The 144179-nt window shown below is 36.8% G+C and overlaps 4 protein-coding genes, 1 long non-coding RNA gene and 3 pseudogenes across 7 annotated transcripts; 4 read left to right on the forward strand and 4 right to left on the reverse strand.

The window, feature by feature from the left end:
* Nucleotides 1–3858: 3858 nt before the first annotated feature.
* On the reverse strand, nt 3859–4423 carry LOC18108268 (tetraspanin-3-like; annotated as a pseudogene).
* A 21846-nt stretch (nt 4424–26269) lies between these two features.
* On the forward strand, nt 26270–26803 carry LOC112325352 (uncharacterized). The gene has a single exon (XM_024591792.1). It carries the CDS (start codon nt 26270–26272, stop codon nt 26801–26803), a length of 534 nt encoding a protein of 177 aa, XP_024447560.1.
* Nucleotides 26804–35040: 8237 nt separating this feature from the next.
* LOC127903937 (probable terpene synthase 6) lies at nt 35041–38289 on the forward strand (annotated as a pseudogene).
* A 17567-nt stretch (nt 38290–55856) lies between these two features.
* Nucleotides 55857–67697, forward strand: LOC18108270 (probable terpene synthase 6; annotated as a pseudogene).
* Nucleotides 67698–79507: 11810 nt separating this feature from the next.
* On the reverse strand, nt 79508–80896 carry LOC112325353 (uncharacterized). Its single transcript, XM_024591793.1, has one exon. It carries the CDS (start codon nt 80894–80896, stop codon nt 79508–79510), a length of 1389 nt encoding a protein of 462 aa, XP_024447561.1.
* A 15371-nt stretch (nt 80897–96267) lies between these two features.
* LOC127904777 (uncharacterized) lies at nt 96268–96919 on the reverse strand. Its single transcript, XR_008058220.1, has 2 exons — nt 96715–96919; nt 96268–96613 (listed from the first exon to the last, which is right to left on the reverse strand). It is a non-coding gene; the product is annotated as an uncharacterized LOC127904777 (long non-coding RNA).
* Nucleotides 96920–101333: 4414 nt separating this feature from the next.
* Nucleotides 101334–108259, forward strand: LOC127904799 (uncharacterized). Its single transcript, XM_052449681.1, has 7 exons — nt 101334–101848; nt 101893–103032; nt 103114–103816; nt 103913–104545; nt 104683–104703; nt 104871–107456; nt 107534–108259. Exons 1-7 carry the CDS (start codon nt 101334–101336, stop codon nt 108257–108259), a joined length of 6324 nt encoding a protein of 2107 aa, XP_052305641.1.
* A 29499-nt stretch (nt 108260–137758) lies between these two features.
* Nucleotides 137759–140430, reverse strand: LOC18108273 (uncharacterized). 3 transcript variants are annotated; one of them, XR_002979305.2, is made up of 2 exons: nt 139818–140430; nt 137759–139289 (listed from the first exon to the last, which is right to left on the reverse strand). XR_002979305.2 is itself a non-coding variant. In XM_024591147.2 (2 exons), exons 1-2 carry the CDS (start codon nt 140196–140198, stop codon nt 138175–138177), a joined length of 486 nt encoding a protein of 161 aa, XP_024446915.1. In that variant the 5' UTR covers nt 140199–140344; the 3' UTR covers nt 137759–138174. The 3 variants fall into 3 exon arrangements, 2 of the variants coding, with proteins under 2 accessions (XP_024446915.1, XP_006371223.1); XM_024591147.2 differs by having other exon boundaries at nt 137759–138279; nt 139818–140344; XM_006371161.3 differs by having other exon boundaries at nt 137759–138068; nt 139818–140335.
* Between the last annotated feature and the right edge of the window lie 3749 nt (nt 140431–144179).

Here is a 144179-nt window from a genome sequence, read left to right on the forward strand (position 1 = left end):
AAATCATACACCTGAGAAGTATCGGATCCATCAAAATAAGTAGTGGCGATCGAGTCCCATACCTATTTGGCTGTGGAGACTCGAATAAAGTTGCCTATGAGAAATGACTCCATTAAGTTAATTTGCCATCCTTTCACAATAGAGTATTTTGTTCTCCATCTCATGAAGTGGGGATCATTCGGTTTTGGTTGTGGAAGGTCACCGTTTATGTATCCCCAATTGTCTTTTCCTGAGATATACATCTCTACAATTTGAGACCATAAAGCATAGCTAGTACCATCAAGTTTGATACCAATCAGTACAGCAACAGTATCATAGATTATTGATGGGGTCTGGTTCTAAGTTACAATTTGAGCCATTCTTGTTCAATCAAGTCGATTGGTGTGTCCATGCTTTATTTTCCTTAGGCTGTTTGTCAGATCTTCAAGAAACAAAGAATGAAACTTTGCTCTGATACCATGATAAATCAGATAGCCGCCGCCCTGTATATTCACCTTTTTTCCTTATATTTCAAACGTTATAGAGTAGTTCTCTTATATAGAAACCTTTTCCTAAGATAACTATATAGGTAAGTAACATTAATCCCATATGTCGCACCCTCGCGGCGGAGAGCGGAGTCGCAGCGACCCTCGATTGATTTTAGGGTTTTTGTTTATTGTGTAAAGGGAGTCGCCACCTAGTATTTTGGTCACTAGGAACCCTAACTGGTCTTTCAAAGATTCTAAGGCAAGGGACTGGTTGCGTAAAGGGAAGATATTAGCACCCCTAGTACGCCCTACCTAAGGTAAGCTGCTTGGTGTTTGGTTTGCCTTATAATTGTTATGGTGTTGGTGTTTTCTAATCCCATAAGTTTTCCTAGGTTTGATTCAAACTAAATTTATTAAGATAGAAATCCAAGGAGATTCCATGTGCTTTAAAAGCTTATTTTTCCCTTAGTATTTCAAGAGTTTATGACTCGTAAATCGCAATGAGGAGGGACAAAAATCTAAGGGAATTCAGGGCGCTTTAAAAGCCTATTTTTTCCTTAGTGTTTCATATTCTCACGGCTTGTGAACCATGGAGTAAAAAAATTGAAATGTCCTTGATTATAATCAAGGCTTCTTTCAAGGATCTGTAATGACTTATTATTCCTAGAAAATTATTTTAGATATTTACAACTTAGGGTTTCTTTATCCAAATATTAACAGTGAATAATAACCAGTTATTCCCAATAATATTTTGGATATTCATCCCTTTGGGATTTCTTTATCCAAACATTAACGGTGAATAATAGATGAATTCCCCACAAAATAAGATTTTTGTATTTTTTTGGAATATTGGGCAATATCCTTTGGAGTTTTACAAACATGTTGTAAAATCCAGAAATGCAAGAAAATAATTTTTGTTGTGTTTAAGAAATCCATACGAAAACACATTTTCGAAACTTCAAATATTTGTTTTTTATAAAAAAAAAAACGTTCGAAACATGTTAGGATATTGGCCATATGCAACACACAAAAAATATTTTTTATATTTTCTTTGTCAAAAAACACAAACATCACATTTAATCATAGTTAAAGTCAACAAACCACGTATTAGTCAAATTCTTAAGGTTTTAATAAATCAGTTATTAAATCCCAAAAAATATATAGAAACATGCTCTACATTTTCACAGGAAATACAACATGATTTTATTTGTCCTCAAGATATTTGATTATATACAAATTACAACACTTTTTTCTTTTTTTATTACTTTTTAACATTTACAAACAAAAAAAACACACACACATTCTTTTTATTATGTTTTTCTCATTTACCCATATGTAATTACAAATAACAAAATTTAAAATAAAACAAACAACACATCACACAAATAAAAAAATTACATAATAACCCCTAAAAATCCAGGAAACTGCTGGGAAGGGTTCTGGACCACAAAAACAGTGGCGGTGCGTCTTCTCCATTATATTTCTAATTTTTGCTATGTAATTTTTAAAATTATAATATAATGAAATATTAGAATTTAATGACTCATTAAATTACAAGCATTATTTAAAAAAAGATTAAGTAATAAACCATTACATGATTAAGAATAATTCGCGGATATTTAATTACAAAAAGTTTCATAAGACTAAAGCATTACTAAGCCAATATGAACCCTTTAGGTCACTTTCATGATTTTAATGTAGAAAAGATTTTGTTTTTTTTCTTTTGTTTAATTTCTCTGAGATTATTTTTGTTTACATGATCATTATCAATAAGATAGAACCAAATTACTTTATCATAACTTTTTCCAAACAACCTTACTAAAAAAAATTAAAGTTGAGCAAACCCATGATATCCACAAAGCAATTACTTGTAGTAAAATTTCTAACGACTTGTTTTATAATATGTAATGGAATCTAATGTAATGTAATGATCCATTAAATTTTTATGTTTTGCTGTGTTATTTTGAAAATTATAATAAATGAAAGATTGTAATGTAATTGCTTATTACATGATTAATAGTAATTATGAAGTGAATTACAAAAGGTATCATAAAGACTAAATTTTACATTTTACTATACAAGGACCAAAAGTTGTTATTTTTGTAATTTTAATTATTTTCATAGTTAATTTTAGATTTTAATTATTTTTCTTACTTAATGTTTTACTGTTTTTTAAGTAGGTATTTACCTATATAACAATAGTTGATGTTTTACTTTTTTTCATTAAAAATATGAATTAAAAGAACATTGAGATATATCAAAATTTTCTTTACTTTTGTATAGTTTGGGGTTCTAATTTTAGGGTCTGAGAATTCTAATTCTATCTTTTCTAATTTTAGTGACTGTAGTTTTACTCTCTTTTCGTATGTGTTCCCTTTTCTTTATTTTTATAATGTGTTTTATTGTTAATATTTTCATATTTATAATGATTTATTATTCTTTTAATCACACTAAAAAAATATGTATAAAAAAATATGTTACAGTGAAATGAAAAGGTGATTTTACTTATTTGTTTTTGTTTCCATTCTTATTCCCTCTTCCCTCTCCCTCTCTCATTTGCACTTTTTTTCTTAAATATTTACATCTTATGATTTATTATTAATTTTTAAAAACATACTTAAAAAACATTAGACGCTTTTTTTTTAAATGTTTTTTCATTTTCTCTTTTTTATATATATATTTGTTGTCTACATAATTTCAATAATGCTTTAACAATTTAATGTAAGTATTCTCTAGATTTCCGAATATAAAAGTATATATTTCAAACTGAAAATCTTTTATTCAACAATATCGACTTTCATCTACAAATATATAATTATATTTATTTACTCTTACATGTTGGTTTCAAGTTTTTTTTTTTTTTTGTTTTCGGATCATTTTAATGTGTTGATGTCAAAAATAATTTTTTAAAAATAAAATAAAATAACCGTAACCACAACTACACTCCCAAACACTTTAATGTGCTGTTATATTATTTTGATATATTTTTTAGTAAAAAATATTTTAAAAAATAACCATAGTCACACTTCCAAATACGCTTTATACATTCTGAGATAAAATAAAATGATATTTATGTGGCTTGTCAAACTACTTGCGTCATAGGTGATGATGATAATGCCAAGATTTTAAAACTTTCCTCCACGAAGTTACTTTAAGTGATCATCATAATATGCAATCAAGTCTATTATAAAATTATGCTCTCACCAGCAGTGTTATTACACCCGGACTGGCCCGGCGGGTCGACCCGGGACCCGGTCGATCCAGTGGCTAGACCGGTTCGAGTTTGTTAAAAGACCGGCTAATACAACAACCCAGAAAAACCCGGTTAACCCGGTGGGTTGACCCATGACTCGGGCGAACCCGGACAAGACCCGGTGATATTTTTTTTCCTTTACAAATGTGGTTTCTGTATAGACTTGGGAAGAAGAAGAAAGGGCTCTAGGGGATGACTGAGAGAGGGATGAGGGAAGTTGTGGCCGAGCAAATCTACAGTCTCAGTCTCAGGGACGCCATTAATACTTCTCCCCATCTTACCACAAACCTTAGAATCTCGTGTACAAGAGCTAATCTTGTGCCAGTAGCTATCACTAGCTACTCGGTCCTTCAACCACCCTGAACAGTCCTGTAGATAACAGCCAGAATACGCACGATTCAAGACTGGGCTGCCCAACCCTTTATCGGTGACAACACAGGCAAAGATGAAGAACCCTAAAAGTGTGGTGATGATGAAGAACATAACAAATACACAAATAGGTAAAACCCATATCAAGAAAGTGTTTCGATAGCACGCGCCAGTGCAACCGGCTAAAGAAACGACCATGATTGAGATCCCAATTACTATCAATGGCCACTTTAAGAATTTCAAACAATCTATGTTGTTGGCTCTACTGCTTAGCCATATACCACCTCCTGGGATGGGTATTGAGTACACCTATCAAGTGATTGCTAGTTCTCATGGTTGATCTTTCTCTGTTTCTCTCTCCCTATCTGCAACAAATGCGTTAGATCTCTCTCTGCTCTGTCTCTCTTTCTTTCTTTACTGTTAATTTTTTAAATGGTCAGTTACAAGTGAAGGAGAGCATTGATAACAACAAAGGTAAAGGTATAACGTGTGCAGGTGTGATATTTTGTTTTATTTGAAGGGTTTGGTCATAAATATCCTGCATTCATACGGGTTAACCCATAAAACCCGGGACCCGGTCTCTTGACCGAGTCAATTCCTGGGTTAGGTTTCATAACTATGCTCACCAGTCACTTGAAGCCCGGTCTCTTGACCGAGTCAATCCTCGGGTTGGGTTTCATAACTATGCTCACCAGTCACTTGAAGCCGTCTCTTTGTAAAATGTTCAAGTCCTGACACAATATCGTGGGATAATAATGAAATGTTTTTTCTTAATTGGATTTTATTTTTTAATTTAATATCTAATTATTTATTTTTATTTTTAATTCGAACTTTATTCTTAAGATTGCAATTTTTTTATTTTGAGTTTTTTTATTGATTTTTTTTTTACAATTTTTATTTATTTATTTTGAGTGGCAACAAATTAAGAACAATTCCAAAAATACAGGGTCATCATGAATGAAATCATGTCTTTCTATATATATTTGTGTTTGGTATGTATACTCCATTTACTCATGTTTTTTTAAGAGATACAAGTGCTCCAACACCAATCAATGAAACCAAACAAATTTGTCCTTAATTTGTAATAAACTCATAAAAAATATGGCATCATAGATAAATCTTTAGCAAAACAACTAAATTACTTGGTCGGTTTAGGTATTTATATAAATAAAAAATCATGTTAATATATTATTTTAATTATTTAATGACATATTTATTATGTAGTTAACTTGATTAATGTGTGGTGTTGATTAAACAATGAACAATTTATTTTTTATTTTATTTAATATGGTCATGATAATATATAAATTATTAACAAAACAACTAAATCATTACAACGGGCTTTATGGAGACTATACCAAGAGTTTTGTTATCCTTGGCTGTAAATTTAGATTGGCCACTATACCAATTTGACGTAAAAAATTCCTTCCTTTATGGAGATCTTGAGGAGGAAGTGTATATGGATATCCAACCAAGGTATATTTCAACCACACCTAGAATTGTCTATAGATTACAACGGGCTTTATATGGATTGAAGCAGTCACCACGCGCATGGTTTGGTCGATTTAGCATGGCTATGAGAAAGTATGGTTTCCAATAGAGCAACTCACATCATACTCTCTTCCTGAAAAAGCAACGAGGAAAGGTAATTGTCCTGATAATTTATGTAGATGATATGATCATTACAGGAGATGATGAAGAAGAAATTGAAAGGTTGCAAGAGCAACTATCTACCGAATTTGAAATGAAGAACTTGGGTGGACTTAGGTGGACTTAAGTACTTCTTAGGGATCGAAGTGGCTAGATCAAGGCGGGGCATTTTTCTCTCACAAAGAAAGTATGTATTGGACCTACTAATTGAAGTAGGAATGCTTGACTATAAACCGCCAGACACTGCAACAGTTCAGAATCAAAAACTTGGAGTGTATCTTGATCAGGAACCAGCTGATAAAGAGAGGTATCAACGATTGGTAGGTAAACTGATTTACTTATCTCATACTCGTCCAGATATTTCTTACGGTGTCAGCCTAGTTAGTCAATTCATGCATTGTCCTAGCAAGGATCACATGGATGCAGTTGGTCGGTACCTAAAATCCGCTTCAGGAAGAGGACTTATGTTCTCCAAGAATTGTCATTTGGATATTGAAGGTTACACGGATGCTGACTGGGCAGGAAATTTGTTTGATAGAAAATCTAGATCTGGCTACTTCACTTTCGTTGGTGGTAACTTGGTTACATGGAGGAGTAAAAAATAGAAAGTAGTAGCTTTGTCGAGTGCTGAGGCTAAGTTTAGAGGAATGCCTAAGGGCTTTTGCGAACTTCTTTGGATTAGAAGATTACTCTCTAAAATTGGTTTCACTCCCAACTCAGGAATGAACCTGTACTGCATAATAAAGCTGCAATTGCAATTTCTCAAAATCCAATTCAGCATGACTGGACAAAACATATCGAGATAGACCGACATTTCATTAAACAGAATCTTGAAGAAGGGGTGATTTGCTTTCCTTTTGTTAGATCAGAAGACCAACTTGCTGATATGCTCACAAAGACAATTTCCAACAAAAACTTTCATGGCTCACTTAACAAGTTGGGCATCGAAGACATCTTTGCACCAACTTAAGGGGGAGTGTTAGCGTGAGCTGTACAGGTTAGGAATTAATGTTAACGTGAGCTGTAGAATCAAATATGAGGAATTATCTTTCAGTATTCTGTAATTATATGTATCCCGATATATGTGGGATTAATGTTGCTTACTTATATGGTTATCTTAGGAAAGGGTTTCTGTTGCGATGCGCGGTCGCACAAATTAATTACCCCAGCTTAAAACACTACACATAAGATAGTATAGAGCAAGCAAGGGGTCGATCCCACGAGGAAGATTTAGTTCAGATTTTTATGCTATACGTTATGCAATTGGGGGGTTTTGATTTGTGATGATCTAAACTATGGAAGAAATTAAACTACAAACAAAATCAAATGAAACCAAAATTTATCAAGAAAACAAACCTTGGTCGTAAGTACACATCCACCAACGGAAATTAGAACCGATCCTTGAAACGAAACTTCAATTTATATTCTAAATTTTTATCTTTTCTTGACGTTGGTTAATTAACGGATCCGCTGTATAACTAACCCTAACCAACAAACAATCACAATGTCCGCATTAATGATTTAGTTCAATGGCAGCCCTAAAAACTAGATAAATTGATTGATCTCTTGACAACCAAGCTGTCCGCAGCTTGTGTTCCTTTGTTCGAGTGTTCTCCCTAAGTTTAATAACATAGTTCTGCCACAATTATCAAGCTTAGTTGCTTAGCAAGTTCATATATCACAACTCCGGTTTTGATATCAAACTTAGCAATAGATTGTTCACAATAATAACTTAGAGTCCGCTCTAGAAATTATTAACAACAATCATAGAAAATATTCATAGGAAAACAATCATACTCATTCATAATATAAACTGAAAATAAGAGGAAGAATAAATCTCACGGTTCTTGAAATCCGAAGGTTTGTTGCGTCCTTGCAACAAAGAAAACGAGCTTAGCCTTACATATCTATGGAACAACTACTCTTAAAGATAGAAGAAAACATTATTTCTGGTTTGTAGAGAGAAGAGTTTGCGTTTCTTCACTTCTGGCTGCCACCCGCTTTCTGCCCTCTTTCCCTTCTCTTTTTCTTTTTATATGCTAAGAAACCCTAGTCTCTATTTTACAAAATAGCCATCCCTTACGTTGACAGTTTACATTTAAGTACTTCAATAATAATTTTCCTAAAAAGGAGAAATAGCCTTACATTAAATCTTCAAGCTTTGACTTAGAGGAGCTAAATTTCTAAAATAAAAACTTTGACGCCGGTTTAAATGCTTTGAAACGTAATTTGGACACATTTCTTCACGAAATCTGTTTGCTGGCAGAATTCAGCTGTCATCTTTGAAAATTAATATCTCTCTCATATGACATTGGTTCTGGTTAACATTTGGAGCGTTGATAGGTCTTTAAGTCAGAAATCAAACAAAATTGAGTTTTCATCAATTGAACTTCTGAAGCTTTAGATATTCAATTTTGAATGACCAAAGGTCAACATTGGCAGAATGCAAGATTTGACTTTGAAGGCTGTGATTTCCATGCTCTTTCTTTTTTTATTTTTCGTACCTTAAATTTCCAGAAAGGTATGGATGTTAGCTTTTTAATGCCACTAGAATCACTTCATTTCAACCTCTAGAACTCACGCTCTGCACAAAACATCGACTGAACGTCAAACCTGTCAGTTACCTCCAATTTACTCATTTTTGCATCTTTCATCCAAAAGTGCCTTCAAAACATAAAACAAAGAATATCAAGGCATTATATATATATAGCATAGGCAAAACACTAGTTAAATATGGGTGAAACTATCAAATAATATGGTTGCATCAGTTTCTATATAAGAGAACTACTCTGTAACATTTTGAAATATAAGAACAAAAGGTGAATATACAGGGCGGCGGCTCTCTGATTTATCAACAATTACTTATAATAAAATTTCTAACGATAAGTTTTATAATATGTAATGGAATCTAATGTAATGTAATGATTTATTAAATTTTGAACGATATGTTTTCTAACATTAAATTATGTTTTGTTGTGTTATTTTGAAAATTATAATAAATGAAAGATTGTAATTTAATAGCTTATTATATTACAAGCATTATATATATATATATATATTAAAAAAAGTAATAAACCATTACATGATTAATAGTAATTTTTTTAAGCACAGTATCAAATTAGAATTTTTAAAGTTTGAACACTTATGCATAATTTAATGACAATGTCTAAAACTTAAAAGTTGGTTATAGCCATCCGCTCCCGTTGAATTGGACTTCTAAAACCCCTAATTAAATTTGTGTCTGTCCAACCTTTGCAAGATTGATTGGTTTGTAAATTTGAATTCTTTTCATGTGTTCTGCCTTGTATATCATTCATAAACCTATATAAAAGACATTCCATGTCAGAAAATTCCTTATAAACTATTTTATATAAATCACATGTTTTTGAAAAGTCAACAAAACATTTTCAAAAAACATAAAAAGAGTAAAAGATTGATTTAATTTTTTTATAATTTAGCCTTATTGTAAATGATATCAGATATAATGGAATGTGATGTGATGGCACATTAATGTAATTTTTAAAATTATAATTTAATGAAATATTATAATTTAATGACTCATTAAAGTACAAGCATTATATAAAAAAAGATTAAATAATAAACCATTACATGATTAAGAATAATTACGCAGATATCTACTTACAAAAAGTGCAGTTCCAATTAACTTACTAAACACAAAGCAACCTTATAATAACTAAAGTTGAGCAAACCCATGATATCCACGAAGCAATTACATATAATAAATTTTCTAATGACATGTTTTATAATATGTAATGGAATCTAATGTAATATATGTTGGGGATTCTCTCTCTCGGACCGGTGGTGTTCATGATCATTGCCCATTGGAGCCTTAGCATGCTGGTACACAATATTTAACGTAGTTCGACAAAACGCCTACATCCACGGGAGCAATCCATATTAATAAAGATAAAAAAAGAATACAATACACAAAACATGGAGGAGGAGATCACATCCACTCACTCAACTCCCATCTTTCATTGCTGCACTTGCAGATGCTGCCATTGGCAACCCTTCTCTCTTTCTCTCTTCTTCTCTCTTTTACTCTGCTACTACACACACTGCTCTGCTCTCTTGGTGTCTATTTATAGGCAAGAATGGTGCCACCAGCTCCAGCTCATTTTCAACAATGGTGGCTGCCAAACTTTGACATTTGGTATGGGCTGCTGCATTTGTCAATGGATAGTGTCGTTCATTTGCTGCACATTAATGGCAACAAACCTAACAATCACCCCCTTTGCCATTCATGTGGGGCAATTGTCCTCTTGCTTTTTCAACATATGCTTGCACCTTGCAGCTCCTCCAAGCTTACCATTCTGAGAGCGTCTTCAACCAAGTTTACAAGTACTTGCCAAACCTTTCAATCATTAGAGTCACCCAAGCACACATTTTCTCACTCCAAAGGATCACTTCAACTAGATGGTCTCCCACATCACATCTGAAGAGTGTTAACACTTGTCTTTGGGACACACAACATTCCTCTTCGAGCGTATCAACTATACTCGGTCTGGAATGATTTTTCAAGCCTTACAACAAGGCTTACAACACCCCCTTGAACAGAAATATCTATTTCCAAGTGCAACAGTCATTGTCTGAGTATTTCAATGTGGTCACGAGCTCACCACTCTTTCAAGAATTACTCATCCAGGAGTTACGTCTGCTCTCTGTTCCACCCTAAGAACCATGCATTACTTCTTTGTGAGTCTCTCGCTCTTAGTCCTAAGAGTACAGGTAGCTCTCCACCTTTAACCATGGGGCAGCTCATTAAAGGTTGATCCATATCTATCTTCATACTCTGAGTATTACAATGCCATTACCGAGCTTACCAACTTAACAAGAGTTAACTTGTTCCCGGAACGTGCGCATGCCCTCTGCTCATTCCTAGCAGTCGCGTCTTAATGCTTCACAAGTCATCCACTTATTGTCCAAGGCAAATGTCTTCTAGCTCATTGAGCTTTAGCATGGAGGCAATATCCATGAAAGTCAATCTGACACTTATCTTCATACTCATCATAGCCACTTCATTGACTATCCATACACTTGTCCACTCGTATCTAGCCATTGCATCGGCTCTGGGGCGTTCTGAACTGGAGCTCTACGCCTTTCTTCTTAACAACTCCACCTCCACCAACTCTCTTTGGTGTCTTCGCCCATTGTCATGGGGCGGTCTGAACTAGGCTCATATCATGGCTCTCACACCTTCACACCTTCTCTCTAAGGTGTATTCGCCTTTCATAGATGGTCGCATCCTTTTCATTAGGTGCCTCTACAACAGCTCATCTTTCCATCCTTGCGTGCATTGAAAATGTCTTTGCCTGTTGTCTTCATTAAGAGCACAAGAGACTTCTTGTTGTACAACCTCTAAACAGTCTCTGCTCTAAGGTTCATCTAGGAACACTTCTTCTCCTTGCACATGTTGTCTCATTACAGTACCTCGTTGGATCTTATGGGTACTCTTGCACAATCTACGTGTGCCCTCGTGTAATTTTTATTCTCCATATTTCTCCTTATTCTTTGCTTTTATGTTTGACACCAGCTCATCCTGTCACAACACCTATCCAAGTCAAAATAGGGTGTCAATCTTGATCTGCTTGCTGTATTTCTCTTCCATTATCAGGGTCTTCATCAATTCTACCCTTGAGAAATCACAGTCACCGAATCTAACTTCTACATCACTACTACATCAGATCCTTGAACATATAGAACCCAATTGTTCCCTTGTGCCGTCATCTTACTAGTCTTCAACAATTTTATTACAAATTGTTACATATACAAAAATAGTACCGTATGGATAATCATTAAACTAAGCAAGTTCCTAAGAAAGATTGGAGAGGTCACATCGGTCCCACTTAAAACCCAATCTCCTAGCCAGAACTTCTTAGGTCATATCTATCCATCGTACTGTCTTTAATTCTGTATATACAACCATTTGCTAGCTTTGTCACGGCTTTCCTTTACAAGTGATCTGAAATATATTGGTTTTATACCTGATTTCTCAACATATGACGAGACTACCAGTGCTTAGATTCGTCAAGATTGGTCTTCATCATATTTCCACTCTCCACCTCTAATCGTCCACATTATCGGGTGTCTAGAGCGTCCCAATAATAATTATGAAGTGAATTACAAAAGGTATCATAAAGACTAAATTTTAATTTTTATTATACAAGGACCAAAAGACTTTACATTTTTTTTTTTGAAAACTGGGGACTAAATGGAATTTTGTCATGACTTCAATTATATTATATAAATTTTTATTATAAATTTAATTGACGAAAGGGCATGAATTTCTACTAATATCATAAACGGAGCATCCTCTAGAAACTGTGAGAGCCAGAATGAAACGAATAGATTAATTTGAGATTCATTGTTGCTTTTTCATAATAGAAGGATGCAACAAATAGATTTTCTTTTTCTCCCCAAAGAGTTTCGATGGATTTTACCTTATATAGACAAGGTAGCCTTTTCTCTTTCTAAATTTGATTGTACCTTTTAGAGATTCTATCATGAGATCTTCGAGTGAAAAATTATATGATTTAGCCATTGAAAAAAAATATTTAGATTATTGAAAAATTTTAGACATTCTCATTAAATTATGCATAACTGTTCAAATTTAAAAAAAACCTGACTTGACATTTTGCTTATTCTAGATTTAAAATTAAATAATTACAATTTTTCTGATATAACCTTATCGATTCGGTAAGTCAAAATAAAAAATAAATTGTTCATTGTTTAATCAACACCACACATTAATCAAGTTAATTGCATAATAAATATGTCATTAAATAATTAAAATAATATATTAACATGATTTTTTTATTTATATAAATACTTAAACCGACCAAGTAATTTAGTTGTTTTGTTAAAGATTTATCTATGATGCCATATTTTTTATGAGTTTATTACAAATTAAGGACAAATTTGTTTGGATTCATTGATTGGTGTTGGAGCACTTGTATCTCTTAAAGAAACACGAGTAAATGGAGTATACATACCAAACACAAATATATATAGAAAGACATGATTTCATTCATGATGACGCTATATTTTTGGAGTTGTTCTTAATTTGTTGCCACTCCAAAAACGTATGGCCATCTTGAATCAAATCTGGTGTATGTCCTTGACATGGTTGGGACCCAATAAATACTTCAAGTTAGGTAAAATTGATCAATCCATCAAAACTGATCAAGCTAGTTGTGGAATTTTCTTTCTTAACTCAAAATTCAGAGTGGTATAGTAAATCAAGGGCATCTTCGATGGCAAAAAACGATTTTAAAGAGGCAAATTGTTAATCAAGGGCATCTGTCGAATTAATTCAAATATAATTCTGCCTTATCTGCTATTTCATGCCTCTAATTTCCCATTGAAGCCTCTAATTCGAATCAATCAATCCCAATGATAAAAACAAAAATTGATCGATTTCTAAGTCTATGATTCATATCCCCACCTATATATAAACATGTGGTTTACAATCCATCTTTTCGAAAATCAGATTCAAGATTATTGCCAAACACTGTATAAGGTTCAATCTTATTTATAATTCTACTCAATCAAAAGTTTTGATCATGGCCATCTATAAGCTAGCTTTTCTTTTTTTTTTTTTTTTGGATTTACGTGGGGTGTCCGGGCCAGCTTACGCGCACCACGACTATTCCCCACGGCCCACTGGACATCCTGCAAGCCCAGGAGCAAGTAAGGCACCGCGGGGGTGACAGGCGTGCACATAGAGGGTCGAACCCGGGACGGGAGCGGAACAAGTCACACGGTTGACCACAGCAGCTAGACCCTCAAGTGCATAAGCTAGCTTTTCTTAACATTATAGATTGTGACTACCTTATAGATACATTTCAAACAGGGAAGCCGCCTACGTTTAAATTTTCATGAACCACTCCATACTGATAGCCTGCTTCTCTCTCTCTTTCTCTATCTATCTATCTATCTATCTATCTATCTCAAATGCTCACTGTGTTTGAATCAATTCTACAAGTGGTCGATATGAAAGAGATTTCCTCACTTTTATACAGTACATTAGAAAATTTAAAATTTAGAAATAATTCAAAACATAAAAAAAAATTCAATCATTGAAATTTTGAAAGTTTATAAGAAATTAAGAAATTAAAAAAAATTTAAACTGTGAAATTTCAAAATTGCTCTTTGTTTTATGGCAATTAAGGAAGCCTAAACAAATTTTGTTTTTCAAAATTTCACTCCAAGCTTTAATTTTTTGGAAAATATGATTGTGGGGATGGAAATTTCATTATTTTAGACTAAATTATTTTTATTTAATTGTTAAGGATTTCTCAAAAAAAAAAAAAATTTAAATAGAAAAGAGACTTATTAGGATCTTCGGTATATTAGGATTTTATTTTTAGTCGATTATGTTTTTCTATTTAAGGATATAAAAGATTTTCAATTTGAAATATATATTTCTATATTCGGAAATCTAGGGAATACTTATATTAAATTATATTAAATTGTTAAAGCATATTGATGAAATTATATAGACAGCAGATATATGAAAAATAGAGAAAATGATTTTCTTCTTGAAAAGAGGGAAAAAATTATATTAAATTATCAATAGTTTGATAATCTTGCCTCCAATAGTTTGACAACAAGGATTAGTTTTGAAAATGGCAGAGCAGGGGAGAAAACATGAGAGGCTTGCAGTCCTGGAGCTAGAAGGATTTGTTTAGCAGTGTCATTTTTTTCAATTGATGCAATCTCCTTATTCATAAAAAATTTTATGTTACATACTTTATTACTTCTTTAAACATTATAAGATTACATGTAGCAAAGTGGAAATATAGTGTTAGCTACATCATATAAGTCATCAAGGCTCCTCATCTTTTTTGGTAGACTTGTTGGAGTGCCATTACTCGAGCTTTCATTATAAGAAGACGAAGAAGGAAAAATTGAGCTCATTGGAGTTTGTGGATGTGTAATTATATGTTCTTGATGATCTTCATATATTACCTCATTTTTATCAATAATCGACAAGAATTCATATTTTTCATCATTATCTACCTTCCAATCTTATGCTCTTTCTTCAGTGAACTCAACATCTCTACTAATCATCATATTTTCTTCATTAGGGTTGTAAAGCTTATATCATTTGGACTTTTTATCACAGCCCACAAAGATAAGTTTTTTGCTCTTGTCATGTAGCTTGGTCCCTACTTGATCATGTACATCTACATAGCTAATACTCTCAAAAACTTTCAGGTGAGAAACATTTGGCTTTCTTCCACTCCATGCTTCTTGTGAAGTCATGTCATTCAAGTTTTTAGTAGGATATCTATTTGAAAAGTAGATAGTATAATCTACAGTTTCAGCCCAAAACTCTTTAGGCATCTTCTTTGTTTTGAGTATGTTTTTTGTCACGTTAAGGATGCTTCTATTCTTTCTCTCTACCATACCATTTTGTTGTGGGGATCTAGGCACCATTATGAGTCTTTTTATACCATAATCTTCACAAAACTCATTAAAATTATTGAACAAAATTCATCCTCTTATACATCCTAAGTGATTTTATAGAATAACCATTTTTTTTCAACTAATGTCTAAAACTTCTTAAAACAGCTAAGCATATTAGACATTTCTTTTAAGAAGTATACCCAAGTTTTTCTACTATAATCATTTATAAAAACTAGAAAATACAGATTTGTACCAAACAAACATGGTTTAATAGGACCACAAACGTCGACATGTATTTCTTGTAAGGGTTGACTTGCTTTTGATATAGATTCATTCAGAAAGCTTATGCAAAATTGTTTGCCAACTAAACATCCTTCATGCAACTAATTTGGATGTATAATGGATGGTAGACCCTTCAACATCTTCTTTTGTGTCATCATCTTTATGTTATCAAAGTTTACATGCCCAAGTCTCATATGTCAAAGCCAAGTCTCATCATTCACACATGCGCTTAGGCATTTAGGCATATAAGTCTCTATGTTTAGCAAGAACATTTTATTCTTTGTCATGGCTACCTTTGCAATCATAGCTCCTTTAGTGTCAAATAATGTCGAAATACGATCTTTTATTTTAATCTCATACTCCTCCAACAGTTGTCGAAAGCTCAATATGTTGATTTTTATTGTTGGTATATAATATACATCAATAAATTGATGACTTCCATCTTTCAATTTAATCAAAATCATATATTTTTCTTTAATGACAACTTTTGAATGATCCGCAAAGGTGACATTACCTCTAATTGTTTCATCAAGCTCCATGAACTTTTCTTTGTCTCCATACATGTGGTTGCTAGCTCCATTGTCTAAATACCACATGTTCTCTTTGTTTTTCATTCTCTCATCATACACTAGTAATAATAGGGTGGCTTCCTTCTCCTTTCTATCACTAGATTTGCATTCTTCTCAACTCTCTTGGCTAGACTCCAACAATCCCTAGCATAATGACATCCCTTTTGACAATTATAGCATTTAACTTTTGATTTGTCAAACCCGAGTGTCGGATTGCCATTGTCAGTTGAACCAGTCGATCAATTTACTTCATCCAGTCGACCGATTGACCGATTGACCTATTGAGGGTGTCACTGCCTCCTCTTTCAAATCTACCTCTTCTTCCTCTTCTTATGCTTTCTTCATAACCTCTACTCCTTTAAAAATATCTAGAACTATCTTCCTTTAAAAAAAGTGCTTGTGCAATCACATCCTCTTAAATCCCATTGAGTCTTTCCTCATGGGCTTGTAATTTTCCCATGAGACCTTGTATTGAAAGAAAATCCATATTTTGTGACTCCTCTATCAGAACTACAACATAATGGAACTTCTTTTGCAACGAGTGTATGATCTTCTCTACCACACGTGTCTCTTTAATCTTCTTCCTATATCTCTTTATTTGATTATATGTGGCCAATACTCTTGCAAAATATTTTGAAATATTTTCTGATTCAAGCATATGTAACTTTTGTTTTTGTACCTTTCTCACATTGTTAGCTTCTTGATTCTTACAAAACTTATCATGCTTGCTTGGCGGTGGTTGTGTTGGCTACTATCTCAAAAATGGCATCATCAAGATATTGGAGGATATTGCTAGTGCTTGTTGATCCTTCCTTCGTGCCTTTTACACAGCCTCCCTTTGAGCTGAAGTCAACATTGCTTCATCTATAGGTTCCTCAAAGCCTTTTTCAATCATCTCCCATATATCTTAATAACCTAGCCAAGCTTTTACTCAAATACACCAAGTTTTATAGTTGTCATTTGCCAACCTAAGGCATTGAAATGAGAAGTTTGGATTGATCATGTTAAATAATCAAACTTAAACTTTGATACTATTTGTTGGAAGAATAATTGGTGTGATATAAGATCAAAAACAGTAATGCAAAGTCAAAAAACTCAAGAGCAGAAAAAAGATTGAGAGGAAAGTATACTTTATTATGTGTTTCTCTCTAAACTCTCTTAATTATTCTCTCTCTTTTGTTACTACTTAATAATCCTGAATTATAATCCTTTTTATATTTATAAAATTATAAACAATTAAGGAATTAAATTAATACAAGGAAATCCTAATCTGAACAGGAATAATATTCTGCCGACTAAACCGATCCATTGACTCAACTTATTCTAGCCGCTCAACCGGTTTCTCTTATTTTCAGAATCAAAATAAACTATCAATAGTTTGATAATCTTGCCTCCAATAGTTTGACAATAAGGATTAGTTCTGAAACAATGGCAGAGCAGGGAAGAAAACATGAGAGGCTTGCAATCTTGGAGCTAGAAGGATTTGTTTAGCAATGTCTCCTCTTCAAAAGTCTTCTTGGGATAGCTTAGAAATAGAATTTTTCAATGATGATAAAAAAACTTGAAACTCCCAGGTTCGGTTGCTGGGTCAGTCACGCTGCTGAGAGGAAAGGTGGAAATGATAGTGAGACCGCGAGGGAATAGGAAGGCCAAGGCAATTAAGGAAGCCTAAACCAAACTCGAATTTGCTCTCCATGCATTAATTTTTTTTTCAAGACATATGAAATATTAAGAAATTAGTAATTTTTTAAATTTTCATTTAAAAAAAAATTAGAAATAAAAATTAAAAAATTACGAAATCCTTAGTTGTTATTTTAGTCTTAAGCAATGGTTTCATTTTTTTAATTTTTTTCTTTAAAAATTAACCCTGAGGAGGTATAGCTCAAATGGTCAGGTTTTAAGTTTGTTTTCTAGAGGTTACCAGTTCGTGTCTCACAAATCTCAGAGCCACTAGAAACTTATATGATTGTTAACTTTATGGCTCGTATAATTAGTCGAGATGCATACTAGCTGACTCGAACACCCATATTAATGAGAAAAAAATAAGTTTTTTTTTTCTTCAACTGGTTGGATAATTGGTTGACAACTTTTAATTTAAAACATCTTAGCTTGATTTGTTCAAGACGAGATATTTTTACAAATAAACGGTTAAATCTGATCGAACTTTTTCATGAAGGCTCTCATTTGTCGAATTATTTCAAATATAATTATGCTATTTCATGCAAATTACCTACATTCATATACGTTTACGTTCTGTGTTTTCAAATTCAAATCAATGAAGCCTCTAATTCAAATCAATCGATCCCAAATAAAAAAACAAAAATTGATCAGATTATTAAGTCTATAAACATGTGGTTTACGTTCTGTGTTTTCGAAAATTATACATTATACATGCATTTGGATATTGATGGCTTTTTTGACCTTGTAGATGCATTTCAAACAGGGAAGCCGCCTCCGTTCAAATTTCCTGTGTCAAGACTTTTATGAACCACTCCAAATAAATAGTCTGCTTATATATATTACAAGTGGTCGATATGAAAGAAATTTCCTCACCTTTTTACAGTGCATTAGAAAATTTCAAATTTAGTAATAATTTAAAACATAAAAAAAAGTTCAATCATTGAAATTTTGACAGCTTTTAAGAAATTTAAATTTTTAAATTTTTAAACTGGGAAATTTTGAAATTGCTCTTTGTTTTATGGCTCCAGCCAGATTATTACTCACTTTTGGAAGCTAGTGAAAGGAACCTAAAAACAGAAAAAAGAAGAAGAAGAAGGCCACAGCAATTAAGTAAGCCTAAACAAAAAATTAAAAATTGCACTCCAAGTTTTAATTGTTTTGAAAATATGGTAAACCCTAACTGCCAACCACCACCATAAATGGCATGACTGACTTTAGGTCATATGTGTAACATACCTTGTTGTCAAACTCGAGAGTTGACTCGTAAAATCATATGATTTTACAAGTCAACAAGTATATAACGTGTAAAATTAGGTTAAAAACTCGAAATCTAGCAAACTCGGTCAAACTCAATAAACTCGGACTGAGTTTACGAGTTTTACAAAAATTACAAAATTTATTAACTTTCCCTCCCGAGTCCACAATTGACAGTCCCCACTCCCCAGCCTTCCCTTTCTCCTTTGCCTTTTGCCAAAATCTCACATTCTCAACCTTAATAGGCTAACACCAGCAACACAACAACTTCCACTCTATAGAAAAAAAGATGGATTGACAAATTAGATGACAGACGTACAGATTCAAGAGAAAGGATCAATGATCACAATAGGGAAAGGCTTGAAGATAGATTGTGGGTTGGGGATATTGAGAGAAGTTGGGTGATAGGCCACAACGCTCAGAGAGGGGCCTTAAGCCAAATCCCAAATATTTGGGGTGCATATCAGCACATACAAGATCGTGCATGCAGCCTGTATACACGTAGATGGAAAGTATAAGAGATCGTGCATGCATGCTTCATGCACGTTGCTGGCAGTTGATGAAACCATTAAACACGTACCGTGGGAGGAGTTTACGTGCAAGTGGGATTTCAGTAGTTGCATTATTTACGTCACTTTTCTTTCATGCAGTTATATTCAGTTTCTATTGTACGTGGTCTTGCTATTTAAGCAGCCACAATTGTTATTTAGAGGGTTGTCGCACCCTCGTGGCGGAGCGCGGCGTCTCGGCGACCCTCGATTGATTTCAGCGTCGTTTGTTGTTTTGTGAATAAGGGAGTCGCCACATAGTATTATGGTCACTAGGAATCCTAACTGGTCTTTCAGAGATTCTAAGGCAAGGGACTGGTTGCGTAAAGGGAAGGTATTAGTACCCCTCGTACACCCTACCTAAGGTAAGCTGCTTGGTGTTTGGTTTGCCTTATAATTGCTATGGTGTTGGTGTTTTCCTAGGATACATTTTGCTATGATGAATGGATTTGGGCTGAAAGTTTAAAAAGAAATAACCCTTGGTCAATGTGAATCACACCCTTAGATATGTCTACAAAGTACCAAGAAGAACCAATGCAGATCTCTTGAAATCTGTGTTTCATTCAGACTAAATTTATTAAGATAGAAATCCAAGGAGATTCCATGTGCTTTAAAAGCTCAATTTTCCCTTAGTATTTCAAGAGTTTTGCGACTCGTAAATCACAACGAGGAGAGACAAAAATTTAGAAATATAAGGAAATTCAAGGCGCTTTAAAAGCCTGTTTTTGCCTTAGTATTCCATACTCTCACGGCTCGTAAACCATGGAGTCAGAAATTCAAATGTCCTCAATTATAATCAAGGCTTCTTTCAAGGATGTGCGATGACTTATTATTCCTAGAAAATTATTTTGGATATTTACCACTTAGGGTTTCTTTATCCAAATATTAACAGTGAATAACAACAAGTTATTCCCAATAATATTTTGGATATTCATCCCTTTGAGATTTCTTTATCCAAACATTAACGGTGGATAATAGATGGATTCCCCCCCAAAATAAATTTTTTGTATTTTTTGGAATATTGGCCAATACCCTTTGGAGTTTTACAAACATGTTGTAAAATCCAGAAATGCAAGAAAATAATTTTTGTTGTGTTTAAGAAATCCATGTGAAAACACATTTTCAAAACTTTCAATATTTTTTATAAAAAAGAACATTCAAAACATGTTAGGATATTGGCCGTATGCAACACACAAAAACATTTTTTATATTTTCTTTGTTAAAAACACAAACATCACCTTTAATCGCAACTGAAGTCAACAAACCACATATTAGTCAAATTCTTAAGGCTTTAATAAATCAGTTATTAAATCCCAAAAAAATATATAGAAACGTGTTCTTACATTTTCACGGGAAATACAACATGATTTTATTTGTCCTTCAGATACTTGACCATATACGAATTAAAACATTAAATTAATCTTTTTAATCTTTTTGATTTTATAATTTAATAACATAAAAAAAGTACAAACACACACACATCCCTTTTGATTATATTTTTCTCATACACCCATATATAATTACATGCTAAACAAATACAGAAATTAAACAAAACCACTAACAGTAATTTAAATCCATATTCCAGCATGTAAAAATTACAAAAACAGACCCTCAAAAATCCAGGAATTGCAGGGGAGGCCATCTGGACTCCAGGAACAGTGGCGGCGCGTCTCCTCCACGCGCCGCCGCCACTAGCGGCACGTGGGTTCATGCGCCGCCGCAAGAAATAAACAAGGGACAGGGTGGATCTGACTTGGCTTCACCCCTTCTTCCCTTCCTCGCCGGCGGTGACCTGCAACAAGAAAAAAGAAAACGCAGGCAATTGATTTTAATCCATTTCTGTCCAGATTGTTCTTGTATTTTTTTCCTTTCTAGATTTGTTAACTTCTGTCTTCTTTCTTCTTCTCAGTTTGCTATTCTTTCCTTCTTCTCCCGGTGGCAGCTCCTGCGGTTGGGCGGCGGCGGCGCTGGATTCGGGCTGTTTATTTGGCCGCTGCTATTGGAGGCTGAAATTTGGTCTAGGTGAGCTGGCCGATTGGCGGTGAAGGAGATCAGCTGCTACGGGGAAGGAGATGGGGACGACTACTGGTTTGGGAGAGAAACAAAGGAAATGGGGAACCATGGGTTTGTGGGAGAAGGCCAAAACAGATGGGGAGAGGCGTGGGACTTGAAGATGGGTGTCGCTAGAGGCTGCTGGTTTGCCCAAATGGTGGGCGACTTGCATGAGGAAGGGACGACGTTTGTGGGCTGTTGGATGGAGAAGAGGAAGGCTTGTGCTGGTTCACAGGAGCAAAAGACAAAATCAGGGAGGGCGGCTCTGTTTTTTTCTTTTTAAAGGGAGGGAGCGACCAGAAGAGGAAGATGGGGAAGAGCTGGGGACGGTTGTTGGAGGCTGTGAGAGGAGAAGAAGGTGGGGGAATGGGCGGCGCCTGTTTTTTTTATTTTTTTAAAAGAGGAGGGGCTGCGGCTAAGGAAGAGAAACGGGTTTAGGGTTTTTTATCTTTAGGGTTTTTTGTGTTTGGCTCCCCTTTTCTGAAAAATTGCCCCCTTTTGAATATTTTTCTCCCCCAAGTGCATATGGATATAGGTTCACTTATATAGAAAATCCCTACACGTACTATTTAAGGAAATATTGCAATAATTATTGCAGAGATTATCTTCTATAACCAGCACCAACAAATCCTATATGTATGGTATTTTATATTGCAGTGATTATTTTTCATAACCAGCACGAATCAAATCATATATTTATGGTATTTTATATTGCAGTAATTATCTCCTTGACATATTGCTTCCTTAATATTAGCCTTAATGCTCTATGTTATCGCCACATGTAAACCCTTATTATTATTTTTTATTATTTTTATTTTTTATTTTTTATTTTTTGGAAATTTATCAAAACATGGGTCAAAAATTGGGTAGCAATAAGGGCAATCAATTATTATTCAAAATTACGGTACTTTCTCACCAGAAGAGAAAATAATTTATTTATTGTTGTATTATCTGTGTTGGGACCTATCATTGGTATCAGAGCCTGGTTATTTTTTATGGGAACCAATAAAGAGCGTATCGAGCAGTTGGAGGTGAGGCTCGATGAAGTGCAAAATGGGCTACATCGGATGGAGCTTGGCATGACGGACAAGCTGCAGCATTTGGAAAAAACTCATAACCGTCTCTCTGATGTACTCCTTGCAGACCAGGAATCTCAAAATCAGGGTAATCCACATCGTGAAAGTCACAATGGGGGACGACTTATTGTATCATCTAAAATAGCAAAGCTTGAATTCCCTTGATTTTCAGGAGATGATCCAATGGAGTGGTTCAATAGGGTGAACCAATTCTTTGAGTTCCAGAATACCCTCGAAATTCAGAAGGTTTCTTTGGCTTCCTACCACTTGGAAGGAGAGGCCAACCAATGGTGGCAGTGGATCCGCAGGACATTCCAAGAGGAAGGGCAAGTTCTTTCATGGATTAATTTTGAAGGTGAACTTTGGGCTCGATTTGGGCCTTCGAAATGCGAAGATTATGATGAAGCTCTTTTAAGGATACGACAGGAAGGATCGTTGCGTGATTATCAATGAGAATTTGAACTCTTGGGCAATCATGTACGAGGGTGGACACAGAGAGTTCTTGTAGGAACATTTATGGGAGGATTAAAAAGGGATATTTTAGATGGTATCCGAATGTTCAAACTACAGACTTTAAAGGAAGCCATCAGCTTAGCTCGGATGAAAGATGATCAACTTACCAGACAAAGGAGGTTTGTCAGACCTGTTACATAAGTACGAGCACCTCTAGCTCTTCCGCCTGTCAACCAAGCAGCACAACCAACCCCTGCTAATCCTATCAGAAGACTCTCATGGGAAGAAATGCAGCGGAGGAGAGCCCAAAACTTATGTTTTAATTGTAATGAACGATTTACTGCAGGGCACAAATGTCAAGGATCACACATACTTATGTTGGAAGGATGCAATGACAGTGATACTCTCTTATGTGACAATGACCTTGAAGAACAACTAAACCAGGAGAAGTATGAGGAGCCTACTGGACCATCAATTACGTTGCATGCATTATCAGGATGGACCGCGCCCAAGACCATGCAAATTGCTGCTAAAATTGGCTCTTGCAACGTCATTATATTGATAGATAGTGGTTCAACTCACAACTTCATTAGTGAGCGAACTGCTAACCTACTACGATTACCAGTGGTGCCTATAGAAACTTTCACAGTTCAGGTTGCCAATGGCGAAAGTTTCAAATGTCGGGAGCGATTTGAGGAGGTATCAGTGGATCTTCAGGGCATTGTTTTTTCATTAACTCTTTACTCTTTACCACTCACAGGGTTGGATGTAGTGTTGGGAATTCAATGGCTTGAGTTCCTTGGCTCTGTGGTTTATGATTGGAAACGGATGACAATGGAATTTTTATGAGAGAATCAGCCTAGGAGATTGATCGGCATTGATAGACAAGACATCAGGGAAACATCACTACAGGAGTTGTCCAGGACGACTCGGTCAGGCCAAGCGTTGTTTGCTTTATGTTTCCAAGTTGCCCAAACAGAAACATAAGGAAACATCTACCCAAGCATGAAAGAATTGTTGCAAGAATTTTTGGATTTATTCAACAATCCTTCGAGCTTACCATCAATAAGGGAAGTTGACCACAGAATCACTCTTAAAGAAGGAACTGAACCGGTTAATGTTCGGCCTTACAGGTACGCACACTATCAGAAGAATGAGATTGAGAAACAGGTCCAAGATATGTTGACAACAGAGATTGTTCGTCCAAGTACAAGTCCCTTTTCATCACCCGTTTTACTAGTAAAAAAAGAGATGGGAACTAGAGATTTTGTACAGATTATCGCGCTCTCAATGCTGCCACTGTTAAGGATCACTTGCCAATCCCTACAGTTGAGGATATGTTCGACGAACTCTACGTTGCTTCCTACTTTACAAAGTTGGCTTTGAGAGCGGGTTATCATCAAGTACGAGTCAATCCACAAGATGTCCACAAAACTGCCTTCCGAACACATAATGGGCATTATGAATACTTGGTCATGCCATTTGGCTTATGTAATGCACCTTCTACGTTCCAGGCTATCATGAATTCCATATTCCGTCATCATCTTCACAAATTTATATTGGTTTTTTTTATGACATTTTGATATATAGTTCTAACTAGGACAAGCATTTAGTGCATGTACAACAAACATTTGAAATACCGAGACAACACCAATTCTTTGTCAAAGAAAGCAAGTGTGCTTTCAGGCAGTAAGAACTGGAATATCTGCGACACATTATTACCAACCACGGCATCAATGTGGTTGATAGTAAGATTGCTGCTATGGTAGCTTGGCCACGACCTACTAACATTTCAGAACTACGTGGATTTCTTGGTTTGACAAGATATTATCGGAAGTTTGTTCAGAATTATGGCAATATTGCTCAACCACTCACCAATATGCTAAAAAAAAACCAATTTGGATGGCATGAAGCAATTGAAGACGTTTTCCTCGCTCTCAAACAGGCCATGACAACCACTCCCATCATGGCCATGCCTAATTTCAACAAAGCTTTCACTATCGAGACCGATGCATCTGGAGATGGTATTGGAGCAGTCCTAGTCCAACAAGGCAAACCGGTGGCGTATATGAGCAGGCTCTTGGAATGACCAAGAAATCATAGTCGTCATATGCTAAGAAAATGTTAGCTATCTTAGAGGCTATACGATTGTGGCGACCATATCTTCTCGGCAAAAAATTCTATATTCAGACTAATCAATGTAGTCTCAAGTATTTTGTGGAACAGAGAATAGCAACTCCAGAGCAACAAAAATGGGTTGCTAAGCTATTGAGCTACGACTATGAAATCATCTATCGTCCGGGCCGTGAAAACTCTGCAGCAGATGCTCTCTCACGAAAGCAAGGCAGTCCCATTCTTCACCATATTTTTACTTCGCAAGTTAGTGTATGGCAAGAAATTAAAAAAGCCTCACAATAAGATCCATACATTCAGTCAATGGGTCGTGTGGCTACTGAACAACCTGACAGTTCATTTACATGGTGTAATGGGCTATTACTATACAAGGGGAGGGTCGTCGTTCCAAACGATGCAACCTTACGAGCTACGCTGCTACACGAAATGCATGACACCAAGGTGGGAGGTCATTCAGGAGTTTTACATACATTTAAAAAGCTTGGCCAACAGTTCTATTGGCCTGACATGCATAAAGTAGTGCAGAACTATGTTAAGGAGTGCGAGATTTGCCAGAAGACAAAAGCCAAGACATTGGCTCTAGCTGGACTTCTTCAACCACTGTCGATTCCGTGTCAAGTATGGGATGACATCACCTTAGATTTTATTGAAGGATTGCCAGTCTCGCAAGGAAGGGATACCATCATGGTGATTGTCGACAGACTTAGTAAATTCGCTCATTTTCTCACTTTACGCCACCCGTTTACTGCAAAAACTGTGGCAGAAAAATTTGTTGAAGGCGTTATCAAGCTCCATGGAATGCCCAAGTCCATTGTCAGTGATCGGGACCCCATTTTCATCAGCCATTTCTAGCAAGAGTTCTTCAAGATGTCTGGTACCAAACTTCGGCTTAGTTCAGTATACCACCCGCAGACGGATAGCCAGACAGAGGTCATCAAATCGTTGCGTTGAGCAATATTTATGATGTTTCGTTCATCAGTGACCAAAACAGTGGTGTTCTTATTTACCATGGGCGAAGTAGTATAATACCACCTACCATATTTCAACCGGTATGACACCATTTCGAGCGTTGTATGGACGCTTGCCACCATCCATTCCAGTGTATAATGAAAGCCTGACATCAGTGCATGAAGTCGACCAACAGCTTATAAGTCGTGATGAACTGCTCCGCCAGTTGAAGGCCAACTTAGCAAAATCAATTAATCGCATGAAGCAGATAGCTGACCAAAAGAGAAGGGATATAATGTTTCAAATCAGTGACTGGGTACTTCTCAAACTGCATCCATACCGCCAACAAATTGTCTTCAAGCGGGTCCATCAGAAACTTGCTACTTGTTATTATGGGCCATATAAAATTGTAGACAAAATCGGACTGGTCGCCTACCGATTGCAGTTACCAGAGGAAGCACGCATTCATCCAGTGTTTCATGTCTCCCTGCTTAAACGTTACCAGACCAAAGAAGGAATTGTTGAGCCACGGTTAGTTGACATACCACCTGTTACCGCTGATGAAGAACTCATTTTAGAACCGCAAACTTGTCAAGATATCAAATGCTCTGCTTCAGCCACCTGTCAAAGAGAATAGAGAATATAATAGTTAGCAAGTTTGTTAATATGGTTAGGCAGTTAATGAATTCTATTACAGTTGAGTAGAAAACGTAACCAAGCTTCTCATCTTCTGTTGATATAAAATGAATGTAACAGTGCTGGGAACGTATTAAGTGAATAAAACACATAGACATTTTCCTCTTCCTCTGCATTACAGCAGCATCTTTCCCTACTTCTATTTTGCTTCTTGTTCAACTCTGTAACAATTCTTGCTAGCTTTCATGGTATCAGAGCTTAGGATTGTTAGTATCTTGTGAGCTTGTGATTTCTCTGCTTCTAATCTCTGTTTCTGGCGTTATTATCGCCATATTCAACCAAAAATTTCATAATAATTATCGCCTGTCATCTCTTCAAACACTCTTCTCAAACCTGTGATTCTCTTCCTCTTCTGTCGCTTGAACTTCAAAAATGGTAACAACTTCTCAACTACAGATCATCCAATCTCCCATTACCTCTTTACTTCCTACAGTTTCAATAGCAGTAACCGTTAAATTGGATGACACAAATTACCTCATCTGGAACTTTCAAATGCAAATTCTACTGGAGAGTCATGGTATTTTAGGATTTGTTGATGGATCAACAAAGTGTCCACATCGGTTTGATGCAGCCTCTGATGTTGAAGGTGCTGAAACTGATGATTACAAAATTTAAAAAATGCATGACCGGGCATTGATGCAGTTGATTATTGCTACCCTCTCTTCAACTGCAATCTCTTACGTTATTGGATGTGTTAGCTCTCATCACATGTGGATTCAACTGAAGGATAGATTTTCCACAATCTCCAAGGCATGAATTTTTCAGATGAAAAGTGAGCTTCAAACCATCAAGAAGGGCTCCGATACTGTGACTCAATATTTGCAGAAAATCAAAGATGCTCGGGATCATCTTTCTGCAGCAGGGGTTTATTTTGAAGATGATGACATTGTCATCTTAGCTCTCAATGGAGGATTTAATGGTTAAAAAGTGGATTTCATGGTTCCAATGGTGGATACTTTGGCAATTGGGGGTCTCACTTTAAGGGACGTGGCAGAGGACGTCATCAATATCAGTTCAGTCCACGTCCTTATCAGGTTCCACCTACGTCTCACCCTGGTATTCTTGGTCCTGGCATTGACATTCCTACATGTCAAATTTGCACTAAGAAAGGTCATGTAGCTGCTGATTGCTATCAGCGTCACACTCTGCCTCCTAATTCTGCCTCTTCCATTCAATGTCAAATTTGTTGGAAATTTGGGCACACTGCTGTTCAGTGTTATCATCGAGGTAATTTCAGATATCAAGGCCGGCCTCCCTCCAGTAATCTTAGTGTTATGCATGCTGCGTTCCCACCTCCTTCTCCTCCAGAAAAATTTTAGGTGGCTGATACTGGCGCCACCACACATATGACCTCTGATTTGGCTCAACTTAATCTGGCTGCACCTTTCTCAGGAGCTGATATTGTTACCACTGCAGGAGGTTCAGGTTTGACCATTTCTAATATTGGTTCCTCTATTCTGGATGTTCCTCATTGCTCCTTACAATTAAAGCAAGTTTTGCATGTGCCAAAACTCTCTCAACACTTGTTATCGGTTCATAAGCTGTGCAAAGATAAAAACTGCCGTTTTATTTGTGATGCTTTTGGTTTTTGGATTTAGGACAAAATCACGGGGAATGTTCTCCTCAAGGGACTATGTAGAGCTGGGTTATATCCTATTCCTTTCTCTTTTTCGTTTCCTTCACGGTCTCTCTTTCCAAATAATCTGGTTTGTTATCTTGGTAAACAGGTCAACACAAGTCTTTGGCACAAGCGTTTTGGTCATCCTTCTAACACAGTCACCTCTGCTATGTTAAAATAATCCCAGATTTCTTTCACCTCAGACAAATCCAAATTTGTTTGTACCACTTGTTTAGAAGGTAAACTTGCCAAACTTCCTTTTTCCTTATCCAACAGTTAAATCTGTTAAACCTTTAGAGGTCATTCATAGTGATGTTTGGGGGCCTTCTCCCACTGTATCTGTTGAAGGTTTCAGATATTATGTTAGCTTCATTGATGAATGTACTCGATTTACTTGGATTTTTCCAATGATCAATAAAGGAGAGGTTTATTCCATTTTTGTTTACTTTCATACCTTCTTAGTTACTCAATTCTCTGCTACTCTTCGAGTCTTTCAGAGTGATGGGGGTGGTGAGTATCTTAGTAATAAATTCAAACATTACCTCCATACCAAGGGTATTATCCATCAAATGTCTTGTCCCTACACTCCGGAACAAAATGGCCTTGTTGAGCGTAAACATCGGCATATTTTAGAAACAACCATCACTCTATTACAAACTGCCCATTTACCTCCGAAATTTTGGTTTCATGCTTGTGCTACTTCCATTTATTTGATTAATAGAATGCCCTGTCAAATTCTTCAACACAACTCACCATATTTCCTGCTCTATGGTTCTCCACCGGTTGTTCATCATTTGCGAATTTTTGGTTGTGCTTGTTTTCCTTTACTCAAGCCTTATAATTCTAACAAGCTTCAGCCCAAGACTTCCACTTGTATTTTTCTGGGGTATGCAGGTCAGTATAAGGGGTATATTTGTTTTTCTATTCGCACAAATCGTTTCTTTGTCACTAGACATGTTCTATTTGATGAATCCATGTTTCCTTACTCACATGTGCTTCTTGTATCCCCTTCCACTTCCTCATCCCCTTGTCTACATCCCACTGTGTTCCCTCTTATTTCTCCTCCTACTCCAGCGGCTGCATCTCAGCCTCTACTGTCTTCCAGTTCCTCTTCTCAGTCTGCACTATCTCACAGTTCCTCCTCACAGCCTACACTGTCTCCGCCTCTGCCCATTCTGTCATCTACACAGTCCCCTCTCCCTGTTGATCCTGACTTCCAGCCTGAGAATCTATGTGTGGTCTTACCTCTTTCACCACTAAATTTTCATCCCATGACCACCAGGTCTAAGAATGGTATCTCCAAAAGAAAGGCTTACTCTACCTCTGTACAGTTTGTTGCTTCTTCTCAGGTTGAACCCCATTCCTTCAAGGCTGCTTCCACCATTCCTGAATGGCAGTCTGCTATGCGGGAGGAGCTTGATGCTCTTCATGCCCAAGGTACTTGGGACTTGGTGCCTCTCCCACCTGCCAAGAATCTTGTTGGCTGTAAATGGGTGTACAGAATCAAAAAGAATGCGGATGGTTCTATCGCTAGGCATAAAGCTCGGTTGGTGGCCAAGGGTTTCAGTCAAGAGGAAGGTATTGACTATAATGAAACCTTTAGTCCTGTCGTGAAACCCACTACGGTTCGTTTGGTCCTTGCTCTTGCAGCTCAGTTTAACTGGTCTTTACGGCAGCTTGATGTTACCAATGCCTTTTTGCATGGTCTTTTGCATGAGGAGGTTTATATGACTCAGCCCCAAGGTTTTGTGAGTAAGCTTCATCCTTCTGACTTTGTTTGCAGACTCAAGAAGTCGTTATATGGCCTTAAACAGGCTCCCCGTGCCTGGAATGAACGCTTTACTAGTTTTTTACCAAGTTTGGGGTTTCAAGCATCTCCTGTCGATCCCTCTTTGTTTGTTTAGCATTCTTCTCTTGGTGTTATGATTTTGCTACTCTATGTTGATGATATCATACTTACTGGTAGTCATGCTTCTCTTCTTTCTTTAGTCATTGCTGCCTTAACTCAAGAATTTGATATGAAGGATCTCGGCAGGTTGCATTATTTTTTGGGACTGCAGATCTCTTATCTGCCTTCCGGTTTGTTTGTGTCCCAGACAGGTTACATCACTGACTTACTTGGTAGAGTTGATTTACAGCATTCCAAATCTTGTGATACTCCTTGTCTTCCTCATCATCATTTGCTTAAAGATGATGGACAGCCCTACTCTCATCCTCAAAAGTATCGCAGCATCGTTGGCACCTTGCAGTATCTAACGTTCACAAGGCCTGATATTGCCTTCTCTGTGAACCAGGCTTGCCAATTTATGCATAATCCCATGCATTCTCATGTTGTTGCTGTTAAACGGATCTTGCGGTATCTTAAAGGTACCCTTGATGTTGGTCTTCATTTTCAGGCTGGTCCTCTTAATCTCCAAGCTTATAGTGATGTTGACTGGGCCGGTGATCCCAATGATCGACGTTCTGTCTTTGGCTCTATTGTCTTCCTCGGCTCTAGTCCTATTTCTTGGGCTTCTAAGAAACAACATACTGTTTCTCGATTCTCTACTGAGGCTGAGTATCGCGCTCTCGCGATTGCTGCTGCTGAACTTGCCTGGATTCGTCAGCTTCTCTGTGACATTCACATTCCTTTACATATCCCTCTGATCATTCATTGTGATAATATCTCTGCTATTTCCCTTGCTTCCAATCCTGTTTTCCATTCCAGAATGAAGCATCTCCAAATTGATTATCATTTTGTTCGCGAACGTGTTATCAAAGGTGATTTGTTGGTTCAACATGTCTCTTCTGCTGATCAATTTGCCGATATTCTCACTAAAGGCCTTTCCACTCCTTTATTTCGGCATCACTGTTCCAATCTTATGCTTGGTTCCTCCAAGCATATGATTGCGGGGGAATGTCAAGATATCAAATGCTCTGCTTCAACCACCTATCAAAGAGAATAGAGAATATAATGATTAGCAAGTTTGTTAATATGGTTAGGCAGTTAATGAATTCTGTTACAGTTGAGTAGAAAACGTAACCAAGCTTCTCATCTTCTGTTGATATAAAATGAATGTAACAGTGCTGGGAATGTATTAAGTGAATAAAACACATAGACATTTTCTTCTTCCTCTGCATTACAGCAGCATCTTTCCCTACTTCTATTTTGCTTCTTGTTCATCTCTGTAACAATTCTTGCAAGCTTTCAAAACTATTTTAGATTGTCGATGGCTCAAACAAAGAAAACATCTTGTTGCTGAAAGCTTAGTACAATGGAAACATCTTCCCGCAGAAGACGCCACATGGGAACCAATAAATCAGCTCAGGGAGCTGTTTCCGACTCTAAACCTTGAGGACAAGGTTCCGTTTTATGGGGGAGGTGTTGATAGGCCACGACGCTCAGAGAGGGGCCTTAAGCCAAATCCCAAATATTTGGGATGCATATCAACACGTACAAGATCATGCATGCAGTTTGCATGCACGTAGATGGCAAGTATAAAAGATCGTGTATGCATGATGCATGCATGTTGCTTGCATGTTGCTGGCAGTTGATGAAACCATTAAACACGTACCGTGGGAGGAGTTTACGTGCAAGTGGGATTTCATGCAGGTGGGATTTCAATAGTTGCATTATTTACGTCACTTTTCTTTCATGCAGTTATATTTGGTTTCTATTGTACGTGGTCTTGCTATTTAAGCAGCCACAGTTGTTATTTAGAGGGCAATCAATTATTATTCAAAATTACAGTACTTTCTCATTAGAAGAGAAAACAATTCATTTATTCCTGTATTATCTGTGTTGTGACCTATCATTGGGGTCGGTGAGGGAAATGTAGTTGTGGAATGTGGATGCGGTTTAAAGCATGCAAGAATCCGATGGAGAGAGCGAAAGACGAGTGCTTTGATGCTCCACTCTAGGACTAGGATTGATTTTTGATGATGATCACCAGGGCTACTAGCTAATCTTAACTATAAGTTCCCCTTCTCTAACAGCTACCATCCTATATTCATAATTGCATGATTGTACTGAAACGTAAAGATGATAACTAGAGCTTGGTGAGCATCCTCATTTTAAAGGGTGTCATTAAACCCGGTTTGGCTATATGGGTTCATCTAATTACTTGTTGATTTGGTCCTATTTAGGTCGACTTTTAAATTAAATTAGGTAGTGGTTGACTCGACATGATACAATTGAACTACAACTTAGATGACTCTATTAAAATGTGGTTTGATTTTTCAATTTTTTAAAAATAAAATCTTGAAAGACATCGTTCTGTATTGTTTATTTTACTTTTATTTTAATTGTGTTATATTATTAATTGATTGAAATTGTCAATATATAATTAGTTAAAATATTTAACTTGTGATTTTATAATTTTACAATTCGAGTTTATATTATATATTTCGTGTCGTGTCAGAAAACAAACATTTTTAACAATCTTAGTCACATATAACCCCTAACTGCCATCCACCACCATTGCATGGCTGACTTTGGGTCATTTGAGTCACATTTCCAACAATTATAGCATAATAAAATATTATAATTTAACAACTCATTATATTACAAGCATTATATAAAAAAAAAACAATGCAGTAAACCGTTACATAATTAAGAGTAATTATGCAAGATCTAATTACAAAAGGTGTCATAAAGACTAAATTTTAATTTTTATTAGACATGGACCAAAACATTTTAAAATAATTTTTTTGAAAACTAGGGTTAAAAGGAATTTTGTGAAGACTTCAATTGCAAGCAAACAAAGTCATGCATTGAATCATTGCATTTTTCTTTTAAATTTTTCTGACGAAGTGCATAGATTTCTACTATTTTCATAAATGGAGCATCCGTGGAACTGAGAGAGTCAAAATGAAATAAATAATTTTTGAACATTCTCTTCAGTAATTAGATAATGAATCTCTCTGTTTCCATCTGTAGAATATTCTGTAAATTCTATTTCAACTAACAGTCAAATCAAACAAGTTAAATAACTATTCAGAATTTATCTAATTTGAGTTTTAAATGATTGAAGATATTTGTTTTGCAACTTTCCCCTTGCTTTCCTCTGTCTGTAGGCCTAGGCCTCTGACTTGCCCACGTAGTAGAATGAATTTTAAAGCATATTATGCATACTTTAACTATAAATGGGTCTCTTAGGTTTTCATTAATTTGGCCCAATAAATTACTTTTGAAATGTTGGTAAAAGGCTCGATCTCCACCTTAGCACCCACTCTTTCATCTTAAAAATCCATGGCTGGTAAAGTTTTTAGCAAATCTCTAGATCAATTAATTATTTCAGTGTGTAATTATTTACATCTTTCATTTTCATACCGGTAAAAATGGCTATTTGTGATGGTTTTCATTTTCAAAAGTTTTGATCATGGCCATCTATAAGCTAACTTTTCTTAACAGGGTTCCACATTATACATGCATTTGGATTGTGACTACTTGTTGGGTCGTTCTGCTAAACATGACCCAATGATGCAGGCCCCAAGTGGGTATCCAGCTGCTGGGTCATTCTACCAAGCATGACGCAATGATGCCGGGTCCTTTTATCAAGCATGACCGATAATGTTGGGCCCTGCTGCCCAACAATGTTGTGCCTAGATGGGTACTCAATTGTTGGGTCATTTGGCCAAGCATGACCTAATGGTGTTGGGCCCTGCTGTCTAGCAGCGTTGGGCCCAGATGGATACCTAGTTGTTGGGTCCTTCTACCAAGATCCAAGTTTATTAGGCCTGACATTGCCGCAAGACTCAATGATAGTGGGTTTGGGTAACTAGCAAGGCCCAGAAACGGTGGGCCTAGCTGAAGCAGGACCCACTAAAGTTGGGCCCTGCTTCCACCAAGACCCAACAACAGTGGGCCCAGAGATGCTAGCAGGACCCACTTATGTTGGGTATTGTTGTCAGCAGGACCTAGCAGCGGTGAGCCCAGAGTTGTGAGAAGGACTCACTAAAGTTTGCCCCTACTGACACTAGAACCCAGCAGCGGTAGGCCCTGCTGCCACCAGAACCCAGTAGCGTTGGCCGCCGGGTCAACCCGGTAAAAACCCAGTAGTCCCTTTTTTTCGAATTTTTTTTCTCTCCTACCTAGAGACCTCTCTTTTTTCATATTTTTCAGTCGATTACCAAGTCATTTCAAAGTTTACTATATAAATATTAGAAGAATATTTTATTTTTTCAATATGAGATTTCAAACCGTTTAGCATATATGCTCTATGTTCACAAGAAAAAAGTTATTGATAGACTAATCAGTTCCTGGTAAGACTAATTTAAGACTAATTGAATCAAACAACTAACCCTTAACAGTAGGGATTTATTGATAGAGTGGTAACAAACCACTACAGCAACCTATCGTCTAGAATGACAAATCACAACATTAACATGTGAAGACATTATTAACCTAGATATAATGTTTGTACCATTTTTCTTTGCTTCAATACCAAAATCACATCCATCATTTTTTTTTATGTATATTACGAATTTCCGTAAGAAAAGTTAAAGCACGTAACGTCTTGATATTTTATTATAAATAGCCTTCCATTGATGATTTAGATACTCAACCAGTAATTAAAAAACTGGCCTCTAGTTCTTCTATAAAAAAATGGAAACCCAAGCACATTTAACAGCAAACAGTAATCGCCAAAACAATTCTCGTCCAGAGGCAAATTTCCCACCAAGCTTGTGGGGTTGTAGCTTCGCTTCATTTTCCTTCCCACAAACGGTAAACTACTTCTCTTCTATCTATGTATAGCCGTTGATTGCTTTTATTTTAAAGAAAGAATTCATCTTTCTATAGAGTAAAATTCTTTGTTTTTTTTAAGGATGAGGCATAGTTTCTAGAACTTTAATAATTGTTTAATTAGTTCAGACAAATTTGAGATTAAGTTATAACTAACTCTTTTTTTTAATATATGAAGCAATCATTTTAAAATCTAATTATTAAGACAGTTGATTCTTACTGAATATTTCACTGCAGGAATTCGAGCGGTACACCAGACAAGTAGACGTGTTGAAGGAAAATGTGAAGGACATGCTGATGGCATCCAAAAAGGATACAGTGGAACATATTGAATTCATTAATCTGTTATGTCGGCTTGGTGTGTCATATCATTTTGACGACGAGATTGAAAACAGCCTGAAAGAAATTTTTGATGACCTTCCTCATCTTCTTGAGAAGCATGACTTTGATCTCTACACTCTGTCACTACTATTTCGAGTATTGAGACAGCATGGATTCAAAATGCCTTGTGGTGAGCGCATGCTTCCAGTATGAGAGCATTAATTAATTCCAGAGGAAAAATTAAATCTTAACTTCTCAAAAATTAATTCTTGGACAGTACTTTAAACTCTGCTAAATCTTTCTTTCATTGACAAGAAGTAATCTATGGTCAAATTAAGATTATTAAAAAAATGACCAGAACAGTAAAATTATTCTTTCATGAATCAGTTGTGTTCGACAAGTTCAAGGACACCAATGGAGAGTTTAAGAAAACAATCATCAACGATGTTAAAGGCATCCTGAGCTTGTATGAAGCTTCGTTTTTAAGTGTGCATGGTGAACAGATACTGGATGATGCCCTAGTTTTCACAAAGGCAAACCTGGCGTCTTCGGCTATGCAATCAAGCCCACGTTAGCAGACCATATTAGGAATGCTTTGATCCGGCCCTTTCACAAAGGCGTACCAAGAATAGAGGCTAGAAAATACATCTCTTTCTACGAAGAAGATGAGTCTCGCATGGACACTCTACTCAAGTTTGCCAAGATAGATTTCAATCGAGTTCAGTTACTGCATCGACAAGAGCTATCCATTCTCTCGAGGTAAGTTAGAGAGAACTATCAAACTAAGTTTCTATTGGAATTTCTTAATTTACTCGGTTGCTATTTACATTTTAGGTGGTGGAATGATTTAAATTTTTCTGAGGAGTTTCCATATGCAAGAGATAGAATTGTAGAGATCTATTTCTGGGCAAATGCAATCCATTTCGAGCCTCAATATGCTTTCTCGCGGATGGTGGTCACGAAATATACAAAATTTGTATCACTGCTAGATGATACATATGATGCATATGCATCTTTTGAAGAGATACAACATTTTACTAATGCAATTGAAAGGTTTGTTTCTTGTTATCTCAAAATCTTTTTTTTTTTTTATGAATACCGAAAAATTATATAAAGCTGGTCATGCAAATACAGCAAAACAAAGAAAAGATACAATAATAGCTATGGTAGAATAACAAGTTATAAGTACTCGTTATTCCAATCTGCTATACACCATATTTCTTAACAAATTCATACCAGTATAAAAGAAACTTGATTTATAAGAATGAATCCAAGATACAGAATTGTGAAAAAAAATATATATATTCTCAATCCAGTATAATTACATCAAAACAGAGAGGAATGGAGGATGAACAGAGGAGGGAGATGAGCTGCGGTCATGGTTGGGTTACACAAACCCAGTTGGGTTCACTGGATATGGACATCCACTGTGATTTTTAAGTTACCTCATAGCCTTTCTCTTCTAATCGTACAAAGATGTTCAGGAAATGATACGTGATTTTCTGTCTCAATTTCAGATGCTGCATGGATGCCATCGATCAACTACCTGCCGAGTACTTGAAAGTTCTTTACAGAGCTCTTCTGAATCTTTTCAGTGAAACTGAGAGTGATATGGGAAAAGCAAGGACGATCCTATGCCTCATATTACGTGAAGGAGGCAGTAAGAATATTTCTCCAGGCTCATGCATTCCTTTTCTATTTCTAGCATAATACATTCTTTTTTATTTGTATGCCATTAGTTCAAAGAATTGGCGAGAGGCTACCGAGTGGAGGCGCAGTGGGCAGATGAAGGCCATGTCCCAACATTTGATGAGTATGTGCGCAATGGATTAACCACAAGTGCTTATGGGGTAATTACGGCAGTATCCTTCGTTGAAATGGATGAAGTTGCAGGACAGGAGGAGTATGAATGGCTAAAAAGTAATCCAAAAATTATGAAAGCTGGAAAGATGATCTGTCGTTTAATGAATGACATAGTGGGCCATGAGGTATGATATTTAAATCCCTAATTTTGAAAAGTTATTTTGATGTATTGATAATTGAATTCTCATTTACCATATAAATATTGAACCTATTTTGAAAAGTATTCACAAATTCTAAACAAGTATAGTTGAACAATATTAATAATAAACTTAAGAAGTTAGTGCTTTTAGCATGAAGACGTGGATTTCAGTTCCAGAATTACATTTGTTCATAGAACCCAATAGAATCACACAATTTAAAGGGTCAGTTCCACCATTACATTTGTTCATAGAACCCAACAGATTGAACCTGGGCTCTACTCATGAATATTCTTTTCTTTTTCTTTTTCTTTTTCTTTTTCTTTTTGTGTTTTGAATTTGTCATGCTAAGTTTCTTTTTTAACCATTATAATCCTATATTTGTTTGAAGGATGAACAAAAGAGGGGAGACTGTGCATCCGGTGTTGAATGCTACATGAAACAATATGATGCATCGGAGAAGAAAGCAATTGAAGAGATACAAAATATGGTCGCAAATGGATGGAAGGACATCAATGAAGATTGCATGAGGCCAACTAATGCTCCAATGCTTCTCCTTCAACATATTGTTAACCTTGTTCGAGTTACCGATGTCATGTATGGGGACGATGACGACGCCTACACAATCCCACTTAAGTTTAAAAGACTATGTCACTTTATTATATGTTGAGCAAGTGCCTATGTGTGAATAATGGGGTTGAATTCTTACGTTGAGCTCTTTATGAATGTTGCTGAATGAATGTATTGTAATAAAACGAGCAAGTGCCTATGTGTAAATAATGGGGTACTGACTAGCTCGTGAACATTATAATTTCTAAGATAGACTATAAGTGTGTGTGTGATTGTTGTACTAGATGTGTGTGCTTTTTTTCCTCATATATATATATATATATTGAATGTAAAAGTTTAATTAGTTTGAATTCTGCTTATTAAGAAAGTTAAATCTTGTTGTGAGTTATTTATTCTAAATTTTATATTACTTATGTATTTATTTCATATAGGATTGTTGGTTTTATCACTCTCCCTCTCTATGTAATCTATCTTTTGAGGTTTATAAAATGGAATGACCTTAAAAATCTTATGTATTTAAAATGAATTTTTTTCCAACTAACTTTTGTGTAGAGAATTAGCACTAATTTTTTACCTTGTCATAAAATATGATACCCTTTGTTGCTATCCAATTTTTTACCCATGTTTTGATAAATTTTCAGAAAAATCCAAAAATAGCTGAAAAATAATGAAAAATCCAAAAAAATAAGAAAAATCAAATTTACAAAAAAAGAAAGAAGTTGAGGGACCAAGTTTGGAAACCTAACAATATTTTTGCCTATAAATAGAAGTTTTCAACACATACACAAAGAGGGGTAATTTTGAGACAGAAAAATTTAGGGCAACTACAAAAACAAAAAACCCTAAACCTAAATTTTCTCTCTCGGCCAAAAGGTGTCGCCGCGCCCCCCCCCCTACGTTTGGATTTTTGACCTTTTTCCCCTACACTTCCTCCTCTTCCCAAGATTTGTCCATCTTCTCCTCTCACAGCCCCGGTCTCTCTTCCCTCACACTACCGAACACCAGCCCTTCCTTTTCCTTGGCTAAAACCAAAACGACTTGCTTCCCTCTCAACAGATTCTCCTCCATTTTTGCCCACCAAAAATCAGCGCCGTCTCCAGCTCCTTCTCCCCTCAGCCACGACCTCTCTCCTTCTCCAAGACACAGCAACTCCATTTTTCCCCTTGGCCGACCTCCATTGTTCCCCCCATTTTCCCCCTCTGTTACACAGCCTAGCCTATCTACAGTCTCCCTCTGCTCTCCCAGCCGACCCAACGGCCCCATTGTCGGCTTTCACAAACAAGCTCTCTTCCTCGGCCAACCGTTCCCCAGCTCTAACCGACCTCTCTCTCAGCCACCGTGAACAGACCACCCTCTCACTCTCCTCTCATCCGGTCTTCGCCGTCAGCAGCAGCATCCCCCACAGACCCAGATCGGTCCGCCGCTCCTTCCTCCTTTGCTCTTTCAGCCGCTCCCGTCTCTGGTAAACAGAGACCCGGCTCTCGTCGGCCAGTCTTCTACTGCAGCTGAGACACACAACGGCGCCCACAGACCCACCATTGTCCATTTCCCCAGGGACGACACCCACAGCTTCGACCTCCAACACTCCTTCCACAACCGCCAGATCTGTCGCTTGAAGAAGAAGGAAAGAATAACAAACCCAAACAGAGCAGCAGACCCGAGAACATACCTGCACAAAAAGACAAATTAAAATCAACTGCCTGTTGTGTTTTCGGTTGTTTTGCAAGTCACCGCCGGTGTAGGGAGACAGAGAAGAGGAAGACGTTCCTGATCCACCAGTTTTATTGCCTTCATCGGCGGCGGCGCATGAACCCACGCGCCGCCAGTGGCGGTGGAGCAATGTGCTGCCACTGTTCCACCACTGTTCCCGAGGGTTTGAGTTGTATGTTGCAGCGTGGTTGTGGTATGGGATTGATTGAGGGTCTAAATTTCAGCAAGACTGGTCTTGTATTATCTCACCTTCAGTTTGCGAATGACACCCTTATATTCAGCTCAGCTTCCTTATCTAGTTTACAGAATGTAAAGCGTATCCTTTTGTGCTTTGAACTTATATCGGGGCTGAAAGTTAACTTCTACAAAAGCAGTATTATTGGAGTGGGTATAGAAGATCATATATGTAATTACACAGCTCAGATTCTTAGATGCAAACAGGAACAACTCCCCATCATATTCTTGGTCTCCCCATCGGTGCAAACTTGAGCAGAATTTCGATGTGGAAGCCTATTATCCACAACATCAGCTGCAGGTTGGCTTCATGGAAAGGCAGATTCCTATCTATTAGGGGTAGACTGTGTTTAATTAAATATGTCCTAAGTGACCTTCCCATCTACTACTTATCTCTATTCCCTATGCCTGCAGCGGTAGCAACCACAATTGAAAAGAAATTCAGATCCTTTCTATGGTCAGGAAAAGAGGACAGTAAGAAATTATTCAATGTCAGTTGGGCAACAGTTACTCTTCCGAAAAGTATTGAGGGTCTTGGGATTGGATCTTTAAGGGATAAAAACAAAGCTCTGTTGTATAAATGGTTATGGAGGTTTGGCTCGGAGGAATCAAGTTTATGGAAGGAAGTGATCAAATTCATACACAACACTAATTGCTCCAGTTTGATGACGCAAGCTCCTCTTACAGGAGCTAGAAGCACATGGACCCGTATGGTCAACCATTGTGTTAAAGACAACAGGTTACAGGATATTGTGTCTCATCAATCTATGGTTCTTATTGGAAATGGCAAGAGAACCGTGTTTTGGCTTGATACTTGGATTGACAATTATTGCTTAGCAGATCGCTTCCCTAATCTTTTCCATTTATCCAATGATAAAGATGCCAGCATTGACAAGATGGGAATGTGGGATGGGTTTGAATGGATCTAGTTTTTCTCCTGGATAAGACCTTTGAGGGGTCGAAACATTGGCTTGTTAGATCAAATGTATGACGTCCTCTCAACGGTGCACTTAGACAACGAGGCAGAGGATAGACTAATCTGGAAGGACAAAATTAGGAAGATTCTCCGTTAAATCTCTATGTGGGTTGTTAAGTCCCACTCCCTATTCTAACACTGGTTTCTCTTTTGCTGGGATCTGGAAAGGTGTAGTCCCACCTAAAGTGGAGATCTTTTGCTGGATGGCTATTATTAATAGACTTAACACCCAAGGTGTGTTGGTTAGAAGAGGTGTTTTGGACAGCTCAGATTCTAACTGCCCTATTTGTTTAATTGAGGAAGAGTCGGTTGATCATGTACTTTTACATTGCAAAAAGCATTGGATCATATGGTCCAAAATCATTAAGTGGTGGGGTTTATCATGGTGCTGCCCAAAGAACTTGTCAGGCCTATTCTCTTAGTGGACTTTCATGGTTCATGGTAAATTCCAGAAGAAAGCTTGGTTAATGTTGTTTTTCTTAGCGGCATGGTCCCTTTGGCTTTTCTAAAATGATCTGATCTTTGAACAAAAGTCACCGAGCTATGATACAGTCTTTTTCCTTATAGGTTGGCCTTTTTTGACATTGCGTCAGCTACTTCAGTGGGCATATACATACTTGAAAAAGAAGAAGGCATTTACGCATTTACTTGCTCGATTAGCCCTCTCAACCTCGGTTTACTTCATTTAGTATGAAAGAAATAATTGAGTCTTTCATAATATTACCGATCTCATCAGGATGTTTGCGAGGATATTTTTTATTTGGTCCAGTCCCATTTGGTAGAGCTCGAACCAAGGTTTCACATCTCAACTACATTCAGGTTCATTTCGCGCCTTTGAGAGTCATGAAATATCATTGCTCACTACTAAAAATAGGGGCTATTAGCATCTGAATTTAGCAACGGATAATTCAGTTGCTAAATTCAGTAACAGATTTGCAATGGATTAGCATCTGAATTTTGCAACGGATTACACAAGTATAGTTGAACAATATTAATAATAAACTTAAGAAGTTAGTGCTTTTAGCATGAAGACGTGGATTTCAGTTCCAGCATTACATTTGTTCATAGAACCCAATAGAATCACACAATTTAAAGGGTCAGTTCCACCATTACATTTGTTCATAGAACCCAACAGATTGAACCTGGGCTCTACTCATGAATATTCTTTTCTTTTTCTTTTTCTTTTTCTCTAGATCAATTAATTATTTCAGTGTGTAATTATTTACATACCGGTAAAAAAATGGCTATTTGTGATGGTTTTCATTTTCTATAAGCTAACTTTTCTTAACAGGGTTCCACATCATACATGCATTTGGATTGTGACTACTTTTTTGCACTTATAGATACATTGGGAAGCCGCCCACGTTTGCACTTATACACGCACTTTAGATACATTTCAAATATAGAGAGTTTGTGTGTGTCTATATATACATATGTTTTGTGTGGGTCCAGTGTAAAAAAAGCAAACTTAGTTTATATTTCCAACCAGCTAAATAAGCAATGATAGCAAACGAGAAAACATACATGTATGAAACACTAATAAACAACTATTAAAATTGAAAAAAAAAATGCTATTAATTTAGATTGAAGGGTAAAATTAAAAACAATAAAACTTTTATAAAAAAATTAAGAAAAAAAATCATAAGAATGAGGATTAAATTGAAAACATCAACAGATTTTTTACATAAAAAATATAAATGTAAATCAAAAAACTTATATACGCATTCAATTAAATAAATCTCAAACCATTATTTAAATAAATGAAAAAAAAAGAGTAATTAAAGATAAATAAAAAGATATTAGGAAAAATTAAGATACTAGTATATATCAAGATATTTAATATTTCAACATACTGGTTGTGTTTAATGAATTTGTTTATGAAAATTAATTTGTAATAAAGATTGACACGCATAAAATTTATTGAATAAAAAAAATTATTCAAGGTTACACATATTAAAAATATTATGAAAAATAAATATTTAATCTATATAAAATATATTAAAAAATTAAAGATGAATTATACTAATCTTAGAAAAAACTTAAACACAACCAATATAATTAAAAAAACAATTGCTATTCAAGGAGTGGTAAAAAACCTAAAGAAATCATAGAGAAAGGGTATTAATTAAAACAAATTAAAAAATTATTGAAAAAACACAAAAAATACATTAATATAAAAAATGAAAAAAAAAAGAAGAAAAGAAATGAGGTCAGGCATTACTTGGCCAAGTAAGTAAGCCTAACGCTTGGCCCAATAAATTAAAAGGCTAGGCCCGGGTGTAGGCATTTTATTTTATTTTTTCTAGTATAATTGGGTAGACGACACGTCATTTGCAACAAAAAATAGATGGCGCACCATCTATTAATCTTTGAATCAAAACACTGTTTTGGCTTTAAAAAATGGTTCTTTCTTTACATCAAAATATTTTTTTAGCTCTTTTTGACCCAAAACACCTAAAAAACATCCTAAAAACCTTATTAAACCAATCCAAGGCCTAAAAAAACACGAAAAACCACTCCTAACCCTGAAAACAACCCAAAACCAAAAATCTTCTCAAGCTTAGATTTTTTTTTATTGGTGTTTTCAAGGTCAAAAAAACACCTAATAGAAACTTGTAACATCCCCATTTCTAGTACCAACACATCTGTAAACCCTCGCATAAACATAGGATCGTAGTAAAAAAAAAAAAAGGAAAGACCTCGATGAGTAATGGAGACTGAATATGAAAATAAATGAATATATAGTAGAAATAATAATAATAAATGCGATATGTAAGGGAGAGAATAAGCTCCATAAATAAATTTAAAGATTTAATGGTATGGTGGAAGTTGAAATGAGAGTTATGAATTTTCGATTAAAATTTGTAATGTTAGCGAAACCGGAGAAGAACCTCAATGGATAAAAAGATTATTTTTATAAATCAGTGACGGATGGGGTAATATTGAGATTGGATGTTTGGTTTCAGGTGGACAATTAACTATAAATTAAAAGAGGAGAGGGGTTTTACTGTAACCCTCCTCCTTACAAAGCACTATTTATTATAATAGTATTTTGTTTTGTTTGTTTTCTTATTTTTTTTTGCTTTGTCTTTTTTTTTGTTTTTTTTATTAATATTTTTTATTTATTTTTCTATTTAGTTATCACACTTTCATGACACGGTTTACAGGTTCGATGTGCTAATTTGGTTTGGCGGGTTGACACAGATTTTTTTTATTTTTCTTAATTAATTTTTTTCTTCCAGTTTCATCCTTTAACATTGATATGATTGAGAATTAAACTTCATGATTTGTTTTGTTTACTTTCATTAAATTATCATGATCTCATGACATGAGAATAATTCTTAACGGATTAACTAGAGTTAACTCGGGTTGTTTTTTGTGTCTTTTATTTATTTAATTTTTTTTAAAAAAAATTATCATTCAACATTGGACTGGTTGGGAATCGAATTTCATAATCTATTTTGATTTACTTTTTATGAGAGTATCTTGGTCTTAAGATTAATGTTACGAGTTTGGGCATTTTAACCCTAGTTGAATCAAGTTGTTTTTTTTTCTAAGAGGTTATATTGGTCTCGTTATATGGGTTGTTGCTATCCAATTTTTGACCCATGTTTTTATAAATTTTCAAAAAAATAAAATAAAAAAATAAAGGTTTACATGTGGCGATAACATAGAACATCAGGGCTAATATTAAGAAGACAAGATGTCAAGGAGATAATTATTGAATCATATATAATTATTGCAATATAAAATATCATAGATATATGATTTGATTCGTGCTGGTTATGGAAAATAATCACTGCAATATAAAATACCATATATATAGGATTTGTTGGTGCTGGTTATAGAAGACAATCTCTGCAATAATTATTGCAATATTTCCTTGAATAGCACGTATAAAGATTTTCTATATAAGTGAACCTCCAGCCTCCAACGATAATAAAGGGGGAGGAGAAAAATATTCAAGAGGGAGGGGGCAATTTTTCAGAAAAGAGGGGAGCCGAGCACCAAAAAACCCTAAAGATAAAAAAAACCTAAACCCGTTTTTCTTCCTGGGCCGCCGGACACCAGCCTCCCTTCCCCCTCTCCTAGCCAACAAAAGGCAGCCGCTCATCCTCTCTTCTTCTTCGACAGAGCCGTCTCTTCCCCAATCTCTCCTCCAAAACGCAGCAGCTCCCCTCTCTTTTAGTCCCCCATCTCCATTCTTCCCTTGCAAAACCAGAGAACCCCATTAAAGCCACAGTCCCTTTCTCCTTTTACACATAGCCAACCACCTTCCCCGATTTCCTCATCTCACTCTTCCCGACAGCCCACTCATTTCCATTTCCTTCTGACAAGAACGAGAGAGAGAGAGAGCACCCAAAACCAGTCCCCCTCCTGGTCATTCCCCTCTCTCGGCCATTTCTTCCATGCACCCGAAGCAGCCCTCTCTGTCAACGTAGCCCCAGACCGGCCTCCACTGAACCCCACAACAGCAGCAACTATTTCTTCTCAGTAGAGACAAGACGGGAAGCACGGGAAAGAAAACCAGAGAACAAACGGACGAGGAAGAACACAACAGGGACGAGCAGAAGGAAAGAAGATAAACAGAAGAAAACACAGAGGGACCAACCAGCACGCCCTCGCCATCGCCTTTGTCCCTTCGTTTCCGTCTCCAGTAGTTTCTTCTCCTCCAGCGGTGCAATGAAGCAGCAGCCCACAGGAAAACAGAGAAGGAGCAAGAAAACACAGAGGGAAGAACATCCATTCCGCCAGCACATCACACCTTCATCATTGTCTTCGTCGTCTCCAGATAAAGCATCAGCAAGAAGAGAAAGACACAGACCAACACCAGTTTTACCAGCGTTCGTCATTGTCTCCATAATCAGTGATAACCGGTCGTGCGCAAGAAACTGCAGCATCATCATCTTTGCCCGTCAGCTATTAGGTAAGCGTCCTGCACTCTTTCCATTCTTCAAATTTAATTACCTAGCCACTGTAGCATGCATATGCATGCAACAGTGGCAGAACCGGTTACTGGTTTGGGCCAGTAACCGGGTTAGGTTCGAAGGGCCATCCTTTCTTCCTTTTTTTTTCTGGACTGTTCAGTTTTCTCGCAAACTTTGAGAATATATGCGCATGGTTTATTATTTTTAATTGCAATTAACTGTGATGCTTGTGCTTTTTTTGACAAAAAAATATAAAAAATATTTTTGTGTGTTGCATACGGCCAATACCCTAACATCTTTTGAACGTTGCTTTTTATACAAAAAATATTGGAAGTTTTGAAAACGTGTTTTCGCATGGATTTCTTAAACAAAAAAAAAATTGTTTTCTTGCATTTCTGGATTTTACAACATGTTTGTAAAACTCCAAAGGGTATTGGCCAATATTCCAAAAAATAAAAAATCTTATTTTCAGGGAAATTCATCTATTATTCACCGTTAATGTTTGGATAAAGAAATTCCAAAGGGATGAATATCCAAAATATTTAATGGGAATAACATGTTATTATTCACTGTAAATATTTGGATAAAGAAACCCTAAGTGGTAAATATCCAAAATAATTTTCTAGGAATAATAAATCCGCACACATCCTTGAAAGAAGCCTTGATTATAATCGAGGACATTTCAATTTCTTACTCCACGGTTTACGAGCCGTGAGAGTATAAAACACTAAGGCAAAAAACATGTTTTTTTAAAGCGCCCTAGATTTCTAAATTTTTGTCCCTCCTCCTTGCGATTTACGAGTCGCAAACTCTTGAAATACTAAGGGAAAAATGAGATTTCGAAGCACATGGAATCTCCTTGGATTTCTATCTTAATAAATTTAGTTTGAATCAAACCTAGAAAAACTTATGGGATTAGAAAACACCAACACCATAGCAATTATTAGGCAAACCAAACACCAAGCAACTTACCTTACGTAGGGCGTACTAGGGGTGCTAATACCTTCCCTTTACGCAACCAGTCTCTTGCCTTAGAATCTCTGAAAGACCAGTTAGGTTTCCTAGTGACCATAATACTAGGTGGCGACTCCCTTAAACAACAATAAAAAAAACCCCGAAATCAACCGATGGTCGTCGCGACGCCGCGCTCCGCCGCGAGGGTGCGACATGGATCACGAGTCCTTCAACATTGAACTTGCTTTTTATTGGGTTGTTCATGTCTCGTGACCCAAATCGTGTGTTAACCTAATTGACTTTTTTTTCTCTTTTTTTTAATTGATTTTTTTCCCAATTTCATCAATTAATATTGTGTTTAATTGGGAATTAGGCTTCATGATTTTTTTATTTGTTTTTTATTATGTTATCCTGGTCTCATGACTTGATAATAGTGCTTAACGGTTAACTCGGGTTAACCCGGGTCGTTTTTAGGTTCTTTTTTAATTGATTTTCTTGTTCAATTTCATCCTTTAATATTGGGTTGATTGGGAATTAGGCTTAATAATTTATTTTGATTTGTTTTCTATAGAGTTATCATAAACTCATAACCCGAATCATAAATTTGACACGTTAACCTAGGTTGTCCAATGTCAATCAAATATGTTGTTATTCTAATATTAAGGAAAGATATCATCTTGAAATTTTGTTTAGTCAAAATTTGTTTTTATAGGCTGTATAGGTTATTAACACGATCAAAGAGTTGATGTCTTATCCCAAATGTAAGAGTGTCAAAGTAATAAATAACCCGGCAAGACCGGGGTCGATCCACAAGGAGGTCAACTATATATATAATTTAACAAAGAGTTAAAGAGATCTTTGAGATGTGAGATTAATATGAGGATTAAACAATGATAAAAACAGTTGTCAAGGTTAGACAATCCACTAATGGTATTTCAAATAAGTATAGTATAAACTCTTTTTATTAATCGGTTGTTTTATCATTATTCGCTCATTATAAATTATTAACATGATCATATTAATCATCTTATTTAAGTAACTCCATACTTATAAATATTATCAGGTATCCATGATGCTAACTTATGTTAACAACAAATCAAGTTCCTCTCATAACAACGATGACGACCGAAGACTATGAATGATCAAGCATTTATTGTACAAAGTGTTATACAACATAAATCTAGATTAACCATTTAATAAGTAAGGTATTAAGAGTGAATAAGATAAAAATGATAAGATATGTTAATAGCAAACTTTCTTTGATATAAGCATTGAAGTCCATGTTGAGTTTATATTATACTTATTCTAACACCATTAGTGAAACCTCTTCACCTTGACATAATTAAATTAGCTAGACATAATGAAGAAGAAGAACATAAATAAACAAGATAAGAACATAGTTATGATGTAAGTTAACTAAGTATAGTAAAGTAAATGAAAAGCATAAACAAGAGATTAATATAACTTGAAAGAAAACTTAAACATTACAAGGAGAGAAAACAAGAAAATGATCTTAATCTGAAAACCAAGATGCCTAAATGTATGAAAAATTCCTCTTTTTATAGGCTAAAAAGAACTATTCATTTGGTAATTAACTATTGAATTAGTGGCCAACTAATGACTTAGTAGACTTGGTGGTTTAGGTATGAATTTGTTTTCTAGACGAAATGACCTTTCTACAATTATAATTTGGCACCGTGGTCTTCATAAAAGTTGTAGGCATCTATTTCCGCTTTCCATCAAAAGAAGAATGAGCTCATTTGGACTTCTAGAACTCACGATATGGACTAAACACTAAATTATGTCTGGGCTGCAAGACAGATTCAAACTTCTCTTTTGATGCTAAGATTTGGACTCCAAAACGGCAGAATTGAGTCTTGAACTCTTCATGAATATCTTAGGACTATTTCTCAACTTTCCAGCCATATAAACTAGACCTAAATCCAAGGTTTACAGCTCCCAATATGACCCAATGACTGAATGGTGTTCCAGTTTGAACCAGCATCTCTTCTCTAAACTTAGCCATTTTCTTTGTCTTTTCACTTTCAATAGTTAATCACATCAATCAATTCTTTGAATTGTAAGATATGCCTACATTTAAAATGAGCATTTACCATAAATTAAAGCTATTTTATATTATCAGACTTGTTATTATAAGACATGTTTAAATTAGAAAATTTAATGATACTTTAAGTGCAATATGATGATATAAAGCCTTAATGAGAATGCACTTTCAAGTACTAATCAGTTATATCGGGTAAACCCTCATACGATTTAATTTTTTTTCCACTAGAAAAAATATATTAGCAACATTTGAATATTTTTTTACATTAAAAAAATTGACTTCACCTTCGACTTTTAGCTTTCATCTTCATTAGGGGCATAAAAACATGTATGTGTCTGTGGGGGGGTAATCAATGCTCTTCCAAGTCAATGCTAGGTTATGTAAGGGTATTTATATGTGTAAGGATTATTATTATTATTATTATTATTATATGTATCCATGACATAGTTATTGGTATAAAAAAAATTAGCTTGAAAGCAAAGTAAATCAAGATTAATCATTGAATTTCAAGAATGAATCTTAACCATTCATTTGATAACTTGAAGACAAAGCAAAGAAAAATGGACTCTTGAATTAAAAGAATAATTGTAGACCATTTTATTAAAAAAAATAGGTTGCTTGTGTTGTTACCTATTTTTGGAGGTTCCCACACAAAAAGAAAGAGAAAAAGAGAGAATACAAAAAGAAAATAAAAAAACATGGTTGGAAGAAAACCAAAAATATATATATTAGTGAGAAGAGGACACTAGGGCGCCCAAAAATGGTTAAAGATTGGTTGAGGAGGTTAAAAAACACAAAAATTAAAATTTAACAATATATTTTCGACTAATAAAGACCCTATTGGTAAAGAAAATTTAATTTAAGGAAGAGAAATTCAAATTTTGATGTTTAAGAACCCAATTAGCTTTTGTTGAAGGTCTAATTGAATTTATGAAGGGTTAATTGCTAGAAAATTGATTTTTTAAGTCAATTTGGGCTTTAATTGGAAGAAATTAAAGTTTTGAGGTTGAATTAAAATTTTTAAAAGTTAATTTGGTCAAATTAAGGGTTTAATTGCATAAATATTAAAGTTTGATTGGTCATTAAGGACTTGAATGAAGAAATCCAAAATCAAGGACCAAACTGGAAAAGACACATGAATATAGGAGCTGATGCACAAATTCAAAAACAATGATCAAAGAGAAAAATGCGGCTAATTTTAGGGCTAACATTTGAATTTGACAAGGTTGCAATTGAATTAATTCTTAAAATTAAAATCGCAATTGAAGATTGGATTGAACAAAAAAAAAATTGAAAGCTAATTCGGAAATTTGACAATTTTTGGTGCATTTTTCTTTTAAATGAAACGACGCGTTTTGTACAAAACAACGTCGTTTCACTCACTATTCATTAAAAAAAAACGAGGAGCAAGGTGTTGTTTTTACAACGTTGTACATCATCTTCTTCCTTTGGACGCGCAAAGGCAGGGAGGAGAAGGTTTTTCTTCCCCTCCTTTGTAGCACCTCTCTCTCTCTCTCTCTCTCTGAAACCCAAAAAAACCAATAGAGGGGACAAGCCCTGCAGCGGCGCTGGGGTAGCTGCACAGTGACCGCCCCAACCACCTTACCTCTTCGCACGATCCTTTATTTTGTATGCCCAACGACGATCAACAACATTCATTAAAGGATGAAAAGAAACCAAGGACGAAGTGTCGTTAGAGCGTAAGACTTGAATTTCATCTCGCATAGCATCATGCCAAACTTCATACTTGTCCGCATCAGAGAATGCAATGGATTCATAGTTGGGAGGAGAGAGTACCCGACAGATAAGGGCAGCAGCTATGGATGCAGACTCCGTCAAATGTGCAGTCTTAGCCAGCTATGGACAAAGGACCATGGGATGTTGATGTGCGGTAGAACGAGATGGAGGAGAACCTGAACCTGTAAGCTGCTGGAGAGGATTTTCATGTATATTATTATTATATGTATCCGTGACCAAGTTATTATTATCATTACAGAAATTCTAAAACATGTTTGAATTCTACTGTGTGCAATGTGGATCAAGAAACAAAGAACTGTGGACTTGCACAGTGGATTTTCATGCCTTTTTCAAGACCATTTTGATGTTTCTGTAGGTTTAGAAAGTCTTGGAAAAACATACCATAAGCTTGGACAGGGTTGGAGAAACAGACCAAGAGACAATGAACTCGCACAGTGGCTTTTCACGTCTTGGATAGGGTTACCGAATTTTTTGTTTCCGTAGGCTCAGAAAAGATGGCCTATTAATGTCATCATGATGGTGCATTAAATACTCTGCCAACTTGGCTATGTTCTTGTCCACTGGGAGAGCTGGGGTAGAATTTGGTGAGATTGGATGTTTGGTATCAGGTGGACAATTTATGACTATTTTTGCGCTAGAGGTGGCTGATTCTAAAGGGTTTGGTTGGTTTTGTTGTCAATGTTTGGAGATAGGTTAGGTTGATAGCCGAATTTACAAGATTATTTAATGCTTTCTTGGTACTAGATATATCTCTATTCCACCGGCTGCTAAATTGCCCTCTGCTGGGATTTCAACTCTGGCCATAATGAAAAAAGACAAGCCAAATATGGCGACAATTGGAAGTGAGGGGTTTACTTCAAAATTCATATTAATATAATTGCATTACTTTCGAGGTTATTAAATAATAAGATAATATTTAGCATATAATAAGTGTAAATATTTATTTGTTTGTAATTTTTCTTTACAAAAACATTATCCTTTTCTTTTATAATGTAATATTTTTTTATTGAGATTATACTTAATTATTTATAATTATCATAATTAAGAAATTTAATTAAATTATGAAAAGATAAAGATATTTTTCACAATTTATTTGGTTAATTTATTTAATAATTCGTAATCACTTATTTGTAATGAAACTTACTTTTTAAAGTAACCAGTGCACTTATTGAATCATAATTATATAATAATATCAATAATTAGTATTATTACAAGATTATTTTCAAATTACTTGGTGGTAAGATAAGTTATTGCAGTATAATAAATAAAAGTATTTTCAAAGGCGGCATTTGCCATACATTTAGACATCTTGGTGTTCAAATCAAGATCATTCTCTCTCTTTGTATTTTGTAATGTTGAAGTTTTATTTTATATTATATTAATCTTTTGTTTATATTTTTCATTTCCTTTACTATACTTAGTTAACTTATATCATGTTTATGTTCTTATATTGTTTATTTATGTTTTTCTTCTTCATTATGTTTAGCTAAGTTAATTTTGTCAAGGTGAAAAGGGTATACTAATGGTGTAAGAATAAGTATAATATAAACTCAACATGGACTTTAATGTTTGATACTAACATGTTTTGTATTTGTTATCTTACTCATTCTTAATACCTTACTTGTTAAATGGTTAGTCTAGATTTGTGTTGTACAACCCTTGGTACAACAAATACTTGACATTTTCATAGTCTACTGTATGGTATAACCGACACTTGTGCTATGAAAGGAACTTGATTTGTTGTTAACATAAGTTACACCATGAATACCTGATCACATTTACAAGTATTGGATTACTCAAATAAGATAATTAATATAATCATGTTAATAATTTATAATCCGATTGAAATCTCCTTTGTGTGTGGTTTCCAGTTTAGTAATAAAAATAGTTTATACTATACTTATTTGAAATACCATTAGTGGACCCTCTAACCTTGACAATGTTTTTTTGTTATCTTTGTTTAAATCCTTACGTCATTATCACATCTCAAAGTTCTCTTCAACTCCTTTTCATTTATTATTTGTAATTTTATATAGTTGACCTCCCTGTGGTTCGACTCCGGTCTTGCCGGGTTATTTAATACTTTGACACTCCTACACTTGGGATAAGACATCAATCTTTTGATCGTGTCAGGTCCTAATGCAAGATCAAAGAGAATTGGATCCTGACATAGGTCCCAAGAGAATTGGGTCCTGACGTTGGACCGAAAAGAGTTAGGTCCTAAAGTAGGACCTAAGTGAATTGGGTCTTGACGTAGTACCCATCAACCTTGTGTTCTGAAACCAGACCCAAGAGAATTGGGTCTTGATGAAGGTCCCAAGAGAGTTGGGTCTTGACGCAGGACTCATTAGCCTTTGGTCCTGATGCCAGACCTAAGAGAATTGGGTCCTCACGCTGGACCCAAGAGATTTGGGTCTGATGCTGGATCCATTAGCCTTGGGTCTTGACGCAGGACCCAAGATAACTGGGTCCTGACGTCGGACCCAAAAGAATTGGGTCCCGACGTCGGACCCAAGAGAATTGAGTCATGACACAGGACCAATTAGCCTTGGGGAGGACACATATACATTATCAATGGGTTCGAACATCGGACACAATAACCTTGGGTTTGGACACGGACCTTAGAGCCTTAGGTTAGACGGGGCTGCAAGACCTAAGTGATTTGGGTCAACGCCTCTGCCACACCCAAGCAACTTAGGTTAGACATCCCTTTCTAGCCCCAAGTTTCTTAGGTGTGGAAAGGGGATGCTTGACCCAAGTTAATAATAATAATAATAATAATAATAATAGCAATAATAATTGATTTTACCCTTAAAATCAAATCTATGTTTTTTTTATAGTAATAATATTCATTTTAATTTTAATAATATTAATGAATTGAATAATATTTAACTTGTCTGTTCAAGTTCTTATATTTTTTAATCTCTTTAAAAACAATCGATGGTAATAATACTTTTTCAAAATTTACTAATAATAACAATAACAATAACAATAACAATAATAATAATTCTTAATTTTACACTTCAAATCAAATCTATTATTATTTTTCAATATTAATAATATTTTTTTTCATCATTCTTCTCTACAAGGTCTGCAGACCCAACCGCATGGGCCTGCAACCCCTGGGGGGTCTGTAGACCCAGGAGCACGGTTCTGCAGACCCAAGCGAGGAGGTCTGTAGATCCATTGCCCGAGTCTAACCCTAGCACCCGGGACATGGCAGCCCCGACGCCAAGTTTCAACAACCTAGGGACTGCAGCCCTACCATGCCTCACCAAAATTGACAACAATCGTTTTCTCCCCAACCATCTATTCAATGCCAAATGCTTCCCAATGAAAAGATAGCTCCACCCTCCCCATGCAGTCTTTGCAACTCTATATTGCAAGAGCAGCTCTGTCATTACACTACTCCAATCCATAGTGCTTTGTGTCTAGGTAAACAGTAACAGGGGCACTAAGCTCTTTTAGTATATTGTATAATACTCTATGTTTACAAGAAAAAAAGTTATGTTTTTCAATGTGGGATAATAAACCTTTTTGGTTTAAATACTTAAACTTAGAAGAATAAGATAATATTTTTTCAATTTGGGATAGAAAAACTTTTGAAAAAAAATTTAAAACTTAATTGTTTACAACATTTATAGCCTATATCCACATGGATTGTTTTTGAATTTTTTCATAGAAAATATTAAAACCTCAAATATTTTTTTCTAATTTTCCGGTTTGACTCGAGTCAACCCGTGTAACCCGAGACCCTACCCTTTGACTGGGTTTAAAAACTATGGTTGCCATGAAAATATAACTTCAAAAAATATAATTGAAAAAAAGGTGATGTGACCGGTTAAAAAACTAAAAATTGAAAAAATAGACAAAACCTCATCTCTTTTATTTTATTTAGGAGTTTTTTTAAAAAAATATTGATTATTTAACCCGGGACGTAGCGCGGGTCACATAGCTAGTAACATACTAAAATTTGTCAAACTACACAAGATCTCAGTGCAATTTTCAAAATCAAACACATGCTAAAAACGAAATTTAAAACAAGGTTTGAGGTTTGAAATCAACTTTTCATAATGGCTGAAATCGGGTTAAGGCTGTTGGAAACGAGACTAGACTATTGAAATCAGTCTAAAACACTGCTAAGACGTGTGATCCATATGTCACTGTTAGAGAATAATATAAATCATATTGTAGCGGGGGCGTGACGTCGTCTGGCGACGGCAGAGGTTTTTGTCGTGCCACCTGGTGTGAGGTGTTGTGTGTTGTAAAGGGTTTTTGGATTAAATCATAAAAGTATGATTAATTTTTAGGAGTCGCCACCTAGTATTATGGTCACTAGGAACCTATGGTCTGCGAGAGTCTGGGTAAGGGACTGGTTGTGCAAGGGGAAGACGCATCACCCCCAGTGCACCCTACCTAAGGTAAGCTGCATTGTTGTTTGATTGTTTTTTCTAAGTTTTCTAAGTCGGGTTTCTATTCGTTGGTCTTTTCTAAGGCTCAAGGCAGATCTCTCTTCATGAGAGAGTATCTACCTTATCGGGTTAAATCCCAACCGTTCTAAAGTCTGAATTTTAGCATCGCATTTTTACACCTTGTATCTTTAATACTTGAGGGTATACTTTATCGTGTAATTTTACACCTCACAATTATTGAAGTCTACATCTGGATCCTAAAACAAAAGATTGGAAAAAGATTTTTGACATGTTGGCCCAATCCTAATGGATAATCATAAACTGGTTATGATATCCATTTTTATTTTTAAAAACATGAAAAAGATGCAATTTTTTTTTATGAAAATATGCTTGGAAAAATTTTAGGATTTGACCGTATGCAACAAAATATTTTTTTTCTTTTTTCTGAAAATGTTTTGAAATTTTTTTAAAAATAATTTTGGAGAAAACCGGGTATTTTAATACCGGAGTTGTATTTTACAGTGTAAATATACAACCCGATATAATGAAAAATTGGTAGAAAAATATTTGAGAAAACCATAATTTTTTTAAATGATTTTTTTTGAATTTTTTTTTAAAATAGATGTAGTCCACTGCATGAACAGTAGATGTGAATTATAATTCACGCCACTGTTCATGCGTGAACAATAGGACGTGAATTATAATTCACGTCCATGTTCACTCAATGAACAGAGACGAAGAAGAAGAAGAAGAAGGGGAAGGGGAGAGAGGGCGGACAACCTGGTGCGGCGGTGGTCTGGCCGAGGATGACGGTGTGCTGCCAATGGTTGCAGTGGTGGAGCTGGTGGCTGGTGGCAGAGCAGGATGAAAGAAGGAGAAGAAAATCTGTAGGGGGAGAGGGACCGGCGGTCGCAGTGGTTATTCTTCCACTGGTGTGGATTTGGGTTCGCAGGGAGGATGCACCGCTGTCTGTTGGTGGAGGAGAAAGGTGTCTGCGGGGCGGGGTCTTCAGGGGCTGAAGACACGGTGGAGAGAGAAGGAAGAAGGAACGTCTTGCAGAGCAGGGGCGGAGCAAGAAAAAATAATTAGGGGGGCCAAATTAAACAGTAAAATTTCTTGGATAATCTTGCATGTCTATTAACAATAAAATTTTAATTATTTTATATAAGGGAGGGGCTGGGAAAAATTTCCTTGTAGGGGCCGGGGCCCCTGCCAGCCCCCTTGCCTCCGCCACTGTTGCAGAGGAGAGAAAGACGTTCATGGTGGCTTATTACAGACGCAGTGGTGGCTGGCCGGTGGTCTTGGCAAAGTTTGGTGGTGCTGATTGCTCAAGGCGGAGCTGGAGGAAGAAATGGTGACGGTGCTGGTTTCCTGTGGCGGAGGAAGAAAGAAGAAGAAAATCTGCAGCGGGGAGAGGGAGGGAGGCTGGTTTTTTCGCTTACTTTGGACCCGCTTTTCTCCTCCCTCAGGTCACCAATAAAGCCTATATTTATAGGCGGTGGAAGAGGGCAATCTCGTCTACACCGGGGTAAAATTTCAGCTCTTGATTCTGTTGGGAAGGATCTCATCCGTTGGCTCAAAGTAGGCATGGTGCACTGTCAAATCTGCAGAAAAAGCTGCCTGAGTTGGCATGTTTAGGCCGACGCCGGCGCCGATTAATTGTCATTCACACTGAACTATTGACATAGAGCTGTAGAGGACTGTAGAGGATCATTTTCGTGCATGTTTGGTTAAATGTGGTGGATGTTAGGTGCATTAAATGCACCTGCAAAGTACGTAACCTGAGCAGTTATTTCAGAGATTTAGAGGGCGTTTGGTAACGTGGCTGCGGGTGAGGTTCACCCGCAGCCACACTAAATGCCGTTTGGTTAAAAAGAAAAAATTGCTTTTTGATGGTAGGACCCATCAAAATGTCAGCTGAACTGCATGTCTACGAGTAGGGAAAAAACCAGAACAGTGGAGCATGGCTCCACAGTGGAGCCATGCTCCACTGTTGCACTGTTCACTTTAGTGAACAGTTTTTTTTTTTTATGAAAAACATGGTGAAAAGTTTAGTTTTTTTTTTCTCGAAAAACCAGTGCAGTTAATTGATTTCACTCGTATTGTTCACGTGAACATGAACAATATTGTTTTTTAAAAAATTAGTTTAAGGTGAATTAAATTTACTCGTATTGTAATCTCAATTTTATTCCTGATAATATTTTACCTAATTTTATTGCACGCTCAAAAAATCATGAAAACTGTAGTTCTTGTCGAATGAATTTTGTACGTAATGAAATTGTAAAATTTTTTTAAAAAAATTGAGTTTTACTCGGAAAACAAGTATTTAATATTATTTAATAACACTACATAAATTAGAAGGATATCGCATGATGACGTAACATTTGTGGAATTTGATCGCAATTCCAATTATGTTATTGCCGGGTCCGACCCAGTTAAAAAAAAATTCAGTTTTTATTTTTATTTTAATTGTGTTTTATTCAAAAAATTAGAAGGATATCGCTTGATGACGTAACAAAAAATTCAGTTTTTGTTGTTGCGTGCTTAAGAAACCATGAAAAATATAGTCATTGTTGGATAGATTTCGTATGTGATGACATTGCATAATGGAATAATAAAAAAAAATTGATATCAATATTATTTATTTCATGATGTAATAATAGTAGTTAAATCTACAATATTTAAATTAAAAATATTTTTTAATTATTTTATAACCTCAATTTGAAAATCATTTTTTTAACCAAACACATTAAACTACTTTTTGTTCAACCTCAATTTCAACCACAGTTTTAACCAAACATATATTTTTCCAACCCAACCTCAACTAAACGTACTTTTTATAAAACAATTTTTTTAAAACCACAACCACAACAGCAACCGCAATACCAAACACGCACTTAAAGAAGAAGATGAACAGTACCAAAGTTCTGATTTGGCCAAGTTCATTTCAGTCCTCCCTCTTTAAATTGCTTTCAATTGAACCTCTAATTGACCCTAAACTTTTGCAATTAAGTCTCTGATGAACTTTAATTGGAGCCCCAAAGTTACACGCCTATTGCGATATGGTTCTTGGTCTCGGATTTATTCAATTTAGCCCCATAATTGACCCCAAAACTTCAATTTTCTTGCAATTTGGCCCCTAATTTCAATCAATTAACTTGATAAAAATTAAATTTGGTCTCTTAAAATTCCAATCTCCTCAATTAGGCCCAAATTAGGCTCCCAAACTTAAGTTTTCATCAATTAAGCCCCAAATAAAATTAATTTGACCCATTTAAAGTATAATTAAGTCCTTGCACTTAATTAAATCCTTCAATTGGACCCAAATTAATTCTTAAACATAATTAAAATTTAATTTGGCCCATGATTAAATCAAATTGGCCTATTAAAAATTTAATTATGTCATTGGACTTAATTTTTATGCAAATTCGTCCAATAATCATTTAATTTGACCTTGAATTTGTATTTTTTCTCCATTTTTGGGCATAATGGGGTACAATTAAGCCTTGAATTTCCTCCAAACAATTGCAGCTTGATTCCCCGGCTTGCTTTCTCCACGTTGCCAGCCTTTATTTTATTTTTTTATTTTTATTTTGAAAAAAAATTGAATTTTGGGGAATAGTCCAGAATTGGGTTATGACACATATCATGGGACCTCACCTAAAAATTTAAGCTATTAGGTTGAGATGGTTTTTTGACATGGTATCAGAGTCTTGATGACCAAGCGATCACGAATTCGAATCTCACCATCCTCATTTATTTAATAAATATTAAGCACAAGGTAATGTGGACCTATGCAAGTTTCAAACCCAAAGGGTATTCACTTGAGAGGATGTATTAGAGAATAATATAAATCATATCCTAGGACCTTACCTAAAAGTTTAAGTTATTCGGTTGAAATAGTTCTTTGACAGCCATCACTACTATTAGCGTGTGGAACTACTGTGAAGGGGGAAAACAGGTTATGTAAGGGTATTTATGTGTGTAAGGATTATTATTATTATTATTATTATATGTACCCATGACCAAGTTATTGTTATTATTACAGAAATTCTAAAACATGTTTGAATTCTACTATGTTTGTAATGTGGATCAAGGGACAACGAACTATGGACTTGAACAGTGGATTTTCATGCCTTTTCAAGACCAGTTTGATGTTTCTGTAGGTTTAGAAAGTCTTGGAAAAACAGACCATAAGCTTGGATAGGGTTGGAGAAACAGACCAAGAGACAATGAACTTGCACAGTGGCTTTTCACGTCTTGTACGCCCAACGACAGTCAATAACATTCATTAAAGGATGAAAAGAAACCAAGAATCAAGTGTCGTTAGAGCGCAAGACCTGAATTTCATCTTGCATGGCAACATGCCAAGCCTCGTACCTGTCTGCATAAGAGAATGCACTGGGTTCATAGTTGGGAGGAGAGAGTACCCGACAGATAAGGGCAGCAGCCATGGCTGCAGACTCCGTCAAATGTGCAGTCTTAGGCAGCTATGGACAAAGGGCCATGGGATGTTGATGAGCTGTAGAACGAGATGGAGGAGAACCTGAACCTGTAAGCTGCTGGAGAGGATTTTCATGTATATTATTATTATATGTATCCGTGACCAAGTTATTATTATTATTACAGAAATTCTAAAACATGTTTGAATGTGTGGAATGTGGATCAAGAAACAAATAACTGTGGACTTGCACAGTGGATTTTCATGCCTTTTTCAAGACCATTTTGATGTTTCTGTAGGTTTAGAAAGTCTTGGAAAAACATACCATAAGCTTGGACAGGGTTGGAGAAACAGACCAAGAGACAATGAACTCGCACAGTGGCTTTTCACGTCTTGGATAGGGTTACCGAATTTTTTGTTTCCGTAGGCTCAGAAAAGATGGCCTATTAATGTCATCATGATGGTGCATTAAATACTCTGCCAACTTGGCTATGTTCCTGTCCGTTGGGAGAGCTGGGGTAGAATTTGGTGAGATTGGATGTTTGGTATCATCACCTGGACAATTAATGACTATTTTTGCGCTAGAGGTGGCTGATTCTAAAGGGTTTGGTTGGTTTTGTTGTCAATGTTTGGAGATAGGTTAGGTTGATAGCCGAATTTACAAGATTATTTAATGCTTTCTTGGTACTAGATATATCTCTATTCCACCGGCTGCTAAATTGCCCTCTGCTGGGATTTCAACTCTGGCCATAATGAAAAAAGACAAGCCAAATATGGCGACAATTGGAAGTGAGGGGTTTACTTCAAAATTCATATTAATATAATTGCATTACTTTCGAGGTTATTAAATAATAAGATAATATTTAGCATATAATAAGTGTAAATATTTATTTGTTTGTAATTTTTCTTTACAAAAACATTATCCTTTTCTTTTATAATGTAATATTTTTTTATTGAGATTATACTTAATTATTTATAATTATCATAATTAAGAAATTTAATTAAATTATGAAAAGATAAAGATATTTTTCACAATTTATTTGGTTAATTTATTTAATAATTCGTAATCACTTATTTGTAATGAAACTTACTTTTTAAAGTAACCAGTGCACTTATTGAATCATAATTATATAATAATATCAATAATTAGTATTATTACAAGATTATTTTCAAATTACTTGGTGGTAAGATAAGTTATTGCAGTATAATAAATAAAAGTATTTTCAAAGGCGGCATTTGTCATATATTTAAACATTTTAGTGTTTATATCAAGATCATTAGAGAAATGAGATGTAAATGTTTGATTTCATGAAAATAGGGTTGTAGAGGAGGTATTTCTCAGTTGAATGGTGGTGGTTACGGTCTCAAAAGTGATTGGAAATGCCACTTTTACTCCCTAAAAGTGCTTACTTGATCAGCCAAAATTATCGCAGCCGAACGACGTCGTATAGTCTATTTCTACCCAATTATTTACCATATTTTTGAAAAAAAATATGAAAAATAGATAAAAGCAATAAAAGCTCAAAAAATATGTTCTTGTTGTAATTGCGTTATTTTCAGCAACTTTTCCAAAGAATTTAAAATATTAAAAAAAATACATTTAATTTTTAGTGATTTAATTATAATTATGGAATGGAGATGACCGATTTGAAAATTCAAAAACTTCTTACCAAGCAATTTTTTTTTAATCTAATAGTCTATCAATTTTTTTAATCCAATAGTTCATTTTTTTTTTACTTTATCTCCCAAGTTATTAAATGAATAGTTAAGATTTATTTTTAAAATTCAATAATTGTTTTTTGGTTTGCTATTCCTTCAAGCTAAAAAAAACTTTTTGCCTGTAAATACATGATTACACACACAGAGGGAGAGAATTTCAAAGGAAAATTAGCCATGCAAAAAAATCATACGGAACATTTTCTTATCGCGTGTGTTTCCCTTGACCGTCAACCATGGCAGCGCGTACTTACACGTGCCGTGGTGTACATGACTGTAGTTCTACTCTTTTTATACGTGTTCCCTTTTCTCTGTTTTCATACTGCGTTTTATTGTTAATATTTTCATACTTGTAATGATTTATTATTCTTTTAATCACACTTAAAAAATATTTATAACATATTTTTGTTTTGACGAGTGGAACAAAGTTGTTAGCTGAAATGGGAAAGCGATTGTACTTATATATTTTTGTTTCCTACTTATTCCCTCTTCTCTCTCCCTCTCTTTTGCACTTTTATTTTGAAAAAAATATTTACATCGATCATTTTCTCTATTTTTCATATATCTACTGTCTATATAATTTCATTAATGCTTTAGCAATTTAATATAAGTATTCTCTAGATTTCCGAATATAGAAGTATATATTTCAAATTGAATTATATCTTTTATTAAACATTATCGACTTTCATCTACAAATATATAATTGTATTTATTTACTCCTACATGTTTGGTTTCAAGTTATTATATATGGGTTTGGGATCAACAAATATATAAAGAAGAAATTAACATGACATTTATTTACTCCTACTTGTCAAACTACTTGCATCATAGGTGATGATAGTGACAAGATTTTAGGCAAAACTCTCCTCCATAAAATTACTTTAAGCTCTCGTTTATTTCATAAGTTTAAAACTTTTATATATTTGTTTGTTATTAAAAAAATTAGTGGACGGAAAATATTTTTCAGTCAAAGAAAAATTTGATTTAATTTACAGAAAAGTATTTTTCTTTTATTTTGGGTAGAAAACACTTTTTAGAAGTTATCAAAAATTTAGAAATATCATATTATTTGCTGATTATAATAAATTTGGTTCTCAAACTTTTAATTGCTATATATATATTTTTTAAAATCTTGTTTTTTCAATTTCATCCCTTAGAATTTGATTTAATTAAATTTTATATATTAACTTTAGTCTTTATTTTTATGATTGTTGTTTGCTTTTCTATTATCATTTTTTTAATTGAAATTTTTTATTTATCAAATTTGATCCTCGTTCTTTTGATTGTTACTTATTTTATTTGAAATAATTTATGAAATTGTAATTATTATTATTTTAATTTCATCATCTTTCAATTTTTTATCTATTATATTTGATCTACTATTTTGATTGTTATTTATTTTATTTGAGATAATTTATAAAATTAGATTTTTTTTTTCAATTTTATTCTCATTTAACTTTTTAATTTATAAGATTTGTTCCTCATTATTTAAATAAACTTGAAAAAAAATATTAATAAGTTATTTTCCAGTTTATTTTCTATGATATAACCAAACACTGAAAAATATTTTTCAACTTATTTTACATGACACCACCAAATATCATAAAATAATTCACTTTATAGGAATTCATTTTGCAAGAAAACCACTTTCCGAAAGAAAATTACTTTCTAGCAAATAAACGGGGTCTAAGTGATCATCATAGAATGCAATCAAGTCTATTATAAGACTATGCTCTCACTAGTCATATGAAGCCATCTCATTATAAAAAGTTCAGGTCCTGAAACAAATGTTTTACTTGTAATTGGTATTTGGAATTGAGGTTAATTTTTTTTTGTTAAAATTTAATTTTTTTTTTGTTTTATATTAATTTTTTTAATTGTTTTGATATGTTAATGTGAAAAATAAATTTTAAAAAATAAAAATATTATTTTAATATATTTTTTAAAAAATATACTCTAAAAAACAACCACTAACAAATTTAAAAACACTTGCACTTGAGGGTTTAGCTGCTGTGGTCAACCGTGTGACTTGTTCCGCCCCCGTCCCGGGTTCGACCCTCTATGTGCACGCCTGTCACCCCCGCAGTGCCTTACCTGCTCCTGGGCTTGCAGGATGTCCAGTGGGCCGTGGGGAATAGTCGTGGTGCGCGTAAGCTGGCCCGGACACCCCACGTAAATCAAAAAAAAAAAAAAAAAAACACTCATTTAGCATCAAAATCACGTCCATCTTTTTTATTTTTATTATTATTATTATTAAGGAGTTCAATAAGAAAAGGTATAGTACAAAACGTCATGCTATTTCCCTATAAATAGCCTTCCTTTGATGATGATTTAGGTACTCGAGCATCAAAGTCTCTATTTCATTCAAGAAAATGGAAACCCAAGCACATTTAACAGCAAACATGAAATAATATCTCACTTCTCTCGCTTTTTTTAATGATAAATCATATGTATCTTTTGTTGCCACACCTCTGATCATATGTTGTACTTTTGTCTAGCTGTTGATTACTTTTACTTTAAACAGAGACAAAAACATTATCAATAGAGTAGAAAAAAACAAAAACACGTTAAGGATTACTCAGTGCTATCAATTTATATTAACTGAATATTTAACTGCAGGAATTCGAGTCATACAGCCGACAAGTAGAAGAGTTGAAGGAAAATATGAAGGACATGCTGATGGCATCCAAAAAGGATACAGTGGAACATATTGAATTCATTAATCTGTTATGTCGGCTTGGTGTGTCATATCATTTTGACGACGAGATTGAAAACAGCCTGAAAGAAATTTTTGATGACCTTCCTCATCTTCTTGAGAAGCATGACTTTGATCTCTACACTCTGTCACTTACTATTTCGAGTATTGAGACAGCATGGATTCAAAATGCCTTGTGGTGAGCGCATGCTTCCAGTACTTCATAGCCTTTCAAACCTTACTTAACATCTCCAAAATTAATTCTTTGACACTATGAGAGCATTAATTAATTCCAGAGGAAAAATTAATTCTTGGACAGTACTTTAAACTCTGCTAAATCTTTCTTTCATTGACAAGAAGTAATCTATGGTATTATTAAAAAAATGACTAGAACAGTAAAATTATTCTTTCATGAATCAGTTGTGTTCGACAAGTTCAAGGACACCAATGGAGAGTTTAAGAAAACAATCATCAACGATGTTAAAGGCATCCTGAGCTTGTATGAAGCTTCGTTTTTAAGTGTGCATGGTGAACAGATACTGGATGATGCCCTAGTTTTCACAAAGGCAAACCTGGAGTCTTCGGCTATGCAATCAAGCCCACGTCTAGCAGACCATATTAGGAATGCTTTGATCCGGCCCTTTCACAAAGGCGTACCAAGAATAGAGGCTAGAAAATACATCTCTTTCTACGAAGAAGAGGAGTCTCGGAATGACACTCTACTCAAGTTTGCCAAGATAGATTTCAATCGAGTTCAGTTAATACATCGACAAGAGCTATCCATTCTCTCGAGGTAAGTTATAGAGAACTATCAAACTAAGTTTCTATTGGAATTTCTTAATTTACTCGGTTGCTATTTACATTTTAGGTGGTGGAATGATTTAAATTTTGCTGAGGAGTTTCCATATGCAAGAGATAGAATTGTAGAGATCTATTTCTGGGCAAATGGAGTCCATTTCGAGCCTCAATATGCTTTCTCGCGGATGGTGGTCACGAAATATACAAAAATTGTATCACTGTTAGATGATACATGTGATGCATATGCATCTTTCGAAGAAATACAACATTTTACTAATGCAATTGAAAGGTTTGTTTCTTGTTACCTCATAACCTTTCTTCTTCTTCTTTTTATATGAATATCGAAGAATTATATTAAACTGGCCATCTAGTGGATGGAAATCTAGCAAAACAAAGAAATGATACAATAATAGTTATGGAAATCCAGCAAAACAAAGAAAGGATACAATAATGGGTATGGAAATCCAGCAAAACAAAGAAAGGATACAACAATAGTTATAGGTACTAATTACTCCAATCTGCTGTTTTTCTTCTGGAGAGAAAAAGGGCAATTACTTGTCCATGTTTCCGAAATTCCTTCTTCAAATCTCTATAGGTCAGCTATGTAATCGTTCGAAGTAGAATTTGAGAGCCATTTGTGGGTTATGAGTCGTTGTGTGATGGTATTAGAAAGGATTATAGAGGGATATGGGTGGGTTCTTTTGAATGCTAGAGGTTAAGGTGTCAGGAGCTTTGGATAGTAGGCTTTAAAAAGAAGAAGATGAAGAAAAGCTGGGAGTTTAAAGATGGTTCTAAGCCTTTGTAAAGGTTGTGATGTCTAAGATTACAGGATAATAACAGAAGCTGGTAGAGGTTTGAGCGGTTTGTGGGTAGGACGTTGGCAGGTAGGAAGAAATAAAAAAAGAAAAGTTTTGATTCTCTAATGGTCATTTAGTCGAACACATGAAGGGTGTGTTGAATGAATGGAAGAGGGGAGACTGGGTTACCTTTTATGAAGAACAAAAACACAGAGAAAGAAGGGGTGAAAACCAGACAGGAACGGAGGATGAGCAGAGGGGTGCGGTCATAGTTGGGTTACACAAACCCAGTTGGGTTCACTGGATATGGACATCCACTGTGATTTTTAAGTTACCTCATAGCCTTTCTCTTCTAAATCGTACAAAGATGTTCAAGAAATGATACGTGATTTTCTGTCTCAATTTCAGATGCTGCATGGATGCCATCGATCAACTACCTGCCGAGTACTTGAAAGTTCTTTACAGAGCTCTTCTGAATCTTTTCAGTGAAACTGAGAGTGATATGGGAAAACAAGGACGATCCTATGCCTTATATTACGTGAAGGAGGCAGTAAGAATATTTCTCCAGGCTCATGCATTCCTTTTCTATTTCTAGCATAATACATTCTGTTTTATTTGTATGCTATTAGTTCAAAGAATTGGCGAGAGCCTACCGAGTGGAGGCGCAGCGGGCAGATGAAGGCCATGTCCCCACATTTGATGAGTATGTGCGCAATGGATTAACCACAAGTGCTTATGGGGTAATTACGGCAGTATCCTTCGTTGGAATGGATGAAGTTGCAGGACAGGAGGAGTATAAATGGCTAAAAAGTAATCCAAAAATTATGAAAGCTGGAAAGATGATTTGTCGTTTAGTGAATGACATAGTGGGCCATGAGGTATGATATTTAAATCCCAACAAAAAAATATTAGATATATTGATAATGGAATTCTCATTTACCATTTAAATATAGAACCTATTTTGAAAAGTATTACATTCTTTTTAATTTATTTATTTTGATTTGTTTTATATGAGGGTTTTTATAGTTTTATAATTTGAGTTGTGGATTTAACAGATTAATATAGATTACTCAAGATCGATCCAATATATTGCTATTCTAATTGTTTTTTTAAAATATTGTCTTGTTATTTTTTTTAATCAAATTATATTTTTACTAGTCGTTTGAGTTGTCTTTGAACTCATCAAATTGACGATCATGTTACATTAGATAAGCTTATATGTATAGTTTTTTTAAAAAATTACTAAAAAAAATTTAGCAATACCTAGATATTTCTTCTGTATATTATAAAAAATTTAATTTGATCTGCAGCTTAGCTCAAGTCACCAATCTAGCAGAGAATTTATTTTGAAAAGTATTCACAAATTCTATCTTTTAAGTAAACTAGTTCAGCTTATGATATACTGAATTGTTTCTCCTAGATTTTTCGATTTTTTAATTTTTTGCATCAGCAAAATTGAACCAGGGCTCTACTCATGACTATTCCTGTCCTTTTTTTTTTTGTGTTTTGAATTTGTCATGCTAAGTTTCTTTTTTAACCATTATAATCCTATATTGGTTTGAAGGATGAGCAGAAGAGGGGAGACTGTGCATCCGGTGTTGAATGCTTCATGAAACAATATGATGTCTCGGAAAAGAAAGCAATCGAAGAGATACAAAAGATGGTCGCAAATGGATGGAAGGACATCAATGAAGATTGCATGATGCCAACTAATGCCCCAATGCTTCTCCTTCAACATATTGTTAACCTTGTTCGAGTTACCGAGGTTACGTATGGGCATAATGACGACGCCTACACAATCCCACTAAGTTTAAAAGATTCTGTCACTTTATTATATGTTGAGCAAGTGCCTATGTGTGAATAATGGGGTTGAATTCTTACGTTGAGCTCTTTATGAATGTTGCTGAATGAATGTATTGTAATAAAACGAGCAAGTGCCTATGTGTAAATAATGGGGTACTGACTAGCTCGTGAACATTATAATTTCTAAGATAGACTATAAGTGTGTGTGTGATTGTTGTACTAGATGTGTGTGCTTTTTTTCCTCATATATATATATATATATTGAATGTAAAAGTTTAATTAGTTTGAATTCTGCTTATTAAGAAAGTTAAATCTTGTTGTGAGTTATTTATTCTAAATTTTATATTACTTATGTATTTATTTCATATAGGATTGTTGGTTTTATCACTCTCCCTCTCTATGTAATCTATCTTTTGAGGTTTATAAAATGGAACGACCTTAAAAATCTTGCCTATAAATAGGCACTGAGAGAGAGAGAGCAGAGAGAGCAAGACAGTAGAGAGAAGAGAGAAAGAGGGGCTGTCATGGGCAGCAGCCCTGCTGCAAGTGCAGCAAAGAGAGCTGGGAGTAGAGTTTGAGTGAAGTGATTCTCCTCCTCCATGTATTTGTATTGTACCCTTTCTCTATCTATCTCTAATAATATGGACTTCTCCCGTGGATGTAAGCGATTTGCCGAACCACGTTAAATATCGTGTCTCAGTGTGCTTAGCCTCCTTTGTGCAACTATCAGTACACCACCGGTCCGCGCATGGCGGAGCCGAAATCCCCAACAGTTACCTCATGGTTTGTCTTTCTCTTCTAAATCTTTCATAAACAAAGAAGTCGATACAAAGATGTTCAGGAAAGGAAATGGAATTTTCTGTCTTAATTTCAGATGTAGCATGAATGATATTGATCAACTACCTGCCGATTACATGAAAGTTCTTTATAGAGCTATTCTGAATCTGTTCAACGAAACTGAGAATGATATGGGAAAGCAAGGAAGATCCTATGCCTCATATTATGTGAAGGAGGAAGTATGAATATTTTTTCCAGTCTCATGCATTCTTTTACTATTTCTAGCATATTATATTGTTATTGTATACATATTAATTGAAATATTGCATAGGTTTTACCACACAATCTTTGTTTTATTTGTGTGCTGTTAGTTCAAAGAACTGGTGAGAGGCTACCATGCGGAGGCGGAGTGGGCAGATAAATGCCATGTCCCAACATTCGATGAGTATGTGCGCCATGGATTAGCCACAAGTGCTTATGGGGTACTTAAGGCAGCATCCTTCCTTGGAATGGAAGAAGGGGAGGAGTATGAATGGCTAAAAAGTAATCCAAAAATTATTAAAGCTGGAAAGATGATCGGTCGTTTGATGAATGACATTGTGGACCACGAGGTACGATGTCGGAATTCTTAAAATTAAAAATTACTAGATACATCGAGAATTGTATTCTCATATCTTATATAAGCAAGGAACCAATTTTGAAAATTATTTACAAATTTTATCTTTTAAGTGAAAAAGTACTAGTTCAACTTATGATATACTTAATAGTTTACAAGATTATTCAATTATTTCGCGCATCAAAAAAATTGAACCAAGGTTCAACTCATGACTGTCTTTCTTCTCAATTTTTTTGTGTTTAGAAATTTTTCATGTTAAGTTAATTTCTTTTCTAACAATTATAACATCCTTTATATATTTGAAGGATGAACAAAAGAGAGGGGACTGTGCATCCGGTGTTGAATGCTTCATAAAACAATATGATGTCTCGGACAAGAAAGCAATTGAAGAGATACAAAAGATGGTCGCAAATGGATGGAAGGACATCAATGAAGATTGCATGAGGCCAACTAATGCTCCGAAGGTTCTCCTTCAACATTTTGTTAACCTTATTCGAGTTACAGATGTTTTTTTATGGGAATGATGACGATGCCTACACAATTCCATCAAGTTTAAAAGATTATATCACTTTATTATATATTGAGCAAGTGCCTCTGTATGAATAATGGTGTAGAATTCATACTTTGAGCTAAAACGAGCTTATTCTCTATGAATAATGGTGGAACTCTCTATGAATGAATTGTAATAAAACGAGCAGTGACTCGTGGATATTATATGTACTATTGGATCTAGTGTGTATCATGGCATGTATTATGGTATGTGGTGAATCTGATAGTTGAGTTTGAATTTTATTGAAAAGATTTAAACTTTGCAGTGGTTATCTATTCTTAATTTATATATTATTCTTATATATATATATATATATATATATATATATAGAGGATTGGTGATTCTAATACTTTTTCTCACTTGTAACCTATCTTTTAAGGTTTATCTAATGGATTAAGCTTTAAGATCTTCACTAGATTCTAAATCGTTAAAAGGTCCCTTATTTTATTAAATTTGATAACTGAGTTTTGATTTAATTAAAAAAATAATAATTTTCAAGTAATATTTGTTCAAACTCTAAATAATCATAAATTGTCTAATAAGATTCTTTGAACTCTTGAAAAAAAAATTAAATTACAATTTTCACTGGATTTATATGTTGTAGAAAACCCTACACTAATTTGATATGTCACATATCACTATACTCAAGCAAGTAAAAAGAAAATGCATTATTATTATTATTATTATTATTATTATTATTATTATTCATCTTCTTTTTAGTTGCAATGATCATTATATTCATTTAAAAAATACCAAAAAAAAAGATTTTTTTTTCCTACAAACATCTCACTTTTTAAACGTATAAATTTGCCGCTCTAAAAAAACATCATTAAAGTATCTTTACTCAGTAATAAGACAGACTTTAAGTTCTTTTTAATGTTATAACATGAAGTTAGATGAGAAACTTTTTGAAATCCATCTTTAGTATAACCTTTTAAAATCCAATATCTTAGAGGTTGATGAAATTTTTATATATAAATATTCATCATCCACTTTTTAGTAAGAGAAAAACATTCTTTTCTCTACGCTTACAAGTCTTGTTGTGCTCTATTACCTTGGTATCTAATCTTATTGCAAATGAATCATTTTCCATGAAATTTTTTAGCATTTCCCTTCATTTGAAAGCATAATTTTTCTTTTATTTCTTAATTGTGTCTTCTCTTGTTCAACAATATTTAGTTTAGGAGCCAAACTAGAAGACTTGACTCTTCTTTTAGACAATTTATCTTCCCCTTATAATATCAATCTCAAAATGAGATAGAATTGTAGAGTTTTATTTCTGGGCAAATGCAATCCATTTCGAGCCTTAATATGCTTTCTCTCGGATGGTGGTCACGAAATATACAAAAATTGTATCACTAGTAGATGATACATATGACGCATATGCAACTTTTTAAGAAATATAACATTTTAGTAATGCAATTGAAAGGTTTGTTTCTTGTTACCTCATAGTCTTTTTTTTCTTTTTCATCTGAATAGAGTTTGACGGGTTAAGTCAGTTAACTCAAATTTTTTTTTTAGTTTTTTTTTCTAATTGGGATCTTTTTTTGATGAAATGTAATTCTCAATCAACCCAATATTAAAGGTAAAATTTTAAAAAATAACAATTAAAAAAGACAAAAAAAAAAACTTCAATCAATCCACCAAACTCATGACACGAGTTATCAGCCACAATAAATTATGATACTCAATATTCAATAAATCAAATGTTGAAATATAAAATTAGAAAAAGAAACATATATTTAGAAAGGAATAAAAAACATGATTGAAATTATTAGTGTTTTCTAAGATGGCGCACAATAAAAGCACCATCTCTTTTAGTTTATTGTTAATGATTTATTTTATTTTGCTTTTTATAAGATTATCTCGGTCTCATGAGTCGAGTCACGGGTTTGGCATGTTAACCCTGTTGACTCAAGTGTTTTTTTATCTTTTTCAATTGGTATTTTTTTAATTTTATCCTTCAACATTAAGTTGATTATGAATTAGGCTTCATGCTTTATTTTGATTTGCTTTCTATGAGATTATCTAAGTCTTATAACTTGAGTCACGTGTTTTGTGGGTTAACCTGGGTAGACTCAAGTTGTTTTATTGTAACCTATTTTTAGATTGATTGTTTTTTTCAATTTCAACCTTCAACAATAAGTTTAGTAAAAATTAGGCTTCATATTTATTTTTATTTACTTTGTATGAGGTTATCACACTCTCATGACTCGAGTCACTTGATTGAAAACATCCAAAACCAAGTACCAAACCAGAAAAGACACGTAAATAGAGGGGCTGAAGTTAACCAAATCAGGGGCTAAATTAAAGAAATTAGAAGTTTATTGATCAATTGAGGGTCAAATCGCATGAATTCAAAACCAAAGACTGTCTTGTAAATGATGCTAAAATCAAGGGATCCAATTACAATTTACCCAGGGACTTGATTACAAAATTGCAAAAAATTCAATGACCAAATCAAAAATATTCATTTGAATTTGAAAACGGCGTTGTTTCCTTGAACACTATTCACTATCTTTTTCAGAAGTCGTTTCAGTAGTAAAGGCCGAGAGAATTTTCTTGCAGCAAAAGCACTAAATTGCTTCAGTTATAGGGCACGACTGCATGCCGATTACAAGCCGACCGTTACCACCATAGGGCATTCAGCTGGCCTATAAAAGCCAGAAAAAGGCAATGAACTAGCGGAGGATGGGAAAAAAAGAAAAAAGAGAGAGGGGAACATAGGGGAAAAGAAAGAAAAGCTAAAAGAGAAAAGAGAGAGAGGAGAGTGAACGAAGAACAATAAAAAAACAAAACAGAAAGAAGCACAAGTAGAAGGCAAGATGAAGAAGAAGAAAATACAGAGAAACAGAAGTAGTGTCCTCCACGTACCACTACCAGTCTTCCTCTTCGCCGCCACCAGCAACACCTCTAGCACCAGCAACACCTCCATGAAGCCACTGCATAGAGGCAAGAACACTGTTGACAGGGGGAATGAAAAACACGACGAAGCAGAGGAGAGAAGAAGGAGAATCAATGTCTGTCACTACAACTGGCTTCCGCGACAACAATGCCACCGTGAGCCACCAACATCGTGAATGACAACGCCTCCATTCCAGGTAATTCTCTTCCCCTCGTTTTTGTTTCCCATTTCATCTTCTTGCATGTAGAACGTGCACTATGCACGTTTCTGCAAGCAAGGAAATACAATTACCCTGTTACTGTGCATGAGAACAGTAACCGGGTAATTGTATTTGGCTGGTTACTATGTACGGGCACAGTAACCAGTCCGAGTTGGATCATCAACCCAATCCATGCGACTAGGCTGAGTCCAGCCCAATATAAGATAGTTTGTATTTTATTGGGTTGTTCTCGACCCAATTTTTTTTGGGCCGGGTCCGGCCCATTCCAAAAAAAAACTTTCTTCAAAAATTATTTCTAAAAAAATTTGTGATTTTCCCGTGTATTTTCCTACAGAATTTTGCTTAGTATTGGTTTGTATTTTTATACCGTAAAGATACAAGTCCAGTATTATAATACCTAGTTTTCGTCAAAACATTGAAAAATTAAAAAAAAAATGTTTTCCTTTTGTTTTCAAGCATACGACCAAGTATCTCAAAGAAAAAAATCATTTCATATTTTCATACAAAAAAATTTAAGAAATATATATTAGCATGCATTTTGGCGTTAATAACCAGTTTATTAAAGTCACGAGAACTATGTCAATATTTCAAAAAAAATTAAAAAAATTATCTTGTTTTCTTTTAGTATCTGGGGTTACGACCTTATACGTAAGATGTATTCCAGATATTAAATTCATTTGTTGACGTTAGAATGGTTAGGTTTTACCCGATAAGATAAGGATCTCTTTACCGAGGAGGACTTTTCTTAAACCATAGACAAACCAACAATTAGAAAATGTGACAAGACATTAGATTTTATCAGACAATAAAACAATGCAGCTTACCTTAAGTGTCGCACCCTCACGAGAGCTCGGCGTCGCGCGGCCCTCGATTGATTTTGGGCTGTTTGTTTTTGTGAATAAGGGAGTCACCACCTAGTATTATGGTCACTAGGAACCCTAACTGGTTTTTCAGAGATTCTAAGGTAAGGGACTGGTTGCGTAAAAGGAAGGTATTAACACCCCTAGTACGCCCTACCTAAGGTAAGCTGCTTGGTGTTTGGTTTGCCTTATAATTGCTATGGTGTTGGTGTTCTCTTAAATAGGTTTTCTAGGATAGATTTGCTATAATGAATGAATTTGGGTTCAAAGTCTAAAAAGAAAGAACCCTTTGTCAGTGTGGATCACACCCTTAGATATGTCTACAAAGTACCAAGGAGAACCAATGTAGATCTCTTGAAATCTGTGTTTGATTCAGACTAAATTTATAACCTATGATTTATGAGATAGGTAAGATGGAAATCTAAGGAGATTCAATGTGCTAAGGAGCTCATTTTTCCCTTAGTATTTCACGTGTTCGCGACTCGTAAATCATAAGGAAAAGGCACAAAGATTTAGAAATCTAAGGAAATTCAGAGCGCTTTAGAAGCCTCTTTTTGCCTTAGTGTTTTATACTTTCACGGCTCGTAAACTGTGGAGTAAAAAATTGAAATGTCCTCAATTATAATCGAGGCTTCTTTCAAGGACGTGTGCTGACTTATTATTCCTAAAAAAATATTTTGGATATTAACCACTTGGAGTTTCTTTATCCAAACGTTAACAGCGAATAATAACAAGTTATTCCCAATAATATTTTGGATATTCATCCCTTTGGGATTTCTTTATCCAAACATTAACGGTGAATGTCGCACGTGTGCGGCGTCGCGGCGATCGGCCTCCACACTCCATGGATGTGTGGATCTGGAAAAATACGGGGAGACAAGGAATTCTTTGTCTCTTAGCTGTGGAAAAAATAGAATGGGAGTCGCCACCTAGTATTATGGTCACTAGGAACCCTAACTGGTCTCAGAGATCGGGTACGGAGACTGATTGCGCAAAGGGAAGGTATTAGCACCCCAAATACGCCTTACCTAAGGTAAGCTGCATTGTTTTATTTGTCTGATCAAAATCTAAGGCTTGGTCGTGTTTTCTAATTGTTGGTCCTGTCTGTCTAAGATTCAAGAAAAGCCCTCCTCAATAAGGAGGTTCTTATCTTAATAGGGTAGAACCTAACCGTTTTAACGTTTGGAATAAATAAATTTAATATTCAAAATACGTATTACATGTAATATCGTACCCCGAATACTAAAAGACAAACAAAATAAGTTTTTTTTGTTGTTTTTTTTTTGAAATTTTGGCCAATGTTCTCTTGACTTTAATAAACTAGTTATTAAAGCCAAAATACATGCTAAAACATTATTTTTTGGTGTATAAAAAAAACACTATGATCTTTTAGCTTTTGAGACATTTGGTCGTATGCACAAAAACATTTTTTTCTTTTTTTCAAAGTTTTTTGTATTTTGGAAGTTTTGACGAAAACCGGGTATTTTAATATTCAATTTTGTATTTTTAGCAACATAAAAATACTGCTTGATGTTAATCAAAATGACATAAAAATACACGGGAAAATTGTAAAATTCCAAAAAATATTTTTTAATTTTTTTTTTTTAAAAAAAAACTAGGCCGGACCTGGCCCAACCATTCTGGGCTGGGCCTGACCCGGCCCATATACTGTGGGCTGGACTCAGCCCAGCCGCGTGGGCTGGGTTGATGTTCCAGCCCCAAAAAAATCAAAAGAGCACAGCAACCCGTTATATATATAATTAGCTGGTTACTGTGCGCAGCACAGTAACCAGCTAATTATTTTCCACTTTGCTGCAGAACGTGAATTGCTCACGTTCTGCATGCAAATGGTGAACTCAGCAGAGGAGGGAGGAGATTACCTGGAGTGAGGGAGCGTGGTGGCTGTCTCCGGTGGTGGTGGCGGCGGGTCACGGCTGAGGACGGTGGTTCTTCCTCTTCTCCTGCGTGCTTCCTTTTCCTGTCTGTTTCTGTTCTCCTGTTGCTCTCACTTCTGCTGCTCCTTCTTCGGTCTCTGACGATGGTGGAGCTGCTGTCGTTGGCGGTGCTGCTGGGAGGAACGGTGGAGGCGCTTATGGAGGTGCAACAGTGGTTCTTCTTCTCCTCTGCTTCGCTGCTTCTTCTTCCTCTGTTTCTGTTTTTTCAGGGTTTCTTCTTCTATTTCTCACGGTGCAGGGGCTGTTACCAATGACGGGGAGGACGGCAGCAGCTGGCAGTGGCTCTGGGGTGGCGCTGGTGGTGGCTATGAGGGCAGCAGCCGGTGGTTCTTCTCCTTTCTCTCCTTTGCTTCCTCTCTGTTTCTGCTCTCTCTCTTGTTCTTTCTCCTTCTCTGTTTTGTTTCGGTTTCTCCTCTGTTGCTGCTGGTGACAGCGCCGATGGTGGCGGAATGGCGGTGCTGGATGGTGGTGGCCGAAGGCCACGGTGGAGAGAGAGGAGCAGCTGCTGGGAACCCGAAAAGGATGATTTTGTTTTCTAACTTTGGACCCGAAAACCCCCCCCTCTGTTTCTGCTTCTTTGTAAACCTCCCCTGTCTCCTTTCTCAAATTTGTTTCTCCCTTCAAGTTCGTTTCTCAAAAATTTTGCCCCCTCTGGTTTCCCCTTTTTTTTTTGTTTCTGCAGCTTGCTTCCCTCTGCTCTCCAAAAAATTCCCCCCCGGTTTGTTCCTCTCCTTCTCAAAAAAAATCCCCCCCTGCACTTGTGCTCTCCCCTGTATTTATAGGCAGCCGAGGGAGAGGCACCATACCCTGTCCAAGTGCAGGGCATGGTGGCGTGGGATGGCTCCTGTGCAGCTGCTGCAGGGCATGGCCTTCTTTTCGTCATGGTGGGGGGTATGGGTTGTGTCCTGGTTTTGTGGGCAAGTGGGAGGAGAGAGAAGGAAGAATAGCGGGAAAAGTTTCAAAAATCATCTTCTCCCCTGTCTCTGCATTTGCAGGGGAGAAGAAGCTGCACCGTGCCGTTCAAAACGGCACCGTGCAATTTTTTTTTTTTTTTTTTTTTTTAGAAAAGGAAAAAAGATTTGGGGGTGACCCAAAAATGGGTTATGACAGTTGCCCCCCTCTTTACAATGCTTACGGAGCAAAGACTTTGCATAGTAAGCTTGTAAAGAAAATAAAAGGGAATAAAATGATCTGATTTATCTTGGGCAACCTGCCCACACACGCTCACAGTAGTCTATTTTCAAGGGCGACCAGCCCACACACTCACACTGGTCTATTTTCATGGGTGACCTACCCAAGTAGAAAAAGGAAGAGTGGTCGAGTTGTAATGGGTGACCTACCCAAGTGGAGGAATGGTCTCATTGTAATGGGTGACCAACCCAGATAAAAAACATGGAGAATGGTCGAGTTGTAATGGGTGACCTACCCTAAAATGGAAAACAAGAAGAGTGGTCGTGTTGTAATGGGTGACCTACCCAAGTGGAGGGATGGTCGTGTTGTAATGGGTGACCTACCCAGATAAAAAAAACATGAAGAAGTGGTCGAATTGTAATGGGTGACCTACCCAGAATGGAAAAAAGGTAGAGTGGTCGAGTTGTAATGGGTGACCTACCCAAATGGAGGGATGGTCGTGTTGTAATGGGTGACCTACCCAGATAAAAAAAAAAAACATGAAGAAGTGGTCGAATTGTAATGGGTGACCTACCCAGAATGGAAAAAAGGTAGAGTGGTCGAGTTGTAATGGGTGACCTACCCAAATGGAGGGATGGTCGTGTTGTAATGGGTGACCTACCCAGATAAAAACATGGAGAAGTGGTCGAATTGTAATGGGTGACCTACCCAGAAAAAAGTTGGTGAGGGCTCAAAGGCGCACTCGAAAGGAGGTAGGGTTAGAAAACGCACTACCTAAGAGATGGTGGCTCAAAGGCGCACTCGGAAGGAGGTAGGGTTAGAAAACACACTACCCGGAGAAGTGATGGCTCAAAGGCGCACTCGAAATGTGGTAGGGTTAGAAAACGCACTACCTGAGAAATGAGGGCTCAAAGGCGCACTCAAAAGAAAGTGAGGGCACAAAGACGCACTCGAAATGAGGTAGGGTTATAAAACGCACTACCCAAAAGATGGTGGCTCAAAGGCGCACTCGGAAGGAGGTAGGGTTAGAAAACGCACTACCTAAGGGAGTGAGGGCACAAAGGCGCACTCAAAAGGAAGGTGTGAGGGCTCAAAGGCGCACTAAAAAAGAAAGAGGCAGGGTTAGAAAACGCACTACCTAAAAAATTTGATGAATGATTAACAATTTGCTGAAATGTTGAAAATAATGTATTATGATTGATATGCATGTATACCTACCTGAGAAATATAGGTCCCCATTTCTTCATGGTGTCTTTCTTTTCTCAAAAGTTGGAGTGTTGACAGTAAACTTCAACGGCTTTTTCGCTCTTGCTTACTCGAGTCATATCTTGTGATCTTGACTTCTAGGAAGGAATTGATGTCATCATACTTTGTCCTCCTCCCTTTATATCAAGAATTGCCAATTTTGCCCAACATTTTTTTTTTCTTAGAAAGGGAATCATGGAGCCAGCCCTACCAAGAGTTTTTTGATTGCCCCCTAGCTTGATCATGCCCCCAAGTATTTAATTCAGGTTTGGGGATGAGGTTGTATGAAGGAAGATTTGGTTTTTGACAAGGAGTTGCAGAATTTTTGGAATTTCAAAGCTATTCCAAACACAAAAATCATTTTGACATCGATTCAAAGCAAACTTATTCTGAAGAAATTCAAGTGATTCCTATGGAGAGGTTTTCAGAAGTGATGCAAAATTTTTGTTTTGATTTTGGTGAAAAATATGAAGTGACATCTGGTTGGTCAAAAAGGTTTCAGATTTAATTTGAGAGTTTCAAAGAACCAGTGTTCAAAGCATTCATTTTATTTGCATGAATAATGACTTGGTGTGCATGAGAAAGCACTGCCTACCGATCCAGATTGCTTGCCTTTGATCAGAAAGGGCTTGATTAGGCACGTAATGTAGGCTTGGGCTCTTGGTTACGAAGAAAAGGATATTTGCAGGCTCAAAAAGGTGTTTAAGGGATTTCAAGACTAAGGATCACTTGTGCTTGTTTCTTGACCTTTTGTCATTTGAATTTCTTTCCAAAATGATCTATCGTGCCCCCCAGTGTTGGGCTTGGGCTCTTTCTCTTTGTTTTTGTTTTCTTCATTTGATTTTGAGCATCATTGCATTGGTTTTTTTTTTTTTTGCTCAAAATTTTTGGATCCTTTGGATTTTTCTTCATGCCCCCTAGCTTTGTTCGGGCACTTTTGATGATTGAGAAATTTCTTTTATGCCCCCCAGTATTGTTTGGGGACTTTCAATCGTTGAGGTTTTTTTTCTATGTTCTCGCACTTGCCCCCAGTGCCTCGTCAAGGTTATTTCCAAAAAACATTACCAGGCTCAAAAGGGGACTGCAAAGGATATATTTCAGCCTCGTGAAAAGATTATCAAAGATGGCCTTTCTTTATCTCAAATGCATGCATTAAGGATCGGTAAGCCTTGCTTTCATGCGAGCATGCAACGTGATTTCTCATTATTCATTCAAATAAAACTCAACTTTTAGAGTCACTTCATGGTGCTTTGTCTTTTTGTTTGTTTTTTTCTTTTTTTTCTTTTTTTCAGGTTTTCTCGGAGTATGGTTACCTTTCTAAGGAATCACTTGAATTTCCAGAACTTGTTTGTTTGAACAAACACCAAAATGATTTCTGTTTTTGTACTAAACTTTGAATTCCCAAAAAAACTTTGGAAGAAAAGGGAAACACACTGAAGGATTCTTGGTGCAGTGGTTTTGTGAGTAAATATTGTGCTCAGAGTGTTATTTACATGAAACAACAACAAAAATGAAAACATGTCATGAACACAGGAAAACACTTGATCTTATTAACACGAAGGCTCTTTTGACAAAGAAAGTCTTGTTGCATTATGAGCCAAGTTACCAACAAGACTGAAACAAGTTAAAACAGACATGATCAAACAAAAGACAATAATAGGGCAGGCTTCATCCTTTCATTTTCATAAATCTCCTTTTAGGCTAGCCTTCCCACAACAGCTCTTGTGGAGGTCTCATTGATGGTGGGGACAAAAACTGTGGTCAAAATTTGAGTCCTTCAAAATTGAGGCTGCCTTTTTCGCACCCTGCCTTGACCATCGGTGCTTTCTGAGCATTCTGCTTCTAGTGCCTTTACTGATCCACCGCTCAAGCATGATTAGGTAGAGGGTTCGTGTTCACATTAGAAGTTTCTTCCAATTCTATCCACCCTGCCTTGATTAATTGCAAAAGTTTTCTCTTGAAGGCGTTGCAAGTATGGATACTATGTCCAGCAATACCAGCATGGTATTCGCAAGTGAGCTCTGGTTTGTACCAACTAGGGTAAGGTGGTTGCACCGGCGTCAGAGGTTCGGGAGCTACTTGCCCGATGCTTAATAACTTCTGGTACATTTCATCCAGGGGCAGCGGTAATGGAGGTAGTTGTTCTTGGACCCTTTGGTAATTTCCAATTTGGCTTTTGGCTTGAAAGTTTTGGGGCTCAGGTTTTTTGATGTCGGCAACCTGGGATGGAGTATGGTAGCTTTGGGATGAGGTTTTCCTACCCCTATAGTCGTCTCCAACATGGTTGACCTCTTTCCTTTCGAAGCCTCTTTTCTCGATGGGTGCAGAAATTCTACCACTCTTGACACCTTGCTCTATACGTTCACACACTACCACTGCGTCAGTGAATTGCTGGGCCGAACTACCCATCACATGCTCATAATATGGTGCTTTGAGTGTGTTGGCAAATAAAGTGACCATCTCTTTGTCCAAAAGTGGAGGATGGACTTGAGCAGCTGATTCTCGCCATCTTTGAGCATATTCCCTTATGCTTTCTTTGTCCCTTTTCTCTAGATTGGACAAGCTGGTTCTGTCAGGAGCAATGTCCATGTTGTACTTGTACTGCTTGATAAAAGCATCCACCAGGTCTTTCCATCTCCGGATCTTTGTGTTGTCCAATCTCATGTACCAGCTCAATGTTGCCCCACTTAAGCTATCTTGAAAAAAGTGCATCAGTAGTTTTTCGTCATGTACTACTTCTGCCATTTTATTGCAATAGGACTTGAGATGGGTCATGGGGCATTGTGTTCCACTATATTTGATGAACTCAGGAACACGAAACTTCTTCGGGACAACCACATTTGGGACCAGACACATCTCCGCTGCCCGTACTGGATCATATAAGTCTACCCCTTCAATGACTTTGATTCTAGCTTCCAGCGCCGCTATCTTTTCTTGATCAAGGCTATCAGATGACTTGGCCTGGTGGGACTCATTAGCAAATGCATCCATGACTGTCGGGGCTGGTGCAGGTGTCGCTGACTGCACAAATGCTGGATTATGTTGAGGCTCTTGACCATGTTCACTCATCCTTTCTTCGGGCTGAGCTGTTATTGGAGTCTGATTAAAAGTGACTGGTCGGTTAGAAGGACCTTCACCAGAGGTATTTCTTAGTGTTTGCTCGAGTAAGCTAGTGAGGCGAGCCACACTTGTCTTCAGAGACTCTAACTCTTCTTGAAAATGGGCGTCACGTTGAGCGCGCTCTTCATCTTCCATGTTTCTTGCTCGAAGTCGGGTGTTGTAGACTCTTTGGGGACCTATATTTCAACCTGCTGCATGTATGTATGTTATTTACAATGAATGGATGTATGTGTACGATGCAAATATATGTACATGCGTATTAGGGAGTGCATACTTTAAGGATAGGTTGGGGCCATTACATGATGGTGGCTTTCTACCTGGTCAAAAGGGTCTCTTGTTGTCCCAGTGATCACCCTCGTGAAGGCAATATAGGGGCTCAGTAGGTAATGGGATGGCATATGCACCAATCATTACCAGTCTAAGCTCTCAGCGAAGAGTTGGGGTTTCCACAAACTTAAACCTTGACTAAAAGTCGTAAGGTAAGCTGTTAGTCCCCCACTTAACCTAAAGTTATAATTCCCCTCAAATGTGAATGATGCATGAAATAATTTTATACAATGCATGAACAAATATGTACAAAAATTAAAGCGTATGAGCAAATGAGAATGAAAATTACCAACAACACAAAACCAAATAATAAAACACGATGATCAGACAAAAACAAAGCTTAGTCCACAAGGTCCCCAGTGGAGTCGCCATTCTGTCGCACGTGTGCGGCGTCGCGGCGATCGGCCTCCACACTCCATGGATGTGTGGATCTGGAAAAATACGGGGAGACAAGGAATTCTTTGTCTCTTAGCGGTGGAAAAAATAGAATGGGAGTCGCCACCTAGTATTATGGTCACTAGGAACCCTAACTGGTCTCAGAGATCGGGTACGGAGACTGATTGCGCAAAGGGAAGGTATTAGCACCCCAAATACGCCCTACCTAAGGTAAGCTGCATTGTTTTATTTGTCTGATCAAAATCTAAGGCTTGGTCGTGTTTTCTAATTGTTGGTCCTGTCTGTCTAAGATTCAAGAAAAGCCCTCCTCAATAAGGAGGTTCTTATCTTAATAGGGTAGAACCTAACCGTTTTAACGTTTGGAATAAATAAATTTAATATTCAAAATACGTATTACATGTAATATCGTACCCCGAATACTAAAAGACAAACAAAATAAGTTTTTTTTGTTGTTTTTTTTTTGAAATTTTGGCCAATGTTCTCTTGACTTTAATAAACTAGTTATTAAAGCCAAAATACATGCTAAAACATTATTTTTTGGTGTATAAAAAAAACACTATGATCTTTTAGCTTTTGAGACATTTGGTCGTATGCACAAAAACATTTTTTTCTTTTTTTCAAAGTTTTTTGTATTTTGGAAGTTTTGACGAAAACCGGGTATTTTAATATTCAATTTTGTATTTTTAGCAACATAAAAATACTGCTTGATGTTAATCAAAATGACATAAAAAATACACGGGAAAATTGTAAAATTCCAAAAAATATTTTTTAATTTTTTTTTTTAAAAAAAAAACTAGGCCGGACCTGGCCCAACCATTCTGGGCTGGGCCTGACCCGGCCCATATACTGTGGGCTGGACTCAGCCCAGCCGCGTGGGCTGGGTTGATGTTCCAGCCCCAAAAAAATCAAAAGAGCACAGCAACCCGTTATATATATAATTAGCTGGTTACTGTGCGCAGCACAGTAACCAGCTAATTATTTTCCACTTTGCTGCAGAACGTGAATTGCTCACGTTCTGCATGCAAATGGTGAACTCAGCAGAGGAGGGAGGAGATTACCTGGAGTGAGGGAGCGTGGTGGCTGTCTCCGGTGGTGGTGGCGGCGGGTCACGGCTGAGGACGGTGGTTCTTCCTCTTCTCCTGCGTGCTTCCTTTTCCTGTCTGTTTCTGTTCTCCTGTTGCTCTCACTTCTGCTGCTCCTTCTTCGGTCTCTGACGATGGTGGAGCTGCTGTCGTTGGCGGTGCTGCTGGGAGGAACGGTGGAGGCGCTTATGGAGGTGCAACAGTGGTTCTTCTTCTCCTCTGCTTCGCTGCTTCTTCTTCCTCTGTTTCTGTTTTTTCAGGGTTTCTTCTTCTATTTCTCACGGTGCAGGGGCTGTTACCAATGACGGGGAGGACGGCAGCAGCTGGCAGTGGCTCTGGGGTGGCGCTGGTGGTGGCTATGAGGGCAGCAGCCGGTGGTTCTTCTCCTTTCTCTCCTTTGCTTCCTCTCTGTTTCTGCTCTCTCTCTTGTTCTTTCTCCTTCTCTGTTTTGTTTCGGTTTCTCCTCTGTTGCTGCTGGTGACAGCGCCGATGGTGGCGGAATGGCGGTGCTGGATGGTGGTGGCCGAAGGCCACGGTGGAGAGAGAGGAGCAGCTGCTGGGAACCCGAAAAGGATGATTTTGTTTTCTAACTTTGGACCCGAAAACCCCCCCCTCTGTTTCTGCTTCTTTGTAAACCTCCCCTGTCTCCTTTCTCAAATTTGTTTCTCCCTTCAAGTTCGTTTCTCAAAAATTTTGCCCCCTCTGGTTTCCCCTTTTTTTTTTGTTTCTGCAGCTTGCTTCCCTCTGCTCTCCAAAAAATTCCCCCCCGGTTTGTTCCTCTCCTTCTCAAAAAAAATCCCCCCCTGCACTTGTGCTCTCCCCTGTATTTATAGGCAGCCGAGGGAGAGGCACCATACCCTGTCCAAGTGCAGGGCATGGTGGCGTGGGATGGCTCCTGTGCAGCTGCTGCAGGGCATGGCCTTCTTTTCGTCATGGTGGGGGGTATGGGTTGTGTCCTGGTTTTGTGGGCAAGTGGGAGGAGAGAGAAGGAAGAATAGCGGGAAAAGTTTCAAAAATCATCTTCTCCCCTGTCTCTGCATTTGCAGGGGAGAAGAAGCTGCACCGTGCCGTTCAAAACGGCACCGTGCAATTTTTTTTTTGTTTTTTTTTTTTTTTAGAAAAGGAAAAAAGATTTGGGGGTGACCCAAAAATGGGTTATGACAGTGAATAATAGATGAATTCTACAAAAAATAATATTTTTGTATTTTTTGGAATATTGGCCAACATCCTTTGAAGTTTTACAAACATGTTGTAAAATCTAGAATGCAAGAAAATAATTTTTTTTGTGTGTTTAAAAAATCCATGCTAAAACACATTTTCTTTTAAACTTCAAATATTTGTTTCTTTTTAAAAGAGAAAATTGAAAATATATCAGGGTATTAGCCGTACGCAACACACAAAAAACCATTTTTTATATTTTCTTTGTCCAAAACACAAACATCACAATTAATCGCAATTAAAGTCAACAAACCACATATTAGTCAAATTCTTAAGGCTTTAATAAATCAGTTATTAAATCCCAAAAAATATGTAGAAACATATTCTTACATTTTCACAGGAAATACAACATGATTTTATTTGTCCCTAAAATACTTGATCATATGCAAATTAAAACATTAAGTTTTTTTGTCTTTTTGATTTTATAATTCAATAACATACATAAAAAAAAGTACAAACACACACACATTCCTTTTTATTATGTTTTTCTCATACACCCGTATGTAAATTACGAATAACAAAAATTTAAAATAAAACAAACAACACATCACACAAATAAAAAATTACAAAATAGCCCAAAAACAATCTGGAATTTACAGGGAAGGCCTTTCTGCACCACCGGAACAGTGGTGGCGCATGGGTTCACGTGCCTCCACAGGGAACACCTGGAAACTGGTGGATCTGGCCTGGCTTCTTCTCCTCTTCCCTTCCTCGCCGGCGGTGAGAAACAACATCACCTGCAAAGCCAAACAAACAACACAAACAATCAATTTTTTTTTCTTTCTTCCCTTTTTAGATCTGTTTTCTGTTGTCTTCCTCCCAGTTTGTTTTACTCTCTTCCAAAGTCAGATCGGGCGTTTGGGGTAGCTATGGGGCTGGCCCTGCTGTTGTGCACGTGGCCGCTGAAGCTGCTGTTGAGATGGGAGTGGTTGTTCGGTCAGCGGGTTCTGTATGGTCTGCCGTGTTTGGGCCGTTGTGGGAGGCGACGAGCTGGGTTTGCTGGGGATGGAAAGGTTGCTGACTGTGTTGAGGCCTAGGAAAGGACAGATCGGTGGGTGTTGGTGTGGCGACTGGAAGAGGGAAGTCGGGTCTACTCGGGTTTCGAAGAGAGATGAGGGGTTGGCTTGGCTGTGTCGAGGTGGAGAAACCGCCGCTGGAAGGAGGAGATGAAGGAAACGATCGGGGGAAGAGAGGAAAATCTATCCTGGGGTTATGGATATGTGGGGGGAAAGAATGGAGTGGCCGAGAGAGGGGAAGGTTGGTGAGGGAGAAGATAGGGAACTCTTGTTCGGGTGGCAGCTTAGGGGAAGAAGAAACCAAAGGGAAAAGGCTGGAATCGGGGAGAAGGGAGTGTTGGTGCTATGGTCAGGTCTCTGTGGGGTTGCAGTGGCTGAGATGGAGAAATGGAGGGGCTCGCTGGTGGCTGGCTTAGAGAGGACAAAAAAAATAGAAAGATGGCGGCGGCGGCGGCGGCGGCTTGGTTTCAGCCGGGAGAAAAAAAATTAGGTTTAGGTTTTTTTGTGGTTGCCCTAAATTTCTCTCTTTAAAAACTGTCCTATGTAAATTTTCTCCTCCTCCTTTTTATTATGGCTATTCAAGGAAATCTCTACACGTGCTATTCAAGGAAAAAAAGAGGGGAGACTGTGTATCCGGTGTTGAATGGTTTTAGAAACAATATGATGTCTCGGACAAGAAAGCAATTGAAGAGATACAAAAGATGGTCGCAAATGGATGGAAGGACATCAATTAAGATTGCATGAGGCCACCTAATGCTCCAATGCTTCTTCTTCGACATATTGTTAACCTTGCTGGAGTTACCGATGTTATGTATGGGGATGACGACGACGCCTACACAATCTCATTAAGTTTAAAAGATTATGTCACTTTATTATATGACAGCAGTTATAGACTCCTCTAACATGCATTACACGATTTATTCTGTTGCTAACCAACTCTAACAACTTCTTAACACGTGTATCAATGTCGACTGCCAGCTAGCATTTGAACCGTCACTGAAACTGTAACAATGAAGTTGTAACAATACTCCCTCCTTAAATGCATTCTGATCCACAAGAACGCTCAGTTATTCTAGCCATGAGCTGCGTATTGTACTCTGGAAATTGCTTTCAAAGTTCTTCAAGATCCTCCCATGTTGCATCTTCTGGAAAGAGATTGGACCACTGAATCAAACCTACTATCACTGCCTAGTTGCCTTTCTTCATCAATTTCCTATCCAGCACAACTACAAGAACGATTTGCATTCTTCCTTCTTTATCTCACACCAGCAATCTAGAAGTTATTACTGCTTCGTCTCCAATCTTCTTTTTAAGTAAGGATGCACTAAGCTTCCCTCCGGTAACCTTAACTCATAACCTAGTTCTTCTAGCAGCGAGGATGACTTGTCCTTAAGTGCCGATCAAGAAGAGGCACCTGCGCCGACTTGCGATGTTGTCTCGTCCAGCTCAGTTTCACAGCGCAAAGGCGGTGTGCCTTCACAGCAGGGTCAATTCACCCGCAAGTATGAGGCACATTGGAAGGATGACCTTTCAATGTAAGTATGTTTTAGTTTTTTTTTTTAATTTTACTTATAACATAATTTGTGAACAACTAATTAATATTTCATTAATTTTATTTATTTTCAGGTTCACGCCCGAGTAATAACATCGGCGTTTAAATTGTCGATGGAGATTCCATTATTTCAATGAAGTCAGGTTTCCAGAAAATCCTGATTGGAGACCTTATATTGATGCATGGTTTTGAAGATTTGAGGTTGGTGTTAACTTTTAATTTTATTTATTTTTAAATAAATTATTTATACACAACACAAATTCGAGTGGGATAGTGCACATGACAATGTTGTGAGGAGGGTGTGAGAGAATCACGCGGCAACTAGGTAACATAGAAAACAATATGATAATTTTTTTAAAAAAAATATGTTTTAAAATCTAATTTGTCATTATGGAAGTAGGTTGCGTGATTTTTGGTATAAAGCTTAGAAAAAGGCAAAAAAAATGCTAGAGATAACGGTCGATAAGGCTGGAATGACGTGATGGTTTGGAGGGATTTCAGGCTACCATAAATCCTAGAAAATATATGGCCGCAACATATCCAGCACGTGATGTCTGAGCGGTTCACACGACGCTAACAGTCTGGTACCGATAATCGGAACTGGCAAATTCATGGTTCGGTGATCACGCACACCAGCGACTCCATTCCGTTCACTGCACATGCAAAGCGGATGGTAAGATTAATTTTAATGAAATCTATCGTTAATTTATTTGTTGTTATTTATAAATATATTTAACTTGCAACATTTGTTTTCTTATAGACTACGTCTCTTGGACGTGAGTCGAGCCTAATGGAGTTGTTTGTGAAGACGCACATGCGAAGTGAAGACCACCAAAAAGGGGTGCAACAGTTCGTCGACAATCGCGCTCAACCCTTCATGATATGTTCGTTCAACCGTTTTATTTTGTAACTTATTATTTTCTTGAATTGAATATGATGGTTTCTTTTTTTAATTTTCAGGAGACATATAATAGCTGGTTGAGGGAGAGATACAAGGACGATCCTTCAACCCACCTGGATTTCGATCTGGATTTGTGGATGTAGAAAGGATCATCTGGTGGACCTAATAAAAATCAGGTGTACGTACTATCCAACACCACAACCGATAACTTGTGGGCGACCCGTAGTGTCTCAACCGTTGGGAGCTACCAATCAGTATCGAGCACCCAGTCTGATGAATTCGTGTCCTTAAAACAACAATATCAGCAACTCTCGGCGGATTATGAACAACTCCGCCAGATAGTCATGGACATTAAATCATAGATGGGTGGTACATGTGCGCTCTCTTTTTGGTCGTATGCTCACGGGAACAACCAGGCTCCGCCTCCTCCTCCTCCTCCAGCTTCGCCACTGTTCTAGTTCAATTTTATTTGGAAACATGCCATTGTTCTCAAGCTTAGATTTTTGTTTTGGTGTTTTCAAGGTAAAAAAACACCTAATAGAAACTTGTAACATCCCCATTTCTAGTACCAACACATCTGTAAACCCCCGTATAAACATAGGATCGTAGTAAAAAAAAAAAGAAAAAAAAAGGAAAGACCTCGATGAGTAATGAAGACTCAATATGAAAATAAATGAATATATAGTAGAAACAATAATAATAAATGCGATATGTAAGGGAGAGAATAAGCTCCATAAATAAATTTAAAGGTATGGTGGAAGTCGAAATGAGAGTTATGAATTTTTTATTAAAATTTGTAATGTTAGCGAAATCGGAGAAGAACCTTGACACGACCAAAAGATTTATGTCTTCTCCCAAGTGTAGGAGTATCGAAGTAATAAATAACCCGGCAAGACCGGGGTCGAACCACAGGGAGGCTAACTATATAAATTATAAATAACAATAATACAACAACAACAACAACAACAACAACAACAACAACAACAACAACAATGATAATAATAATAATAATAATAATAATAATAATAATAATAATAATAATAATAATAATAGTAATAAAGAGAGATTTGAGATGTGATATTGATATAAGGATTAAATAATGATAAAAACAATTGTCAAGGTTAGAGGATCCACTAATGGTATTTCAAACAAGTATAGTATAAACTCTTATTATTCAACTGGAAACCACACACAAAGGAGATTCCAATTATATTATAAATTGTTAACATGATTACATTAGTTATCTCATTCGAATAATACTAATACTTGTAAATGTTGTCAGACATTCATGATTATAACTTATGTTAACAACAAATCAAGTTCCTTTCATAGCACAGGTGTTGGTTATACCATACGGTGTGGGCTATGAAAGTGTCAAGTATTTGTTGTACCAAGGGTTATACAACATAAATCTAGATTAACCATTTAATAAGCAAAGTATTAAAAGTGAACAAGCTAACAAATATAAAACATGTTAGTATTAAACATTAAAGTCCATGTTGAATTTACACTATACTTATTCTTACACCATTAGTGTAACCTTTTCACCTTGACATAATAAACTTAGCTAAACATAATGAGGAAGAGAAACATAAATAAACAAGATAAGAACATAAATAAGATATAAGTTAAGTAAGTAAAGGAAAGGAAATGAAAAGCATAAACAAGAGATTAATATAAACAAAACTTAAGCATTACAAAAATATAAAGAAACAAAACAAGAGCATGATCTTGATCTGAAAACCAAGATGCCTAAATGCATGGCAAATGCCTCTTTTTATAGGCCAAAATTTGGAACTATTGATTTGATGACTAATTGTTGAGTGGGTGGCCACATCTTGACTTGGTAACAATCCTTATCTTCTTGTCTGAATAAAACGTCATTGATAACGTCATAATTTGAACAGACTTAAATCATGAAAGTTCTAGGAAATTTTCTCAGATTTCCAACAAAAAAAAGAATTCGTGCATTTGGACTTCTAGAACTCGAGATATGGGCTGCAGGACAGATTATGACTTCTCCGTTGTTACTAAGATTTGGACTTCCAAACAACAGCATTGAGTCTTGCACTCCCATGAATGTTTTAGGCCTATGTCTTAGCGTTCTAGCCATATAAACCAAATTGAAATCCAAGATCTACAGCTCAAGATATGACCCAATGACTGAACAATGTTCCAGTTTGGACTGAACCAGCATCTCTTTTCTAAGCTGAACCCTCTCTTTGTCTTCTCAATTTTAGTAGTTCAACTCATCAATCAATCCTTTGATTTATGTGATAGGCCTGCATTTAAGATGGACATTTACCATAAATTAAAGGTATCTTATATTATCAGACTTGTTATTATAAAACATGCTTTAGTTAAGGAGTTATTGATACTTCAAGTGCAAAATGATGATATACAACCTTGATAAAAATACACTTTTAAGTACTAATCACACCCCCCAACCAGCTTATTACTAGTCCCTAGTAATCAAAGCATTAAAATAGAAAAACAATTTGCAAGTTCCACAAAGCAAGGCATTCATCATTCAAGTTCCATTAATCTATCCAGTTAAACAAACTCTCATTAAATTTATATATTTGCTCAATACCTCTTAAAAAAAATATTAATAAACCTTTCTTTTTATGTGCTCAATGTATGAAAACATAGATGATGGGGCTTTTATTGGAAGAAAACTTTCTTGGGTTGGGATTATTATCTTTTCTTTTTCTTTCTCTTGTTTTTTAAAAATATATATACATATAACTTAAAACACAATGCATCTTTAACCAATGTAACGAGCTTTTGGCTAATGACTCCCAGACCAGTTGGTCTTCAGGCATTAGGTGTGTCGCACCCTCGCGACGAAGCGGCGATCCTCGATTGATTTCGGGGTCATTTTTTTGTTTTATTGTGAATAAGGGAGTCGCCACCTAGTATTATGGTCACTAGGAAACCTAATTGGTCTTTCAGAGATTCTAAGGCAAGGGACTGGTTGCGTAAAGGGAAGGTATTAGCACCCCTAGTACGCCCTACCTAAGGTAAGCTGCTTGGTGTTTGGTTTGCCTTATAATTGCTATGGTGTTGGTGTTCTCTTAAATAGGTTTTCTAGGATAGGTTTGCTATGATGAATGGATTTGGGTTCAAAGTCTAAAAGCAAGAACCCTTAGCCAATATTGATCATACCTTTAGATATGTCTACAAAGTGCCAAGGAGAACCAATGCAGATCTCTTAAAATCTGTGTTTGATTCAAATTAAATTTATTAAGATAGAAATCCAAGAAGATTCCATGTGCTTTAAAGCTCATTTTTTCCTTAGTATTTCATACTCTCACGGCTCGTAAACCGTGGAGTAAAAAATTGAAATGTCCTCAACTATAATTAAGGCTTCTTTCAAGGATGTGTGATGACTTGTTATTCCTAGATAATTATTTTGGATATTTACCACTTAAGGTTTCTTTATCCAAATATTAACAGTGAATAATAACAAGTTATTCCCAATAATAGTTTGGATATTCATCCCTTTAGGATTTCTTTATCCAAACATTAACGGTGAATAATAGATGAATCCACCCCCCAAAAAATAAGATTTTTATATTTTTTGGAATATTGACCAACACCCTTTGGAGTTTTACAAACATGTTGTAAAATCCAAAAATGCAAGAAAATAATTTTTGTGTTTAAGAAATCCATGCGAAAACACATTTTCAAAACTTCCAATATTTTTTTATATAAAAAGAACGTTCAAAACATGTTAGGGTATTGGCCATATGCAACACACAAAAAACATTTTTTATATTTTCTTTGCAAAATACACACACATCACAGTTAATCGCAATTAAAATCAACAAACCACATATTAATCAAATTCTTAAGGCTTTAATAAATCAGTTATTAAATCCCAGAATATATGTTGAAACATGTTCTTACATTTTCCCGAGAAATACAACATGATTTTATTTGTCCTAGAGATACTTGACCATACACCAAATTAAAAAAGTAAATTCATTTTTTTTGTCTTTTTGATTTTATAATTTAATAACATACATAAAAAACTACAAACACACACACATCCCCTTTTTATTATGTTTTTCTCATACACCCATATATAATTACAAATAACATAAAATCTAAACAAATCTAAACACATAATATACAATTCAAAAATTGCAAAATAGACCCCCAAATATTCAGGAATTGCAGAGGAACACTTCTGGGAATGCAGGAACAGTGGCGGCGCGTCTTCTCCACGCGCCGCCGCCACTGGCGGCGCGTTGGTTCACGCGCCGCCGCAAGAAATTCCGGGCAGCTGAGGGATCTGGAGCGGTTTCCTCCCCTCTTGCCTTCCTCGCCGGCGGTGACCTGCAAAACACAAATAAAAGCCCGCAAACAGTTGATTTTATCCTTTTTCTTTTCTCCTTTTCGGATCTGTTTTTTTTTGTCTGTTTTCAGTTATGGTTTGTTGTTCTTCCCTTCTTCGGTGGCTGATTTGGCGGTTGTGGAAGGAGTGTTGGAGGTTGGAGCTGTGGGTGTCGCCGCTGGGGAAAGGGACAACGGTGGGTCTGTGGGCTGTTGTTTCACTACTGTCGCCCGCGTATGGTGGAGCCGCTATGGAGAGGGGAGGGGTTGCTGGCTCTGTGGAAGTGTTGCGTCTTTGCTGTTGTTGGTGGCTGGTCCGGTCTGTGATGGCTGCAGGTCGGCTGAGAAAGGAGAGGACGATGTAGAGGGGAAATGGAGAGGAGGCAGTGTGTGCGGGTCTAGGAGGCGATTGGCTTGAAAAATGGGGAGAGTTGGCTTTGATTTTGGAGATTAAGAGGCAGACAGTGGGGAGAGTATGGCTGGGGCTGTCTTGGGGAGGAGTTGGGTTTGGTTGGTCTGTGGGGGAAGGAGATGGTGGAAGGCTGAAGTTTTCGGTCAGCTGAGGGGAAAACAAAAAAAAAGTCGGGGGTTTTCAGGTGCAGGGGATGAAGGCAAAAAATCCTAAAACGAGAGGCTGTGGCTGGGGAAAGGGAGCGGCCAAGGATGAAGAAAATGGGGCTACGGTGTGGAGGAGAAAAAAATTCCAACCGAGGGGAGGCTGCGGCTTCTTTTTGGTAGAGATGAAGTCAGCGGCGGCTCGAGTGAGGGAGAAGAAAGGGTTATGATTTTTAGGGTTTTTTGTGGTTTAGGGTTTCTTTATAATTACTCTCAATTGTGCAAAATTGCCCCCTTGTAAATATGTTTTCTGCCCCCCAGTGTATATGGCTGGAGGTTCACTTATATAGAAAATCTCTACATGTGTTATTTAAAGAAATATTGCAATAATTATTGCAGAGATTGTCTTCTATAACCAGCACCAACAAATCCTATATATATGTTATTTTATATTGCAGTGATTTTTTCCATAACCAGCACGAATAAAATCATATATCTATGGTATTTTATATTGCAGTAATTATATATGATTCAATAATTATCTCCTTGACACATTGCTTCCTTAATATTAGCTCTGATGCTTTATGTTATCGCCACACGTAAACCCTTATTATTTTTTAATTTTTTTTATTTTTGAAAAATTTATCAAAACGTGGGTCAAAAATTGAGTAGCAACAGATGCCCCCTCTTTACAATGCTTACGAAGCAAAACTCCTCAATGTTTTGCATAGTAAGCTTGTAAAGAAAGAAAGAAAAAGTATTCATTGCTAGCTGAGTGATCCACTCATCAAAGGACTTCACTTTTTAAAAGAAAATTGTCTCGTTATCATGGGTGACCTGCCCCCCTTTTTTTTTAAAAGAAAATTGGTCTATTTTCACGGGAAACCTACCAACACACACTCAAACCTGGTCTATTTTCAGGGGCGACCTGCCCACATAGTCACGCTGGTCTATTTTCACGGGCTACTTGCCCTTTTGATTGGGTTAACCTAAGATCCCATCTGGCGATCTCCTTTAACCTGAAGCAAAGTCAGTGTGTAACTCGGTCAACCTGAAATCCCATCTGGCGATTCCCTTTAACCAAAGCTAAACTATGTGTGTGGTTGGGTTAACCTGAGATCCCATCTGGCGATCTCCTTTAATTCAAAGCAAAGTTGATGTGTAGCTCGGTCAACCTGAAATCCCATCTAGTGATTCCCTTTAACCAAAGCTAAACTCTGTGTGTGGTTGGGTTAACCTGAGATCCCATCTAGCGATCCTTTAATTCGAAGCAAAGTTGGTGTGTAGCTCTGTCCACCTGAAATCCCATCTGGTGATTCCCTTTAACCAAAGCTAAACTCTGTGTGTGGTTGGGTTAACCTGAGATCCCATCTAGCGATCCTTTAATTCGAAGCAAAGTTGGTGTGTAGCTCTGTCAGCCTGAAATCCCATCTGGCGATTCCCTTTAACCAAAACTAAACTCTGTGTGTGGTTGGGTTAACCTGAGATCCCATCTGACGATCTCCTTTAATCTGAAGCAAAGTCGGTGTGTAGCTCGGTTAACCTGAAATCCCATCTGGCAATTCCCTTTAACCAGAGCTAAACTTTGTGTGTGGTTGGGTTAACCTGATATCCCATCTAGCGATCTCCTTTAACCATAACCAATACAAAAATTTGTGTGTGGTCTCATTATGACGGGTGACCTACCCAAGTGGAAAAGGGGAAGAGTGATCTCATTCTTATGGGTGACCTACCTAGGGGAAGAATGGCCTCATTATAACGGGTGACCTACCCAAGTAAAAAAAAGATGGAGAATGGTCTCATTCTAATGGGTGACCTACCCAGAAAAAAAATGATGGTCTCATTGTGAAGGGTGACCTACCTAAGTGGAAAGGGGGAAGAATGATCTCATTCTTATGGGTGTGACCTACCCAGTGGAAGAATGGCCTCATTATAATGGGTGACCTACCCAGGTAAAAAAAGATGGAGAATGGTCTCATTCTAATGGGTGACCTACCCAGAAAAAAAATGATGGTCTCATTGTGATGGGTTGACCTACCCAAGTGGAAAGGGGGAAGAGTGGTCTCATTCTTATGGGTGACCTACCCAAGGGAAGAATGGCCTCATTGTAATGGGTGACCTACTCAGGTAAAAAAAAAGATGGAGAATGGTCTCATTCTAATGGGTGATCTACCTAGAAAAAAAATGGTCTCATTGTGACGGGTGACCTACCCAAGTGGAAAGGGGGAAGAGTGGTCTCATTCTTATGGGTGACCTACCCAGGGGAAGAACGACCTCATTGTAATGGGTGACCTACCCAGGTAAAAAAAAAGATGGAGAATGGTCTCATTCTAATGGGTGACCTACCTAGAAAAAAAATGGTGGTCTCATTGTGACGGGTGACCTACCCAAGTAGAAAAGGGGAAGAGTGGTCTCATTCTTATGGGTGACCTACCCAGGGGGAAGAATGGCCTCATTATAATAGGTGACCTACCCAGGTAAAAAAATGGAGAATGGTCTCATTCTAATGGGTGACCTACCCAGATGGAAAATAGTTTCTTTGTAACAGATGACCTATCCATTTTGAAATTTGAAAAGGATTTTAAAAGGGGTCTCAAAATCTGGAGACCTACCCCTTTTAAAGAGAATTTTTTTATATATATATTTTTTAGAAAAACTCCACGCTTTTTCTAGGAAATGGTCTTAATATCGGATGACCTTTCTATTTTAAAATTTTTAGAAAAATTCAATGTTTTTTTTAAACAATGGCCTCAATATCAAGTGACCTGCCCGACTTAAGATTTTTATAAATACTCCATGTTTTTTCTAAAAAATGGTTTCAATATCGGGTGACCGGCCCATCTTAAGTTTTTAAGAAAAACTCCATTTATTATTATTATTATTATTATATATATATATATATATGGTCTCAATATTGAGTGACCTGCCCGTTTTGAATTTCAAAAGAAATTATCTTACCTCGAGGAATGAAGCAGCGTTGGTTCACAATTCATATTCTTTTTCGTAGTTCCGTTGACCTGAGATTCTGTATCTCAGCGAGTCCTAAAAACTTGGAACTATTTGGCTTTCATCACACCTTTCCTGCCAGGTTAGTGTTATGATAATATAGCATGCATGTTTTTTGTTTACCTATTTTGGAAACATAGGTCCCCCTTTTCGTTGTAGCCTTTCTTCGAGCTCCTGTTTCCGTTTGTTTGCCCGACCTATCCTCTTGAACTGGATTATGCTCCACACGCTATATTTCCTATCCTTCTTATGCTTGGTAAAGAGATCTCTAGTTCCTTATGGGGCCCTTTCTTGCTCCATTGAACGTTGCTTTGTAGTATACTTTTGTCGATGTTTTAATGGCCTTTTCCATTTTTAGTAATTATTTTTAAGAAAAAAAAAATTTGGTTTTGTTCATGAAAACTAAAACTTTCAATGCAATCATTTTCATAAAGGTGCTTCAGAGGTTTTTTATGATGATTTCCCTTTAATGTTGGACTTTGGTTCACTATGTACCCCTATGTGCACTTCTTGCCCCCAGTGTGGTGTGCAAAAATATGTCAAGTTTAGATTTGATTTAGTTCTCTCCAATTGATGGAGTGATCTACTTAGTCATGAGTAAAAAACAGTTCTTTTAAGTAAAAGATTTCAAATGTTGTTGTTACCCATTTTTTGGTTCAAAACAAAATGAGAAAATACAAAAAAAATATATATCAAAAAATGTATATATATAAGAAGAAATCCAAAAAATAATAGGAGCTAGAAAAGGATGCTGGAATACCGAGAAAGGCCAGAACTGGTTGAAGAGGTTCAAAAATACAAAACAGTATATTTTTGACAGATAAGAGCCTTGTTGACAAAGAAAATTCAAGTTGAGGAAGAAAAGTCTAAAATCAGATGTTTATGAACTCAATTAAATTTTATCTAAGGTTTAATTGAATTTATAGAGGGTTAGATGGTAAGAAAATTGAGTTTTAAGTCAACATAGGCTTTTATTGGAAGAAATTAAAGTTATGGGGTCCAATTATAATTTTGAAAGAGTTGATTTGGCCAAATCAGGGGTTTAATTGCATAATTATTAAAGTTTGATGGTCAATTAGGGACTTAATTGAAACAATCCGAGACCAAGGACCAAACTAGAAAAGGCGCTAACATTAAGGGATCCAGTTACAATTTTGTTGGGGATTTGATTACAAAACTGCAAAACATTCAATGGCCAAATCGAAAGAAACCCAAGCGACGCCGTTTCCACCATTTCATCGTCTGCAACAGCTGGTATTCTGTGATAATAAAGGAAGGAGACGTTGGCAGCGATAATGGAGCCGATTCCAAATCAAGAAGGGAGCGTATCGCGGCTAACAACCCTCGCCACCGTGATGCACGCTGGCTTACCAAAAACACTCGCGTCCTCTGGCTATAAAAGCCAGAAGAAGAACCGAACGCTGGAGGGAGAGAAAGGCAGAGAGAGGAGAGGCTACACTGAAAAAAATAAGAGTGAAACAGCTTAGGGGGAAAACATAAGAAATAGGAGGGAGCAGAAAAATATTGAGAAAGCAAAAGGGAGAGCAGAGGAATCAAACCGAACAGAAACAGAGGACACGGTGAAGCAGAGAACCCAGCACCACCATCGTCTTCGCCTTCGTCTTCTCAAAATCAGGTATGTTCGATGCCCTTCCCCGTTTCCCTGCAAAATGAGATGATGCATGTTAGTATGTAAAATATAGAAAGAAAATATAAGAAAACCGACACCAGAAATCGCCAGTTACAATGCTCTGTTTTGTTTTCTTTTTTCATTCTCGCACTGCAACAAAGATGGTTAACAGAGCGAAGGTAATTTAATTACCTTCGCCCTGTTCATGTAAGCCTAAATAATATTATGGTGCCATTAGTTAAAAGTATGCCTTGCAGTCTAGATGGTCAGCTTACCCGGATCTCATCCAAGAGACCCGGTTTCAAGTCCCAACAAGGGAATTTCTTTTTGAAGATGGTCACTGGCATGGGCCAGTGACCATGCTGGGCTGGCTGAATCCAGCCCAGCTACGCAGGTTGGCTGGGGTCCAGCCCAGCCATATGGGTCGGGTTGGGCCCATCAAAATAATAATAATAATAATAAAAATAAAAAACAAAAAATAAATAAAAAATGAAAAAAATATTCAAAGAAATTATTTAAATATCTGTGATTTTCCGCCAATTTTTACTGCATTTTAATCAATACTGGTTTGTATTTTTATACTGTAAAGATACAAATCCGGTACTAAAATATCATGTTTTGTCCAGACATAAAAAAAAATGTTTTGTTTTCTTCAAAAAAATTATTTAAATATATGTGATTTTCCACCAATTTTTACTGCATTTTAATCATACCGGTTTGTATTTTTATACTGTAAAGATACAAATCCGGTATTAAAATACCACGTTTTCATCCAGACATAAAAAAAATATTTTGTTTTCATGCATACGGCCAAGTCTCTCAAAAAATAAAAAATCATATTGTATTTTCATACAACAAAGAAAATTTCAAAAAAATATGTATTAGCATGCATTTTGGCTTTAATAACCAGTTTATTAAAGTCACGAGAACTAGGCCAATATTTCAAAAATTCTAAAACAATTTCATTTTATTTTCTTTTAATATCTGGGTTATGATCTTATACGTAAGACGTGTTTCGGATATTAAATTTTCTTTGTTGGCATTAGACCGGTTAGGTTTTACCCGATAAGATAAGGATCTCTTTACCGAAGAGAACTTTTCTTAAGCCATAGACGGACCAACAAATAAAAAGCACGACATGACCTTAGATTTTATCAGACAATAAAACAATGCAGCTTACCTTAGGTAGGGCGTATTTGGGGTGCTAATACCTTCCCTTTACGCAACCAGTCCCCGTACTCGATCTCTGAGACCAGTTAGGGTTCCTAGTGACCAAAATACTAGGTGGCGACTCCCATTCCATTTTTCCACTAATAAAAGACAAGAATTCCTTGTCTCCACACATTTGCCATTTTAGACAAGATTTTAAGGGTGGATGTTTTTGCTGCGACGCCGCACCCGTGCGACAGAATGGCGACTCCACTGGGGACCTTGTGGACTAAGCTTTGTTTTTGTCTGATAATTGTGTTTTGTTTGGTTTGCGTGTTTTTTGTTAATAAGCTTATTTTATTTATTTGTTTATTACACGTTTGAATTTCTGTACATTTATGTTCATGCATTGTATAGAACTGTCTCATGCATCACATATTTTAATTTTTGGGAAGCACACACAATCTTATTAAGTTAGGAGGGGAATTAGCGATCTGCCCTATGACTATCGGTCGGGGTTCAGATGCGTGAAACACCCAACTCATATCTGAGTGCCTGCTTGGTAATGGTGGGCATACGTGCCTTAACTATTCCTTGCAACGCCCCCATACTGTCTTTACGAAGACCGTCACTGGACAGATATGAGACCCTTTTTGAGACTTAGATAGTTAACCTACCCTTTTTGTTTTACGATATATATACTTTCATTTGCATCAAATTAATCATGTTAAATTTATCACTCCAGGTTCTGAACTGAAATCATGACTAAGTACCTATCTTTCCAAGAGTTTGGGCAAGAATCTGAGTTGAACCAAATAGTTGAAGGAAAATGTCCAAGAATCGATGCTAATAGGTTGCCATGCATTTCCAAGATAAATCACATGGTAAATGACTTAGGGAAATTGTTGACTATAATGGGATATGTGGACAAAACTCTCTTTGAACGGCGATATGGGAGAATAGCGCAACTAATGAGGCTACCCATACAAGCGACAGCAATCAAAGCCCTCCTGAACTTTTGGGATCCTAGTTATCGATGCTTTACTTTCGGGAACATTGGTATGACACCTACCTGGAGGAATATGAAAGGGTCCTAGATTTTCCAAATAACGGCAGAAAAATCTACCTCAGACGAAAATTTGAAGACACAGCTTCAGAGGTAGTCAATTTATTAGGCCTGGGAAAAATCAGTCAATGCAGGGTAGTTGATGGGGGTTTTAAATGGAAGGTCATTGAAGCCATAATGAAGAAGAATGCTGAGGAAGGCAAGTTGGGGGATGAACGATACAGGTTAGTGGCCTTCACCATCTTTGGACTAGTATTATTTCCATCCGAAATTGGAGTCATCAGTTTAGAAGCCGCAAATGTCTTTGTAGAATATGAGCATGACCGAATTAATCCTTCTTCAGCAATTTTGGCCGAAACCATGTTGTCACTTAACCATTGTAGAATGCATGGAAAAGGAGCCATGAGATGTTGCAGCCCTATTTTGTATTTATGGATTGTTAGTCATATTGAAACGCCAAGGGACATCTTCAATAATTTTTGGTGGTTTGACCTCCGACCATTAAAGGTTACCATAGAGGAAACTTGGAAGAATTGGGACGAGACGGTTTGGATAGACAAGTATGCTGCACTACCTCAAAGCAACTTCAAATGGAAAGCACCATGGATGAATGACCCTATCTGCACCATGAGTTGTGGAAGCAAGACATGGGTCCCCTTGATTGGTGTAACCGGATACATCAGTTATGCACCTGCACTTGTAGCAAGACAGTTGGGTGGAATGTAGTATGTACCAAGGACTCTGGGTTTAGCAGATTTCACAGGTTTGTTCAAGCATCAACCATTCCTTGAAGAGATAGAGCTTATCCAACAAGATTGGAAAAAGCCCCTGTTAATAAAAAAGGAAGAAGGAAGCAGATTTGAATCGTCATGCAGCCAGAGTTATACAAGTTGGAGAAATCAAGAGCTTTCTGAAGTTGTAGCACCAAAATCAGCAACAGTGCAACAAAAAAGGAAAAGGATTGATGATGAGGAAGAGTTGAGAGAGAGCAGCTAGAAAAATATATAGTTGATCTCAGCAAAAGCAAAGGGCAACAACAGCTCCTGGAAAAACAATTGGATGAAGAAGATACGATGAGAAATTACTTGAACCAATAATTGGAAAACAAAGATAAGCAGTTGAAAGAATGGCAGAAAAGGGCCGAGGTAGCTGAGGAAATAACCAAAGGGGTCCAGAATGAGTTAAGGAGTCGAATAAATGAATGTAATGAGTTGGCTAACAAGAATGGGCTTATTGAAAAAGAATTGGCCAAGATCAAGAGATCAGCAAAAGGCAAAATGAATGCTGATAAAGAGACGACAGATTCCTTGAAGAAAGAAAGAAACGGTCTTACAAAGAAGTTAGAAGTTGAGAAGGAAAATAATCGGCTAGCTGAAATCGACATAGAAGAAGAAAGAAGGATCAGGGCTCAGTATATAGTACAACTTGAGGAAGAAAGAAGTGCAAGGAAAGCCACTGAGTCTGATATGAGAGATTACCAGAAGAGAGCCGAGTCTTCGAAAGGACGAAGAATAGCTTTGCAATCCGAGCTTAAAATACAGGAAGAGGAGTTAAGGGAGTTGAGGAGCCGTTACTTTGAGATGGAAGAAGGTTTTAATGAGATTAAACAAGAACGCAAGGAATGTCAGGATTATATTGACAGCTTTGCAGTTCAGATTAACTCCAAAATAGCCGAGCTAGAGAGAGAAGAGCTACAAAGGGCAACAAATAAGATGGCACAGTTGGAGGCAATGGTCCGAGTATTGGAAAGAAGTAATGAAGCTTTAGGGAACAACAATGAAGTAATAATCGCTGATAACACCTTGTTCCATGATAAAATAAGATGTATGACAAAACAAGTCGAGCAAGTAACCCGCTATGTGGAAAGGCTGCATCAACAAGCTACCCAAGTTGGAAATGATGTTACAAAGTATCGAGAGTACATAGGGGTTGTCATCTCTTTTATTGGGGACTTAGCTAATGGAGGGAATGCCTTTTAGGGTAGTGATGTATAAGGCCCTTTTCTATTTTTACTTTGTATAAGCTACCCTTATTTATAAGAAAGGCCATGACTTTTTTTTCTTTCTAATGTATTTTGGTAACCAACCATGATAAAGAACTTGGCAAACATTCTTTTACAGCAATCAGTTCAACTCAGAAATCTTGCCTAAAGGATTACGAAGGTCATGAATCAGTTCTAATAAAAAAAAAACATTAGAATCAGTTCTTAACAAAGGCTATCGCATATGCATTGCATTTTCATCACGCATTTGTTTATAATTTATCATGTGCAAATCAGATCGTGAAACATAGGTCCCCCCTCTAAAGTCTATCACACCCGACTAAGATCAAGAATGGAGAACGAGGAAAGAGCTCACTTAGAGTCACATTATCAGAATGAGTTGGAATCCGTAAAGAATGAAGTTGCTCGCATGACCAATCTGCTTGAGCAACTTCTAAAAGCCAAAAATGAGGAGGGAACGTCTACCCAACCAATTGTGGGAGCACCAGCAGCTCATATCCAAGGGACCTCTCAAAACTTGGGGGCAGATTCAACGGCAGAACAACACTTTGTGCCTATCACCTCTATTCCACCAAGTCAAGCTCCATTCACCGTGGATTTAACAGCAGATGGACCTCCCGACAATAGGTCCACCGATAATATGAACTACGACAAGTTGTCAGCTCTAGAAGAAAGATTAAGAGCAGTTGAGGGTAATGATTGGTTTGATCCTATGCGAGCAGCAGAAGTGTGTTTGGTACCAAACATCATAGTACCAAAGAACTTTAGGATACCAGAGTTCGTCAAATACACTGGATTGGAATGTCAAACACTCACCTCCGATCTTACTGCAATAAAATGGCTGAGGTGATTTATGATGATAAGCTGTTAATCTATTTTTTCCAAGATAGTCTGGCGGGATCTGCCCTAAGCTGGTACATGAGGCTGGACAATGTTAAAATTAAGAAATGGAAAGATTTGGTGGAGGCCTTTCTTAAGCAATACAAGTTCAATTTGGAAATTGCTCCGGATAGAACAAGCCTTATGTCAATGGAAAAGAGGAGCCAGGAGTCAGTAAGGGCTTACGCGCAAAGATGGAGAGATGAGGCAACACATGTCCAACCCCCTTTGATAGAGACAGAAATGGTCACTTTATTCGCCAATACCTTCAGGGCACCTTACTATGAGCATCTAATGGGCAGCTCATCTCAACATTTCTATGATGTTGTACGTGTGGCAGAAAGGATAGAGCAAGGGATTAAAGCGGGGCGTATAGCGGAACCGTTAGAGAAGAAAGGTTTTATGGGAAGGAAAAGAGAAGGTGATATTAACAATTTGGAAGGCGGGTACAAAGGCAAGAACATAAATTACCAGAACCCACAGATGCCCACCCCTCATTCCACCAACATAAACTTTGCTAAACCTTTTCAAACCAATCGAACAAATTACCAACCAAACAACTACCAAAGGCCAAATACAAAGTATCCTTCGGAACAGTTGCCACCCTTACCCATGCCCTTAAAAGACTTGTATGCTAAATTGTTGAGCATAGGACAAATAGCTCCAATTCTTTTACCACCAATTGAACCACCCTTTCCCATATGGTACAAACCAGAATTAACTTGCGAGTATCATGCTGGTAACCCGGGGCACGAAATTGAAACTTGTTATGCTTTCAAAAGAAGGTTGCTAGAACTCATCAAGATGGGGTGGGTGTCTTTTGAAGATATGCCCAATGTTAATTCCAATCCTTTGCCTAAACATGCTGCAAGTGGAGTAAGCATGGTAAAAGTTGGGAATCGAAGTAAAGGGTTGAAAATATCCATGAAGAAGTTGCATGGTATGTTGGTACAGTCAGGGTTTCTAAAGATGAATAATAAACATAATCTAGAAAGGAGTGATTATTGTGAGTTCCATGAAGAGGAGGGACATCATATCAATGATTGCATGGAGTTTCGCAAAAAAATTGAGAAAATGATGATTATGGGAGAACTGAGGATTGAAGCCATGGAGAACGGTGATGAAATAAGAATGATGGAGGGCCAAGACAGGTTGTCATAAGTATGTAGAGTCCAACCAACAGCTTATGGGCCGCCAAAGTTAATCCTAGTTAAACCTTCCTATACGAAGAGAAATCACAATGCAATGCCCTATAATTACGGCTATGCCTCCAATGTTGGAACCCCTCTTCCTTTGTTCCAAACTGAGGTTAGTGGGTTGACTAGGAGTGGCCGGTGCTTCACACCTAAGGAGTTAAGGAAAGCAAAGGGTAAGGAGGTGGTAGACCTGGGCAAAGAACTGGAAGTTAATAAACCAGTAACTGAAGAGGAGTCAAATGAATTTCTGAAGTTGATAAAGCATAGTGAATATTGCATAGTAGATCAATTAAAGAAAACTCCAGCTAAAATCTCCCTTATGTCTTTGATACTCAGCTCTGAACCGCATCGAAACGCCTTGCAAAAGTTATTGAATGAGGCATATGTACCCCAAGATATTGAACAAAAAACCATGGAACACTTGGTGGGGAGGATCCATGCGACTAATTATCTGTACTTTACAGCTGACGAGTTAGATGCTGAAGGAACTGGACATAACAAACCCTTGTACATCACCACTAGGTGCAAGGATTGCCTCATAGGAAAGGTGCTCGTCGATAATGGTTTAGCTCTTAATGTGTTGCCAAAACACATGCTGAAAGAAATGCCGGTTGATGAATCTCATATGAAGCCTAGTACCATGATGGCAAGAGCATATGATGGCTCACTAAGACAGATAATTGGGACTTTAGAAGTGGAGTTATATGTGGGACCACAATTGTTCCTGGTGACATTTCAGGTTATGGATATCCACCCTTCCTATAGTATGTTGTTGGGAAGACCTTGGATTCATGCAGCTGGGGCAGTAACTTCATCGTTACACCAATGTTTGAAGTACATCATGAACGGGATGTTGGTAACTGTCAAAGCTGAGGAGACAGTATCCATGATAAATAATGTGGTTGTACCTTTCATCGAGGCGGAGGATTGCAATGATGAATATAGCCATGCTTTTGAGATTGTGAACAATGACTGGGTGCCTGAAAACACAGTGATAAGAATGCCAAGGATCTCAGAAGCAGCAAGGAGGGCCGCTCAATGTTTTTTGGAGCGTAAGATTCCATTTCAGCATAACCCTATCATCGAAAATCCAGAAAGGGTTAATTTAATAATGATGAAAGGTGCTAATCAAAGATTTGGGCTGGGGTATGAGCCTAAAAAGGAGGATCATCGATGGGCTGCTGGTAGAAGAAGGGAAAGAAGAATGGCTAGGATTCAAGGAAAAGAGCCTAAAGAAGAAGAGCTGGAAATCCCTCCCCTAAAGGTATCGTTCCCAAAGGCCGCATATGTAATGCAACCTGATAAAGATTCAGAAAGCCTTAGTAAAAAACTATCAAGCATGGACATAAACACCTTGGAGAAGGATAAAGAGGAAGGAAGTGGCATGAATATGGTATCCGGAGTGGAAGATGAATCACTGCCACAGCTGACTGTCCATACTCTAGAAGAAGTCTCCACCACGACATTTGTGTGAAAGTTGGCCATGGGCGAGAAGTTTCAGAACTGGGTGACCCAAGAAGCTCCTGTAGTGTTTAAAATGTAAACCAACTTTGTCTGCATTTACATGTTTCTGTCATTGCTTTTACTTGCTTTTATTTCCTCTAGTTGACAATCAAGGCTCATGAGGTCAGCCAGATTCTATCCTTGTCATCGAGCCCACCCTTTGCTTTAATGAGATCATGTATTTTTCAAATGTTGTCTATTTATATGCACATTTACACTAGACACCTTCCGCTTTCAGGAATCCTGAAAGCTGATGATCTTCCACAACATCACATACACTTAACATCAAGAATGAATGGCCAAACTTTAACGAACATGTGATTGCGGTGGAAGAAGAAGAATGGGATGAAAGCAATATCAGAGAACTCGCAAAACTGGTGGAACAACATGAACAGACTTGGAAGCCCGCTGTAGAAGAACTTGAAACCATAAATGTGGGTAATGACCAGTCTAAGAAAGAGTTGAAAATAGGGACCTTAATTACTCTTGAGCAAAGAACAACGATGATCGCCTTACTACAAGAATATGCAGATGTTTTCGCTTGGTCTTACGAGGATATGCCTGGTTTAGATACAAATATCGTAGTACACAAGATCCCACTGGAGGAAGGTTGTAAACCAGTCAAGCAGAAATTGAGGAGAGCCCACCCAGATGTTTGGATCAAAGTCAAAGCAGAACTCGAGAAACAGTGGAATGCAAGCTTTCTAGAAGTAGTTAAATATCCACAATGGGTATCCAATATTGTTGTTGTGCCAAAGAAGGAGGGAAAGATTAGAGTTTGCGTGGATTTCCGGAACTTGAACAAAGCTAGCCCCAAAGATGATTTTCCACTACCACACATAGATGTTTTGGTTGACAATGCTGCACGTAGCTCCATATACTCCTTTATGGATGGTTTCTCAGGATACAACCAGATAAAAATGGCTCCGGAAGATAAGGCGAAGACAACTTTTGTTACGCCTTGGGGAACATATTGTTACAAAGTTATGCCATTCGGTCTGAAAAACACAAGGGCAACCTACCAAAGAGCCATGGTGGCTTTGTTTCATGACATGATGCATAAAGAAATTGAGGTGTATGTAGATGATATGATCGCAAAGTCAAAGAAGGGAGAAGATCATATAAAGGTTTTGAGAAAACTATTTGAGAGGTTGAGGAAATACGAACTAAAGCTCAACCCTGCAAAGTGTTCATTTGGGGTTAAGTCCGGAAAGCTGCTAGGATTTGTGGTAAGCGACAGAGGTATAGAGGTAGATCCTGATAAAGTAAGGGTCATCCAATCTATGCCGTCCCCAAAGACCGAGAAGGAGGTGAGAGGATTCTTGGGAAGGTTGAACTACATCGCCCGATTTATAGCTCAGTTGACCACAACATGTGAACCTATTTTCCGGCTTTTAAGAAAAAAGAATCTTGGGACTTGGAATGAGAAGTGTGAGGTGGCATTCAATAAAATCAAGCATTATTTACAAAGTCCACCTTTGCTTGTTCCTCCTATATCAGGAAGGCCTTTAATACTGTATCTGACAGTGACTGAGGCAGCTATGGGATGTGTATTAGGTCAACATGACGAAACCGGGAGAAAAGAAAGGGTCATTTATTACTTAAGTAAGAAGTTCACTGAATGTGAATCTAGATACACGGTGATAAAGAAGCTTTGTTGTGCATTGGTATGGGCAACAAAAAGATTACGACATTATATGATGTATCACACCACTTGGTTGATTTCAAAAGTGGATCCATTGAGGTATATTTGTAACAAACCCTATCTCTCGAGTCGAATTGCAAGGTGGCAAGTTTTTTTGGCAGAATATGATATAGTGTATATGACAAGGAAGGCCGTGAAGGGAAGTGCAATTGCTGATCACCTAGCTGATAACGCTGTGGAAGACTATGAGCCATTAGATTTTGATTTCCCGGATGAAAATGTATTATCAATCGAAGAAGAAGAAGGAAAGATAGATTGGTGGACCATGTTTTTTGATGGGGCAGTAAATGTATATGGTAATGGGGCCGGTGTAGTAATAATCTCTCCCGATAAGAAGCAGTATCCGGTAGCAGTTAAATTACATTTTGAATGCACCAATAATACAGCTGAGTACGAGGCTTGTATCCTGGGTTTGGAGGCCGCATTAGAACTAAAGATTGGAAAAATAGATGTGTATGGTGACTCAATGTTGATTATCTGTCAAGTGAAAGGAGAATGGCAAACCAAAGAAGAAAAACTAAGGCCATACCAGGAATACTTATCCACACTATCAGAAGAGTTTAAAGAGATAAGATTCACCCATCTAGGGAGAGAAGGAAACCATTTTGCGGACGCTTTGGCTACATTGGCTGCTATGGCTACGATTGATCTTGGGCGAAAAGTGCAACCTGTACATATTGACATCATAAATAAACCAGCTCATTGTTGCTCGATTGAAGGAGAGATAGATGGAAAGCCTTGGTATTACGATATCAAGAATTTTGTGAAAAATCAGGAATATCCAGTAGGAACATCAAAGATGGATAAGAAAACCCTAAGAAGATTGGCCAGGGATTTCTATTTAGATGGAGAGATTCTGTATAAAAGATCATTTGACGGGACCTTGCTAAGGTGTCTAAATGAGACAGATGCTAGAAGTGCTTTACAAGAGGTGCATGAGGGGATTTGCTCAACTCATGCTAGCGGCCATATGGTAGCAAGGAAAATACAAAGGGTCGGTTATTTCTGGATGACGTTAGAGAAAGACTGCATCGACTATGTCAGGAAATGTCACAAGTGTCAAGTGCATAGTGATAAGGTGAATGCACCTCTAACTCCGCTGTTTAATCTAGCATCTCCATGGCCATTTGCAATGTGGGGAATCGATGTGATTGGGCCTGTTAACCCAAAGGCCAGCAATGGGCATAGATTCATTCTCGTGGCAATTGACTAGTAGAAGCCAGTTCATACGCCCATGTGACACAAAAGGTGGTGAAAAAGTTCATTGAAAAAGACTTGATTTGTCGGTATGGTCCACCTGAAAAAATAGTGACTGATAATGCACAGAATTTCAATGGCAAAGCAATAGTGGAGCTCTGTACAAAATGGAAAATCAAGCATTCAAATTCCTCTCCATACAGACCGAAGATGAATGGTGCTGTGGAAGCTGCCAACAAAAACATCAAGAAAATTATTCAGAAAATGGTAATCACTTACAAAGACTGGCATGAGATGTTACCATTTGCTCTCCATGCATATCGCATTGCAGTGAGAACCTCGACAGGAGCCACTCCGTATTCTTTAGTATATGGGATGGAGGCGGTGATGCCTTTGGAAGTAAAAATTCCCTCGTTAAGGGTGTTGATGGATTCAGAACTAGATGAGGCTGAGTGGGCCAAAGTGAGATATGAACAGCTAAATATGATCAGTGAAAAGAGGGTAGCAGCAATATGTCATCATCAGCTTTACCAGAAAAGGATGGCCAAAGCATATGATAAGAAGGTTAGACCTCGTATGTTCCAAGAAGGAGATTTGGTACTAAAGAAGCTCTTAGCTTTACCAGGGGAAAATCTAAGCAAATGGGCTCCAAATTATGAAGGTCCTTATGTAGTGAAGAAGGCTTTCTCGGGAGGAGCTCTACAGTGGTCCAGAATGGATGGAGAAGATCTAGCCAGACCTGTGAATTCCGATTCTGTAAAGAGATATTATGTTTAACTTTCTCCCAAAATCAATAAAGTGAAGTTTGGCCATGATTTCTTGGTGTAAAGAATCTTTTCTCCCACTGCATTGATCTCACAACACTTAATCTTCTAAAAAAATCTAGAAAGATTTGGCTTTGTGCATGTTTACAAGGAATGTATCATAGGACGATCAAAGGTGAATTTTAAGCATTTCCCGGTAAAGAGGAAACCAAGTCAAACAAACCAAAGATAAAAGACAAAACTTAGTCTTTAGAAGCATTTTGAATCGCATAGATAAAATGTATGGATAATCACTCTATAATCATGTGTAATTGTCAGTCAGGATGAGAACAAAAGTTTATCAATCCTAGTAAATATGCGTTTGAAATAAGGAAAGGTCATCTTTGTTAAACTTTCACTTTCTAAAGATTATATCCTTTGTGACCACCATTTGAGCTAAAAAAAAAAACCAGACTAGGACCACACCCCATACTAGGGGGCAATGAGAGATCCTCTGTTAGAAATGATGAAGACAATGGTAGAATCAAGGGTGAAAGGAGGGCTAAAAATGGAAGCCTCATGATTGATAAAAGGCTAAAAAGGAAAAGAGTTTGAGAAAATTGCCAAAAAGAACACAAGGATCTTTACAAGTCAGAACCCAACACTTGGGGGCAAAAAAATAAATAAATCCTTAAGGCAAGTTTCTCCAAACACAACCTACGAGACAACTTCACAAGAACAGGAGATAGAAGAAGAGTGGTCCTAAGTCTTTAAACCCTTAAACACTTTTTGAGCCTTAAAGCATCCTTTTTCTTTTTCATAACCCACAACTATAATCGACATTACAAGCCCTTTAGAAGTCCTTTCTAATCAAGCGCATATAACCTAGGTTGATAGACATTGGTCTTATGATTCATTTGACATGATAAATAAGTGATAATCTGTTTTTTTCTATCCATACAAGAAAAATGCTAATATGAGATGATTTTTTGAAACCTATCGAAAAGATCAAACAGAAGATTACCTTGGAGAAAGTCTGATCTAAAGTCAAAACCACATTTTGGAAACCGATAAAGCCTTTTTCCGGGGATTGCTTAAAATAACTCTTGATGCATATGTAGAAAGCCAAGACTTTTAAAGATTTTTTTGTTTGAAAAGATTTTTGTGCTGCAAAAAAAAAACCGTAATTCGAGAAAAGACAAATTAAAGTATTGATAAGAGCATGATAAAAAACAATGACATATCATGCATTTTTGAAAAAGGTCACTAAAAAGGGGGTTGGGGATTTCCTCTTCAAGATGGGATGGGTAAGAAGGACAGTGTGAGAGACAGATCTCAACACATGATTTCAAACACATGGACAAGGTCATACTAAGAAGGAGTTCTACAAGATGAGGGGGGGACCTATATTTCAAATCAGGTAAGGATGCATGCATGTCATCTAACCTCAAAGCATTGCACACATATTTTTATTTGTTACAGGAAAATCCATAAAAAAAAATTAAAATAAAATAAAATCATTGAGCTGATAATAAAAGAGAATCATTGTTGTGACCTTGGAACGGAAAGAAAAATGAGAAGAACCCTACCATTAGAAAATTTTCAAAAAAAAAAAAGAAAAAAAAAACCAATGTGAGTGTGAGGGTAGGTCGCCCATGAAAATAGACCAGTGTGAGTGTGTGGGCTGGTCGCCCCTGAAAGTAGACCACGATGAACATGTGTGGGCAAGTCGCCCCTGAAAATAGACCAGGATGAAGTATGGGCAGGTCGCCCCTGAAAATAGACCAGTGTGTGGGCCGGTCGCCCCTGAAAATAAACCACGATGAACATGTATGGGCAGGTCGCCCATGAAAATAGACCAGTGTGAGTGTGTGGGCAGGTCGCCCCTGAAAATAGACCAGTGTGTGGGTGTGGGCCGGTCGCCCTTGAAAATAGACCAGGATGAGCATGTATGGGCAGGTCGCCCCTGAAAATAGACCACGATGAACATGTGCGGGCAGGTCGCCCCTGAAAATAGACCAGTATGAATGTGTGGGCCGGTCGCCCTTGAAAATAGACCAGGATGAACATGTGCGGGCAGGTCGCCCCTGAAAATAGACCAGTATGAGTGTGTGGGCCGGTCGCCCTTGAAAATAGACCAGGATGAACATGTGTGGGCAGGTCGCTCATGAAAATAGACCAGTGTGAGTGTGTGGGCCGGTCGCCCCTGAAAATAGACCAGGATGAACATGTGTGGGCAGGTCACCCGTGAAAATAGACCAATGTGAGTTTGAGGATAGGTCGCCCATGAAAATAGACCGTGTGAGTATGTGGGTCGGTCGCCCCTGAAAATAGACCAATGTGAATATATGGGCAGGTCGCCCGTGAAAATAGACCAGTGAGTGTGTGGGGGAAGGTCGCCCATGAAAGTAGACCAATTTTCTTCAAAAAACAGCAGATGGCCTAAGATAATAAGATCATTTTCTTTTCCTTTTTCTTTTTCTTTACAAGCTTACTATGCAAGACATTGATGATGTTTTTGCTTCGTAAGCATTGTAAAGAGGGGGCATCTGTTGTTACTCATTTTTTGGTTCAAAACAAAATGAGAAAATACAAAAAAAATATATATCAAAAAATATATATATATCAGAAGAAATCCAAAAAATAATAGGAGCTAGAAAAGGATGCTGGAATACCGAGAAAGGCCAGAACTGGTTGAAGAGGTTCAAAAATACAAAACAGTATATTTTTGACAGATAAGAGCCCTGTTGACAAAGAAAATTCAAGTTGAGGAAGAAAAGTCTAAAATCAGATGTTTATGGACTCAATTAAATTTTATCTAAGGTTTAATTGAATTTATAGAGGGTTAGATGGTAAGAAAATTGAGTTTTAAGTCAACATAGGCTTTTATTGGGAGAAATTAAAGTTCTGGGGTCCAATTATAATTTTGAAAGAGTTGATTTGGCCAAATCAGGGGTTTAATTGCATAATTATTAAAGTTTGATGGTCAATTAGGGACTTAATTGAAACAATCCGAGACCAAGGACCAAACTAGAAAAGGCGCTAACATTAAGGGATCCAGTTACAATTTTGTTGGGGATTTGATTACAAAACTGCAAAACATTCAATGGCCAAATCGAAAGAAACCCAAGCGACGCCGTTTCCACCATTTCATCGTCTGCAACAGCTGGTATTCTGTGATAATAAAGGAAGGAGACGTTGGCAGCGATAATGGAGCCGATTCCAAATCAAGAAGGGAGCGTATCGCGGCTAACAACCCTCACCACCGTGATGCACGCTGGCTTACCAAAAACACTCGCGTCCTCTGGCTATAAAAGCCAGAAGAAGAACCGAACGCTGGAGGGAGAGAAAGGCAGAGAGAGGAGAGGCTACACTGAAAAAAATAAGAGTGAAACAGCTTAGGGGGAAAACATAAGAAATAGGAGGGAGCAGAAAAATATTGAGAAAGCAAAAGGGAGAGCAGAGGAATCAAACCGAACAGAAACAGAGGACACGGTGAAGCAGAGAACCCAGCACCACCATCGTCTTCGCCTTCGTCTTCTCAAAATCAGGTATGTTCGATGCCCTTCCCCGTTTCCCTGCAAAATGAGATGATGCATGTTAGTATGTAAAATATAGAAAGAAAATATAAGAAAACCGACACCAGAAATCGCCAGTTACAATGCTCTGTTTTGTTTTCTTTTTTCATTCTCGCACTGCAACAAAGATGGTTAACAGAGCGTTAATTACCTTCGCCCTGTTCATGTAAGCCTAAATAATATTATGGTGCCATTAGTTAAAAGTATGCCTTGCAGTCTAGATGGTCAGCTTACCCGGATCTCATCCAAGAGACCCGGTTTCAAGTCCCAACAAGGGAATTTCTTTTTGAAGATGGTCACTGGCATGGGCCAGTGACCATGCTGGGCTGGCTGAATCCAGCCCAGCTACGCAGGTTGGCTGGGGTCCAGCCCAGCCATATGGGTCGGGTTGGGCCCATCAAAATAATAATAATAATAATAAAAATAAAAAACAAAAAATAAATAAAAAATGAAAAAAATATTCAAAGAAATTATTTAAATATCTGTGATTTTCCGCCAATTTTTACTGCATTTTAATAATACCGGTTTGTATTTTTATACTGTAAAGATACAAATCCGGTACTAAAATATCATGTTTTCATCCGGACATAAAAAAAAATGTTTTGTTTGCTTCAAAAAATTATTTAAACATATGTGATTTTCCACCAATTTTTACTGCATTTTAATCAATACCGGTTTGTATTTTTATACTGTAAAGATACAAATCCAGTATTAAAATACCACGTTTTCATCCAGACATAAAAAAAATATTTTGTTTTCATGCATACGGCCAAGTCTCTCAAAAAATAAAAAATCATATTGTATTTTCATACAACAAAGAAAATTTCAAAAAAATATGTATTAGCATGCATTTTGGCTTTAATAACCAGTTTATTAAAGTCACGAGAACAAGGCCAATATTTCAAAAATTCTAAAAAAAATTCATTTTGTTTTCTTTTAATATCTGGGGTTATGATCTTATACGTAAGACGTGTTCCGGATATTAAATTTTCTTTGTTGGCATTAGACCGGTTAGGTTTTACCCGATAAGATAAGGATCTCTTTACCGAAGAGAACTTTTCTTAAGCCATAGACGAACCAACAAATAAAAAGCACGACATGACCTTAGATTTTATCAGACAATAAAACAATGCAGCTTACCTTAGGTAGGGCGTATTTAGGGTGCTAATACCTTCCCTTTACGCAACCAGTCCCCGTACCCGATCTCTGAGACCAATTAGGGTTCCTAGTGACCAAAATATTAGGTGTCGACTCCCATTCCATTTTTCCACTAATAAAAGACAAGAATTCCTTGTCTCCACACATTTGCCATTTTAGACAAGATTTTGAGGGTGGATGTTTTCGCCGCGACGCCGCACCCGTGCGACAAATGCTATGAGATCATACGTTTTATGAAGAAAAGGTTCATTACAAAGAGAATTCATGGCCGAACTTTATTTTATTGACTGTGAAACATAGTATTTCTTTATAGAGTCAGCATTCACAGGTTTAACTAGATCTTCTCCATCCATTCTAGATAACAAATAAAGCTCCTCTTGAGAATGTTTTCTTTAACACGTAAGGGCCCTCATTGTATGGCGCCCATTTACTTTGATCCTCTTCTGGTAAAAGGCAATATTTTCTTCAGTACAAGATCTCCTTCATGGAATCCTCGAGGTCGAACCTTCTTGTCGTATGGTTTGGCCATCTTTGATGATGACAGATTGCAGCTATCCTCTTTTTACTGATCAGATTCAACTATTCATATCTAACTTTTAACCATTCCTCCTCTTCTAAATTCAGAGTCTACCAATACTCTTAATGGGGGGTTTTCCACTTCTAAAGGCATCACCGCCTCCATTCCATATACCAAAGTGTACGGGGTGGCTTCTGTTGGTGTTCGGACCGCTGTGCGGTACGCATGAAGAGCAAACGACAACATCTTCTGCCAATCCTTATAGGTGACCACTATCTTCTAAATAATCTTTTTGACATTCTTGTTAGCAGCTTCTACCGCACCATTCATCTTTGGCCTATACGGCGAGGAATTGGAATGCTTGATTTTCCATTTAGCGCAGAGTTCTATTATCATCTGCCATTGAAGTTCTGGGCATTATTAGATATAATCTTTTCTAGTGGACAATATCGACAGATCAAATCTCTTTTCATAAATTTCTTCACCACTTTTTGCCTCCAAACATCTCAACACAGTTCCGTCAGATGATTTCTTATACAAAGTTTCCCCATCAAGATAGAAATCCATTGCCAACCTCCTCAAAGTCTTCTTGTCGATTATGGATGCCCCCATGGGATATGTCTGGTTTTGGATGAAATTCTTGATATCATAGTACCAAGGGTTTCCATCCATTTCTCTTTCAACAATGAGCTGGGTTATTTCTGATATCAATGTGTACCGGCTGTACTTTGTGCCCAAAGTTTATTCTAACCATGGAAGCTAACGTGGCCAAAGCATCAACAAAATGGTTTCCATCCTTTCCTAGATGGGTGAACTTTATTTCCTTAAATTCTCTAGAATTTAGACAGGTATTCTTGGTAAGGTCTCAACTTCTCGTCCTTGGTTTGCCCTTTTCCTTTCACTTGGCAAGTAATCAAAATTGAGTCTCCATACACATCTATCTTTCTAATATTCAGCTCTAATGCCACCTTTAAAATGAGAATGCAAGTTTCATACTGCAACTTAACTAAAAACGAATACTCCTTTTTATTAAGAGAGATTATCATTGCACTAGCTCTGTTACCACATATGTTTACATCACTATCAAAGTACATAGTCCACCAATCTAATTTCCCTTCCTCAACTGAAAGCACATCTTCATCAGGAAAGTCAAATTTTAATGACTCATAATCTTCCCTAGCATGGTCGGCAAGGTGATCGACAATAACACTCCCTTTCATGGCTTTCCTTGTCATATATACTATGTCGTACTCAGCCAGTAGAACTTGCCATTTTGCAATTCGGCTTGATAGATAGGGGTGGATTCAATACGTATTACTTGATTTTCTCGAAAGCTTCTTCACACTCTTATTCCAAATTCTGAGATTCTTCTTCCTTAACAATCAAAGATTGAGTCACAAGTTGTGGTTAATTGGGATATAAACCGAGCAATGTAATTCAACCTTCCCAAGAACCTTCTTACATCCTTCTCAGTCTTGGGAGTTGGCATAGATTGAATAGCCTTTACTTAACCGTGGTCCATTTCTATCCCTTTGTCACTCATCATAAATCCCAACAACTTTCATAGATTTCACCCTGAATGAACACCTTGCATGGTTAAGCCTCAACTTGTACTTCCTTAATCTTTCAAATAATTCCTTCAATATTCGGACATGATTCTCTCCCTCTCTAGATTTAGCAATCATGTCATCCACGTATACTTCAATCTCTTTGTGCATCATGTCCCGTCCATAAAGGAATAGGCTATGAGCTGGATTGTCAACTAACATATCTATGTGTGATAGAGAAAAATTATCTTTAGGGCTAGTCCGGTTTAAGTCCCTAAAGTCCACACAAACTCTGATTTTATCTTCCTCTTCGGGTACTACCACTATATTGGACACATATTGCGGATACTTGACTATTTCTAGAAGGGCTAGTTCGGTTTAAGTCCCTAAAGTCCACACAAACTCTGATTTTATCTTCCTCTTCGGGTACTACCACTATGTTGGACACATATTGCGGATACTTGACTATTTCTAGAAAACCAGCATTCCACTATTTTTCAATTTATGTCTTTACCTTGATCAAGACATTCAGATTGGTCCTTCTCAACCTTTGCTTAACCGATTTGCATCCTTCTACTAGTGGTACCCTATACAAACTAGGCATATCCTTGTAGGACCAGGAAAAACAAATCTACATAATCTTGGAGTAGTGCAATCAACTCTTATCTTTCTTTAGGGGTGATCAAAGTCCCTATCTTCAACTCTCTCTTGATTTTTTTCATTGCCCACATCTATGGTTTCAAATTCCTCTTTAGCAGATTTCCAAGCTTGTTCATGTTGTTCTTATTAATTTTTGTGAATCCCCTAATGTTATTTTCCTCTCATTCTTCTTCTTTTACAACTAATATGTATTCTTTAAAGTTTAGCCATCCATTCTAAGTGTAAAGTACAATTGTTGTTATGAAAGATCTGCTTTGAAAACGGAAAGTGATGTGTAAAAACATCAAGATGAACTTTTGAAAATGCATGATCTCATTAAAAGGAAAAGTTTGGCTAAAAAAATAAAACAAGGATAAAATCCAATTGACATTTGGAACCTCGATTTAAAAGGTGAAAAAAAGCAAACAACACAATATCATGATCAAACAAGCATTGTTGATTAAATTTTGAACACCAATAGAGCTTTTTGGGTCTCCCAATTATGGAATATCTCTCCCTTTGCTAGCTTTTGAATGAAGGTCTTGAGATTCAAGATGCTTTGACCTTAACCTTGTTTCGATGCAAAAAGATATTATGGAGCAGGTTTACTAAGGATAGATTCTATTTCCTTCATGTGAGACATTGGATAGGTTTACTACTTGGTCTCTAAAGAGGGTCTCTTGCTGTCCTAGAGATCACCCTCGTAAAGGCAATATAGGGGTTCAGCAGTTAGTGGGATGACACGTGTACCAATCACTATTAGTCTAAACACTAAGCAAAGAGTTGGGGTTTACACAAACTTAAACCTTGACTCAAGTCATAAGGCAAGCTGCTAGTCCCCCACTTAACTTAAAATTTAATGTGTGTGCTCTCCAAAAGGAAAATAATAATAAAGTGATGAATGACTACATCATGTATGACAGAATGTAAAGATGCATGCTAAAGCTTTTAAACAAAGTATCATTCATGGTAAAAAAAAACAACAACACATAACATAAAAAAAACAATTACCAAGCTTAGTCCAAGGGTCCTCAATGGAGTCGCCATCCTGTCGCACCCTCGCAGCGGAGCGCGGCGTCGCGGCGATCCTCGATTGATTTCGGGGTCGTTTTTTGTTTTATTGTGAATAAGGGAGTCGCCACCTAGTATTATGGTCACTAGGAAACCTAACTGGTCTTTCAGAGATTCTAAGGCAAGGGACTGGTTGCGTAAAGGGAAGGTATTAGCACCCTTAGTACGCCCTACCTAAGGTAAGCTGCTTGGTGTTTGGTTTGTCTTATAATTGTTATGGTGTTGGTGTTCACTTAAATAGGTTTTCTAGGATAGGTTTGTTATGATGAATGGATTTGGGTTCAAAGTCTAAAAGCAAGAACCCTTAGCCAATATTGATCATACCTTTAGATATGTCTATAAAGTGCCAAGGAGAACCAATGCAGATCTCTTAAAATCTGTGTTTGATTCAAATTAAATTTATTAAGATAGAAATCCAAGAAGATTCCATGTGCTTTAAAAGCTCATTTTTTCCTTAGTATTGCATTCTCTCACGGCTCGTAAACCGTGGAGTAAAAAATTGAAATGTCCTCAACTATAATTAAGGCTTCTTTCAAGGATGTGTGATGACTTATTATTCCTAGAAAATTATTTTGGATATTTACCACTTAAGGTTTCTTTATCCAAATATTAACAGTGAATAATAACAAGTTATTCCCAATAATAGTTTGGATATTTATCCCTTTAGGATTTTTTTATCCAAACATTAACGGTGATTAATAGATGAATCCACCCCCCAAAAAATAAGATTTTTATATTTTTTGGAATATTAACCAACACCCTTTGGAGTTTTACAAACATGTTGTAAAATCCAAAAATGCAAAAAAATAATTTTTGTGTTTAAGAAATCCATGCGAAAACACATTTTCAAAACTTTCAATATTTTTTTATATAAAAAGAACGTTCAAAACATGTTAGGGTATTGGCCGTATGCAACACACAAAAAACATTTTTTATATTTTCTTTGCAAAATACACACACATCACAGTTAATCGCAATTAAAATCAACAAACCACATATTAATCAAATTCTTAAGGCTTTAATAAATCAGCTATTAAATCCCAGAATATATGTAGAAACATGTTCTTACATTTTCCTGAGAAATACAACATGATTTTATTTGTCCTTCAGATACTTGACCATACACCAAATTAAAACAGTAAATTCATTTTTTTTGTCTTTTTGATTTTATAATTTAATAACATACATAAAAAACTACAAACACACACACATCCCCTTTTTATTATGTTTTTCTCATACACCCATATATAATTACAAATAACATAAAATCAAAACAAATCTAAACACATAATATACAATTCAAAAATTGCAAAATAGACCCCCAAATATTCAGGAATTGCAGAGGAACACTTCTGGGAATGCAGGAATAGTGGTGGCGCGTCTTCTCCACGATGGAGAGGGGAAATGGAGAGGAGGCAGTGTGTGCGGGTCTGGGAGGCGATTGGCTGGAAAAATAGGGAGAGTTGGCTTTGATTTTGGAGATTAAGAGGCAGACAGCGGGGAGAGTACGACTAGGGCTGTATTGGGGAGGAGTTGGGGTTGGTTGGTCTGTGGGGGAAGGAGATGGTGGAAGGCTGAAGTTTTCGGTCAGCTGAGGGGAAAACGAAAAAAAGTCGGGGGTTTTCGGGTGCAGGGGATGAAGGCAAAAAAATCCCAAAAGGAGAGGCTGCGGCTGGGAAAGGGAGCGGCCAGGGACGAAGAAAATGGGGCTACGGTGTGGAGGAGAAAAAAATTCCAACCGGGGGGAGGCTGCGGCTTTTTTTTGGTAGAGATGAAGTCAGCGGCGGCTCGGGTGAGGGAGAAGAAAGGGTTATGATTTTTAGGGTTTTTTTGTGGTTCAGGGTTTCTTTATAATTACTCTCAATTGTGCAAAATTGCCCCCTTGTAAATATGTTTTCTGCCCCCCAGTGTATATGGCTGGAGGTTCACTTATATAGAAAATCTCTACATGTGCTATTTAAAGAAATATTGCAATAATTATTGCAGAGTTTTTCATCTATAACCAGCACCAACAAATCCTATATATATTTTATTTTATATTGCAGTGATTTTTTCCATAACCAGCACGAATAAAATCATATATCTATGGTATTTTATATTGCAGTAATTATATATGATTCAATAATTATCTCCTTGACACATTGCTTCCTTAATATTAGCTCTGATGCTTTATGTTATCGCCACACGTAAACCCTTATTATTATTTTTATTTTTTTATTTTTGAAAAATTTATCAAAACGTGGGTCAAAAATTAGGTAGCAACAAGGTGTTGAGATACCCCTACAAGCTTAGCAACTCGGGTTGCAGATACTGATACGTAGATAGTGCAATGTTTGATTCCCTTAAGCTTTTCTCCTCAACCCATGCAACAAGCGTTGGGCCAATAGCTTCCAAGTCAGTTGACCTTAGGGTATTAGGTGTTAAAACACCCCTTCGGGCTTAATTGTTTAGGTTAAGGAGGCTACGAAACCAAACTTATCTACGTTTTTATTATCATCAATTTTTTTTTTGTAATTTGTTTTGCAAATTATATACTATCCCTTTTCCTTAGTTGTTACCTATAACAAAAGAACATAAATAATGTAATAATCCAATGTGCAACCCACAATTATATGTTAAAGTGTGTGTGTGTGTGTGAAAATGAAGGTTTAAGAATACTTGTTAAATGAGTATATGAGTAGAATTAAGTGATAACAATGAAAGAGTTTGTAAACCTGAATATTTCAAGAAGTATGTGATAGACCTTGTTATGAATATTACAAAAAAATGTTTACTAAGATGCGTCTCAAGAGTCAATAAAACTCCCCCTTACTCTGTCATCCTAGTAATAACAGTTTTGCTAAATGGTTTTATTAAAAACAAAAGCAGTTAGTTGTTAGTTTTTTTTTTTTAATGTCAACTACTACCCTCTCCCCCCAACCAAAACGAGACATTGTCCTCAATGTCATAAGGTACAAAGATAGAGTATAGAAGACATCACCTGAAACAACGAACACTGACAAACCTGAAACATACTTAAACAAATATAAGAAATAACAAAACAAAATACTACGCTATTAATAAAACCAAAAGATACAAGGTTTCACAAACGAAGGCTCAAATCCAATCTAAGCTTTTTACGGCTTTTCTTAGTTGACTAATTTATGCGACTCATGGAGGGATCAATTACAGGGATGAAATATTGTAGTTGGTCAATCAATTGTTTAGCAGTAGCATCAGAGATTATGATTTGTCGTGCCGAAGATGTTAGAAATTCCTGTTCCATAGCTTGATCAAGAAAAGACAACAAATTATCATAAAAACCATTAACATTTAACAAACCTATAGGTTTATAGTGAATGTGCAGTTGGGCCCAAGAGGAAATTTGAAAGATCTCTTCCAATGTGCTCAGACCACCTGGTAAGGCAATGAAGGTGTCAGCATGGTTAAACATTGCATTCATTCGATCAGACATTGTGGAGACCTGTAGTTCTTCTCCAATTGTTTTTCCAATGAAGTCCCCTTTTGCTAAAGCTTTGGGGACGACCCCCAAAACTTGACTGCCTCCTAGAAATACAGCTATTGACACACCCCCCCATTAACCCAAGACTGCCTCCCCCATACACTAAATGAATCTTTCTCTCAGCTAGTACTTGACCAAGATGATTTGCTGATTCTAAAAACTCTTTCTCTTTCCCAGGACTAGATCCACCAAAAACACAAATATTTTTGATGTGATGACTTGAGGAACCTGTCATTTCTACACACTTCTATATATGTTGAATGTATGGGTTGAGTAGAAATGAAGGGAAGGAAGATAAGATTTTATAGATGAGAAATAGAAAATGCAATCATACCACCTATATGGAGGCCAGCTAGAGTCTCACTCTCTCTCTCACTCTCTCTTTATTTATTTATTTATTTTGAAAAAGCATGTGTATGTACAGGTAGTTGTGATTGTGGCTCACATCTTCCCTTGTTTTACGTCCAAGAACGGCTTAAACGCCCTCTATGGGTCGAGGATAGGCTTCCCATCCAGTTTTCTTAAAAACTGGAAAACAAGGTCTTTTATAATCAGATTTCCAACATTATATTTTTTGGTTTTTAGCTTTTAAGCCTTCAACATTATATTCTTTGATTGTGCATTCTTTCAATGATATGTATCTCTAGAACTTGCTTCATATATTGTTGAGATTACATTCGCATTACATATATACATGAAAATGATAAAGGCATTAGGAATTTTAACCACTTGAGCAAAAAAGCCAACCTAAAGCATATTATCCTTAGTGAGCCCTTTTTGAGCTTGTTTATCTTTTCTTTGCTTTATCCATGTATAAGCCTTAACTTTTTATATGTTTTCCTTTTCCCCTGGCCAAGGATTAGTTGAGCATATACTTGTGATATCTCATGGAATTATGGTTGGAAATTATTTGAAAAGAAAGAAGAAGTGATGCTTGATGAAAAGATAGACAAAGTTGCCAAAGGTGAAAAAAAGAAGAAGAAGTGTTCCTTTATGTTCTTAAGATTTTATGTTGAAAGAGCTTGAAATCAAAAGAAGTTAAGCATTGGTGATTAAAGATGGAAAATTTATGTGCTTAGATGGAATATCTTGTTTGAAATATCATTTTTCAGAATGCTTTACTTTTTTTGGCTTGAACCTTTTCTTTAACTCTCTTTTACCTCACCTTAACCTTAACCCTAACCCCATTACAACTGGAAAATAAGACCTTTTGATTCATGCATTCCTTGTAATATGTTAGTAATGGAGATGAGATTGAAGAGTAAGCTTATGGTAGAACATATTCATTGATTGAATTTGAGAGATTTAAGCACATAAGCCCTAAACACGTGAGTGTTGGAGTGTATATCAATGAGAGGACCTATCATTTTGGCATGGCATAGATTTCATTTAAATCCCGACAATTAATTGAGTTTTGAAGTTTGCATGTAAATAAATTCATGAAAATTTATACTCTTTATCCTTCTTGATTGTATTCTTGTTTATAATGCATATATTCTTGGATATTGATGGGAGATTAGGAGATTAGTCATAGTGATTTGATTTAATTTAATTTCAATTTGATTTTACCTATCCTTTCTCAAGGACGAGCAAGAGCTAAGTGTGGGGGTATTTGATGCAACCATATTATTCGATAGTTTCACCCACATTTAACTAGTGTTTTGCCTATGTTTTATATATAAAATGCCTTGATATTCTTTGTTTTATGTTTTGAAGGCATTTTTGGATGAAAGATGCAAAAAGAGTAAATTAAAGGTAATTGGCAGATTTGACCTTCAGTCGATGTTTTGTGCAGAGCGTGAGTTCTAGAGGTCGAAATGAAGTGATTCTAGTGGCATTAAAAATATAACGTCCATACCTTTCTAGAAATTTAAGGAAAGAAAATAAAATAAGGAAGAACATGGAAATCGCAGCCTTCAAAGTCAAATTTCACAATCTGCCAATGTTGACCTTCGTACATTTAGACTTGAATATCTAGAGGTACATAAGTCTAATTGATGCAAACTCAATTGTTTTAGATTCCTGACACAAAGGCCTATCAACACTCCAAATGTCAGCAAAAAAAGATGTCATATGAAGGAGATATGATTTTTCAAAGATGACAACTGAATTCTGCCAACAAACAGGTTTCGTGAAGAAACGAGTCCAAATTACGTTCCAAAGCATCTAAACTGATATCCAAGTTTTTATTTCAGCAATTTAGCTCCTCTAAGTCAAAGCTTAAAGATTTCATGCAAGGCTATTTCTCTTTTTTTAGGAAAATAGTTATTGAAGTACTTAAATGTAAACTATCTACTTAAAGGAGGATTATTTTGTAAAATAGAAACTAGGGTTTCCTAGGATATAAAAAGAATGAGAAAAGAGAAGGGGGGCAGCCAACCAAGAGGAGAAAAACACCCCCCTCCTCTAAGAAACTCAAAATGATGCATTCTTCCTTCTTTTTGATTAGTTTTTCAACAAACATACAAGGCTAAACACTTTTTCTTGGTTGCAAGGACACGGAAACCTTTGGATTTCAAGAACGGTGAGATTTATTTTACCTTTTCTTTTCATTTTATATGATGAATATGTTTGTTCTCCTATGCTTAGTTTTCCTATGATTGTTTATTTTAATTGCTAGAGTGGACTCTAAGTTATTATTGTAGACAATCTATTGCTAAGTTTGATATCAAAAACGGAGTTGTGGTATATGAACTTGTGAAGCAACTGAGTTTAATAATTAGTGGCGGATCTACGTTATTAATCTTAGGGAGAACATTCAATCAAATCAAACATAGACTGCGGACAGTTATGTTTTCTTGATTAATCAACTTATCTAGTTCTTAAGGCTGCCATTGAATTAAATTACTAGTGCGGACACTGTGGTTGTTTGATGGTTAGGGTTAGTTATACGGTGGATCCGTTAACTAACCAATGTTAAGAAGAGATAAATATTCAGAATATAAATTGATGTTTCATTTCCATGATCAATTCTGATTTCTGTAGGTGGATGTGAGCTTGTGACCAAGGTTTGTTCTATTGATAATTTTCTGCTTTTATTTAATTTCGCTTGATAGTTTTCTATTTTCTTTTGCTTTAGCCTAGATAACGTCCAACCCCCCCCCCCAAATTGCATATCATCTAGCATAAAAATCTAACTTGAACCTTCCTTATGGGATCAACCCCTTGCTTGCTCTATACTATCTTGTGTGTTGTGTTTTAAGCTAGGGTAATTAATTTGTGTGACCGCGACATCGCAACAATAATCTTAGGGAGAACATTTGATCAATCCAATCAAACATGGACTGCGGAAAACTATGTTATCTAGATTAATCAACTCATCTAGTTCTTAAGGATGCAATTGAATTAAATTACTAGTGCGGACACTGTGGTTGTTTGATGTTTAGGATTAGTTATACCACGGATCTATTAACTAATCAACATAAGAACAGATAAATATTCAGAGTATAAATTGACGCTTTGTTTCCATAATTAGTTCTCATTACTGTAGGTGAACGATTACTTGCGACCAAGTTTGTTTTTCTTGATAAATTTTGGTTTTCTTTGATTTAACATTAATTTTTTACATTCATAGGTACTCGGAAGAGAAGAAGGTTAAGCTAGTTGTAGTGGAGTTTACTGATTATACCATGGTTTGGCGGGAGATTGGTGGTAAAAAGAAGAAGGAATAGAGAAAGACCAGTTAGCACATGGGAGGAGTTGAAGACAATAATGAAGAAGAGGTATGTTCCTGAACACTATTATCGGGAGTTGTTTAATCGTTTACAAATGATTACACAGGGTAATAAGAGTGTGGAGGAGTATCATAAAGAATTAGAGATGGCTATGATTAGGGCTAATGTTAATGAAGATGAGGAAGTGACTATGTCTAGGTTTTTTAATGGCTTGAATAGAGACATAGCTAATGTTGTGGAGTTGCAATCATATGTTGATTTGGAGGAGTTAGTACACTTAGCCATTAAGGTTGAAGGACAGTTGAAAAGGAAGGGTAATACACGATCTCGAGCTTATACGAGGTCTTCTTCGGTTTGGAGAATGAATTATAGGAGAGAGGGTAGTACACCAACGAAGCCATTAGTGACTTCCAAAAATGCCGAACCTACCTCCATGAAGAAGCAGGTTGCGGCCAATGATAAAGAACATAAAGGAGAAGTCCAACCGAAGTGTAATCGTGATATAAAGTGTTTCAAGTGTCAGGGATTGGGATACTATGCTTCCCAGATAAGGATTCTGGGCATAGGAGGAATTTTGATGATCTGGGTAATCTAGATCGAAATTTAGGTAGTATTAAGTTGAAAATCCCAGCATTTAAAGGAAAAACTGACCCTGAAGCTTACTTAGAGTGGGAGAGAAAGGTATAGATGATTTTTGACATTCATAGCTACTCGGAAGAGAAGAAGGTTAAGCTAGTTGTAGTGGATTTTACTGATTATACTGAACTTAAAGGAGAAGTCCAACCGAAGCGTAATCGTGATATAAAATGTTTCGGTTTATATATCCTTGGTCCTCAGTCGGCTCAAATGATTAACCACATGGTTTTCAACACCTTTTTTCCCTTTGATCTCAAGATCAATTTCTTGTAAAAGTAAGATCCACCTAATTAATCCTGGTTTGAACTCCTTTTTCTTTAAAAGATACCTTAAAGTTGCATGGTCAGTAAAAACAATGACTTTTGTACCAAGTAAATATGACCTGAATTTTTCTAGAGCAAACACCACTGTAAAAAGTTCCTTTTTAGTTGTATGGTAATTGCATTGCGCTTCGTCCAACATACGGGACACATATACGATAACATGCAAATTCTTCCCTATTCTTTGCCCAAGCACAACCCCTACTGTATAATCACTCGCATCGCACATTATCTCGAAAGGTTTATCCTAATTTGGTGGCTGGATGATAGGGGCAAATATGACATGCCTTTTAAGCTCATCATGAAAATCTTTACATGCTAATCAAACACAAAATCCACTTTTTTGACAAATAATTTGCACAAGGGTTCTGTAATCTTCGAGAAATCTTTGATAAAACGTCGATAGAGACTTACATAGTCAAGAAAAGAACGAACTTCCCTCACGCATGAGGGGTAAGGCAATGATGAAATAATATCTATTTTAGCTTTATCAACCTTTAATCCATGTGAAGACACAACATGCCCAAGAACTATTACTAGTTCTACCATAAAATAACATTTTTCATAGTTCAAGACAAGGTTAGTTTGAACGCATCTTTTCAAGACTAAAGATAATTTTTTAAACACTTATCAAAAGAATCACCATACACCGTGAAATCATCCATGAAAACTTCAATTATTCTTTCAACGTAGTAAGAAAAAAAATACTCATCATGCATCTTTTAAAAGTTGCAAGTGCATTACAGAGACCAAATGGCATTCTCCTATATGCATATATACCAAATAGACATGTAAATATAGTCTTTTCTTGATCTTCAAGATTAATAACAATCTGATTATATCCACTATATCCATCAAGTAAGCAATAAAAATACTTATCTGCTAAGCGTTCAAGCATTTGGTCTATTAATGGTAATGGGAAATGATCTTTGCGTGTAGAAAGATTAAGTTTTCTATAATCAACATGACATGACCAAAAGATTGATGTCTTTTCCCAAGTGTAGGAGTGTCGAAGTAATAAATAACCCGGCAAGACCGGGGTCGAACCACAGGGAGGTTAATTGTATAAATTATAAGCAACAATAATACAACAACAATAGTAACAACAATAACAATAACAATAATAATAATAATAATAATAATACTAGTAGTAGTAGTAGTAGTAGTAGTAGTAGTAATACTAATAATAGTAATAGTAGTAATAATAATAAAAATACCAATAATACTATTAATAATGATAATAATAAAGATTAAGAAGAAGAGGAAGTTGATGAGAACTTTGAGATGTAAGATTAACGTAAGGATTCAACAATAATAACAACAAATGTCAAGGTTAGAGGATCCACTAATGGTATTTCAAACAAGTATAGTATAAACTCTTATTATTCAATTGGAAACCACACACAAAGGAGGTTCCAATCATATTATAAATTGTTAACATGATTACATTAGTTATCTTATTCGAATAATGCTAATACTTGTAAATATTGTCAGGCATTCATGATTATAACTTATGTTAACAACAAATCAAGTTCCTTTCATAGCTCAGGTGTCGGTTATACCATACAGTATGGGCTATGAAAGTGCCAAGTATTTGTTGTACCAAGTGTTATACAATATAAATCTAGATTAGCCATTTAACAAGCGAAGTATTAAAAGTGAACAAGATAACAAATATAAAGCATGTTAGTATCCAACATTAAGGTCCATGTTAAGTTTATATTATACTTATTCTTACACCATTAGTGTACCCTTTTCACCTTGACATAATTAATTTAGCAACACATAATGAAAGAAAGAAACATAAATAAACAAGGAAAGGAAATGAAAAGCATAAGTAAGAAATTAATATAAGCAAAACTTAAGCATTACAAAATATAAAGAGAGAGCAAGAGCATGATCTTAATCTGAACACCAAGATGCCTAAATACATGGCAAATGCCTCCTTTTATAGGCCAAAATTCAGAACTATTGATTTGTTGACTAATTGATGAGTGGGTGGCCACATCTTGACTTGGTGACAATTCTTATCTTTTTGTCTACCAAAAACGTCATTGATGACGTCATAATTTGAACAAACTTAAATCATGAAAGTTCTAGGAAATTGTCTCATATTTCCAGGGTAAACATTTGAGATCATTTGGACTTCTAGAACTTGAGATATGGGTTGAACACTGAACAGTGTCTGGGCTGCAGGACAGATTCAGACTTCTTCGTTGTTGCTACAATTTGGACTTGAAAACGGCCTTGTTAAATCTTGGGCTCCTCATGACAGTTGTAGGCCTATGTCTTACCTTTCCATCCATATAAAGTAGACCTAAATCCGAGATCTATAGCTCCAGATATGACCCGATTACCGAACAATGTTCTAGTTTGGACTGCACCAATATCTCTTTTCTAAGTTTGGCCATCTCTTTGTCCTTTCAATTTCAGTACTTCAACTCATCAATCAATCCTTTCATTTATGTGATAGGCCTGCATTTAAGATGAACATTTACCATAAATTAAATGTATCTTATATTATTAGATATGTTATTATAAAACATGCTTTAGTTAAGGAGTTTTTGATACTTCAAGTGCAAAATGATGATATAAACCTTGATAAAAATGCACTTTTAAGTACTAATCACAACACACATTCTCTAACCACTCGAAATGCGAGTAGGAATGAGTTCATCATTTTTGTTCTTTACCAACGTGATTCCGGTCATTTTGGGCACCACATAGATTGGTGCCACCCATTTACTATCCGTGATGAGATAAATGACTCCTGCACCTAATAGTTTCAAAATCTCAGCTTTCACTACCTCTATCATAGATGGATTCAACCTCCTTTGCATTTCCCTCGTTGGTTTCGCATTGTTCTCCAATAGTATGTGATGCATACTCATCGAGGGACTAATGCCCTTGATGTCGACTAAATTCCATCCAATGGATGTTTTGTGATCGCTCAACAACTCCACATATTTTTCCTCTTGCGCACTTGTCAAACCTTTTGCTATGATAACAGGAAGTGTATTATTATCGCCAATGAATACATACTTCAAATTATTGGACAAAGGTTTCAATTCTAACTCGGGGGCTTGTAAAATTGATGGCAAAAGCTTTTTATGTGGAAGTACTAAATCAACAAAGACATTACCATGGGGAATGGTTTGCAAAGCCTTCAAAGCCAATGCTGATTCTTGCACGTTTTAGGGAACACATACATGCCTCTCCATCTTTTCTATCTTCATAAAATCATAGTCATAGCTCAAAGCCACACTTAATAGTCCTCATAATCATAATCAAAAACTTGTTGCACACACTTATCAACTTGGTCATAACATGTGATATAATAAACATGGTTGTAAGGATATTTCATTACGTCATGAAAATTAAATTCAATCTTTTCATCTCCTACTTCCATGGACAAAATATCCTTACCACAATCAATTTGCGTATTGGTAGTTTTCAAGAATGGTCTCCCAAACAATATATGAGTGTTGTTTGATGAATCACAAGAATCATGTTCCATATCAAGAATATAAAAGTCTCATGCAATAACCAAACTATCAATCTTGCCTAGCACATCTTCTATCACACCAAGTGGATAAACAAAACTACGATCTGCAAGTTGTATTACAATGCTAGTTTTATTCAAAGGCTCAAGACTAGGATAATCATAAACATTTTTAGGCATCACACTAAAAATTGCATAAAGCTCTTTTAAAACTGACATTACCAATAACACATGGGATAGTAAACGCACCTGGGTCTTTTTGTTTCAAAGGCAGATTCTTTTGAACAACAGCAGATACAACTTCACCCATACTTACCATTTTATAACCTTTTAGCTTGTAAGCTCTCTTGGTAGTACACAACTCCTTCAAGAATTTGGCATATTTGGGAATTTGCTTGATAGCATCAATCAAAGGAATGTTGAGTTCCACTTTCTTGAAAACCTCTAAAATCTCTTTTTCTTTGTCATCTTTCTTAGACCTAGAAGAACTCATAGAAAAGGGGGAATTATCTTAAAACTAGAATTCATTGAGTTCAAACTTACCTTTGAAGTATTGGTCGTTCTTTTAGTTTGTGGAGGAGGAGGATGTTTCTTATTTATACTCAATTCGCTTTCTATCTTCTTTTTTTCCTCCATCTCAATTTGTTTCCCACTTCGCAACATGATCACACTAACATTCTCTTTTGAATTCAATGCTTGGGAGGGCAATTTCCCATTCATTTGTGCTTCCAATTTCCCAACAGTTAAAGTTATTTGCCCCATTTGCTTCTCTAAGTTGTGAATACTTGACCTTGTTTCCTGTTGAAAAGACATGACATTTTGTTGCACGTTCACTATGTTAGAAACCAAGGTTTTCATCATCTCAGAAAGATCATCACTCAATGACCCCATAACATTGGAGTTTGTAAATGCAGGAGGGGGCTATCTCGCTGATAATTCTGTTGAGACTGAAATCCATAAGGATGAAACTATCGACCTTGATTCCTTGTTGAGGCGGGTTCCCATAGCGTAAGTTTAGATGATCTCTCCATCCGGGATTGTACATGTTTGAAAAGGGATCATACTTACACTAGGGTTTGATGTAACCATATTATTCGATAGTTTCACCCACATCTACCTAATGTTTTGTCCATGTTTTATATATAAAATGTCTTGATATTCTTTGTTTTATGTTTTGAAGGTACTTTTGGATGAAAGATGCAAAAAGGAGTAAATTGGAGGTAATTGGCAGATTTGACGTTCAGTCGATGTTTTGTGCAAAGCGTGAGTTCTAGAGATTGAAATGAAGTGATTCTAGTAGCACTAAAAAGCTAACATCCATACCTTTCTGGAAATATAATGCAAGAAAAATAAAAGGAGAAAGATCATGGAAATCACATCCTGCAAAGTCAAATCTCGTATTCTGCCAGTGTTGACCTTTGGCCATTCAAAATTTAATATCTGGAGCTACAGAAGTCCAATTGATGTAAACTCAATTTTCTTGGATTCCTAATTCAAATACCTATCCACGCTCCACAGTTCAGCCAAAAACGATGTCATATGAGGGAGATATGATTTTCCAAAGATGACAACTGAATTCTGCCAGCAAACAGGTTTCGTGAAGAAACGAGTCCAAATTACATTCCGAAGCATCTTAACCGACATCCAAGTTTTTATATCAGCAATTTAGCTCCTCTAAGTCAGAGCTTGAAGATTTCATGCAAAGCTATTTCTTCTTTTTAGGGAAAATAGTTATTGAAGTACTTGAATGTAAACTGTCAACTTAAGGAAGGACTATTTTGTAAAATAGAGACTAGGGTTTCTTAGCATATAAAAAGAAAGAGAGAAGAGGTAGCAGCCAGCAGAAAAGAGGGAGAGCAGAAGGAGGCAGCAGCCAGCAGAGAATAAACACAAATTCTCTCCTCTACAAACCCAAAAATCATGCTCTTTTCATTCTTTAGAAGTAGTTGTTCAATAGTTATGCAAGGCTAAGCTCTTTTCTTGGTTGCAAGGACACAACAAACCTTCGGATTTCAAGAACCGTGAGATTTATTCTTCCTTTTATTTTCAGTTTATGTTATGAATGAGTATGATGTTTTCCTATGCATATTTCCTATGATTGTTGTTGATGATTGCTAGAGCGGACTCTAAGTTATTGTTGTGAAAAATTTATTGTTAAGTTTAATATCAAAACCGGAGTTGTGATATATGAACTTGTGAAGCAACTAAGCTTGATAATTGTGGCGGAACTACGTTATTGAACTTAGGGAGAACATTTGAACAAAGTGACACAAGCTGCGGACAGCTTGTATGTTAATCTTGATGAAATTATCTAGTTCTTAAAGCTACCATTAAATTGAATCATTAGTGCGGACACTTTGATTGTTTGTTGGTTAGGATTAGTTATACGGCGGATCCGTTAATTAATCAACGTTAAGAAAAGATAAAATTTCAGAACATAAACTGCAATTTTCGTTTCAAGGATCGGTTCTAATTTTCGTTGGTGGATGTGTGCTTGCGACCAAGATTTGTTTTCTTGATAAGTTTCGGTTTTAATTGATTTTGTTTGCTAGTTTAATTGCTGCCATAGTTTAGAAAATCACAAACCAAACCCCCCCAATTACATAACGTACAACATAAAAATCTGACTTGAAACTTCCTCGTGGGATCGACCCCTTGCTTGCTCTATACTATCTTGTGTGTTTTAAGTTAGGGTAATTAATTTGTGCGACCGCGACATCGCAACAGGGTTGTCCATTGTCAACTGCATTAGCTTATTCAATGTAATCTTCTTGCATTGTTGGGCACATATCCGAAGCATGTCCTTGTAACAAGCATATGCTACAAACTTTCACCTGGTGTACATTTCCACAAGCCAAAGAACGCACAAGAGAAGTAAGATCATTAACTTTATTCTCAAGGTTAGCAATACCTACCTCATTTACTTGTTTGCTTGGAATAAACTATGTACACTGAGGATTCTAGTGTCAGTCGTAAAACTGAATCACGTTGATGATTTCTGAGTTGGCAGTGTAAACACCCAAAAACAACAAAGCCAGAAACAACTCAACAGTCGCTGTCAATTTCTAAATCGGCAGCGACACAGTTTACGCTACCAATTTCTAAATCAGCAAGGATATAGTTTTTGTTGTCGATTTCTGAATCAACAATGATTGTGTGCGCTGATGAATCCATGTGTTTTGTATAACCTGAAAAAAAAATTAGTCTTTGGCCGACTTATGCTAGGATGACTTTAGGGAAAACGGGTCAGCCTGCTTTAGGGAAAAATAATAGGGAAGAACCGGCCTATCCTAGGAGGAGATTATGAGTGATTAAACCAGCCTAGGATGAACCAAAATAAGAATAATAACATGGATAACCAACCTCCCAAACACCCCTCTCACATTTATGAGGGATATAAATACAAGGGGGAGAAAAAGAGATGACTTTTCCTCTCCCTCATATGGGTGGCCAGCAGCCTTGATTGCAGCAACAACCACCCTCTCCAAGAAGAAAACCCCCTTTTCACTAGCTGTATGTTCCCTGCATTGAATGTTTAAGTAAAAGAGAGCTAGAGAGATAGGTTAATGACTGAAACCATGAGAGGAAAGGGAGTGTAGCAGACCTGCTAGACAGCAGCAACCCTCTTTAAGAAGAAAACCTCCTACACAAGAAAGAGCTCTCAGTAGCTCTTAGTAAGGGAAAGAGAATATAGAAAGAGATGCTCTCCTTTACCTGAAGCCTCTCCTCACGATCATTCCGTTGCTGAGCTCCATGAGTTCCTTCTTCATGCCTCCCATGGCCAGTCCAATATCGGTGCCTCTGTTTCTTTCCAATTGAAGGCAACAGTGAGTGTGCGATGCGGTTTCATTGAAACCCTAACGGATGAACTTTTTGAAGCTGGGGTTTTCACCTGCAAATCTGTGACTCCCGCTCCGACGACCTTAGGGTCCAATGGATGTACTGTAGCATGTGTCTCTTTGATGCGCTTGCTGGGGTTATTCTATTCCGTTAAAGATTGTCTTGGTGATGGCCATTTTGATGGGAGTCCTCCTTGTTCAGACGATTTAGATGAAGGTTTGAATTCTTTCTCTCCACTTTTTTTTGTCAAGGATCTGCTTTTTGTTTAGCCCGATGGGGTCTCTGGCTTCTCTTCTGTTCATATTCAAACTACTCCTACCACCATCGTCGGCGTCGATTTCTCCGCTGACACCGTTGGTGTTGGGTTCTTTGAAGGAATTGTTACCTGGGATGTGGCTCTTCCCCTTCTCATCAGAACTTCTGGCCTTGTTAGGGTTTTTCCTACCTGCCATCCTCTGTAATGCTTGCTCCCTAGTGTATCAGAGGGCATGCTTGCCTTCTGACATAACATGAGGTTCTACACCTCATGTTTTGGTAGCTTATGTTCTGTATATGTCCTGCTCCTTCTCTTGGCTATTACTAGATGGCTGGGTGGAGTTTGTTTGTCTCTGGCTGATTTGACTGTAGAATTCTTGTTGATGCTACATTGGGTAACTTCGTTGAGCTTGTCTGCAGATTTGCTGACGATGAAGTTTGTCCTGGGAATGCTCATTGTTGTCCTACTAATTTATCAAGCTCTGTCTTGTGTGGTCTAGCTCTTATGGCTGGTTTTTTGTGACCTTGCATGTTTGCTGAGGTTGATGCTAGCTTTCCTCTTTAGCTTGTGTTATGCAGGTTAGTTAGCTTGTTGCTGCTATATGCAGCCTGGTATGCTGTGCTTCTTGAAGCTGGCTGGACTTATGGTTTGCTAGAGTTGTTGTGTCTTTGACTTACTTCTCTGGCTCGTTGCTTTTGGCTTACTGCCAGGAGTCTCTCCTCCCCTGCATGTTCCCCTGTTGTTGGATGTGCAGGTTGCAACTGCTGTTAGCTTGCTACTTTACTATATTGCATGAGTGACTTGGGAGCTGATCTCCTCTGTTGGGTGGAGTTTGTTTGCTCAGTTCTTCCCTGTTTTCTATATGAGAGGCTTGCTGATGCGTGGTCCCTGGTCCCTGATCCCCTTGTTGGATCTCTGGTTTGATGACATATTCCTGCGGTTCTTGCTGGAATGGTCTTGGTTTGATAGTCTTCCCTATGGGTGGAGGCTGCTTCAGGGTGCTAGATGCTTGTCTACTGGTATCTGGTTTTGGTTAGTTTTGCTTGTCTTCTGGGCCACTCTGTGGTTGTTGTTGTGGTTGTGCTCAATTTGTGACAACGGTTTCTACACTGGAGTCTGCTAACAGCATAGCTTCCATCCCTTGCATGGGAGCTGGTGCTTGTAGGTCTTCTGATGTTGTAGATGTCTGCTGGTCTGCTGGTTAGGTCTTATGTTGAGTAGGCTACTGACTTGATGTTGCGGCTGTTCATTTTTGGCATGATGCTCTGGTCTAGCCTGTTGCTGAACTGGAGTAGTCGTTTTGCTTTTGTGGATAGCTGGTTTGTTGATGAGTTTTGTTGGTGAAGGTTTTGCTCCTTGTCTCAGTTGTTGTTGTCCTTCTCTTGATGGAAAGCTTGTTGCTGCTTCATGCATGGTTGCAGTTTCTGATCAAATTCACTAGTTTTTGTATGCTGGTTGGAGTTTATGCCTGCAATTGCTGCCAACATTTAGTTGCTTTCATTGCTCTCAGGCTCGACTCCTAGGTTGGAAGGCGATTCATTTTTCTAATCCTGCTAGCTTTTAGGACTCCTAACAGATGCTTTCATTGTCTGCTAATTTAGGTCTTTATGTATGTTTCTTGTCACAACTTTGATGCTTATCCAAGGGAGCCTGTTCCCTTTTCGTTATTCAAGGGAGTCTGTTCCCTTTACTTTTTGTTCAGCAAGATTATCTTGTTAATGGTTTGTTCAAGGGAGTCTGTTCCCTTTACTTTTTGTTCAGCAAGATTATCTTGTTAATGGTTTCTTCAAGGGAGTTTGTTCCCTTTGCATGGGTTTGTTTGTATATATGTACTGCTGGTCTCTAGCTTGTTTTTTTATCTATATAATTCTTACATTTGATAAAAAAAAAAAACCCTACACCAGCTGCATGTCCCCTGCATGGAGTGTTTAAGTAAAAGACAGCTGGAGAGATAGTTTGATGATAGAAACCATGAGAGGAGAGGGAGTGTAACAGACCCGCTGGGCAACAAAGAAAGAATATAAGAAAACCGAGATTGAGGGAAGAACCATACCACCAAAACCTGCTCCAAAGTTGTAAAAAGCATGAGGTAAGAGAAGTATTTCTCTTTGGATGACTTATACCTTATGATTTCAGGACAGGGAGGGGATGAAACCCCCAAATTAGAAGGCTTAGTATTCATGCACTCCTAGTTTCGGAAATAATTAAATGGAAGATCTAAGCAAATTTATGAATATAAGAACACATGTGCAGACTCCTATAAAAGAAATATGAGTGAATATGAGTGATTTTGAGTGTGTAAACCTAAGAAAGGGGCCGACCAAATTGATGAACTAAGGAAAAATTCATATTGATGTTAATGTCTTGACTTCCTATAAATGATTGATGAACTTAAATGAAATGTGAAATGAGATAAAGAAATGCAAAAATTATTATCTTGTTGAACTCCTAAGAATATACTTGAAGTAAAACAAAATGCATGATGGCATTATTGTCTTTATTTTTGTATGTATGATAGAAAAACTTGTGTGAAAGTAATAGGATGTGCAAAATTGTGTTGTTGTCAACCTATTTGTGATGTCGCGATCACACAAATTAATTACCCTAACTTAAATAAACAAGGGGTCAATCCCACGAGGAAGATTTAGTTCAGATTTTTATGCTATACGATATGCAATTGGGAGAGATTTTGAGGTTATCTAGGCTATAGCAAAATAAAACAATCAAGTTAAATCAAATAAATCAGAAAACTATCAAGAGAACAAACTTTAGTTTCAAGTAGATGTCCACCTACGGAAATCAGAACTGATCATTGAAATGATACATTAATTTATATTCTGAATATTTATCTTTTCTTAACATTAGTTAGTTAACAGATCCGCCGTATAACTAACCCTAACCATCAAAGAACCATAGTATCCGCACTCGTAATTTAATTCAATGGTAGCCTTAAGAACTAGATAAGTTAATTAATCTAGACAACATAACTGTCTGCAGTCCATGTTTGATTTAATCGAATGTTTTCCCTAAGATTAATAACCTAGATCCGCCACAACTATTAATCTTAGTTGCTTCACAAGTTTATATACCACAACTTTAGTTTTGATAGCAAACATAGTAATAGATTGTTGACAATAATAACTTAGAGTCTGATCTAGCAATTAAAATAAATAATCATAGAAAATAAGCATAGAAAAACAAGCATATTCATCATATAAACTAAGAAGAAAATGTGAAGTAAATATCGCAATTCTTGAAATCCAAAGGTTTCTGTGTTCTTACAACCAAGAAAAAGAGCTTAGCCTTGAATGTCTATTGAACAACTATTTGAAAAGAAAGAATAATGCATGATTTCGGGTTTTTGGAGGAAAGGGTGTGTTTTTCTCTCTTTTCTGGTCGCCGCCTTTTTCTTTCTCTCTTTCTTATTATTTCCTAGGAAACCTAATCCCTTTTCTACAAAATAGTTCTTTCATAAGTATTCCAATAACTATTTTCCTAAAAAGGAGAAATATCAATGCATTATATATATAAAACATAGGCAAAATACTAAGTAAATGTGGATAAGACTATCAAATAATATGGTTGCATCACAAGCCTTAGAGGCATGCTGAAACCAATCTTGAAATCACACCATGTTGATACATTAATTTTGTGCATATAACGGATGATTTTGTTTGAATTAGGAATCAAAGGGTTAAATATATAAGCATGACATGTTGTTGAGATTATGTTTGCGTTAGACTTGATAAAATGCATGCATAAGAATGATTGAGAAAGGACAACTATGTTTTGGCCAAGAAGTGGAATCATGAAGAAACCTCTCTTAATGAACATCTTTAGAATTACATGAAATAGCGTGGAAGTAGAGCTTGTTATGTGTAGTTGAATTGCTACAAATTATAATGATAAATTTGGATAGTACCAATGAGAACTTGAAATGATGATTAGGGATGCCTTGGAAGGTTATGCATGTGGGGATTTGATTGTGCGTATTGTTAGTCTTACAATAAAATATGAATGTGATTAAATTTGGCATATGTTCAAACTTGGTTGGGGATGGGTTCTAAAAGGGGAAAGTCTGGAGGAAACATTATGCTTAGTCGAGGGAAAAGGCTAAAATCAGAAATGACTCCATCGCCGCTGCTAATTTTTGAAATCGACAGCGACATGGGTTGCATTGATGATTTCTAGTGTAACGTTAGCTTTTGAAGTGAATTTATTACGAAGGATCTATTTTTGTATTATGTTGAAGGTTATTGGTCGTGAATGTTTATATGAGTATTACAAAGAATCTATTATTGTGTTATACATAATGCTAAATTGTTATGATTTTCGTATAATTATTACAAGGGATCTATTGTTGTATTGTATGGAACATTAACCATCATGAATGGTTGGATGAGTAATACAAATAGTCTATTGTTGTATTATATTGAATGTTAAACTATTATGGAATGTTTGTTTGTGTATTACAAATGATTTATTATCTTGTTTATTGAACGTTAAACTATTATGGAACGTCCGTACAAGTATTACAAAGGGTCTACTATTATATTATAGTAAAGGTCAAATTGTTATGAATCATTTGAATGAGCATTTAAAAGGATATATTATCATGTTATAGTGATTTCATAAACCGTCTCTCAGATATTTGATTGGTTAATGATTAGCTACGACTAATAACATCCTAAGTGGATGACTGAGATTGCTAAATGATTAGCTTCGGCTAATGACATCCTAAGTGGATGACCGGGATGATAAATGATTAGCTTCGGCTAATGGCTTCCGGCTTCCTGGGAAGGATAAATGATTAGCTTCGGCTAATGGCTTCCGGCTTCCTGGGAAGGATAAATGATTAGCTTCGGCTAATGGCATCCTAAGTGGATGACCGGGATGGATAAATAATTAGCTTAGATTAATGGCATCCAAAGTGGATGACTGGGATGAATAAACGATTAACTTCGGCTAATGACATTCTAAGGGGATGACCGGGATGTTAGTTTCAAGAATTGATGCGTTCATGTGTACTATGTTTTGTATATACCAAGTATATAAAAGAACTACGATTGTTATGCTTTAAACAGAGAATAACATTCGTTCGGTTAATGGTATTCGACATGGATGACCGGGTTTGAGTATTGTAATTAGCCTCGGTAATTAACGAATTATTAAGGGTGGTATTTACATAAGGAGAAATAAAATAATTATGCTCTTTTGATCTATGAATAAAATGTAACGTTAATATTGCTTTATTATGTTTTTTTTTTATGAAATGTAAGAAATTTTATAAATCAAAACAAAACTAAGCTAGAAACCAGCATGTCAGAATATATACGCATGTACATACATAGGCCAGGGAAATAGGCTCCCTTAAGCAAATATCATTACATTAAACATAGCCTAACAAATAGCTACATAAATAGCGCTGCAGAAGGCAGCAAAAACCGTAAAAAATGACAACAAGAACCCAATGCCGGACAGCAGCACAAAGTGCAACGCTGCAGCACAGGCCCCAACTGGACCCATACCCGCAGCCAACAGCAAGGCTCCTCCGCTAAAAAATAATCAGCCATGAGGAACTACAAGAAACTGAGCCGACTAAACTGCATAGAGTAGAAACACAAGCCCACATCAACTACAGCAAACCAATAAACCAGCAGCAAGAACCAACCCACAAACAATAACAACATTATATAATTTCAGCTAGCTTCAAATAGCACAACACATCAGGCCGCATATAGCAGCAACAATAGCCACCCCAACACCAGGGAGTGGCAAACCCAGCAGCAGCTGAAGAAAGGGCAGCAAACGAACCTGTAAAAGCAGCAACAGACAGTAGCAAAACAGCACATAACTGACTAGCAAAAGCCAATAGAAGTTCCAGTATCCAGATTCAAAGAGCATAGCAGACGAAGCTACAAAAAGTAGCAACACAAGCCAGAGAGGGAACCACACATCTACTCTAGCATACCAGAAAACCTATAGGAGGCAGAAGCTACCAATTCTCAACATCAACAGATCACCATGAGGCCAACAGCCTCATGAACCATCCAAGACTAGAGAGGTCCTCTGAAAGACCAATAGGAAAATCAAGTAGAGGATAGCCCAGGAGCTCTATCCCTTTCAGAAGTACTTGTATTGGCCACACCCAGTCGAGATCGACCTGGTCTCCTAAGGGAGACAGCAGTAGTATCTGTAATTAGGGCTTTACCTTTCTAAGTACTAGGCAAAGCCAGAGGGGTGTCCTGCACTAGCAGGCTCCTGCTTCGCGTCATGTATTGCCTTCTAATTGTAACAGGTTTTTTCCCCACTGTTGGAGTGATATCCTCCGGTAGTAGAGGATCATCAAGCACATGCACAATGGTAGAGGGGACAAGAGGAGCAGTATCTTGAGCTTTGACCATAACAGCTAAGGTGAGTCTGGCCTTCTTCCTGCCTCCAATTGCTACCATACCCTTAGCCGCAGCCTCCACAGTAGCACCTTGGGGACTTGGAGGTTGCTCACCCTGTGCCATTTCCCTACTGCCCTACTGGCCATCCACAGCAGATATCTCCACAGGAGAACCAAATCTGGAGGGATGAACATGATTTCTATTGATCTTCACTAGGGAGTCAGTTGTCTGAGAGACTCCCCCCTAGCAGCAGCAGTTTGAGGGCATGCTGAGATAGTATGCCCGATAAGCCGACATTGCGGGCATAACTTCGGGAGGGTCCCATAAACAACAAACTGCGAGAGAGGGACTCCATTGGGCAAGATAACGGTGATGGAGTTGGGCAGGTCAGCTAGCAAATCTACCTCAATCAACACTTTAGCAAATGAGAGCCTAGACATGGAATTAGTAGATGCATCACATTGCAGGGGTTTGCCAAGAACACTAGCAATCTTAGACAAACATATTGAAAACCAACATTCAAGAGGAAGGTTAGGAAACCTAACCCAAACCGGAGCTGTGGACATATCTGCGGGGTTGAAATAAAAAAACTCAAGCATGGTTTTCAGAACCAGCGGCCTTCCAAACACAAAATAGGGCCCTCTACGTAGAACACCAAGCTTATCAGCTTCTTAATGGAATTTAAAGATTAACCAACCGAAATTATGGATGGATAAAGACACATTATAGTTCCAACTAGTCATTAACTTTGTCAAGGCAGTATAGCCAGGGAATTTGCCAGCTACATAACCAATTAGACAGAATTTCCAAATATCCCTATTGCAGCCTAAATCTTCCTCTAACAGAGGACATGAGGAAGCACTATTAAATACAGGAAAGTGAACCAGTGCAGGACTTGCAACAAGAGCATATTTGAAGAAACCATAGCTCTTCAATTATCAAAGGAAGGCTGATATGTACCTGGGGGGATACCAGGAGAGGAAACTGGAGGAGCTCCACTGTCCTTGCAAACATTTGTTCCAGTAACGGGGGTGGAGCCAGCTTCAGTGTGAATGGGAGTGACAATCGAAGGAGTAGCTGAAGAAAGCAGAGCCCCACATGGGTTGGAGTCAGGGGATCGCCTTCCACTACTAGAAGCTGGGGGAGTGCTATGACCGGAGTCAAGGCTATAATCCGATCCAGAGAAATCAAGCCGTTCATTCTCACTAGAGTCATCATTAGAGCAGACCTCAACCAATAGTTGTTCTTGGGCAACAGAGTCGGAAGCGGCGCCCAGCAAACCCAGACCTGCCTTAGCAGAAGTTGGGCAGGATCGAACCAGATTAAGGCTAAGAGGACCATGGTATGGAAGCACGAGCGAAGACACCACCTGATGCAAACCCTAGCGGAATTGAATGGAATTCAAGAACTCAAGTTCTATTTAACCCAAGTTTGTTAAAATTAGGATGAATTTATCATAATAGAAGATATGCTCCAAGACAACAAGACTATAAATCAACCCAATCACATCAAAATTTGACTTGTATCTCCAGTTATGATAAAAAAAAAAAAGGTAGAGAAAGGTCAAACTGCCAGAATCTAGTCTTCTTCTCTCAATCCTTGTGTAATGGTCTTGGTTCCACAAACAAGCCCCTCTTAAACATGAATAAGATTAATCACGGCTTGCTCATCATAATATCCTCTTGAAGTCCACCTTAGCCCACGTATCTTGAAGAAGTCCATTGAAAGCCTCTTTGAACCTCTTAGCTCTAAGTCTTGTAACTAGACCAACCATAACCTCCAATGGATCCTTTGGTGCTTGGATCGCATCACCACCAGGCTAAGAGCCCTTGTAGCAGGCTCAATAGGAGATTTCTCCTGATTTACAATTCGCTTTTGCTGATGGGTGGCTGGAGAAGCCCTAGGCATAAGGCATGGGCCATCCAGCTGAGCGAGGTGAATCAACAGTGATTTCTTTTTAGATTTAGCCATAAGAAACTAGAGCTCACCGAAGACACACAACAAGTTCAGAAAACTTAGCCACTGAACGTAATCAGAAGGGCAATCCTTCCGGAGAAGGGAGAGTCTCTCTCTCTAGTTTCTCTTTGACTAAGAGCTCTTTCTTGATTCTATATGCTTTATTATGTTTTCTTAAATTGCCTATAATGCTTGAAATTACCTTATTCTGGAACAAGGACATCATACCAACATGGTGCGTAAGCAAATACGTTTCGCGACTCACTCATTTTGAAAAGAATATTTATTCGCATGTTATGGGTGATATGAGTTTTGTATGAACAAACATGTTAATCGCTCAATTAGTCGTCCGATCCCTTTTGTAAAGACTTGTAATGAAAAGTTGAAATGGGACACGGATGTGTATATGCAAACATGTAGATATAACATGTATGAATATACGCATGTGGTATTCTTCTTATAAGAATGTTATATTATGAAATTACATGAAGTCAGGATAATGAAAGTACTTGTTGTGTAACTTGCCACTCGGCAGTCTTGCATGAACTCGTGATGATAACGAGACTAAAAGAGGAATGTGAATTTATGAGTTTGTTAATATGATATAATGTAAACCTACGAGTATGAAAATATAATATTATGGCATGTGTATTGAAAATTCATTTTATGGGAATGTTGATTTACGTTATCCTACGTGGGTTGTGCCTTCTTAATGAATGGAATGCAATGATAAATCTGTAGAATGATATGGTGAAAAACATCCAGAACCTGACTAAAAAAAGATCCATCGATTTTGGCTTTGAAAAAGTCGAGTCATTACAGTGTCAGGTGTTATTTTTTTCCTAAAGATTTCCGTGCAAGTTAAAAAAAAAGAAATAATTTCTTCTAACAGTGTTCCACAGAAGAAGGATGAAATCCTAGAAGATGGGCTTTCGAGAATACAACAACAGATGGAATTTATATTTGGTGAGCTGATGACTAGGATTGAAAAATTAGAGACTAGGTTTGATGGGGGACGTAGTAAAAAGGATAGAGAAGCTAAAAAGGGAGGAGAGTGTTGTTGAAAACTCTATAGATGAAGTCGAGGATGATCTTAACCGCAATAGTGGGTTTCATACACATAGGGGAGAAGTATGAGAATCAGCCAAGAAGGAGACATATTCGGCCATATAGTGAGTTTGAGTATAGAGGGGATTTTGATGATTTGGGTGATGTAGACCGAAATTTGGGGAATATAAGTTAAAAATCCCAGCCTTTAAAGGAAAAACTAATCCGGAAGCTTACTTAGATTGGGAAAAAAAGGTGGAGATGATTTTTGACATCCATAGGTATTATGAAGAAAAGAAGGTTAAGTTAGCTATAGTGGAGTTTACTGATTATGCCATGGTTTGGCGGGATAGATTGGTGGTAGAAAGAAGAAGGAATAGAGAAAGACCAATTAGTACGTGGGAGGAGTTGAAAACAATAATGAAGAAGACGTATGTTCCTAAAACTATTATAGGGATTTGTTTAATCGTTTACAAATGATTACATAGGGTAGTAAAAGTGTGGAGGAGTATCATAAAGAATTAGAGGTGGCTATGATTAGAGTTAATGTTAATGAAGATGAGGAAGTTACTATGTCTAGGTTTTTGAATGGCTTGAATAAAGACATACCTAATGTTATGGAGTTGCAATCTTATGTTGAATTGGAAGAGTTAGTGCATTTGGCCATTAAGGCTGAAGGACAGTTGAAAAGGAAGGGTAGTACATGATCTGGAGCTTATTTGGGGTCTTCTTCGGGTTCGAAGATGAATTATAGGAGAGAGGGTAGGAAGCCACGAAGCCCTTGGTGACTTTTAAAGTTGTCGAACCTACCTCCATAAAGAAGCAGGTTTTAGCTAGTGATAAAAAACATAAGGGAGAAGTCCAACCGAAGCGTAATCATGATATAAAGTGTTTCAAGTGTTAGGGATTGGGAAACTATGCATCAGAGTGTGCAAATCATCGAGTTATGATTCTAAGGGATGATGGAGAGATTGTGTACATTAGTGAGAAGTTTGATTGTGATGAGATGCCACCACTTGAGGATGCTAGTGATTTAGAGTATGTTGTTGGTGATAAAGTTTTGGTAATTAAAAGGTCGTTTAGTGTTTAGACTAAGGAGGATGATGTTGAGCAACAAAAGGAGAACATCTTTCACACTAGATGCCTAATCAACGATAAGGTATGTAGTATGATCATTGATAGTGGTAGTTGTACTAATGTTGCTAGTGTTACTTTGGTTAGAAAGTTGTGATTGAATACCATAAAGCATAAGAGGCCTTATTAGCTTCAATTGTTAAATAAATGTGATGTTGTTAGGGTGAATAGACAGGTGATGATTTCTTTTTCAATAGGAAAGTATAAGGATGAAGTGTTATGTGATGTTGTGCCTATGCATGCTACTCATTTGTTACTAGGAAGGCTATGGCAATTTGATAGAAAAGCCAAGCATGATGGGTTTCAGAACAAGTATTCATTAGAGAAAGATTGTAGAATTTATACACTTGCCTCATTAACACCAAAGCAAGTGTGTGAAGATCAAATTCAGTTGAAGAAAAGCTATGAGGAGGAGCACTCAGATTCGGCCAAAGTGGAAGAACAAGCTAAACAACATGGTGAGAATGTGATGAAGAGTGAAAATAAAGTAAGTCATGAGATGAAAACAAAAGGGGACAAAGTTTCAGCCCTTAGAAAATTAGGGGAATGTCATAGCCAAAAAGAAAAAAAATAAAAGGGAGGCCAAGAGTTGAGAGAAAATGAGTGCAAAGAAGAAAGAAAGGGTGATAAAAGAAGACTGTGTAGAAAAAGTAGGGAAGAACCTTAATTTCTTTGCAAAATCTAGTGATCTTAAACATGCTTATCTTTCTGAATTGCCTATGATTTTACTTGTGTATAAGGAGGCATACTTTAACTGATGTCTTTCCATAAGAGATTCCTTGTGGCTTGCCGCCAATTAGGAGAATTTGATGTAACCATATTATTCGATAGTTTCACCCACATCTACCTAATGTTTTGTCCATGTTTTATATATAAAATGTCTTGATATTCTTTGTTTTATGTTTTGAATGTACTTTTGGATGAAAGATGCAAAAAGGAGTAAATTGGAGGTAATTGGCAGATTTGACGTTCAGTCGATGTTTCGTGCAGAGCGTGAGTTCTAGAGATCAAAATGAAGTGATTCCAGTGGCACTAAAAAGATAACATCCATACCTTTCTGGAAATGTAATGCAAGAAAAATAAAAAGAGAAAGATCATGGAAATCACATCCTGCAAAGTCAAATCTCGTATTCTGCCAGTGTTGACCTTTGGCCATTCAAAATTTAATATCTGGAGCTACAGAAG

Source organism: Populus trichocarpa, chromosome 19 (assembly GCF_000002775.5).
Source record: "Populus trichocarpa isolate Nisqually-1 chromosome 19, P.trichocarpa_v4.1, whole genome shotgun sequence".
Classification (NCBI taxonomy): Eukaryota; Viridiplantae; Streptophyta; class Magnoliopsida; order Malpighiales; family Salicaceae; genus Populus; species Populus trichocarpa.

Excerpts from the sequence above, each read along its gene's own strand:
- LOC112325352 (XM_024591792.1), top strand. The coding sequence starts at position 26,270 with ATGACACCATTTCGAGCGTTGTATGGACGCTTGCCACCATCCATTCCA.
- LOC112325353 (XM_024591793.1), bottom strand. The coding sequence starts at position 80,896 with ATGGAAGATGAAGAGCGCGCTCAACGTGACGCCCATTTTCAAGAAGAG.
- LOC127904799 (XM_052449681.1), top strand. The coding sequence starts at position 101,334 with ATGGAGAACGAGGAAAGAGCTCACTTAGAGTCACATTATCAGAATGAG. Across the intron at positions 104,704-104,870 it reads TGACAATCAAGGCTCATGAG|AATGAATGGCCAAACTTTAA; the intron begins GTCAGCCAGATT and ends CTTAACATCAAG. Across the intron at positions 107,457-107,533 it reads TTGGGCCTGTTAACCCAAAG|GTGGTGAAAAAGTTCATTGA; the intron begins GCCAGCAATGGG and ends GTGACACAAAAG.
- LOC18108273 (XM_024591147.2), bottom strand. The coding sequence starts at position 140,198 with ATGGTCCTCTTAGCCTTAATCTGGTTCGATCCTGCCCAACTTCTGCTA. Across the intron at positions 138,280-139,817 it reads CTCTCCTGGTATCCCCCCAG|GTTCGTTTGCTGCCCTTTCT; the intron begins GTACATATCAGC and ends CTGCTTTTACAG.